Source organism: Podarcis pityusensis (genome assembly GCF_964106645.2).
Source record: "Podarcis pityusensis genome assembly, chromosome: 1".
Taxonomy (NCBI): Eukaryota; Metazoa; Chordata; class Lepidosauria; order Squamata; family Lacertidae; genus Podarcis; species Podarcis pityusensis.
This window is the reverse complement of record NC_138028.1, coordinates 72510200-72619500: the sequence shown is the minus strand read 5'-3', so window position 1 is coordinate 72619500 and position 109301 is coordinate 72510200. Positions and strand designations below refer to the sequence as shown.

Sequence of the window (109301 nt, the reverse complement as noted above, 5' to 3'; positions counted from 1 at the left end):
CCCCCTACAGTCCTGAGTATTCAATTCATGCTCCAAGTCTCTCTTCCCCCCATATAGGCTTCTGGTTTATTGTCTCACATTGACAACGAATAAACTCTGTGTTTTTCTCCAATTGTTGGTTGCTTCAATACATTTTCTGTAGTAACCAACCAATACATGTAATAAATATAATAATAAATGTTAAACATCCTTGTTTATGATCTACAGTGTTATTGTTTTTAATTCTGCCAAACATAACAATGCTGCCACAACAATCACTGGAAGAAGATGGTCATAGAGGACCCAAAGCAACTGACTATGAATTCAATTTAATTTATACCTCATGTATACAAAGTAAGGGTGAAACAACATTCTGCATACAAATATTGCACTGGAAATAACAGAGATATGTACAACTTTGTTATACTATGCATCTGTTGGGATGCCCAGAGCATCTTCTTTGCAGGTGGAAGGTCCCAGGCTCAACCCCAGCATCTCCAGGTAGGACTGAGGGAGACACTGCCTGCCAGTGTAGACAGTACAGAGCTACATGGGCAGTGGCTATGTGCCAAAGAACTCTTGCTGAAAAGTTTCAATGTGAGGCAGGCTGAAGGACAAGGAAACATAGTCTCCATGTCATAAATCAAAAAGGAATTTAAAAACAACCTTCATGAGACTTGGGCCACCATCCTAAATATTCCTTTTTAGAGAAATAAGTGGCACTAAAAACAAATGAACAATACTTTGAAGAAAATGCATTTAGGAATGAAGCACCAAACCATGGAAATTATGTCTTATACCAAGTTTAGGACTAATTTCTTTTAGCCGGGGAGACAAGAATGATTAAACCTGGGAATTTCACGATGCAAACCATGCCTGGCATCACTGAGTTCTGATCTGAAAACTTTGCAGGATAGGAATTTTGCCTCTTACCAAGGGAAGTGAACAATCATTGCCAAGCTCTCTGTACCCATACAAAAACAGTAATCATGTCTACTCAGAAGTCAGTACTCAATTTATTGGGGCTTACCCCCAGGCAAGTGGTTAGCATTGCAACTTGGTAATACTTTTTGTGTCATAGTTTTTTTATACTTGGGGGTGGGGGAAAGTCCCAAGCATAAGATTTGTTTATAAAACAAACAATTGAACAGAAGCTGCAGATTCATTTTTAATGTTAGATTAATAATACTATAGGAACCTTATTTTAATTCTTCCAGATACATTGGTTGTGTCTGATATCATCTGCATTCAGCATGGTCATAGCCTCTTATAAGCATTATAAATTATGAAGTAGTTTGAATAGCCTGGCCCATACACAGCCATGACTGTGCCATATTTCCTTGTAGAACGTGGTTTGGCTCACAGTAGTGATAAACGAAACACCATAAATTCTGTATCCTGAACATTTTTAAAGCTTCTTGATTATAAAATGCAATAAGCTTTTGGAATCATACTGCAACCCAACTTTTTATTTTTGTCATGTGATTTTATTTATAATCTTAAAAGAGGGATGTATGCCACATAAAATTTAATGACAGAATGCTTTTTTTGGTCTGTATATACTTGTGAGGCCACAAACAAAATACAGAAGATAACTTTCCAACAATTGTATTAGTGAGCCTCAAGAAAGGATCACAACCTGTATTTAAGCAGCTGTCTAATGTACTGTTTCAAGTAAAACTGTAGAGAAATAGCCTTCCTCCGGGAACTTCTTTTGATTCTCATGTAGGGTCTCCTGTATGGGTAATATGAATTAAGTCATGGGTATCAGTCCAATAATCCTGTTCCATCGCACCTTGTATATAATCCAACTAGGAAGGCACTATGCATGGTTGCAGTTGCCTGTGCTGGCTCTTCTACTGGCCATCGTGGGCTGTGGAAAAAGAAGTCTAGGGCTACAGAAAGACAATTCAGCCTATAGATCAGAACTACACTGCCATATTCATTTCAGGACCATAAAAAGGAAAGAGTGGCTGACACCGAGCAGAAGTAGGAGATGACAAGAAGCAAGAAGGCAAAATTCAGTTAAGATAATGGAACTTGAAAAAACGAAGCACAGGACGGGTTCATAGGCCACTCTGACCATGGGCTGGTTCCATGGAAAGGCTGCCCACCTGGCCTCTTTGACTCCAAGAAGCCACCTGTGTGTATTTGCTATCTGTTTTGAGATGTGCTCATATTATGACATTTGTGGTTTTATTAAAGGAGAATTTGGTGCGTGGCAGTAGTCACACACTACTGGTTCATCAAGGGCAGGGAGAAAACCTGCACAGGTTTTTTCAAGTATCCACTACATGCTTAACAGTCTTATGCAAACTGTGCGCCAAATTCTCCTTCCCTAACTTTTGTATAGGGAAGGCCTGCCTTTCATTTTATCTCTGCAAATATAAATAATTCTGTTATAGCAAAACAGCCAATTTCCTGGAAACAGAAATCATTATAGTTGTTCAATATTTTAATAGCCACCTCCTATTTCTGCCCCATCAGCACAACCATCAGAAAAAAATACTGTCCTAAACGAATGTAGTTTTCAGACCTCATTTTTAAATACTTTGTATCCAGTCTTAATGCCACTGTCATTCCATTTGCTTCAGTAGTCTTTGAATCAAAATTCAAGTAGGAATAACACAGGAATAAAGAATGCCTTTAGGAGTCATGTTCAAAGGATAAACTGGGTTTCAGCTGTAATGAACTGGATGCTTGTTTTTGAGCTAAAATGGTAAAGAACTCTTAAAGCCATGTTGCTCTTAGCCAAGTTCACAGAAAAACAAAGGGTTATGTGGAGAAACTTGAATTATTATTGAAGATGCCGGCTTCAGGCTTCCATGAAAATATTCACATCTAAACTGCATGCCTTTTAACGTTCAGGTAATCATACCCAGTGTTAATTAATTTTAGCTTAAACTCAGAATGCAGCTTCTGAGAACTGCTGTTTGTAACATACTGATGATTTTCAAAGGAGTAATTTACAGCAGGAGCCAAGCTGTTTTGTCCAGGAAAAGACAATGAGAGGTCTTTGCTCATTCTGCAAATATACTTTATCATCAAAAGAGCTCGCTTTCATAGCTCATAAAGGGATAAATGCAACTGGCATATTATGAAAGGAAGTAGGACAAAAGTATCTTCTTCATAGCTGACTTGCAGGGGATGTAGCCAGCTGACACACTGCATTCGGTTTGCAACAATAAGGATGGCTAAATCAATACACTTCAAATTCACTATTTCTGTTGAAGGCTTCTTATACTGGCATTCCTAGGCATATTCACTATTGCCTATTACTCCCTGCTGCAATTAGACTTCCTTTTTTATGTGCAGAATTTATTGAAATCAGATCACAGGTGGTTTCTATTCATTTGGTCTCAAAGACCAAAGAGATTGGGGCGGGGGAACCCACCCTCATTCACTACACCATCCTAAATTCCTGCTTTCCATTGTTGGCACTTTTAGGAAAATATTGTCATAGACTTGTGTCTTGATCAAGCAAACTTCCACTTTACACCCACCGACAATCAAGACTGTCGGCATCATGAACATTTACCAAAAAAAGTAAAAGATTTGTGCCTCTTAGCTTTTCCCTCATCAGTGAGTCTTCTGGCATATTATAAAACATATTTAATTTAACCATGAAGTAGGTGGAGATTTTCCAAGGCACAAATGATGGACAGCCAGCCAAATTACATTGAAGTCAAACAATAATGTTTTCCTGAGGATAAAATCTGGATGATATCCTTAAATCTAGTTACAAAATTAGAATATTTTAATATACCCTTCTCACCTGAAAGATCGGCAGCTTTATAAACCTGCCTTGTATCATTTGTGCCTTTGAAAGTCTTCATGAATCCAATGATTTGAAATAGGGATTTTAAGCTCAATTCCCAATTTGTTTTTACTTCTCTGACCACATCCCCTCCCACTTCTCTCCCAAAACTATGGTACAAATTTGAGGCACGTGTGGTTAAGGGTGAGACTGAACGTGATCTGATCCTGCAGCTGTTTCTTGTACTGGTATGCTTCCTGGTGGTAAAGGCTGACTGCCTCCCGCAGGATGATTTTGAACATTTCCAACTGGTTGTGATGCAGCTGTAACACAAAATACAAAAAACAAAGGTTAGTTCTGTTGAACAATTACCTGGTAATCCAAATCTCAGAAAGTGTGGTTCTACATATTTTAGTAGACTCAAATTTTACATGGGGGTTACATTACAGGGGGTTATGCATAAAGCTGAAATCACATATAGTCAAAACGTCCCCAAAGGTTATTAGAGCAGAACTCCACATATTTATGGTACTAGATATTTTTTTCCTTGCATAAAATCACCTTTCAGAGAACAAAGAAGGTCTGCAGTATTTGCTTGTTCATTTATGTGCAGTAAGATTTTATAGCTCCATTTTCAATGGTATTTTAAATTTCAATGGTATTTTCCATTTTCAATGGCTCTCTTTTATGAAAATGCATCTTTTCCCCCCTCTCACATACAAAGACACACTTGCCCAAATTATATCTCTCTCTTTCATGTACAGCTGCTAAGAGATATATTTGGAGTTTGTATGAAAGGTGCCCCTATTTCATAGTAAAACATGATAGATTCTTTCATTTGAATTATCTGGCAAGGAAAGTATTTGGGTAGGGGTTCAGTTTCAGGCATCCAAGTGTTCAAACATGTTACATTCCAATCTAATGGGTTGGAAGGCTCCTTCTCTTATTTGCAGTAGAATATTAAGTGCCAAGCTATAAATTTGGTTCTGAATCGCACTGAGGGCATAAATAGTTTTTCTCACAAGCAATGAACACCATCATCAATAATATGTGTGTGTGTGAGAAAGAGAATAATTAATTTACATACGTGGCTGGAATTTCAGTTCTCCACCTGGTCCCGAAGGAGGATGTCCTTGCTGTAACTTCTTCTGTTCCATTTGTTGGACAGCCTGTTGGGCAGTTACAAACGTACATGGAATGAAATGGAAAATAGGTAATCCAGGGTGTATCGGGGTGTTAATTTCATGCAATAAAGCTATATATATATATATATATATATATATATATATCTTTGAATATGAACATCCATATAGTTCTTGTGTATCACAGTAAAGTCTGCAACAAAATGCCTTCTTAAATAAACTCAGCTTTGCATGGATTCTTCTTTTCTCTGGAACAAGTCCTCCTAAATCCAATAATCTAGTTCAGTACTGTTCAACATGCAGTAACTTTACAGCTCTTTAACACAGAATATCACCATCACTTTATACTGCTGCTAAAAAAAAATTGCACTGGCTGCCAATTAGCAACCAAGCTATTTTTAAGGTGCTGCTATTGGTACAGGTACTGGTGTATAAAGCCCTATGCAGCTTAGGACCACAATACCTAAAAGATCACTCCAACCTTTCGAGGTCTGGTATGTCTGAGCAGCAGACCCAGCTGCTGCATTCCAAAGACAGTATACTTTCAGAACAAGAAATGATAATTTGTTCTGTTCTTACTAAACAATAAATACAATGAATTCCGTTATCTATAACCAAAGGAAATTTGCAGCTATTCAGATGGTACCTGCTGGAGTTCTTGTCTCTGAGCTTGAAGGTGGTCGTGTTGTCTCTGTAGTTCTTCTTTCCTTTTCTGAAGTTCTAGTGCTTGCTTGTTCAGTTCATCTTCTTGCTGGGAAATGTGACTTTCAAATTCCTTCAGATCGTCTTCAGTGAAGACCTGTTGTTGGTCCAGGGTCTTAAAAACAACAAGAATAAAACACAAACCCCTCAAAGAAAGTTCAATGTTGAAAAAATTAAGAAGCAATTCACAAATTATTCTATAGACCCACCTTTTGAAATATGTGTGCAAGATACAATATTTTTTATGATGATCCGAAGTTTTGATAAAGAGAAGCATTTTACACTAGCTAAATTCTTACCAGAAGGGGGGGGGGGGTAGAATAGCAAGGTTCCTCAAGCGCCCCTCCTTTTTCTAACAAGTTCCTGATCTTTGTCCATGCACAATTCACACACCTTGACAGGAACTTGACTTTGAAAAGACTAAGGGTCTGCCCATTGGAGTGATAAGGAAAATCATCAGCCTGCAGCATTACCTAGCTTTTCCCCACAAGAGGGTCCACACAGGACCTCCTGCCAGCAGAAACACTCTCCCCAGGAATCTTCTGTATAGGAAGATCTGTGCTTCTTAAAGACGGTTGACAACATCAGACTTTCAAGAAGTGATCATTTGCTGAACAGTGCACACACAATACAGGAGCAGTATGCTCACACCTTTTGGTGCTGTATGTTTTCCTCTGCTCCTCCACACCCCCACCTTCCTACATACATAAGCCGTGGTCCAGAAAGTGCCACCCCCACTTTGTTTTAATGTATTTATGTGAGGAATGGGGGGGGGGGTTGGTTGGTTTTGTGTTGCTTTGTGTTGCCTTGAGCAAGATAAAGCGACTAATAAGTTTAATAAATAATAAGAATGGAAATCTGCTTATGCATATGGATTGTATTTGTGGTAACAGTGCAATTATCTGCTCTATGCTGCTGGGCTTGAATTTCCCCACACTCTTTCTCACTTAATGTGAAGTGCAACAGAATCTTGTTTGCCAAAGAGAACTCCTTCTGTGCTTATAGAGATATTACTGTAAGGAAGACAGCTTCCAAGCATACAGGACAGCATTACAGCACTTAACAGTTCTCAGTTTCTTTCAGGATCTGGGAAGAAATGGCATAAACCTGACTTTATAAAAAAGATAACACAATTCTCTCTCTGTATTTCCAATATAAATCGCTGACTGCTCTGTTCAAAGAATACTGCAGACAAAATGCCTGTGCTTATTCTATTTCAAATGCATGCACAAACATTAAGATTGTCCCATAAAGTAGCGTATGCACAGTGTCCTTGGACTCACTGTTCAGATTTTATTTTGATAAAGTTGCTAATAATTAAGCACAGATAAATACAACAAAGAAAGGGGGAAGAGAATCAAAGGCTTGAGACAAACCAACTACTTGTGGTTTGGGTCAGGATGGTGGTTGCAGCATGTTCTACTTTAAAAATGGCAGGATTACCTCCCAGCTTTCTGGCTCCAAAAACTCTTTTTTCTCTGTAGCTCTCAAGAATTCTTCCAAAGTCACTAACCGGTCCTTGTTGATGTCAACCTTTTATAAGAGGTACAAGTGGATAAGTACACTTTAGGTACTTGCATTTGTATTCAGCTTTTCAAAAGATTTTCAAAAGATACAGTATTTTAATGTTACAGCACAGGCACCACATTATTCTGAGGGGGAAATGATGACTGAAAACAAAGTCTTCAGTGTGGCCAAATGAATTCCCCTCCTACACACTCACTCACAGTATAATCCAATGCACGTTTACGGTACTCAGAAGTAAGTCCTAATGTGTTCAAAGGGCTTCTCCTATGTAAGGTCCACACAGTTAATTCTTGAGAGTTCTTCAAAAGCTTGGATTCCTCACTGGAAAATACTATACAATGTTACCAAGCAACTATGTGTATTTCCTCCAGTCCTAATTTTTTAATGTCTAAGGGTCAGAATGCATTAGTGCCCACCACAAGGGACACTGCCATCCTAGTGATAACATTTTAGAATTGCTTGTCACTGTGACTGTCACCATCCTTATGTGAGAATTTCATATTCCCACTAGCAGCTGCCTGGAACAGACCAGGGATATAGAGACATTAGGGTGTGAAGTGTGTGTGTGTGTGTGTGTGTGTGTGTGTGTGTGTGTGTGATGAATGTGGTAACAAAAGGGTTTTGCCTACTACAATTATTTATAAAAGAGTGATGTTTTGGCCTCACCTCATTCATGACATGTTCTCTCATTCGTAGCCTCTCTTCTTCCATTTCTACCATATCATCTTCTTCATTTTTGGGATCATAGACTTTCTCTAGCTAAAACAGAAGCAAATACATCACTGAACTTAAGGAATATGCTTGAAACAGATTATCCATCCCTGTTATTGTTTAACTATATAAATACGTCAAACAGAGTTGGCTTCTGTTTTCAAATCAAGAAATTACTGCTTTTTATGCCAATATAAAATACATATTGGTACAAAATCAGTTTGAATTGAATTGAAGTCTTTTGGCTTATCCTCTTCAGACTGGACCAGTATATCAACTATCCAAATTTTGAACTTACCAAGACATTTGGGCATTGGTCCACTCTGTATGTACAGATATGTAAAAGCCCCTTGCATTTCTATGCCTAGACACTGGAAATATGCATGCCAGGTAGCTAGTCCCAGCCTGAATATGAAATCAATAGCTAATTTCGTAAATGGCATCAGTTCCTGGTATGAAGTTTTTATGTTTTGCCCTTGCATCTATAGGTTTTAGCAATGGACTTTCAAAGTTTGAAAGTAACTATCTCGTATTGCTCCCTGTTCCAGAATATATTGTTTTTCCTTGAATAATTGACCTGGGTAGTTTTTTTTTTTGGGTTTTTTTTTAAATAGCCTTTAACACATCTTTGGTGAATACATAAATATTACCAGTGCTGCCATTTTTATATAGAAAGAAGTCCTTAAATATCAACTAATTGTAAGGAAGAGTTTCCATGTAATGTGCATCACTTACCTCTTTAGTAAACAGGGCTTCTAACTCCTGCTCATCCAGAAAATGATCATTATTGACATCTATAAAAAGTATAATGCATATAAATATAGAACACCAAAGCATTAGCACACTCATGCACACCAGGTCTAATTCACTTGTAGCAGGCTACAATCCCAACTTGATTAACATCTATATCTAACAAAATATTTTAGCACAGCACGCTTATTTTTCTATTTAGCTACTGACCAGACTGTTGCTGTTGACTATTTGGTTTTGTGTTCTATTAGCAAAGAAAATCTAGAAGTGCTCTTCAGGCTTCCATTCTCTTATAATTAAATCGGAAACCAAAACATAGCTCAAAATAAAATCTTAATACATAAATAGCCTTGAATATATTCAAAATTCATACATTGCCTCTCTTTACCCTTCTCCCCTTGATAAGATCCCACTTAGCCACACCGATACTGAATCATGTTTATCTGCATTAAATCATGGCAGCTTGACTTTTAATAATTAACTTTTGAAGCAAGGGCCTGTTAGACAAGGGTGTGAACATCCATGACCTTTGTAAGATTTCAGTGCCTAACTGCTGTTTAGAAATTGTTGGTGCTATTTAACTTAGAAAGGAATTAACTATCTGTCTCGGATACTATTCTTTATATGTATCTGCTTCAGATCTGTCCAGCCCTGCACATTTGTCACAACACCATAATGTTGATAAAGTCACTTTGCCACACACAGCCATTGTGTAATAGCAGGGATAAATAGAGAACAGAAATGAGGAGGGGTTAACTCTCAGTCCCATTTCCTGATATTTTACAGGTTCTTTAGTCCCAGTGGCTGGAGGGCAGCTGGGACAACCTTGCCCAGACTTACTTCCTAACAATAACAGCAAAAGAGGGTTTTATTTTGCAGAGCATAGCCTTATAAGCTCTGGCCCCTTTGCCCAGATCTGAATATTGATTCTTTAGCAGTTTTGGAAATTCTGCTTATTGCAGCTTTAAAGAACCTTCAAAAGACTGAGTAATCTGTCCAGAAGGTCATGTATAATTACCAGACTAGTTTTCAAGTCCTTGAAAGGGTAATTGGCATGAGTTTTAAAAATACAAGGCAAGCTGAAAATGAATCTAAGTTGTAGTCCTTCTTCAAAACATTATTATTTTCTTCCTCAGTATGGACTCCAGACTGTTGAGGTAAATAGTGCCAAAATGAAAATAAGCGCAACAAGCCCACCAGTTATAGAAATTGTTGTGTTACAAGGACCTATACACATGTAGATAAACTCCAGTACAAAAGGGACACTCCAATGTGAAAATGCTGAATTAGAACTCAACTGTCTGATAAATTGTATCACCTCAGCCCTGATCTGCATAATGGGATTTTACCCTACTACCGATGTTAATTTACTTAATATTCTTTGTTGTCACATGATGAAGGTATTGCTCCAGAGAAGGCAATCCCAAGAGTATCACTCAAGTTGCTTAATTTTTTACAGGAAAAAATTATGCTCCTTACCATGCAACTTGAAAAAAGTCTTTGGATCGAAATCATTGGGGTCCAGTCCATCTGCCTCCTCCCACACCTCTTTCAATTGGTCTTTACTTCCCTGTAAGTTGATCAGAAAAAGCAATAATGCAAATGATTAGATAGACAGTTCTTGCAACCACATTGTGCCAAATAAATCCATATTACCTTTCTAAAAAAAGCTTCAAAATCTAGTTATTCCCCCCCCACACACACACTGAAAAGCACACATCTATCATCTATTAATGTCAACATCTTCAGTAGGAATTCCTAAATTGTCAGCAGAGCTGATAACAAAAATGAAACAATATGTTACACATGGTCAAGAACCATTTGGATCATTCTACAATGCCACTCTTATTAACAGATGGGCATAACATAAGGGGAGGTAGAACTTGGTCAGGTTCTATTCCCCACAGAAGAAGTTGTAATGAAAGCTGCAGCTCAAACATGTATTAGAAAAGTTTTCAAAGGAAGCACAGATCTCAGTCCCTTCTCATAAATGTAAATCAAATAAGAAATGGCTGGAAAGGAAGCATATAAAATGATATTTCAGTTCAGTAAAGTCCTGCCAGTTCAATAACCAAACCAAATTTAAGTGCACCTATAAAGCATATCCCACTACAGTGGTGCCTCGCAAGACGAAATTAATCCGTTCCGCGAGTGTCTTCGTCTAGCGGTTTTTTCGTCTTGCGAAGCAACCCTATTAGCGGCTTAACGGATTAGCGCTATTAGCGGTTTAGCGGCTATTAAAGGCTTAAAGGCTTAGCGGATTAGCTGCTAAAAGGCTATTAAAGGCTTAGCGGCTTAGATAAAGGGGGGGGGGAAAGCGAAAAAAAAATCTCAAGACTCGCAAGACATTTTCGTCTTGCGAAGCAAGCCCATAGGGAAATTCGTCCTGTGAAGCAACTCAAAAACGGAAAACCCTTTCGTCTAGCGGGTTTTCCGTCTTGCGAGGCATTCGTCTTGCGGGGCACCACTGTACTTTTATTTATTCTCCTTTTAATTCATAACGCCTGAATACACCTTCACTATATGGTAGACACAAACCATGTCCTTACAGGATGGTTAACTTTGGGGTGATTACTGTGCTTTTTCTTCAGTTCTTCATACTTAGCTTCTTCTTGTCGTCTCTTTTCTTCATCCAGTGTTTTTAAATATTCTCTTCTTTCATGTTCTTTCATCATCTCATATTTCTTAAACTCCTCATGACGAGTCTTGTCATAGTTTTCTAAGTCACTTGTGGCCTACAAATTAAAAATCAATTAAGAATACTATGTTTTTTGACCACTGCAATATGAAGCACAAAATACTCCTTTTATCCAAGCTTTGTGTGTGTCCCAGCAGTGGGTCTGAGGTCATGCTGAACAGCTGATATACTGTATTTTTTGCTCTATAAGACTCACTTTTTCCCTCCTAAAAAGTAAGGGGAAATGTGTGTGCATCTTATGGACCAAAGGAAGGCTGCGCAGCTATCCCAGAAGCCAGAACAGCAAGAGGGATTGCTGCTTTCACTGCGCAGCGCTCCCTCTTGCTGTTCTGGCTTCTGAGATTCAGAATATTTTTTTTCTTGTTTTCCTGTTCCAAAAACTAGGTGCGTCTTGTGGTCTGGTGCGTCTTATAGAGCGAAAAATACGATACCACACTCTTTCCTTCCAATTTACTTATGAAAGGAAAGCGTATATGAAGTGGTTTAATATCTGTCACTAACAACTGAAAAACCACATCAACTCAAACAATAAGATATGCAACACAGAAAATCCAGGGAGTTAAGCAATGGTAAAATTATAAGAGAGGCAGAGTCGCAAAGCTGATTCCATGATTTTGCGGGCCCCTTATACAACAGTCAACTAGTGTGCCCCCAACCCGAAATGTAAAGATATAGCCAAAAAGAAATAAAACTTCAAAGTTATCACACCCTGACCACCAGTACCATTGACCAGGCACTGCCTTTAAATGAGGACAGGGAGATAAGCTGCCCAACGCATTCTTTTTTGAAATGAACTGCCACCACTACATCAATGAGGAAACTATTAGTTTTGTCTTTTTCCATTAACATTTGAGTGGGCTCCTGCAAAGCTGGGAGTCTCTGGTGGCTTCCTGGCCATCCAGTGCTCAGGGCTGGACAAGCTGATCCTGACTGGGTGAGTACTATAGCACACCGGAGCCAGTGGCGTCGCAAGGGGGGACAGGGTGGTGGTGCACCCTGGGTGCCATGTCTCGGGGGTGACAAGAAGGCACCCCGTGGGGTGCTCACCCTGCCGCCCCCCGGGCGTGGCAGCGCCAGCAGCTGTTGCACCGCCGCAGCCACATGTGAAGGATCCTCCGTTTGTGGCTGCAGCCGCGAGTGGAGGATCCCGCCACTGTCTGTACAGCGCCTGAGCGGCACTGGCGGCAAACCGCTACATACAACGCATGCACGGTGTCACACGCATGCGCGGTTTGTAGCGATGCCGCACATGCGCTGTACATAGTGGTTTGCCACCGGTGCCACTCGAGCGCCATACGGATGGTGGTGGGATCCCTCCGTCGCCACTACAGCCGCAAGCAGAAGATCCCTCCACCGCCACTGCGAGCAGAGGATCCCACCAACGTCCGTATGGCGCTCGGGCGGCGCCGGCGGCAAATCGCTATGTACAACGCATGCTTGGTGTCGCACGTATGTGCTGTACGTAGCAGTGCCGCACATGCGTCCTACATAGCGACAGCACACATGCGTCGTATGTAGCAATGCCACACATGCATCGTTCGTAGCGGCGCAACGCGTGCGCAGCCAGCCGTTTGCCCCGCCCTGGGTGTTGGTTAGCCTTCGTTCGCCCCTGACCAGAGGTTAAAACCCTTTATTTGAATGAATTTTTGCACTGCTTGAAAAACAACACACACTCAGAGGTAAACTGCTTAAGAACTGTGAAATGTGTCACTTAATGAGAAGCATACCTTTACTGAATGCCTCTGCTGTATCAGAATTACCTTAAGTGTACAGTACAAAGCAATTCAATATACAATTGCCATCAACCCCAGCCAGCATGGCCAAGTGTCGGGTGTGTTGGGAGTTGTAGTTCAGAACATCTGCTGGGGACCAAGTTGGAAGAAGGCTGGGCAAGGTGAAAGGTATTTATATATATGCATTTAATTTCACCATACCAGCTCCAGACTGATAAAGCTGAGGAATCAAAAAGTTGGACCTCTCAAAGATTCAATCCCAGAATGCTCTCAGATCTTACTGTGGCTTATTGTCCATCTGGGCATAGCTGGGGCCTCCACCACAGCAGAACCATCCCCACCAGTGGCTCCTGTAACTGTCCATCATCTTAACCCACCCATCTTGCAAGTCATTAACATTGGAGGGATCGCTATTGGTCCATTATTCTCATCCCAACCAATCAACAACAGGAGGAGGGAGCTGGTAAGCCCAAGGCTTGCTTAGGCTCATTCCTACTTGTTAATGTTGTACAAGTAAACTATGGTTTAGCATAACCTGAAAATGCAGCTGACTATGCCAGTAGTGCCATTTTGATTATGCTTCTGTCCATTTTTCTACAGTGGTTCTCACAGTCATTCTTCAAGAGCAAACTCAGTCCCATTTCCTTAATTCTCTATTTGCTTAAGGAAAGTGTGCTAACAATGAGTCACAAAGTCTCCCGGTGGAAATCTCACTCAGCTATGAACTCACTAGGGGGAGCTAAAAATTCACTATACTGAAGTCTCAGCCTTGCCATCTGCAACTTCTTAATAATAATGTGGTACTAGTTATTTTTAAAGGGTTGTTGCTAGCATTAGCGAAAGTGCACCTCAGATTAATAATGGTTTCAGGTTAAGAAGGGACCTCCGGAACAAATTAAGTTCGTAACCCGAGGTACCACTGTATCTGTAAGGCTTTCCCTCCTCTGACAGTTGTCCTTCCCAATTATTTAGTTAAGCAAAAGGGTCTATTTGGTGTTTTTGTGTCTGCAATACTGTTACCCTCCCCAAGCCTTCAGGAGAGGATGGATTGCAAATCTAAACATACTTTTCAATTTCAAAGCAAGCAGCTTTAATTGGCTGATTCATTAGCTCAGCGATGGGGACCTGGTGGTCTCTCCAACTGCTACTCATTGGAGCTGCAATCCAATAACATCTGGAGCATCACAGGTTCTCCATCCCTGCTTTTGATCTATGGGGACCAATTTTGATCACGTTGGGAAACACCTGCTTATATTTTGAGACTATTTTGATTCTATCAAGTTTAATGTGGAAAAAAGAGAGAATGAAAAATGCCCTTTTTGAAGATGGTGTTGCAGCTTTTGTTTATTTATTTGTAAGTTTCATTTATTTTTTGCTACTTCAAAAGAACCTATCTTTAGGTTTTGGCAAAATGCAAATCAGTCTAAACCTAAAGCAGTTAACTAGTTAAAAGACAGGTGATTAATCAACGCAAAACTAGTTAAAATCTTTTGTACATATCCAAATACACTTACATAAAATTGCTAAAGGAATCAGAGAAGAAAATTTGCCAGTATTAGCTGGCAAAGGTCAAAAGAGCGCTCAATTTAAAGGCTCTGTAAAAGCCTTCAAAGATTGCTTATGTTGGCTTGGGGATGCAAGTCGCATGAGGCACTATGAGAAAAATGAGCAGACTGTTTTCAAATGCACATAAATGTCTCCTGTGGCACAATATTACATTACGGAGCCAAATGGGATTCTCAGACTATGACTCTTGAGGTAACTATGAAAGTTATTCAAAATGGAGGCAGGGGAGGGAGAAAAAGTAGATTCCACTAAAGAAAAATACAGCAGTAGCAGCAAGCAAGCATCTGGAAAACATTTGCTCAACACTTACAGCTTTGATTAGCATGTCTAAATCTTTAGCTTCAAAAGTGTGAGGGTTGTCGTGGTTCAGATGCTCAAATTGTTTGAGAAGGAACTGATGGTCTATGCCAGAATCTAAAAACAACCCGTACAAAGACAGAAATGATTTAACTACATATATCAATATATATTGGACAGCAGGTTAAGTTTCCTGGCACTGCATGAGGGAAGAAACATATTTTAAAAACACATTTATATGCTGCAGCCCTAAAGAGCAACTCAAGGATGGGCTTTAGCCAAAGTAAAATGAATATTGACACTCAAAAGGACACAACTGTCAAACTGTTGAGAGATTACACTATAATTTTAATAGGCAGAAACTAAAATGCATACTATAGCAGACATACACTACAACTATTCTGCACTTAAACCAGTTCCAATATCCATCATTTCCTCTAATAGCAATTGTTAGTTTGGCAGCTAAGCAGATTGTCACTCAACTAGCCTACAAATAAGGTGGCAATTTCCACATACTCCAGGGACACAAAAGTATAGAATTTCTGAAGTAAAATTAAGAGGTATTTAACTTAAAATAAAAAGTAAAGGGGGGGAATCCGGGGGGGGGGGGATCAGTGAGGACTGAGCATGCTCAGCAGTTTACAAAAGCCATGGAATGGGGAGTGTCATTTGGAAAAGAAAAACGTGTTAGCCTCCTTGGGCCGCCTAACAATGGCTAGTATTCTGAAGAAGTGAAGGCAGTATAATGCAACTATGGGTCAGGTGCAGATATACTGTTCCCCAATAAACAGAGTTAGGAAATCCAGAAGCAGGCTGTGATAATCTGTACTGCCTTCACTAGCATCTTCCTTTCTCCCTTAACTATATTATGTTCTGGCTATTTCCTGCTAAATGGACTAGGTTTTTTGTTAAACCGTCTTCAAACACTAGCTAAGATGAGGCCCTGCTCTGCAGTGTAAGAGAGAGGAGAGGGGGAATTCACACAAATGAGCAAGGCTGCGGGGGAAGCATGTGGGTAAAAGACAGAGTAATATTATGTCTGCACCAGCCTTGAAGGCTTTAGATTCTAAATTAATTCACTTTGAATTTGGCAAGGTTGGAGGGAGCACAGCTTGGGTGTGAAATGATTGGTGGGTGGGAGGGAGATCCAATGGCTTTCTGAAATGTGACACAATTCTTACAAATAAAGACTTCTATCTTTCTTTGCATAGAACCCTCATGTTGATCATCGTATGCACATAAGCATCATATGCACATATGTATAAAGGTGGGATAATGTCCCAGGTAGTGGATTTCTAGTTGCCCAGCAAGACTTTCGCTTCCTTTTCTATCCCTGCTGCCCCCATGCAGATTTTGGGTTATGCAGGGGACAGGGGAAGCGGGGTGGTGGTGGAGAGGAATGGGAAGTCCCACCATGTGTGCAGAAGTCTATTCTACTCAAGAATGGACACAACTGGATGCCCCCCACTGTGTATACATCTACAGAGGTGTTTGCATGTTTCCCCCTCTATTCTGGCATGTTGGATAGCTCCGTCAGTAGAGCAACAGACTCTTAATCTCAGGGTTATGGGTTCAAGCCCCATGTTTGGCAAAAGATTCTTGTATTGAAGGAGTTGTACTAGATGACCCTCGTGGTCCCTTCCAGCGATACAATTCTATGAAATGGTTCTCAGCAAGGAACGTTTTAAATATCACTAACTGCAGAAACTGCTAACCAGGAAAATTATTATTAATATTCCTCTCACTATCCAAATAATTTTGCTGTTTGAAAGTCTGCTTAAACAGTGAACTTTTCTTTTTTAAAGTAGAAGCAATATTTCATTAAACAAGACCCAGCAAGGTATGTCCAGCTGTGTGTGGAGTTTAAGAGCAGAAGCACTTCTTTTAAACTCCCCCCACCATCCCAAACCTTCCTAATGCTTGCTGAGCAGAACTGTGATTTGCTCTGGTGTGCAACAATTCAGATTATCTTTCTGCCATGAACACAGTGAAAGCAGGTCAAAGGGGGGGTGGGAATCTGTAATGGATAATCATGTGAACTGGCCCTAACTGCTTTAGAGAAGAATGAAAACTGTTTCATGAACTAGATAATCTATCTTCATAAAGCCTGGCCTTACACTCTATTCCCCTGAAGCACCATTTACTGCTGATTGAAATGTAAGCATTTCAAATGCTGTAGAGAACAGGCCAGTCATCCAATACAGTACATCCATATTTCACATTGCAAAACATTTTCTTCTCCCTATTTCTACATACTACACCTGAAAACAAGGACAGCGGCAACAGAAAAGAGATTTTGCACAAATTGTGTGTGTGTGTGTGTGTGTGTGTGTGTGTGTGTGTTTATTAAGTGTCACTGTTTTGATAAGTATTGCAGCTGCATTATGATAACTATACATGGTACTTTGAAGAATATGTATTTTATCATACTGGACATAATATCAACTGGTTTTCTGAAATCTATCTTTTCTCTCCTTTAGACATTTTTTCAAGATATTGCCAATAAAAGGTGTGGTTTTTCTAATCAAGTTTTACTGTGACACATGCTACGGCCAGTGGGCCGGATGCTGAGCTCTCCTCCCTTTGTGGGTCACTTTGACAGGTAGGCAGCGCCATCTACCAGTCAATCAAATGTTGTCAGGCGACTTAATTTCAAAAGAAAGAGTCCCGATTCTTCCTCTGCATCCAAAAGAAAGTGCAGGGTAGCAAGAAAAGGTGCCAATTAAAAAAGGGTTGACTCTTTGAGGCTAAGGAAGAATCAGAAGTGCACTTAAGAAGGCAATTCCGATTCTTCTTCCTTTTAGCCACAGCTTGAAGTTTAAAGCTGCAGTAGGAACTTCCCTGTACCCTACATCCAGTACTATTTTTCTAGAAAAAGAGGTGCTGAAACTCACCATAAATGCCTCCCTCGTTCTCTTACAATGGCAATGACGCACACCTGAGAGATACTAGAACTGAGTTCCGGCCACTTCCGGCTGGAAAAAAGCCCTGCCTACATCATATATGAAATCAGGCCCAGCAAAGGATGGCATGGTTTGCCCAAAACATCCAATATCTTGGGCCCAGTTGAGCTTGATTAGGCCCATAAACCATAAAACAACATTCAGCTTAAAAGATAATTCTCACATTTCTGCTATGCATATTAGAAATACCTGCTAGTCCATGGATTAATTAACATTGTTTCAATGAATTCATTGCAATGCAATCTGCAATTTAAGCATTTTGGGGAAATGATGATAAGTGTTTAACTTCCACACAAAAATTAGGAACAAGATGCTACTGCATTTTCATAATATTAGTATTACAGGGGTAGTATTAACTCATTTTATTTTTGCTCTGTATTCTCAAAACCTTGCAAACCTTGTTTTCAAAAAACCTTTCTAAACAGGTGGCCCGATCAGATAGTACTTTGCAGCTCATCAATAGTTTAGTGTTTATATTCCAGTGAAGTATGTTGCTGGTCCTCAGTAAGAAAAGTAAAACTTGCAAAGCTCAAGAGAAATTAATGAAGCTACAAAAGTATTTGACAATATCAAAATGGAACTCATATAGTTGTCTTTTCTTAAACCATTTTCCCAAATGTGTGTCTGCTGTTTCCTCAGAACTGGTCTGTCTTGTTCTCCTAGATTTCCAAACAAGAAAGGACTGTGTAATGAGATGAAAGGAAACACCAAAGCTCTTACGCCATTCTATTTTATATTAATCTCTGCTACTGTTGTAAACAAGAGAGGCAAATGAAACATTTTTGCTTTGTGTTCTTACCTTGAAATGAATCAATCTTGGCTTTAATTAACATCCTTAATCTTGCAACCTCTTGTCTTTTCAGTTCATCCAGCCTTGTTCTCACATGATGGCTAACTAAATCTAGTTCTTTGCTTAACTTTCCACTCTGTCAATAAAGAAAGCAATTGATAAAGGTAGTCAGTTAATTTTTTTTAGAAGGTAACTATGTTCTACTAGGTTCTCAACAGAGAGAAGACGATGAAGCATTTCACAACTGACATGTTGCAACTGGAAGGACATATTACCTCCTTTTATCATGGAAACAGAACCCAAAGTCTAAGATCCACAGGTTCCATATATAATAAATAAATGAGTACAGTAAGCCAGTTAAGGATCCAATCCAATTTTTAGTCCAAAGTTGTGTGAGCACTATGTTGCTGACAGAGAGGTCTTATGCTTAGAAGGCCTTCCTTTTTCACTTAGGGGTGGCGGAACACAATGCATGAAGCTGAGATAGATAAGCAGTACTTCCCTTATCTAAAGATAGGAGGAAGTCCTGCACAGAAACCTCCACACACTAGTGCTCCCACACATTCTAGGAGCAGCTAGATAACACAACCCTGTTTAATACCTGATCCCACTGTGAACAATTGCTATCTGCAATTGTTGCTGTCATATTATCATGAAGGAGCTGAAGGATGTTCACAAATTTATCTGGGCAGCCAATTTTCAGAAGGACAGTTGACAGAGCATTACAATTTACAGTGTCAAAGGCCTTAGGCAGGTCAATAAACGCCATATACAGGGGTTGGTTTTGCTCTCTGCATTTTTCTTGAAGCTGTCAAGCGGTGAAAATCATGTCCACCGTACCCCTAGAAGGTCAAAAACCATTTTGGGATTCAGGAAGGGTAGCCTCAGATATTGTTAGGAGACGGTTTGCTAAGATCCTTGCAAGAATTTTGATGTCCACAGCTAATAAAAAGATGCCTCGATCGTTTCCACAATCCGTTTTATCACCTTTTTTAAAAGAAACTGATAATTTAGGCATCCCAAAGTCTGCTGGAATCTCTTCTCTCCCCCAGACCTTTTTGATGACCTTGTGAAGTTGTTGTCTAAGTTCAATTCCACCCACTTTGAAGACCAGAAGGTATCCCATCAGGTCTGCTGGCTTTGAGAACAAACTCCATGTTACCTGTATGGCGTACTGGCTCTTATCAGAATATAAGAGGAGCCCAGCTGGAGCAGACCAAAGTCCCATCTAGCCCAACATCCTGTTCTCACAGAGGCCAGGGAGATGCCTATGAAAAACCCACAAGCAGGGCTTGAGCACAAACAGCACTCTCCCTGCTTGTGATTCCCAGCAGCTAATTCTCAGAAGCATACTCCCTATCACTGGATCAAGTAGCTATTCTCCATGAATTTGTCTAGCCTCCTTATAAATGACAAACCAGAGTACAGTGGTACCTTGGTTTTTGAACATAATCCGTTCCGGAAGTCCGTTCGAGTTCTAAAACGTTCAAAAACCGAAAGCAGAAGCCTCAAAACACAAGCCTCAATACAGAAAACTCAAAACAGAAGGTGTGTTTCCTGTTCGACTTCCGAGGCGCGTTCGAAAACCGAGGCACTTGCTTCCAGGTTTTCTGCATTCGAGTTCCGAAACGTTCGACTACAGAGGCGTTTGAAAACTGAAGTACCACTGTGCTCTACTTCTCTCTCTTATTTTTCTAAACAAGCTGCATGCTTACCCAGTTAAAACTACATACCTTTATTGCCTCTATGTCGGCTGTCTGGAGCTTCTCTCTGAAATGTTTGTCTGTCTCCAGGACATCTATCACTTGCCTGAGGTACACATCGTAATAAAGCCCAGTATCCTTCAGGAAAATGAATATCAGTTTGGTAAAAGAGGGCCAAGGAAGAAAAGCATTTCTCTTTCTATAGAAATATTTCAGACTAAATTAGGTGAGATCTTTCGTCCAGCTGTGATTCTAAGACCTATCAGTGTCCATAATGTTTTATCTAGCGGTGAAGATAAAAAATAATAATCACATGAAGCAGCTATAAATACACATTCTTTGGGGAACTGCTATTTCTGTGGATTTAACTGAGCTCTTTAGAGATGTCATTTATAAAGAAAACTCAGTAGTACTGAAGAGAAAGAGGTTATAAGGGAATAAATAAGATATATGTGGCATTTTCTCTATAGCTTTCCTTCCTCTGTTTTTCTTCTAGCTTTAAGAACCCAGTTAATTTTAGGTCTCAAACTAAATGAGATATGGGGAGGTCAGTGACTGGATCCCCATGGTTTCTTTAAGTTAAAATCAGTCAAGTTGAGCCCAAATAATATTTGGTGTCTGGTGTTCCGGTACAGAAAACTTAAGTCTTTTTCCAATATCATATGGTTTATCTCTTTTTTAAAATGGAGGATTTCTTTTCTCTGCTGAGAAATTTCCTATTTAAAACACTGGATAAAGTGGTTTGAAGTCAAACTGCTTTCTCTGAGAGTCAAAATGGTCCAGTTAGTTCATTTCCTCACTCTAATTTGCTTCTTTTTTCTCTCTCTCTCTACAATATTTTCACAAAGCTAACAAAAAGAAGAAGACCTAAATCCAGACCCTGAGTGCCACAGATGGCCCTGAACAGTATTAATACTTTAAATTCAGAAATAATATTCCATCAGTTCAGCGGTAATGGTAATATACACTTATGATATTGATGCCATTACAAAGTATTTATTTCACTTACCGGATTATCTATTTTTGCATTCTCTACTTGTTCTTCCGCTTTTACCTTTGTCTTGTCTATGTCTATAGGCACAGCCTCCAGCACAATAGCAAGATAGGTCAGGAGCAAAAGACACTGTTGTAAGAAAACAGCTTTCCATCTTATCTGAAATAAAACAGCAAAGTATTTTTTCTAAGCATGTAACACTTTTTATCCAGGATTGCTCCTATGGCAAAAACAATCACGTCAGAAGTATGAGGAATCCCAGATGCATGCCTTGTCAACTTAAAAGTAGAACACCTTTTGGTATGACAGGAGTGACTTATAGTCGCACTCTCGTGAATTCAAGCTGCAATATTCAAGTGGGCTAAAACTGAGGTGTTAGCATTAGTGAGCAGTATGAACACAGTTCAGGACTGGTACTAACTATGAACACAAGTTTACACATTTCTGGTTAATAATGCAAGAGAAGACCATATAAGACCATATGCAAAGTGTCTGGTAGTGGCATCTTGACATCTGCCATCATATTCTGTACTATCTTCATACCATTTTTATAGTACCGTCCTCCTATTCATTTTCACAACAACACTGCATACTCCCTTTTTACAAATGGAGAACTGATACCATTTTCCCAAAAGGCTGTGCTGGCATAACAAATTTGGGGGGTTGAGCTGCAGAAGCAACCTGAGTAACCTACATGAGCCAGACTGCACTTCAGTTGAAATAAATCTATGAAATCCAAGCATGTTAGCTTAACCAAACTGTGGGTCCAATTATCACTGATCCTACTACTACAACAATTTAGTCCCTGAGCAGTTCCAAGGGAAAAACAAATCAGGTGTTGGAACTTTCAAACCTTGGAAGAGCACACATGAGAAACAGCAACAGCAGAAGATAAAGTTTATCTGTTGTTGTTTTGTCTCATATTGACAAAAAGCAGCCTCTCGAGCTAATATACCAGGACAACTTTGTACTAAATATGAACGACTGGTTTGCAGACACTAATAAAAATATTATTGCTTATTCTAAATATTTCATTCCATATTTCACAGCTTCATTTGTTATTATAATAATGCCTTGAAACATTTCCAATAATATACGCCTTTACAACACCAGTACAGCAGCATGTTTTGTGATATCGTCTTGGCAGTACACTCAGTCCTAAGCAAATGCTGAGTGGTCGAAGATGTACTCGGGTCAAGCTGTACCACAACATCATCTCACTAGAACCAACTGTGCTGTCACAACTGTGTGTTGCTTTCAGTATTGTGTGTCTTGGGAAGCTTTGTGACTGGTCAGGTTCACTATGGCTGCATTAGAGTTTTAACCAAACCAACCCACTGGGGTATATTAATTTCTAGCTCTCACTTGCATGGCAACTTTTGTTAAGCTGTGGCCTCTACTAAAGGTTTGTGGCAGATGAGTGTATGAACTGACCCAGTATATGTAAATCTTAATTATTCTAATCAGAAGTATTAATAAGATAAAAGAAACTGCTTACATGGAGGCAGTGCTTTTTTCTGGGGGGATGCAGGGGTACACATACCCCTAAACATTTTGGGAATCTAAGTTTGGCCTCAATGAGGGACAATATTTCAATATGAGTAGGAAAATGAGAGTACACCTAAACATTTTGGGGGGGGGGGGGACTGCATGGCGGAGCTTCAGCCTCCAGTAACCAGAGACCAGCATCGATTCTTAGAAACTCAGATACAGTGGTACCTCGGGTTAAGTACTTAATTCGTTCCGGAGGTCTGTTCTTAACCTGAAACTGTTCTTAACCTGAAGCACCACTGTAGCTAATGGGGTCTCCCGCTGCCGCCGCGCCGCCAGAGCACGATTTCTGTTCTCATCCTGAAGCAAAGTTCTTAACCTGAGGTACTATTTCTAGGTTAGCGGAGTCTGTAACCTGAAGCGTATGTAACCTGAAGCATCTGTAACCCGAGGTACCACTGTATATAATCTAATTGCCAAATGGCACCTTAAACCTAGGTTATGTTCACCACAACCAACATTCTAGTCACCTTTTTGCAGTGAAGTTTATGACTAAAATTATTCTTATAACTAATTTCATTTCAACACTACTTTATATTTTAAAGAATGAATCTCAAAGCGGTTCATCCCCCCAGCCACTGTCTAGCACCATCACAGAATTGTAGAGTTGGGATCCTGAGGATCATCCAGTCCAACCCCCAGGATACTGGACTAGGCAGCTGCCCCATACAGGGGTCGAACCTGCAACCTTGGCATTATCAACCTCTAACCTTCTAACCAACTGAGCTATCCTGCTTTTGCTGCTACCACTGGTGTACGAGCAATTACAATGCCAGTATTCAGCATCCATAGTAACAGAGAAGGCAGAACTAAGAAAACACTAGGGAACAATGGACTCAAAGGTTCATATCTGAGAAATCAGAACTCTTACACCATTCTTTGGGGCTGCAGGAGATGAAAACCTCAGTAGCCTGTGATTCAGCTACACTTGAATTCATGTCTCTTTGCAAGCTAGGAGCAAAGTGAGATAGTCAATGAGCTACTAACAGTAGCATAACATTTATCAGGACTGGGGGTTAAATAGGACCCTTCGCTGGGGCTTTTGCTCTGACATCAACAGGTATTTAGGGACATCCCACTGTTTCATTTATGATATGATAGAATAAGCAGTCACAGCCCGTTGTGTGACCATGCATAAATTATCATAGGTTCACTTTCTGTAGTAGCAAGCCATAGTAGCATGGCAAACATGTTATCAAATGCAGTGGCATGTCCTTAGATTATCAGCACCCCACATTCAAGAACTATGGAATGAGTCTGATTTTGAACGCAGACAGGTATAGCTGTGAGTCACAGCTCTGACGTGGAATGCATAACAAGGGTAGTGACTCCAGTCGATGCAAAATTCATAGATTCAATGATGACGGTGAGCAAAAAGAAAGCATCCCCTTTTAAATTCATAGATACACACATCAGCATAACAAATATTAACTATGGACTCGGAACCATGTATGTTTGCATTGCCCTGCCTGGAGGAATTCTACAGCTTCCGAAAGCCGCTCAGATTTCCCAGAAAACACAAGCATATCCTAAAATCCTAAATGGGAATTTAGGCCAGTCAGTCAATTTTATTGTATATAGCCAAAGGCCTTTACAATGGACGACAGAGAATACAAGGAAAAACTTTCATCTAAAACCATACAATGTAACCTGTAATAGTTTACAACATAAAAGAAATTTACAACACTAACAGTCAAGATTGAAGTGTGTTCACATAGTTGGAACGGAGCTTCTTGGCTGCCAGCGCAAATTTGGCTACCTGGTGTGTAATGTATAGATGTTTATCTGCTAGGAGTTCAACTGTCACTTCCTGTGTGGATCAACCTGGAAGCCAATTAAGAATTGGCAATATACATTTTCCTCTGGGCATTGTATACAGGGGGCAAATCAGCAGATAGTGTGTAATGTCCTCTACCTGATTGCATCCACATATACATTTGTGATCCATAGGGGGAATTTTCCTGTATCTCCCCTCTAAATATGCTGAGGGCATCTGTTGGAATCTTATTTCTACAAATGCCCTGTGTAGTTGTGGGAAGGTCAGAGTCTCAAGGTAACGGGGCCTTGAGTGATTGGTCTTAATTTGGGGGTACCAAGTAGACTAATGGGGGGCAATGATGGATTATCTGTCTTGGTTGGCATCCTGAGCAAAAATCCAATTTCTAAGGTCACATGGGCTAAGGGCTAAGTAGTTCTCCATTTGAAGATTATAAGCTTATCTTGGCACTTTTGTGCCCAGCCCCTTGTCCTTAGTTGCTCTAACCAAAATGGGAATTTAGGAGAAAGTCAAGACACATAAGATTGCACTGTGAATTTAACCTGTCTCATCTTCCAGCATTTAAAAACAGCAACCAACATAGTAAGTGTAAGGCTGTCCAGGCCAATTTGCTGAGCTCTGGGTCAGCCCCCTGCAATGAAGACAAGAGGTTATGAAAGCTTACTCTCAGCGATATCAACCACAGGCATCTACAGTTAAAGCGTAGTACATTTTGGGGAAGAAACCCTAGCGAGAACCTGCTTGCCAGTGCCAGGATAGATAGATCGAAGGTCAGGCCACACATGTTCATGCTTCAAAGTTAATCACCCTGAAGAAATTAAAGAGTTATAGGAGCCAATTCACATTTCACTTCTTGGTTAACATTTTTTATTACATGTATTTTAAAATAGTATTTTATGTCACCCTTCAATATAAACATTTACTAGGTGTTTCAAAAGGAAGGAAGAAATCTACACAATAGAAGGGAACATAACAATAATACTAAAATTCAAAACAAAAGCAATTAACATCTTGGGAACATTTATAAAAGTTTGTCTGGAACTAAAAAGATAGTTACCAGGTTAAGCCTTGCTAGGAGGAGAATTCTACAATTGTGGCACCCCAACTAAAAATGCCCTTTCCCCAGAAACCACCTGTCCCACTTCTGACAAGCAGGGACATTTGGAGAAAGGCTTCAGATTAGAAGAAAGTAATTCTTATCGATCCTTCAAGGACTAGCTGCAAAGGAAAACAGGGCTGCTGTCCCTTTAATGGCTGCACAGAAGAGGGAATTTTTGGCAGGTGCTCCTTGGCATGTAGAGGTGAGAAAAGCTGCACCTGCAAGCTTCTGTGTCTTTAATACTTGCAAGTGTGGCTTTTCTCACCTCTCCTGCTAGACTACAACCCCTCCTCCTGCCTTTTCCATACTCAATCCCTCATGTTTGGCACTCCTCATGTTAACAGAGGGAGAAATGATAAGAGAGGGAGTAGCACTACATGAACCCTAGTGAAGGTTGTTGCCCCTGCTGCCTCACATCTGGAACAATCATAGAGTAACTGTTATTTGATGGAATTTGTACTGATGACTGTTTTTTAAATGCACCGAGCTGAGGGGGTATAAAATTGAGAAGATCCATTGGGGGGTGCCAAATTTTGGGCTCACTCAAGTACCAAAGATTACCAAAGTCCACTCTGCAGCAGGAGAGCGCCATGGTCTTCAAACCCTGCTGAAGGACTTCAAAGAGGCATCTGACAGGCCACTGTGTGAGACAGATTCTGGATTAAATGGACCTTCTTAGGTTCACAGATGTCTTAAGTATCAAATGGCTGCCTCTGCCTGGAGGGAGAAATACTTTGGCAAGCTGGACATAAACCTACAAGTTTATGACGACTTCTTATCGTCCAAACAGAAATTTATCTTATACAGTGGTACCTTGGTTGTTGAACAGCTTGGCTCCCAAACAAATTGGCTCCTGAATGCCACAAACTCGGAAATGGTCCGGTTTGCGAACATTTTTAGGAAGCAAAACTTCCAACATGGCTTCTGCGGCTTCCGATTGAGTGCAGGAAGCTTTTGCAGCCAATCGGAAGCCACACCTTGGTTTTCAAACAGTTCCAGGAGTCAAACGGACTCCCGGGACAGATTAAGTTTGACAACCAAGGTACCACTAGAATACTAATTACCTTAAAATACTGAGGGAGATATTTTACACAAAAATTACTGGTGAATATGTGCATGAACCACCACTTGACTCCTCTACTGTTGATGGCTGGCAGCTGCATGTGCAGGCTGACTCCATGTTTATTACAGCCTCAGCCCAGTATACCTGAAGGAGCAGCTCCACCCCCATGGTCCAGGCCAGACACTGAGGTCCAGCACCGAGGGCCTTCTGGCACTTCCCTCCCTGCGAGAAGTGAGGTTACAAGGAACCAGGCAGAGGGCCTTCTCGGTAGTGGCGCTCGCCCCGTGGAATGCCCTCCCATCAAATGTCAAGGAAATAAACAAGTATCTGACTTTTAAAAGAAATCTGAAGGCAGCCCTGTTTAGGGAAGTTTTTGATGTTTGATGTTTTTAATATGTTGGGAGCCGCCAAGAGTGGCTGGGGAAACCCAACCAAGTGGGTAGGGTATAAATAATAAAAATATTATCATACATTACTATTATTATTTATTGAAATTATATACCGTCTGATACCCGGAATTCTCAGGGCGGTTTACAGTCCATTCATATGTGCCGTCAACACCAAGGCAGAATTTTCACATTGCCTTACACCTATGATGCTGAAAAGCCAATTCATGATTTGGAAAATTTGGGAAAGTTATACTTAAGAGCTTTTGATCACACTAGCTGGCTCTATAGCTCATCTGAACACAAATTAACTGACTGGCCAAACAGGAATTCCCTCATAGAACATATGACCTTTCTCCTTAAATCCCTTTACTGGCTTCCTAGCTAATTTAGCATCTGGAACAGCCATATTTTCCTGAGCCTTAACTCCGCCTGGCCTCGCCCTCTTTTTTTTTCTATACTGGTTGAACTGGGATGGCTGGAGTAATGTAGTTCTCCTGAGATCTGTCAGCAGAAGACAAGATCTTTTCAACTCTAAGCTATAGCCAGCCTGCTTTAAGATGACACGACATTACAATCTATGTGCCTCCCATCCCCCCAATCTCCTAATTTTGGTTTCCAGAGGGATAGCCATATTAGTCTCTTGCAGCAAAAATACCGAACAGTCTTATGCCATATTTATTGTTGTAATAAATTCGTTAGTCTTTAAGAAGCCAGCAAACTCTTTTTTCCCCTTTTTTCTTTTTGAGACATTACTGACTATAATTTCCAAAGGAGAATGAACTGTAAAAAAAAATACTCAGCCTCCCCACTCCTCTTTTTTTCTTCTGTACAAGTTGGAACTTGTAGAAAAGCTATCCTGGATATATTCTTTCAAGGTTATGTAAGTCATAACTTACCAAAGAAGCAGAGTATGTATTTAGAATACATAACATTTCTTTACGACTTATGTTTTCTGTATTGTTTTTAAACCTATTTTTGTTGCTTTTATTGTATGGCTGTAAATCACCTTGGGACTTATTGTGGAAGGTGATTCACAAAATAATAAATAAATGTAAACATGCACCCAACAACTTTGTTGAATACCACCCTTTTATATCCACAATGAAAATATACAATAAAATATTTCCAATTAAACAACATAGTAATGGAAGTCGGAGGCTCAGATAAAGAGAATGCCTGGGTAACCAGGTGTGTCTTCAAAAGCTGGAAACACCAATACTGATAAGGCATCTCTTATTTCAACAGGGAGCATGTTTTTAACATCAGTGAAAAAGCTTCCTCCATATCACCATAAGCTGATAATTATTAGACTCCGGCAAGACTAACTTGATTCCATTTGATCACCTCAATGCCCTTACTAGGAAATGGAGGGAAAGTTGGTCTTTTGGGTAACCTGGTTCAAAGTTGGATCTTTTAATCCTATATCCTGTCCCATGATATAATATCCTATTCCTAAAAAATCCTTGATAAACAACTGCCCAATTTTCTTTTAAAAGTACAAAAAAGGGAAAATTCTAGTTTATATGGATATGTTTCAATGGATTTCAAATATTTGGATACTTTGAAAATATTTCACCTCATACCTCTTTCCTTCAGGTTAATTATACCCTGCTAAGAAAGTGATGCAAGCCTCAAAAAAGAAGGAAGATCTTGCTAAAGCCATTCTCCACAGTTGCACCATTAAACAGTCAAAATGTGGTCTGTGGTTGTACCTCAAATTTAACTGAACATGGTATTAGGTTTGATGTTCTTCCAACAACAATGAAACACTTTGATGTTGCATTTTCTCCAGTGAGCTCAATACAACTTACGTGGTTCTTCTCCCATCCTCATTTTATCCTCAGCCTAACCTACATTGGAAGTTTTTAAACAGCAAATGAAGCAAAAACACTTTAAAATAATAGTGACTGGCCCAGGTCTGTCAGTAAGCTTCATGGTTAAGTGTATTGGGGGGGTTATCTACTGCATCATACTTGCTCAGACATTTAATAATTATTTTATACAGCACCATCAATATTCCTGAGCCCACAGAGGATGCAATGGAAAATGCAACAGAGAGACAAGAGCAAGAAGGGATGAATGTAACCAAATGCAGTTACACCTTCTTAAAACTGGTCACAGTTGGAAATGAGGATTAATGGCATGAGGATTAAGGGGGTAAACCAAGGCCACCCAAGAAAGGGTGTAAGGGGGGATTTGAAGGAAGAGACACATTGCATATATATTCAGGGAGGAACATTTTTTCCTTTCTCAACTTTTGGATATTTCCAATAATACATGCCAATATTTTTTTTCCCCCTATAGCCTTTTTAAAAGGAAAAAAAAACAAAAAGGAAGGCACCAATCACAGGAATGGGGGAAAACCTCCAGGTGCAAATTCCTTCTCAGGGGCACTCTTAAACCACTTTCAGCTGCACCAACCGACTTGTTTCAGGCAAGACGGGTAAGTTAACAAAATGCTGTTCTATTTAGCATCTAATAAATTTCTGGCACCAAAGCAAAGGTATTCCTAATAATTTGTTTAACACCACCACCAATCCATTACATCAGGAATGGGGAACCTGTGGCCTTCCAGATATTGTTCAACTCGAAATCCTAACAGCTCCAGCCAGCATAGCAAATGGTTAGGGATTAGTTGTACTGTGTGCTGGGAATTCTGTTCATCGGGATGGAGGTGTACAACTGGCTTTAAATGGAGTTTGCACATCCTGAAGGGCTAGGCACAGAGCTTGTAAGTTTGTCTTCTGAGCCAGGAGAGTCCTTATCAGAGGAGGACCAGGAGCAGCCAGCCTTACTACACTTCTTTATGGTTATTTGTCGCTTTACAAGTTTCCTGCAAGGCAGAAGGGTAAGAATGCAACAGAAAAATCTTCAAATGGATGAATTTGCCCTTGCTCTATGTGGAGCAGCTGGCCAATCAAAAATGGAAATAAGACTCCCACCCATGTGAAATGAATTACTTTGCTAAATTCAGTGATGGCCCAATTCCCAAATAAGGCTGTTGACAATACTGTACTTAATATAAAAACCGTTCTTCATTTTCAAATAAATCTCTTATTAAATTGGACAATGCAGATAAAATCAGATAGTGTGATTATGCTGAAATAATTGTCACAGTATAAATGCCACAATCTCTGAAGTCCTCTTTTAATCTTCTGAGAAGCCAGGGGGGACCACAGGTACTGGCAGTGACATGAGAAACTAGTGTCAGAGGTAGGTATTATTTGTCATCTGCCGAGGCCCACACCCTTCCAGCAGGCCACGATCAATTCCCAACATCTCCTGGCTCTGGTGCTGCTGCTCCTTCCTGCTGTCACTACCTGCCCACCTGTCTTATCTGAGTATTCAAGCAGTAGCAAAAGTAACAAGAAAGAACAACCTTCTCCCTTTGGGCAGATATGCAGACTGAGACCAGAAGGAGAAAGCAAGTTAATGGTTAGTTGGGACACCAGTGAGGAGGTAGGCACACTCAGGAATGGCACCCATTGAGGACATCTTGCACAAGGGACCTAGCCAGGACTAATGATATCCATCTTATCTGAAAACATGAAGCCTTGAACTGCATTAAAACCAGTTCAGGCAAGGTTTTCTTGTGAATGTAAAAGAAAGCTTGCTTCCCTGGACACTTCCCCACCTCTTTTTGCACATAACAAGGGCTATGATGAATCAGCAACAGGTCACTGCTTTCATTCATTGCTAGAACCATTTTATTTCACAGTGTTTTTAAAGAACTAAATAATCATTGTTCTGATAGCACAATAAAACAAAGTGGCAATAGTCTACCATTTAAAGGAAACAACCCACGTGCCTACATCAAGGAGCTGACTCTGCTTACCCACAGATTAACTTAGTGTGTGGGGGGGAAATTAACTTGGATGTAGCTGACATATTAAGGACACCTTGCATAAAAAATAAAATACAAGGAACTGAAACATACAAACATACAGCGTAAGACAGGCTTAAATATGCAATAATTGGGGAGCTTACTCATAGATTGTGGTCCTACCATGCCCATCTCAAGAAGTAACACAGAAAGTACTTGATTATACTTCAAATACTTTTGTACCCCAACAAGAAAGCAGTTACTGTGTGTGTGTGTGTGTGTGTGTGTGTGTATTACTTTTTGCTGCATTGTATATTTGAGGACAAGAGTTGCTCACATAATGCCTTTATCACTCCATCCCATTGATGAGTTAAGAAGAGTAAAACTGGGCATACTTCTGGCTTTTTAAAAGCCCACTTCTTTTTCCCCAGGTGAACTGATGTCATCACAAGGTCACAGGCGTTAATTCTGCCATTCAAAAGGGAACTTTGACTACATGTGCTAGCTAGCATGAGTATCCCAGGTGCAGCTAACCCCTTGGACCAGCTCCTCTCCATCAATTTAACCGATGCTACACTTCTCCTACCTTGGGCAAGCACACTTTCTCAGAAGGTGGCAAGCTCTGCAGTGCCAACAATAGCCATGGCTCACCACCACCCAATTTGACAGCCCCTTAGTTGAAAAGCAAATAAACCCATCAGACTCCCACTTCCCACCCTGCCCACGGCTTAAAATGTGCTGCCAGAATAACCTGTTGGGCAAAGAAGAAACTTAAGAGTGACACCTGTCCACTCAGCTCATTACCCAGGGAGGCGTCCAAGCAAGTGCACCATCCCAGCGGGCAGCCAGCTTGCCCCTTCTGGTCCAGCTTTGGAGGAAACCTGACTTACCTTTATCTCGCTGTGATTCATAGCTATGGAGACGGAGAGATCCTGAGCGTCTTCCAGCTGATGTGGCTTCTCCCTATTGTGTACTCGCGTGCTAGGAGAGAGAGGCAGCCTACAGAGCCCCCAGCAACAGCAGCCCAGTTGCCAGGCACCTGGTGGCTTCTTTTCCGCCCGCCCGTCCGCCTTCCTTCCTTCCTCCCTTCCCCTTCCCTGCCTTCCTTCCTTCCTCTCAGCCTCTCTCTTCGCCGATACACCCCCTTGAAGCAGATCTGTAGCGAAACCTAGTTCCCCCGTTCCCATAGTAATAGGCACCACCTCTCGGAGCACGCGGATTGGCGGAGCCTGTCCCCCTTCTGGGCATCGCGTAGGGCCACGATTGGGCGACGGCGAAGCAGCCGGGTTCGGTTGCGCAGGCGGCGAAACAGGCCTGGGGAGGTGCGTTGCGCTGGGGGAAGGTACGTGGCGGTAGCGGCGGTGGGCGGTGCTAGTTTGATTTCCCCGCCCTCCCGCTCAGTGACGCGCCGCGTTGAGGAAGAATAAAGCCGGGAGGGGGCGGTGAGTTGATACGGAGGAAGTTACCAGTGACCAAGAAGCCTTGGAAGAAGAGGAAGGGGGAGCCCGAGAGTTATTCATTTTGAATCAGTCATTGTCCCTTGGTCCCAGTATCTGGAATTTCCCGGAGAAGGAGGATCCCCAGGCGCCAGTAAATTCAAATCCCTCCAGGAAGGCAGAGCCCTCCAGTACAGACGTCCCTTTGCAGATATATGGGACCCCATGATCAGAGCTGTCCTAGACGAATAAAGTTTTATTTTATTTATTTAATTAATTTGCCAGCCGCTTTATTTTTCCCAGAGCAACCTAAAGCTACTAACAAGCAAACAAATAAGAATATAAAGCCCACATAGCTACATTAAAACATAAAATTTTATGTTGTGAACAGCCCTGTGATGTGATCTTTGGATGAAAGGTGGTACAAAAGGGCGGCATGGGGTGTGTTGAGTTTATGTGCACTCTGCTGATGTACGTGGGGAACAAAACCCCCATGCAAAATGGTCTCCACCTGTATGCAAGCACATCTCTGTGTCTTTAAAACAAGTAAAGCAAAGAGGTCAATGGAATAGCATTCTGTTGCTTTGGGTAAAGGTAAAGGGACCCCTGACCATTAGTTCCAGTCATGGCCGACTCTGGGGTTGTGGCGCTCATCTTGCTTTATTGGCTGAGGTACAGCTTCCGGGTCATGTGGCCAGCATGACTAAGTCGCTTCTGGCGAAGCAGAGCAGCGCACAGAAACACCGTTTACCTTCCCACCGGAGCGGTACCTATTTCTCTACTTGCACTTTGATGTGCTTTCGAACTGCTAGGTTGGCAGCAGCAGAGACCGAGCAACGGGAGCTCACCCCGCCGCAGGGATTCGAACCGCCGACCTTCTGATCGGCAAGTCCTAGGCTCTGTGGTTTAACCCACAGTGCCACCCGCGTCCGAAAGGTGGTATACAAACTGAATAAATAACAATAGTAACAATAATAACAGAACCAAGAGGAAAGTGAAATAAGAGAAGTTATGGTAAAAGAGTAAATAAACTTAGGGTGGCTTTGCAAATTTGTGTGTGTCTGCTTCTGCACTTCTGATACTGAAACGGAATGGCAGAAACATTGGTTTAACCACTTTAATAGTCCTTTCATCCTTCAACTACTTGATCTTTGGGCCTTTTGGAGGGCAGGAGGAGGAAATCAGAACCCTTTGGGTTACACTTAACACTGATGCAGAGCCAATGCAGTGGTGCAGTAGATCTTGTGGTACTTGGGATGATGTGGCTATAATGCTAAAATCTGTGGATTAAACTTTTGAATTGTTTTTTAGCTGCCTCTGATGAAACGTATGGCATATTCCAAACACCCAAAACTTGATTTTGGGATAAAAAGATTTGAAACTCCTCACTACCAAGGAAATGTAATAAATGAATACTGCATAACACTTACGTCTCATCTCAATTGTAACTAATCTGTAGAGAAGACTTTACAACCTGAAAAAGAGACAATGCATGTACTTTTATAAACCAATAAAATCTTTCATAAAAAATATTTTTTAAAAAAAATAATTTGAGACATCTAGAGAGAATTTGTAAAAGCTCAGATCATATCAACTCAAAACAACCTCAAACCCTATGTAATTGATCAAGTGCTGGAGGGGGACTTTCATTTTCTGACTTTTAGTTAAACTATAGGAAGTGTTTATGTTTTACTTTGGAATCAAGGTTATTTATATATGTATCTTCACATGTTCTTGTCATATTTGGGTTTTCTTTTTCATAAATCAACATTATAGAATGTGAATTATCAAGCTTAGTGTCTTTGTAATTTTGTTTTTTTTCTTCTTTTCATTCATTAAGGGAATGTTTATAATATTTTTAAAGTTTTCTAACATGTACTAACATCTACTCATACCAGAGTGGTTCTCCAAGATCTTATGCAGAGGAATTCCAGTTTGGCTTCCTGAAAGTCATAGAACTATAGAATCATAGAGTTGGAAGAGACCACAAGGGCCATCGAGTCCAACCCCCTGCCAAGCAGGAAACACCATCAGAGCACTCCTGACATATGGTTAAGCCTCTGCTTAAAGACCTCCAAAGAAGGAGACTCCACCACACTCCTTGGCAGCAAATTCCAATGTCGAACAGCTCTTACTGTCAGGAAGTTCTTCCTAATGTTTAGGTGGAATCTTCTTTCTTGTAGTTTGGATCCATTGCTCTGTGTCCGCTTCTCTGGAGCAGCAGAAAACAACCTTTCTCCCTCCTCTATGTGACATCCTTTTATATATTTGAACATGGCTATCATATCACCCCTTAACCTCATCTTCTCCAGGCTAAACATGCCCAGCTCCCTTAGCCGTTCCTCATAAGGCATCGTTTCCAGGCCTTTGACCATTTTGGTTGCCCTCCTCTGGACACGTTCCAGTTTGTCAGTGTCCTTCTTGAACTGTGGTGCCCAGAATCATAGAGCTGTAGAGTGGGAAGAGACCACGAGAGTCATCTAGTCCTGCCCACAGCAATGCAGGAGTCTTTTTGCCCAATGTGGGGCTCGAACCCACAACCCTGAGATTAAGAGTCTCATGCTGTACTGATGGAGCCATCAACCCCAATGCAGGATTTACTTTTGGGTAGACATGCACTTGAGTCAGGTCAGAAGTCTATCTAGCTGTGGACAAATCAAGCAAGGCAAGATAGCAATAGTATAGCTTAGATGGAGGGGGGAATTATTAATTGTACAGAATCCTTGCCCCTACTGGATATAGTAGCTCATGAAACACAGAAGCTTGTGCATCTGGTAAAATAAGGCCATTAAGTTGGGGTTTTAAAGTGCACCACCTTGCAAGTCAAAATAGTTTTAAATTAAAGGTTGTAAACAAATGTGCTGTATATAAACATTTTTTCTGTATGGTCAAACCTAAACACAAGTCTTCCAATTGATATGAATGCAGGGGAAAGGGGCTTCAGGAGGGGATCACTGGTGTATTAGGGGAGTTATGCTGGCGTATCCATAGACACATAGAATTGTAGAGTTGGAAGGGACCATCTGTTGTGTTGTGGGGCTTATGCCAAATCCTATAGTCTCTCAGCTGGCAGATCTTCAATAGGCCTGAATATAAAACCATGTAGTGCTGCTGCATCTTAAACTTTGAAGAAATGTCTTTATTGCTGTCGGCCACATTGTTCCACAGTAAATGCTACCCACACACAAAATAAGCAAAGTGCTTTCACTACAGTTGGGATGATTATTTATACTGAAAAGAGGGAAACACACATTGCCGGTAATCCTCACAAAACAACTGTTCCATTTCTTAGCAGACAGCTGCAGCAAAACATGATCTATTTCCCAGCGAGAGCAAAAAAATCTGCAGACTGCCAAGTGTTTTCCTTTTCTCGAAAAAGGAGGAAATAGCACTTGGCAAAAACATACCACATACCTGTTGCTAAGAAATCTAGTTTCTTCCTGAAAATGATGCTTAATTTAGAATGCTTTCAGTGCCATGCATCAACTGTCATTTCCATGTCTATCAATTCTTGGGGTATATATCCTGGAAAATATATGTGGTTCTTCAAACCAATGTTCATTCAAAGATTTAGTTCAAATTAACAAACCTTCATTGCATTTAAATTCCTCTGCTAGTCTCATTAAGGCTTGTTTCCATATGTTTTGGCAACAGAGTAGTTGCTGTCCAAAATCCCTTCCTCGTAACTCAAGAGAAGTGTAGTACTGGTGTATAATCCTCCTCCCTGCCTGTGTGCATAGCTTCACTTCTAAAAAACAAGATGCTACGGCCCATGTCTGTCAATAAATACCACTTGTGGTGACGGTTCAGAATTTAAAAACCTTCCCTTATTTGGGACATGTGTCAACCCTTACTTAAAAACTCGTAATTCTGCGCATGACCAAATGCAACATGGGGCTGTTGAAGCAGCAGAAGAAGGCCTGAGACTACTGTGCAAACTCTTGACTGATTGCAGACCAGTCTGCAATGTACAAAAGCACACTAAAAAAAGACCCATGTGTGTTTCAATGGCTATGTGTATGCACAATCTGTATAACAAGGCATGAACAGGACTCTTGTTAGTTGCAATAACAAAAAGTGAATCTGTGGCAGGAAACAATAGGAAGCTCAGTCCCCTTACTGCTCACACAGAGGAAATCTGGCCTTCAAGTTTTTATAAGGGTGAGGTCTTGGCACATTACTTTGGCTATAATCCTATACATCCATCTTGTAGTTCTCCTATCAGAGTAGGGCTCGGTGATGAAAGACAAGTTGAAACACTTCCTGGCATCCACAAGGCTCTCAGATCCTGCCGCAGGGTCAATCCTCCTAATACTGGGTCTTTTTTCAACAGATCTCATCTATTCTCCTGATCCTGGTGTGTTACCATTAACAACCAGCGCTGGATTTATGCACAAGCTATGTAAAATACAGTTTCAAGTCTTGGGTTGTGAGGGGCATCTAAACAAGCAAGCAAATAAAAAATACTGTTATATTGTTTATGAGAGTAACACCAGACTGGTATGGGTGCAGGATAGTTCACTCAGCTGCCTGTTTTACTGGAAGAAAGCTGTATGAGAGCACTTTGTTTCCTGTTCCAATGAAATAATTCACAGAACTAGACTTGGAAGGGTTTGGCAATTGCTCCAATCTCCTTAGCAACTTCCTGTATCTCATTCTCACACTTTGAGAGCCGTGACAGTAGGCCACATAGAGAACAAAGCTTTTATAGTCCTGATAAAACATCAAAGGAAATAAATGTGATTTTAATTCCTGAAATTCCTTCTTAATTTCCACCGAGCACCAGTAGATACAGAAGTGTCTTTATCACAAGAAGAACTTTAAATACTTTAAATATTGAATAAATGAGCACAGTTAAGGTCTTGACAGAGTTATTCAAGCCCCAAGCTGTAATCTTAAATGTCAGAAAGATGTACCCTCAGTTTTAAATTGTTGCTTCACTTGCCATTATTGAGGACATATCTGAAAAGAACATTTGGTATCTGTAGCAATTAGCATGCTTAAAAATTCACAGAGAAATGCCAGTCAGATACTTAATTTTAAGAATTACATGCAGCTTTCACATATTTTATTACACCAGTCTCTGCTGACAAAAAAAGCAATGTGGAATAAGCTTTGGATAATTCTCAACACATTAACTTCAATTATTTTTCCAGTTAACCACAGAAATTGTAGAGCTATGAGAAGATGCACAATGAAGTTACTGTTTTGCTACGATCCCTTTTGAGAGTTGGAACTTCAAAACAACAGCCTTGCTGTGTGTGACAAGGTTTTCAGGTCTGGGAACACAGCCGAGGAGTTTTATTTGAAAGGCAATGCAAGGATATTGAAATATACTCAGAGTCGCAAAGTGATTTCATGCTCTTTATTCAGCTCATAGTGGTGAGGAGGAATGGAAGTCCCCTCAAAGTATCTGCTTTATATACATTATTTACACAATGGGCTGCACATGATTGGCTAATTCCGGACTTCTCCTGTAAGCCAATCAGGTTGTGGATTCACTTCTATCTGGAGCTGGATTGGGTGGCTCCTGCCGACCAATCATACTGCTGCAATGTTCTAGGACCAATCAGACTGCAGCATTCTGAATCCTATTGTTCTAGGACCAATCAGACTGCTGCATTTTGGATCCTATTGTTCTAGGACCAATCAGACTGCTGCAGTTTGGATCCTATTCAACTCAGTACATAACAGATATAGGGATAAACAACCAGACAACAATGGAAGTTTAAAAACTTTATTTCTTAATCAAATGCTACACATCTAGGGTGTCCTCTCCCTTATGGAGAATTACCCTGGAAAAGGAGAAACAGAAATTAGATAGGAGTTATCCTGCCTAAACAGGCTAATCCTAATCCCTGCCCTGGCACTGAGAGAGAACTGCTTTTATGTAGACATGGGATGGAGAACAAAATCCAATCCCCCGGGGATCCAGAATGCCATGAGCATTTTGTGTATAATGCGGATCAGTGGAGGGTTGATTGAGCAATTACAACTAGTCTAGACTCTAGAGAATGGCACTGGCTGGCAGCTTCTGGCAGCGTTGCCACTGAAGAATTCAGCAGGAAGGAGGATGGAGATGAAACTATAGTTAGTTGACTCTGCCTGTCATTGGCTCTACCTACTGTTGGGCTCCCTTCCTTTTGCCCTAGCAGTCTCAATGGGCACCAGCCTCTGAGTGCAGAGACAACCTAAGTGGAAAACAAATCACCTTTCCATTCCGCCTGATGAAGGGTTCCATGTACAGGAATTAAAAATAAATAAATATCTATTTTGCCCATCTGGTTTAGTAAATTTTATTTGTAGTTTTTTTATTTGCAGTTAACCCCTTCCCCCATTATACAGACACAAACTGGTTGCCGTTTTAGAGTAACTGCAGAGAAATCTCATTGTCATTGCTCTCCACAATCAATAGTCACAACTGCAGCCTTGGTTAGACTTTGTTTGAAGCTGCACAGCAATGTGTCAATTATGTCAAGGAACAACATGATCTCACCAGCAAAATATGAAGAAGCACAGGGAGGTGGATTCTTCAGGGTTTAGATAATTGGATATAGAATGGCCAAAAATCAGTACTTTTGGAAGAACTAATGAAATAGAAAGCTGAACAACAAAATTAGTAATTGATTTCAGCGGCTAACATGGATCAATTAGGTCTAGTACCCAGGGAAAACATTTATGCACTTACTGCCTGCATAGATTAAAATGTGTGAACAAATTTTAAAATTACGCCTGGCAATGCATAAGAACCATGCAATGAGTTTTCTACATTAAAGACTGAGACTCGTGTATCTTAAACAGCTGTCACTCCTTTTGCTCACAGTGCTTGAGAAACCACTTTTGAAAATGGGAGAAGTTAAAAAGCAGATTGTTATATGGCAAGAGGGTCTTCAATCCAAAAGGAAACAAGAATTATCCCAGGTATGGAGAAGCTCTTGGGCTTATATAAAAACTTATTAGGGGTCCAAGTTGTTTAGGGTTTTTGATATTAATTGAATAGCTTTATCTCGTCCATCGTGTTCTACTTTTTGGCATTCCTCTTATTACTGCTGCTTCCCCTTCCTCACTTAATAATAATAATTTTTATTATTTTTTTTCCGCCCATCTGGCTGGGTTTCCCCAGCCGCTCTGGGCAGCTCCCAACAGAATTAAAAGCACAGTAAAATATTAAAAACTTGCCTAAATTTCTTTTACTATATTCTTTTACTGAGTCTTTTTCTCTCTTTCTGTAGGATAATTAGTATTCTTTAGCCTGCAGATAAGTTGCAGTAAAAAAACAAGCCAAGAATAACATATATTATTCTGCTGGTTCTATCAGAGATAACTAGGCCAGATCAATCAGTTCCAACACTTAATGTGACCAAGTAATAAAACCCAGGATGGAGCTATGCAGATAGAAACAAGCTACTGTAAATTCTTACAGTCCATCCAGGGACAAGGAACCACTCACCTGAGCGTACCCCTTTACTTTCACTAGTCTTAAGTGAACAGCTGCAATTCCTTCTTGCTGTGTCACATTCCAGTGGGTGTCCTCAGGGCCTTCACAGGATTTATAAGCAACTTGGCAAAATATTCACCAAGGAGAGCAAAGCTGAAGGTGCAGCACAGTCCAAACAAACCAGGGTCAAGCGGAGGGGATAATTTCAGGTCCAAAACATGATCCAGAGGCAAAGTCAAGCAATGGTCAAAGGTCAGTATCACAGAGAGTTCAGGCAAGATACAACACAGCAAAGCATGCAAATTACACCAAGGAGCCCAAAACCTATGTTGTTTCCAGAGAACAGAAGGCCCGAGAGGGAGACCTTGTAAACTCCCTTCTTGTAGACCACACCCTAACCACAGCTGCTGGTAGTGAAGATGTTTCAGGAATTGCTTGCTTACAAGCCACGCAATGACTCTTGAGTCTGTGAATGCATACTGTGCTGTTGTTCTTTAGCCCAGACCCGGACCTTTTGGTGCCAGCATTCCTGAGGACTGGAAGGCGGGCCCACCTTCTCCCATGACAGCAAAAATGTTCCTCAGCAGGTGTCTCCTCCTGATGGCCTCTCAAGGAGATCCTCAGCGCTAGTTCTAGGCTCCTCAAAGTCCTTGACATGTTAGGTGCCTGTGAGGGAAAGTAAGGGAGGGGAGAAAGGGAGGGGAACAGAAGCAACCGTCAGACTGAAGGAAAGGAAAAAAGGAGAAGACTCAGTCTAGGGCTACTTCAACGCCTTTGGGTCCCCTTGCTCCATGCACACACACTCTGTCCTCCTTCCTCCAGTTAAGTCTCCTGCTGAGCCAGGAAGCCCCCACCCCGCCTTTCTCTGAATGGAAAGAGACTGAGGGAGCATTGAAGGAAATTAGGAAGGGAGATTGAATATTATTATTAAACAGGAACAGAAAGGCGGGCATGTGTGCTGCAGCACCTTTCTGTATGTTCGCTTAAAGAAGGTATATTTCCAGGGGGCTGCAGAGCAATTTTTTTAAACATAGTCCACAACAACTCATACATACAAACAAACCCACCACCACTGACAATTTAATTATCAAAATTAAACTCCTATCCCCTTACACAAAGAAAACATAACATAAAAATAAAAGACTTCCTTTATCCTGTAAACGGCCTCCTTATTTACTTCTTGTGAGAGCATTTTTTTTAAAAAAAGGAAGTGGTAGGCCCTATAAATATGTTTGGGAACCTCTGACTTAGAGTCTATAGTTCAGCAAATCCTGCCTCAAATTAGAAGGTTAATTACAACACCTCCAGAGCTAATGTCTGTACTTAGCTGGAAGAAAGCTAAGTACAGTACAGACATTACTGTACTTCCACAGTACTGTGGAAGTCCCTACCACAAGGAAATAACAGGGGCAAACAATGTGGCAATTTCCAAAGAGAGATTACATATCAATAGAAAATGTTAGTTATTCCTAGCTGATTATGCCAATCTTTGCCTCAGCCCATCACCATTTTGTTCTGGCTCTGTATTACTGTTTTGTAACTGGTGGGCCACAGCCATTTTTACCCCACTTGTGGACTCTAGTGTATGAACCCACAATGATTAGTTAATGTGCTGACTGCTTTAAAACATTACCACCACAACACAGTAATCCTTAATCAAGGTTTTGACCTACTTTCACAATGCATCACACTGATAAAATTGCAATCTCTGCAAAAAACATAAACACCGTTTCACAGTATAGTCCCACAATATACTTTTTTATGTAATGGTTGATTTTAAAACTGTAGGGCCCTATTTAACTATTATGGATCTTTTGGATTGTGATATTTTTCCAGAACAACAATTTAGATATGTTTTGATAGACCTACGTGACTCGATCCAACACACCAGAGCCTCATTTGTAAGTTAATATTGTCTCAACCATAGTGAAGGTCTTCAACAGCAATAAAAGTCAGCCTACATAAGATATTCCAAAATTATGTGTGACTGCTTCTTGTGTGAACCAGACAGAGGACAGGAGGTGGACATTAATCCTATCAAGCTTTTCCATTTCCTCTCCCCGCCCTCCCCTCCCAGTCCCAGCAGCTAACCAATGATGAAGAAGAGAAAAAAAAGGTATTGAATATGTCTTTCTTCCTGACCTACAGAGTTCCATGGCAAGAGGCACTGAGACATAGGTGGTACGTTGCAGTTATCACAACATACAGAATATGGGAAGGAAGGAAACTATATGGATAAGTGTAGAGACAAAGGTGGAGTTATATAGTAACCCTGGCTAATATTCCTATTAATTGCTCATTTTGCCTTTATTTATAAATGGAGCAATTATTGAGTGTTCTAAATAATTTCTTTAGGATATGTTGTTACCTTTGAGATCAGCTTTTTAATATTTTAAAATGGAAAAGTAGCATAAAATGTTTTAAATAGATAAGGGAGGAAAAAGAACTACTCAGTACTAATGTTTCCATATGCTGTTTATGAAAAGGATTAAAGAGGGTCCCTTATTTCCAACATTGTCAGCGTCTGCATACTGCTTAGTTAAGCTTAATTGTGGTTTAAAGGTGAATACAGTGTGCTGGTGCACAGGCTGAAAAATCACAGCTGCTTTGCTCTTCCCATCCTCCTGCTGCTCTTGTGGTGGCAGGGAGCTAAGCCATGGTTTGGCTTAGCATTGTGTCCAAATGCAGGCTCATGGTTTGTTTTCCCCCAGCAAACAAAGAATGTGCCCAGCTTCAACATAACACTGACTAAACCAAGCCACATTTTAGGTCCCAGCAGCACACCAGTAGCAGGGGTCGGGTAGGAACGGAGTGGTTGCAATTTTCAGTAGTATATGCTGCATGTTGACCTTTAAACCATAGTTAACAATACCGTAGTTTAAAGGGATTTGTGAACCAGGTTATAGGGTTGTACAGTATGTCAAATATTATTTCCTCAAATGCAACATTTGTCTAATAATTCAGTAGTTTTATGGAAAATAGAAAATATTCTGAGTCAATTCCATACAAATGTTGTAAGATATTATCTCAGGGTATGGTGGCGCTGTGGATTAAACTACAGAGCCTAGGACTTGCCGATCAGAAGGTCGGCGGTTCGAATCCCCGCAACGGGGTGAGCTCTCGTTGCTTGGTCCCAGCTCCTGCCCACCTAGCAGTTCAAAAGCACGTCGAAGTGCAAGTAGATAAATAGGTACTGCTCCGGCGGGAAGGTAAACAGCATTTCCACACACTGCTCTGGTTCATCAAAAGTGGCTTAGTCGTGCTGGCCACATGACCTGGAAGCTGTACACTGGCTCCCTTGGCCAATAAAGTGAGATGAGCGCCGCAAACCCGAGTCGGTCACGACTGGACCTAATGGTCAGGGGTCCCTTTACCTTTATGGTCTGATTGCATGAGGCCACCACTTTGCTGAAGCTAAGCAGATGAGTGCCTGGATGGATGACTGCCTGGGAACCACATGTACCGTATTTTTCGTCCCATAGGGCGCAGCGGCCCATAGGATGCGCCTAGGTTTTTTTGGGGGGGGAAATTATTTCCCCCCCAGGTGTGGGGCTGGGGCGGGGGAAGCCCAAGCTTCCCCCGACCCCAGCCCCCAGAACAGGCTGCTATCCGCAAGCCGTGGGAGAGCTGCGCGACTTTGCGCAGCTCTCCCACGGCTAGCGGAGAGCTGCGCGAAGCCCGAAGCCTGGGGCGTGCTGAGCGCAGCGCGCCCCAAGCTTCTGGGTGCAGGCAAGCTCTCCGCTAGCCGTGGGAGAGCTGTGCAAAGTCGCGCAGCTCTCCCACAGCTAGCGAATAGCTTCCTGAAGCCTAGAGAGCGAGAGGGGTCGGTGCGCACCGACCCCCCTCGCTCTCCAGGCTTCAGCGAAAGCCTGCATTCGCCCCATAGGACGCACACACATTTCCCCTTCATTTTTGGAGGGGAAAAAGTGCGTCCTATAGGGCGAAAAATACGGTACTCTTCTTTGAGCTCCACAAAGGAGGGAAGAAAGGAGGGAGGCATACACATGTAAAAGTATGAAATTACCTTTCCCTCTGTCCTCCTGTATCCTTGGACTAATCAGAGGTAAATTTAGCCCAGTTTTTAATATCAGGATTCCCTAAATAAAACTCTGGGCTTATTTCAAGTGTTATTACTCTGCGGAGAATTGTGCATATCTCAGACACATTGTCTGCAAATATTGTGACATGTCAGGATGTTCCAACTTCAGTCAAGCAACTGATTTCTAAGAAGTGATGCAATTACAAAGTATTCAAGAGATTTTAAATAGCCTTATGGTCTTACTGGCATTTTAAATATTCAAGCAGCACAATCCTATGCATGTTTATTTGGATGTGTGTTTCACTGTGTTCAGTGAAACAAAAGTCTAAGTCTGATTTAATACAACCTAACAAAAAAAAAGTAAAGAAAGAGACGATTATGAGGGAAGCAGGACTGAGCGGCATACAAACTACTGTGTACTTTGTCCATTTCTCATATCGCTGGGCAACTCCTGGCTTATATAGGTGTAATTTTAACAATATTAGTTTAAATTTAGCAAAAGCAGTTAAAGTATTTTTTTCATTAAATTGCACCTTCACTAGGAATTAAATGTTTTTGGTTTTGTGTTTTGTCATAATACATTACAGGAAAAAAAGACTGAACCTCAGCCTTTAACATCTTTATATACTGTCAAAATTGTATAACCAAATTCAATGACAATACTTTTATTTCTCCTTCTTTATTTCTAATATTTTTTTCACCAGTAATTTTTGAACGATTGTTTCCATTGATATTAAACATGCATTATGTAATAGCTGTTTGCCTAGTCTAACCTGAAAATATACTGCCTAATTCTATTTTTCAGACCTAGTCTGCTCTTTCAATTGATATTACTTCATATGTCTTGTTTTAGTTTATTTTCCCTTGGGTACGTTCAGTCTTTTCCCTGTAGCACATGATAAAGTTCAATGTTCCTGTATTTGCATACCAACTCACATTTTTTATGCAAGTTTCCAGTAATTCAAAACATTCTTACTTAGATCTAATGGCAGGAACAGGAAATGATTGTTTACTCTCCCTCTCTTCTTTGAATCTATTTACTATCACTATACAAACCTGCGCTCAGTAGAAGCTAACTTGTGAATGAATCATTTAAGCGGTGCCAACTAAACAATTACTTTTGGGTCGTTTTTAGAAATATGTGTGTTGGTTTAGAAGCAGAATTATTGTTCCAAGTCCAACAATCACATTTGTACAGGCAGTATCCTAATATTCACTCTAGTGATCTACTGTGTTTAAAATAGATCATTCCTCCCCCTGGAATATAAGCTTATCGTCAAGGAGTAAAGTAAATGACCATCATGTTGTCCTTACTGCTGTAAAATGCGGACACTGGTGACATCTCCAACCTAGTCCTGACGTGCTGATCATAGATGCTGCCATAAACAGCACGTCCTCAGGAACAAAAGTCACGTTGTCTGGGACGAAGCATGAAATCCAACCCCTTTCGGTCACCCCACTGTTGTTTGCCTCCACCCATTATAAGAGACAGCCAGTGAGATGAGAAGTGGGAGGGTTTTGATTTTCGTAGAAAACAACTAGTGTTGAGACTGTGCCTTCTAAGTTCTCATGCCAGTTGCCACTCCAGGCCACATTTTGAAGCTCTAGTTCGAAGAGTTAGTTATACCAATAATAGTTCTACTATTTTGGGGGTGAGGAATTTTGCTATCTGGCAAGAGATTAGTGGAAAGCTTAAGTTTCCACCCCACCCTTCTGCTTTCCTGGCAGGGATCCTGTTCCTTGAAGCTGCTTTGTGGCAAGCAGAAATACGAAATGAGGCTTTCTCAAGCACGAAGTTGAACACTACCTGCTGAATTTCTGTCATGCAGCTGTGAAAAGTGCACTGTGAGAAACAGATGACACCCCCTAAAAAGTATTTCTAGTACGAAACACTAGCTGGCACAGATTGCCTCGTACATTGCTCACTGGCCCACGTGGCAGGACGATGTGGGAAAAGGGCAGCCTTCAGGTGACGATGTATCGCACCTTGGTCAGTATCCAGGCACTTCCGAAAGCAATTAAAAGTGCATGCGCCGAGAATGACGTAACAAGTTAAGGTACAGCGTGTAGGAATGGTTGTAAACTCCACCCCCCCCTCCTGTGCAACAGCCACGTGAAGAAAATTCAACTGGTGAAGTTATTCCCCTCACTGCAACCCGAAGGCTGGGAAAGGCTTTACCAGCAGAATGTTTTGTCCTGCAGCTGTTACCCAAGGAAGGCGGGCTGGGATGTGTGTGGTGGAGGGGCGGGCAACTCTACGGGGCAGCAACCCGAGAAGGGTGTTTCTGTGGCCCTTCTTGCACGTCTAAGCTCGACGAGGCGTCCTGTAGCATCCGAAAGCTTGCTCCCAACATTTGAAAAAGCCCGTATCCTATCAGCGTGCTTCAAAGCAGCCAGCTCCTCACGAGCCCAGCGCTCGACCCGGCCTCCCTGCTGCGGCTCCGCCTTCGCCGCCCCTTCCCTCAGCCGGCCTCCCCTCGCTAAGAGCCGGAAGTGGACGCGCGGCAGCAACAGCCATCCCAGCGCGGGGAGCGAAAGAGGCGGGGAAGCAGCAGGAGGAGGAGGAGAAGCGGGCTTGGAGTCGAGCTCGCCAGTAAGTTTCTCCGCGGCGGAGACGACGGGAAATGGCTGCGGCGACGGCTGGTGCTTCGGGATGGAGGCTCGCTGAGGTGAGGGCGAGTCTGGAAGGCTGCGAGGGGGAGGAGAAGGGAACGGGAGAGACCCCTCGGGGGGCGTTTGCTGCAGGCGAAACGCGGCTCCCAGGGGGCGCATCCCCGCGCTCAGCCTCTCTGGGCCGCCTTCTTCCTCGCCGCTGAGGCCGCGCTTCCTCGCTCGCTCCCCGAAAACCCCAAGGCATACTCAACCCCAAGGCGCCCGCCGAGGGGCTTCTTCGCTAACTCCCCTAGAGGAGGAGGAGGAATGAATGAGGGGGGCTGGTCTGCTTGGGTCGTCTGGCGCCCGAGGCCAGCCAATTAAGGTGGCGCCGAGGAGGAGCTGTCTGCGTGTGGCTCCACTTCGGAGTAAGGAGACGCTGGAGCAGATAAGGAGGCCTCCTCCATGCTGCCTTGCGAGAAATAGGGCAGCCGAGGAATAGTCTCTCGCTTTCCCACTCCTCCCACCCACCCCCTCGCCTTCGCGGCCTTGCAGAGCAGTTGTTTTGTTTTGGGGGTTTTTGGCACACGCAGATGACTGCGTCTTCCCGCTAATCGTATTGCGTCGAGAGACGGAGAACAAGCTGTAGTTTTGACTCACCGAAACAAATTCCCACGGGTTTGGTTTGTGGGGGGCCTAATAAATTGCGGCTTGAGCATCCTTGGGCAGGTTGGCACGCAACCGGGAGACATACGATTGCTCGCACTCCAGCGTGTGTTGACAGTAGTTGCAAATGCTGCTGGTGTATCACCGGTGTCCATGTGATCAAGCCTCAAAGTAGTAATTAACGGTGGTAATATAGATGCTGTGGTGCATAGGAGCAGGTTTTTATGGCCAAAGGCCCTTGGGTACCACAAGTTGTAAAGCAGCAGTTGGGCTGGGAAACGTTTAATACATGCAGCCAGATTTGATTATCACCGGTGTTATTCCTGGGGTAGATGCTAGAACAGCTAAACAAAACACTGTAATGTTGCCATGGGTGCTTATAGGAACTATAGTAGAACTCCCTGATTCTAGGTTCAGACACTAGTGGTATTTGATTGTATTTGTGGACACCAGATATAAGGAGCAATATTTGTTACTGGTTGTTTTATATTTTGTATCATATAAATATCTTTGTTTACTGGGATACTGAAGAGCTTAATTGATTTTACTTGTTGGCCTTTTATAAGTGTGTTTACTTTTAAAGATCTGACGCTCAAATGCTGAGTTTTTATCCCTTTAGACTTCTTGGATGTGTAGTCTCTTTGCTGCGAGAAAGCTTAGAAGTGTTCTGAGTGTTTATACTTCTTACTAGCTTTTTGTTACAGAAGCTGGTAGGGAGGACATATACAATGCATTCTGTATTATTTTGCAACTGCAGTTTTCTGAAGAGGAATCATGTCACAGGGTGGGATTCAGCTTTGTTTTACTCAGAGTAGACCCACTGAAATATATTTACCTAACTTATTCATGCTCGTCAATTTCAATGTGTCCTGAGTAAAACTTAGTTGAATACCACCCATAGTTTCACAGAATTGAGACATGATGCTGTGGTAAACAGAAAAGAGCAAAATTGCTACATTCAAGTTAAACTTCACTTGTATATGATACTGGTTTTTGATCTTAACTATTTGCTGTTCAAGTGACTCATTGGGCAGTTTTATGTTTCACAAAAGAGTAAAGGTCTTGTTATTCAAGGGAGAGGCATAAGAAATGTAAAAGTTTAATGTATACAGTTTTATTTGAGGCAGCAGCCGATAAGAACTGAAGCGCACAGTATATGGTAGGAGTATAAGTGTAGGTTGTACTTATTTATAGCCATTCAGTGGAAGTTAATATATTTATGGAATCTCTATATTTAGTATGCACTGACGTACAGAGGAGAAAAATAAACTATAAAGATTAGAAAATCTGTTGCTTCTGGCACCAGTACAAAACAGGCCATAGTTAAAGTTCTGATTCTGCAAGTATTGAAACTTATTCACAAGTTCACTGTTAGTTGTATTTTTGCTTTAGCATGTCAAGTTGGGAACAGGAAAGCGAGAAGTAAGGTGTGACAATCCTGAAAGCAGAAATAAAACTGGGAAAACTGAGGGAAATTCACATTTCCCAGGGATTCTCCCTATGGTTTCATACTTAATATCCCCACATATCTTCATACTGGATCTTTTCCCCTGAGGAATGTTTGTCCTCCACCCACCACATTCCATTGTCCTTTGTGGCAGGCTTTTTTGTCATTCTGCGTATGTTGCTCTTGCCACTTTGTGCTGCAGAAGTAAAGATCCCATTAACATAACTATTTTTATAGTGACATATTCAGTGTTGGCATACTGAACTCATTTGAATGTTTTGATATGTGAAGCTGCTTTGTACAGAGTCAGACCATTAGTTCATCTAGAAATCTCCCAGTTTTGAATAGATTTTTTCCAGCTTTGCCAGGGCATGCCAGGGATATCTGCTACTGATGTTATACGCCTCCGCTATCTCCTTAAATGCCAGTGGCTTCAAGATTTAATCCAATGTTTTTTCTTTGCAAAGATGCCAGTATTGTATCATCTTATTAACTATACTGCACATGCCTCTGGCAGCTGTTTTAATGTCTTCCATGTCTTTCATCACATAAGATTTAATATTCTGCAACCAGAAAATTATATGGATAGTGCATTAAATAAGGATAGTGGGTTAAATTTGAGGGTGTCAGTTCCAAGATCCAGCATAGGTTTCCCTTTGGAGAAAAGCAGGAAATATTGTTGCCTATTTTTCATGCAGATACCTACACTGCATCTCATACTCATCATACTCATACTGCTGGAGCATCCAATAATAATAATAATAATAATAATAATAATAATAATAATTTATTTCTACCCCACCCATGTGGCTGGGTTTCCCCAGTTACTCTGGGCAGCTTTCAACAGAACATCAAAAACAGAATAAAACTTCAAAAAAACACTAGGAACTTCCCTAAACAGGGCTTCCTTCAGATGTCTTCTAAAAGACGGATAGTTGTTTATTTTCTTGACATCTGAATGGGAGGGCGTTCTACAGGGTGGGCGCCACTACCAAGAAGGCCCTCTGCCTGGTTCGCTGTAACCTCACTTCTCACAATGAGGGAACCACCAGAAGGCCCTCGGCAATGGACCTCAGTGTCCGGGCTGAACAATGTGGGTGGAGATGTTCCTTCAGGTATACACTGGTACCTCTGGTTACATACTTAATTCGTTCTGGAGGTCCGTTCTTAACCTGAAACTGTTCTTAACCTGAAGCACCACTTAAGCTAATGGGGCCTCCCGCTGCTGCTGCGCCACCGCCACGTGATTTCTGTTCTCATCCTGAAGCAGTGTTCTTAACCCGAGGTATTATTTCTGGGTTAGCGGAGTCTGTAACCTGAAGCGTATGGAACCTGAAGCATATGGAACCTGAGCTACCACTGTACTGGGCCGAGGCCATTTAGGGCTTTAAAGGTCAGCACCAATTGAATTGTGCTCGGAAACATACTGGGAGCCAATGTAGGTCTTTCAGGACCAGTGCTATATGGTCTCAGCGGCCACTCTCAGTCACCAGTCTAGCTGCCACATTCTGGATTAGTTGCAGTTTCCAGGTCACCTTCAAAGGTAGCCCCATGTATAGCGTGTTGCAGTAGTCTAAGCAGGAGATAACTAGAGCATGCACCACTCTGGTGAGACAGTCTGCGAGCAGGTAGGGTCTCAGCCTGTGTACCAGATGGAGCTGGTAGACAGCTGCCCTGGACACAGAATTGACCTGCACCTCCATGGACAGCTGTGAGTCCAAAATGACTCCCAGGCTGCGCACCTGGTCCTTCAGGGGCACAGTTACCCCATTCAGGACCAGGGAGTCCTCCACACCTGTGGGAGTGCAGATGGTGGACTTTGGTGGATTTACCTGTTGTCCCAGGCATTTGGGGTAAACCTGTGAAGGACACAGTTTCTTTAGGTCTTCTCATGCTGTTGTGTTTATTAATTGGATTTACTAATGACACTTTTTAATTAATGTATATCTTGGGTTGTATATTTTATGATATGTTGTAAACCACCCTGGGATCACCATGTGATGAAGGGTGATCTACAAATTTTAAAATAAATAAAGTCTGGATTGAACCCATTGCATGTAATTCATTGTATATGAGCAATGCCAGATGAAATGTATGGTTTCCAATGCAGAACATTCTTCTAAGTAAGAAATCTCATCTGGTTTAAAATGGATTCTAGAGTTGGACTGAGCTGTGTTGGCAAGACAGTGCTTCACAATTTTCCACAGTTACTGATGTAGAAATAAACTGCTTTTAAGTTTAGATATGCTCTTCCAAGCATTGCATTTGTAGCATTATATAGAAGTAATTAATATACATAAACAATGCACTTGTTCTAATAATTATGAGAAATATGTAGCTGTGAGTAGCTGCTGTTAATTACAGCTGAAATATTTTATATACATTTCTTGCTTAGTCTTAGTGTTATGTGTGAATGCAGCCACTGAGTAACACTCTTATTTGTTTATTCCCATCACCTATATTCTTTTGCTGAATTCTAATGCCTGTGCTTATCTACCCTATTCAGCTCTGTTGGAAATACTGGAAGAAGGGTAGCCAGAGCTAACCCTGACACCAATGGAAGTCTGAACAGCGTGCTTGCTGAGACTTGAGTGGCTGCACTTTTTCAGCCCCTGTTCTCGGACTACCTACAAAATTTGATCACACTCACACGTCATTCTTAGGGTTTGCATGTTCCCCTCTACTTGGGTTATGTGTGTCTGTCTCGCAGTTGAAGAACCTAGGCTTTATTAGAAACCAACAGTCCTTGGGACTGTGCACCTGAATAACACAAAAGGAAGCAGGAGCAGGAATTATTTAAGCATAGGTTAATTTTATTACTTCATTCATTGCATTTATGTGCTGCCTCATAACACAAAATTCTATAGGTTACTTGGCGCAAACAAAATGCATATGCAGCTGGTTTGAGAAATGAGACAAATGGTTGCTGATTGATACTGCATTGTTTTTCATTTTACAAGCATACAATAAAAGCTTGGACCTAGTTCTTGAAGCGGTTTTAGAAATCTACCATTTTGAAATACTTTTTCATTTGATTTTGCAAATATAGTTCATTTTGTTTCTAACGAGTGTTTTTCTCTCTCCTTCCAGTGCTTCCGAATCTGGCTTTGAACATTTTGGAGCCAAGGATTTGCAGAAGAGGTGACTGGAGTTGTTAATGGACATTTGTTTTCACGGCATGGCACAAATATCTAGCAGCAATGAAGTCAAACAGCGTTCATCACCATCTTTGGGCACAGCAAAGGCAAAAGAAGTGGACAAAGAGGAGGCGCTGCAGATGGAAGCTGAGGCTCTAGCTAAGATGCAAAAGGAAAGAGTGGTAGCTGGTAACAGACAAAGTGTTGACATTTTAAGCAACTCTTGGCCAACTGTACAATCCCACAGGAAACAGGACCATGATCTTATGGTGTTTCCAGAGTCCGATGCCAAGAGAAAGATGGATGATAAGTTAAATACAATTGAGATAGAAAAACTAAGCCATGCTGAGCTAGAGAAACTACTACTTGAGGACAGTTCTGAGTCAAGCAAACACACCACGTTGCCAGCAACTCCTATTCTGAGTTCATCATTTTCTTCACAGTTTTATGCCAACCCTACTATTCAAAGAGGACAGTGGACACCTGGGTTTCCTGGGCCGCCTTCTTGCACTGTACCTTCTATTTACCCAGCAAATTCTTACAGCAAACAAGTTGGTATCTTTCAGAATGGCTTCCATCCAGGTATGTCCACTTACCAGTCTTCAAAGCCTATTTATCTAAGTCTTCCAGAGAGGTCCCAGTACATTACATATGCACTGCCTTCTACTTCAGCCTTCCATCCACAGAGAAGTTTGCCTATATATCATCCAACACTTACCCCTGAAATGGCAAAAGTATTTGATAAGATAGCAAGCACTTCAGAATTTCTGAAAAATGGGAGATCAAGCACAGACTTAGAAGTGACTGCTACTAAATCTACAGTTAACTTACCAACCTCTGAAAACTCCAGTGATATTAGTAAATTTGATTGGTTGGATTTGGATCCTTTAAGTAAACCGAAAGTCGACAGTATGGATATATTGTATGCGGCAGAAGATGATGCAAAGGTGACTTGTAGTACAGTTGTAGAAGATCCTTGGGATGCTGTGCTACTGGAGGAGAAATCCCCAGGGAAATGTCGTCTTGAAAGAAAAGTTAGTGGGAAGTCTTCTTCTGGGGCAACAGTTACAAGAAGTCAGTCTTTAAACATTCGAACCGCTCAGCTTACTAAGTTACAGGGCCAAACATCACAGGTAAAACATATCCTGAAAGCTTATTTTCATTTTGTAAGCTTGCTTTCATTTTGAAAAGTTGATACTATTTAATGGAATGAAGAATTTGTTCCCTGCCCAACCATAATTCTACAAATAATTGATTATTAGAACTTTTAAGAAAATTGTGAATTCGGTAACTTGTGTGTTTATTTTGCATTAATTTTTAAATTGGAAATTTTAAATTAAAAAATATTGTTCCTGTTAAGTACTACAGTCACATTTTCTAAAGAATGCAGTATAGCTTCAGACAATTGCCTTCTAGATGTGCAGAAGTCAGAAGAAAGAATGGTGAGTAGGGAGAGTTTTATTTGCCTTCATTACTGCCCCCACCTTGCACCCCCACCATCAGAAACCAGGTTTGTGTAGCTGCTTCATTACTGAACAGTACACAGCTGTGGGTAGACCTTATGCAGCTCCATCAGATCACAAACCTTAGAGTGAGACACTAAGTCCGCAGATTAAGGGAACCCTCTGGTTACGATAATTTTTTGGCGTGATATTTTTCCTCCTACTTGTAAAGTCCTTCAACCTCATGAAAATACACATACTTGGGGCAATCCTGACTGGGTGGCCCTGGTTTGCAACCCGGCTGATAAAGTATAGGATCACAGAATTGGGAATTAGAAGGAAAAAATTTAGGACCCACAAAATGTTGCCGAGTAGCCTCCTGTTGAGGCTCCACCCAGTCTAAAACAGAAGGCCTGGTCTCGTTTCTGTAAAACTTTTCGTACTGTGCTATTTAGTTCCAAAGAGATTCAGAACTGGCTTCCAGAATGGGGTTTGTTTATGGTTTTTTTGGTATCTAATAGCAGTGGGGGGAGGATACTTTTTTTGAGGAATGTGGAAGGAGTGAATACGCCACATAATGCTGTGATAGGAGTCCTAATCTCATGGTTTGCATACCCCAGACTTTAATTCCCCTGAAATACTGTAGCAGTTAGCGGCTCAAAGATGCCAAGCCAATGCCCTCTGCATCCCTTTCCCCTATTATTAATTATTATTATTCTCCAACTAACACTTTCAACACTCTGGGCTTCTTCAAAGCCGGTGATTGTGCTCAGTTCCCATTAGGATGTTTTTGGAGTTCTTTTCCTTTTTAAAAAATGCAGAAACTACTATATTTTCTGTGGGCAGCTCCATTTCACCGCTAAACTAATTGGTCCAGAATCACCAAGTGTGGTATTAGAAGGGATGATTATTATTCAGTTTAATCATTATCGAAAAGTCACAAACAATTCAGGTAGGTTAAGAGTAGTCAGTGTATGTGCAAGTAAACTTAATTGTGATGAGTTCTTAAAGTCTGGTTATTCCTATACTAAAGACTTACTGACATCACATGGGCTACTTGTGAGGAAGTGGTTTCAGGATTTCTGCCATTGTGTAGTTGGTTACTTTGCAGAACTACTGTAATAAGATACTTCTGCTGAAAAAAAATAATTTTTAAAGATTATTTTTCCATGTAAACAGGCTCTTTTAAAAAAATTGCATTAGAAACTCTTATATCCCATATTTCATACTGATGTTGCACACATAATGCTCTATGTAGTATATTAAATATATAAACTGCTTCTAAATTAATAGTATACACACATCATGGCCAAAACTGTTAACTTGGTCCCCAAATCTCTGCGGTTTATCCTTTACAAAGAGGTTCCATCTGTGTGATCTGTCATGAGTATTAGGAGGAAGTAGACATTTAGGCCCCGTGCATGATCAAAACTATCTGGCATGGGAACAAAGCTTTGCAACTCGGCTGGATAACACTTCAGCAGAACAAAACAAAGGCCTGAGATTTAATATGCTCACAACGGTTCTCAAATTTCGAAGTGTTTTTTTCCTAGTGTAGGAAGTGGCAGTCATATTAACCCCTACTGTTCATTTATTACTCTTTAGAATGTCCATGTAGGACCTCTGAGTCTGTTGGGATGTGCGTTATTTGTTTGCCATGACATGACAGCCAGATAATAATAAAATGGATTAGTCAGCTCATTTGTATGCCTAGGGTGTGGGTCTTTTCTGGGGTTTCTCTAGTTGTGGTTTTTGTATTAAATTTTTCTGCAGGGATAGTCAATAGGAGTGATGGGAGTTGTAGTCCACAGCACCTGGAGAGTACCATATTGGCTACCCCTATCGTAGATTATGGGTTCCGTATATGTGGTGGTGTTAGAGAAGATAATTTATTACGGTCAAAGACCAGCTCATATGTGTGGTGGTGTTTTTATTATATTCAGTAATTTTGGTTTCTAACATTTTTATTGTAACCATCTAGTTAGGGTTTGCACTGAAATACAGGCTAGAACTAAATGTGTCAGATAAATTTGACTGCCGTCACAGTTAGGCATTTTTTATTCACAAAATTAAAATTATATTAAAATATCAGGTATTAGCTTGATCTAAGACTTGGGCATTTAATTTTGTTTTCAGCTACAGAATATAAATGTTATGCTGAATCAGACCATTTAATTCAGCATTCTTCCTTGGAGGTAAAACTAATGAATCAGTTGTCTATTAAATGTAGCAAAATCGCTGGCACAGGAGCTATTGCCATTTAATTTAATGTCATGTTCACTTCTGTTAAAACACTATGTGATATCTTCATAAATGAAATCCTTACTCTATTCACAATTTGGTTATGCTAGGTAAAGCTCAGTCTTTAAATTGGAGACATGTGTTATGCTTTCTTCAACAAAGTTTCTCAGAAACCTTGATGCTGTGGAAAGTTTAAAATGACATACATATTATCAAAACTAAATATATTGCAAGTCACATTAGCACATTGGAAATTTATTTTCATTTTTATCACATTTGCAGCGCAATGAGAATCGTGTTTACATGGAAATAAAATCAGTGAGGCTAAATATATAAATGGTTGGTTTATACCTCGGAAAGTAGGAAGAGATATGTGAGGTTAAAACATCTGGTATATTACTGCATTGTAAGCCACAGTCTTTTTCTTTGAGGAAAAAATGACAAGCCACATAGGCAACTGGAAGTAAACACAGCTAAAATTCTCCTCCCATCCACACAGGAGGGGAATGTGCATGTTCAAGGTTCACTGCAGTACACTCACATTGTACTAAGTTATGGTTTAGCATTACATTCCAACATGGCTAGTTTGCTATGTCTAGGATAAACTGTGGTTAGTTTCAACTATGGTTTGTACAAACAAGTATACTTCAAACTGTGATTTAGAATCTTGACTTGTTAAGATAAGCTATAGTTGAAAATAATTGCAGTTCGCAGCTGAGACAGAATGATGCACTGTGGTTAACTGAAAACAGAAGCAAATGCTTCTAATCTTCTCTTGGCCACACTGTAGGAACAGGGGAGGAGAGGCAAGCTTGTGCATATAATGCTAAATTTGTTTTAGTGTTCCATCCAAACCAGGTTAGGTTTTTTTTATCATCATCATTTACCCACATTTCACTCCAAGGTCTTGGGGCAGGCTACAACATTAAAACACAATATTAAAAAGGGTTTAAAACAATTTACAACAATCACAGAACGTTGAAGAATGTACTTCATGGGAGTTGGTTGTAAAAAAAAAAAGCCACTTTCTGTGGGTTAGAGCCAAAGATCTCTAGGTATTAGCAGAAGACACTCAATGGCTCCCCCAGAGTAGTTTGTAGTGTGGTGGAGGGGCTGCAGCCTGAATCCAAGCCAAGGTAATTTTTTTGGTACCAGCTGGTTTAATTGATGCTACCCAGCAACGTGACAAATGGCAGACCAGGACCAACATACTTGTGTTATTTTATTTTACTGTTGGCTATTGAATGGAGGACTAATCATATGCTGCCTTTCAGAGTGTATTTTGGCACTGATAAATGGGACATTTCCTCTTGTGGCATGTCATATGGTACATGTGCTTTAAATCACAAGTGAATGTGTGATTTAAGCAGTTGGCACAAAAATGGCACAGGTGGCAGGAGCTATGGCATTAAAGCAACTCCTATTTTGAAGTTGTTCATATAAGACATTGTATGAGTTACTTTTTTACATTTTCCCCTGGAGATTATCTTTAAAATTTTGGATTTTGACTTGACTAATAGCAGCTGCATAAATATTTGTTCAGGTCTTTTAATAACATGAATAAAATGTTCCACAGACTTTTGAAGTAAACCTACTCACATCTTATTTCAGGACTTAATTCCACAAGAATGCCATCAAATTCTGTATAATGGAAATTAGAGGTAGAAGCCATAAAACTGTGATTATTTTAAGACTAAATAATTAGAACTAAGAATTCCTTTAGTAGGAGTTCCAGATCATAATCCATTTCACTTGCTTTTATTTGGAAAGTGGAATCAGAGAACAGAAAATATCCTGTTTATGTCTGTTGCAATATCATCATATTAAATTTGAGACTGTATGCCTCAGTTTAAACAGATGTAGGCTGCAATCCTGTACCCACTTACTTGGGAGTAAACCCCATGGAACCTCTTTCTGAGTGAGTGCATATAGGATTATGCTGTTGGTGGTGGGGTTGGGGTGAAGATTTGTTATAATTATGTCATAATGGTGTGTTTAAATCTGGTTTTTCCATCTGTCTATATGTGTTATGCAATATATACTGTTGATTATATTGTGTGTGTGCATGTGTGTATGTGTTTAAATAAACAGAAAATGAATCCATCATCAGATAATGAGAGTACCAGGTTGAACTGGAAATTTTTCAGAGACACAGTTGTTGCGTATTAAGGTGGAGAATTTTTCAAAAAAAAAAATTTAGTTTCTATACTGGTTTTTGGTAGAAGGCCCCCACAACAGTCAAAAGCATATTAATACAACAGAAGATACAGTACGGTATATAATAATCTACCAGAACAATATATGACAACAAAATCTCAAGATAGAGACAAGGCTAAAATAGAATTTTCCCAAGCTAAAGAATTAGAGTGTTCTTAACAACCCTACATTCCATACATTTAAGTGTTAGAAGCCTGAACAGACAATGAGCCACACTAAAAAAAAATTACATCTGACTAAAGGAATTAAGCAGTACTCTCACTTCTACCCATTTTAACTATTCAGGGGTTTAGGGCAAACAAGCAATCCATGTAAAATGTCCACACGAAAACAAAAACCAATGGGGAGCATGCCCAGTATCTATAGCTGCCACAATTTAACACGCATGCATGCATTTATTTATTTATTTATTTATTTATTTATTTGCTAAGCAGAAGCAAATACATTTCTATGATCTTGAGACTTGAGGCATTTATAGCAATAACCTGGAACGGAAGCGTTTGAAGCTACTTGAAACATTGCTCTAAGTCAGAGGTGAGCAACCCACGGTCTAGACTAGAGGACCCATGGTGCCGTGCACTACTTCCCTTGGTGCACTTCACCCGCCCCCCAGAAGCCTGAAGGAAAAAATATAGAGAAAGAAGGAGTAAATGATGTGAGGAAAGGACAAATGTTTGTGTGAATAAACGGGTGTGCAGTAAGAGAGAATGAAATGTTCAGTGAACAGCGCAGCTAGACAAGGTGTCTGACCCTTTATGTGCTTTGATCCCATTTGCAACCATCAATAAGTGGCCCTGACCATTTCCCCATCCCCCAGGAATGTGGAACTCAACCCTGGGAAGGTTGCCCACCCCTACCTACTCTTAGCAGTGGTAGACTGCTTTCTATAAAACAAATGTATTTGGAATCAAATACACTTAGTTTTGCCAGCTCTGTCCCACCTTTAGCCACTGCAGGTGAGACTAGAGCTATGCTTTCACTGGCTTCTTTCTTCAAAACTTTCTTAGGCGTTACAGATATAGACCATCTTAAAATATATTCAAAAATTTAAAATATATACAAAGAAGCAGCCATTCAAGATATATAGTAACAGAATATTTCATTGGGATGTCTTCCCGCCAAACCGTGCCATTTACCACTGTAAGAGATACTATTGAAATTCAGCCACCCTTGCAGCAACCCTTACCTCCGGGTTAATATCAGACAGGTAGAATCTGATATTTTCATTGTGGTATGATGTTAAACTACCCCAAAAAAGGGGATAACACACATTTATGTAGCTGGTTGTACAGTGGACAGTAGAAATTAATATGTTCTACAGTGTCTAGCACATTCAAATAACATCCGCAATGTCTGTCATTTCTAGAGATGTTTAAATATCTGCCCTTAACAAAAGCTGAGGGGAAACCGTTCCGTTGGGCTAACATAAATGCCATGTGTTGGGCCGGAATTACTAGCTTTGAGATATAAGTGTTATTGGTTGCATTTAAACTATAGAACTTTGGGGAGCAGATTTTATTTACAGCTGATTAAATGTTTTGTTTTTCAATATCCCTTAATCAGATTTGGATATTGCAATAAATATATTGCTTACTAGAATTATACATTAATTCCAAGTCAATACCAATAGATCTATGAGTTGTATGAGTTGGAGCCATCTGGATTTATAGGAGTCCTTGAGTAAATCAGAAAGCAGACTTGAAAGTTGGGAACGAAAATGGCAAAGCAGCCAGTATTTTATAGTGCTAGTCCATGCCCAATATTCCATCATGTGTATACTTAATTATTACTATTATTTTTTAAAGTAATTTTTATTAAAGTTTTATACAACAAAGAAGTAAAAGAAAAACATACACAATACATATAACAAAAACACAAAGAACAAAAAAAACAAAAGCAAAATTCAACAATAAAAATACAAGAAACATGACAATTTAAAAACAATATCTCTGTTTCATTTCCGTTTTTTAGTTGCTTATTTTCTGGACTTCCTCATACCTCCCTCTTTTGTATTCCAATCCAAATTATTTGTCCAGCAGTTTCTTTTCCACTTTTTTAATCCCAATCTTTAATTTGATAAGATATTAAAATATATAGCTTCAACTTCTTTAAACCTAATCCTTGGTCTTAATATCATATACCATTAAAATCTTCCCTCTTAATATCAAATTTCCATTTCTTTAAACATCTTTAATCTTAATCTTTAATCTTAGTCTATCATTAACTTTAACCTGTACAGCTGGAAACCTCTTGTTTTCAGTCCAACATCACTCTAACATTCCTTAATTTTACAGTGTTTCTGAAGGTAGTCTTTGAATTTCTTCCAATCTTCCTCCATCGACTCTTCTCCCTGGTCACGGATTCTACCAGTCATTTCCGCCAATTCCATATAGTCCATAAGTTTCATCTGCCATTCCTCCAGCGTGGGAAGTTCTTGTGTCTTCCAATACTTTGCGATGAGTATTCTTGCTGCTGTTGTTGCATACATAAAGAAAGTTCTATCCTTTCTTAACACCATTTGGCCGACTATGCCCAGGAGAAAGGCCTCTGGTTTCTTAGGGAAGGTATACTTAAATACCTTTTTTAATTCATTATATATCATTTCCCAGAAAGCCTTAATCTTTGGGCACGTCCACCAAAGGTGAAAAAATGTACCTTCAGTTTCTTTACATTTCCAACATTTGTTATCGGGCAAGTGATAGATTTTCGCAAGCTTGACTGGGGTTATGTACCACCTGATGTGTATACTTAATTATGCACACATCGTCTCATACTTGATTGAATTTGGGAGACCAAGGAATACGTCTCAAGAAAGGCTTATAGGAGTCATGTCTATCACTGCTTTACTTCTTTATTCTTAAATTTCAGACAGACAATGGGACCAGTAACCTGCCAACAGGAAGTAAATTTCTCAAAAATGGTGATGGCCAAGATCAAGAACAAGCAGCATTTTGTGATGCCATTGCAAAGTAAGCAGTAGTGTGGTGCAAACATCTTTAAGGAAGTAAATGACAGCAATAGTTTCATTTATAGGCTTGACACTTGAGTATTTTGTTTCATGTGTCATGTGTTATATGCATGCTTTTTTACTGGTTTGGAGGAAAAATGCAATTTTTTAAATAGTTATTAAGCAGCAAAACACTTAAGATTGATTTCTGAATTTTTACTGCATATTCATATGGCTGTAGGATGTTTTAGGTACAGGGTAAAGGGACCCCTGACCATTAGGTCCAGTCGTGACCGACTCTGGGGTTGCGGCGCTCATCTCGCTTTACGGGCCAAGGGAGCCAGCGTACAGCTTTTGGGTCATGTGGCCAGCATGACTAAGCCGCTTCTGGCGAACCAGAGCAGCGCACGGAAATGCCGTTTACCTTCCCGCCTGAGCGGTACCTATTTATCTACTTGCACTTTGACATGCTTTCGAACTGCTAGGTTGGCAGGAGCTCGGACCGAGCAATGGGAGCTCACCCCATCACAGGGATTCGAACCGCCGACCTTCTGACCCACAGCGCCACCCGCTGATCTGTTACAATACTATGTAATGGAGAATTGGGGGAAAGAGGGGAACCTGAAATTTGTGCACTAGGAAATGTTGAATTCTGTGATTACATAATTTATTCCATGGTGGGTAGATTTGCATAAACTTGTTCACTTTTAAAATCTGATTCAGATATCTTTTGTATAGATAGTTTGAGATTTGTAGGATAATGGAACATTAGTTTCCATGAGTACAAGGCCAATGACTGGTCTCATAGGGTGGAGGGGAAACAAGTAAAACAGTTTTTAAGCAAATGAATTAACTGTGTGAATCTAACTCTGTTTACTAAGAAATAAGTAACATTGTGAACTCCATGTAAGTGTACTTTATCTTCATCAGAGCAAGGAACTTACATACATATTGCTTACAGGTTGAGGACCAAGTTTCCCCATGACAATCTTGATACAAACTCAGGCTTTGTGCTGAGCCCAGTAATGTTGCAAAGAAATATCAGTGGAGAGAACTCAAGCATCAAGATTTCAATAGAAATTGAAGGTTTTCAACAGCCAGTGATATTTACATGTGATGGTATGGGTGTTTTCATTTTTTATAAATGATGTTTCCATAGATCAAAAGATTACCTCAAGATGAAAATTCCAAGAATTATTTGCATCCTAAATTATTAGCGCACATGAGAATAGTCATTATTCTACAGTTTGTGTTTCAGTTGGTTGTAAATATCAGTAGATAAGATTCCTCTTACCAAATGCGTCTGGTGTAATTTTTAGGGAACTGTTAAATAGGCTGGGTTTGGGTTTTTGTTTTTGTTTTTACTAGAACTAGTTTAAGTGTTTCAAATCTATTAATTGGGCAGCCAGGTCAAATTTGCATGTCATGTCAGCCTTTTAAATAAGTCTGGGAATAAGCCATCTCCCGTGTGATAAAGTTGGCTAGCTTGGGTTCTAAAGTAACATTTTATTATTTAGATTATCACCGCCACTCTCTTAAATCAAGCAGTTTAAATTAAAGTATAGTGAACAAATCATTTTCCTTGTAGTTGAAAACTTGCAGACATGTCATTGATCTTTTTATGGAGAACCCTCATAGAACTCACTGCATATTCTGGTATGGTCACCAGCTCACTCTGATAGTGACCACTCCCCTAATACGTTACCTTGTACTGGATTTTATGTCTTTAAAGGACTTCTGCACTTAAATCAGCTGGAAATAGAAATTATATTTCATATAAACATCTATTAACTCATTTAAATTGGAAAAACCTCAAGAGTTAGTGCAGAATAAAATAGTACTTTCTTAACTATTGTCTTCTATGTTTGTTTGTTTGCTTTTTGTCTTTAAATAGCAAGTTCTCCAGTTGAGCTTATAATAATGCAAGCACTTTGCTGGGTGCATGATGACTTGAATGATGTAGACATTGACAGTTATATCTTGAAGGTTTGTGGACAAGAAGAAGTTTTGCAGAAGTAAGCAGATACTTTCCCTCTCAATATTTAAGTGGGCTTAGGGTGCTTTCAGAAAGAGAATATTGCAAATAATGCAAATGTTTGTTAGCTTACTGGATTTTCTGCAAAAAGAGTAAATCTGGATTAAATACAGGCTCTCATTTTGATGATGATGTCGTGTGGACACTGGGGGGGTGGGACTTGTATGTATAGCCGAGAAGAGATTTTTTGCTGATCCCTCTTCTACTCTGCACCTAAAATATGTTTGGAAAAGAGGGTCCTCCACCTCTCAAACAGATTTTTTGGGTGGTTTTGAAGCCTGCTGTATCTCCCAGACTCATCAACTATGCTAAGCCATAGTTAACAAAGAAAAAGAGAAGAAGCAAGGGCAGTAGTGAGTGGGCAGTAGTGAGGAAGGGAGCACATGTTGACTGCAAAGGCATGTTACATCTGCATTGACCACAGTGTTGCTTTCTAGATTCCAGTCACTATTACTTTCCAGGAAAATCTTTTAGAAAACGTTTTGCAAATTTGAAACGGTAGGCAACCACATGCATTTCTTTTACAGTAAGCACGGTGTAGGAAGCCATGAATACATTCAGAACTGCCGAAAGTGGGACACGGATATTAAACTGCAGCTCTTGACCCGTAATGTTATATGCAGAGATTTGGCACGAACAGTAAGTACAAAGTGAACACACATTCTCAAAACAACCTGACTTTATTGATTTCATGTGTATTATTGAGGTTGTGCACATTCCTTGCTCTCTCCTTGTAGCTTGGAACTGAGGAAAAATATAACTTGTTTTCATTACAGTTATAAGTGAGGATTAAAAAAACATTTCAGCCTCTTAACTGTTCAGGAGCATGGAGAAATATATACTTGTTGCTAGTGATTTCATTTTATATATTCTGTACTATTTTGTCAACACTTCCTTAAAGCATTAAAAGAACTTGATAAAGCACTATAACTCGCCCCTGCCCTGTCATCTACACTGCATCAAGTATCTAATTTTCTTTTATAAGACAAGCCAGTCCAGATACATAGAATGTTAATCTTGGTTTATTGCTGTTTTTAATTTTTTTAAAATTTCTTAAATGCCCATTTTAAACTGTTTTTACTTTACATTATATTGTTTTATGCTCTCTTTGTAAACCGCTTTGAAGTTGTTTGTTTTTGTTTAGAAACAAGCGGTATTTAAAGTTTATGAAATAAAGGAATGAACAAAACAATTTTTAGCTTATTTCTTGAATTAGGAAGGTTCTTTCCCATTGTTATAGTTAATAAAAATATTGAAATATGCTGTAACATATCAATAGATATTAACAGTGCTTTTTTTAAACAAAAAAAGTTTAGGGGTACTCTCATTTTGACTCAAGAAAATCACCATTTTATAGTTCAAATCGGGAAAAATAAATACAGTAAATGGACAAAAGTATAAAGATTCACAAAATGTTTTGGGGTATACGTACCCCTGCATACCCCCTCAGAAAAAACCACACTGGATATTAATCCAGTTAAACAGCAGACATTTTCTCCGTCGGGATTCTTCTTTTGCAGATGATCGGTTCCAAATTTATCCAACATGTTAAAGATCAGAGCACAATTCTTACTGTAGAATAGAGCTTTTTTTTGTCACCCCGTTGTTAACCAAATGGTATTGTTGAATGTGTCATAGCATACTATTAGTGTAGGTCTTAGGAAAGTTTCTGTAAAATGATCTTCAGGTGTTACTTAACATTAAAACACCTTAGCCATATATATAAAACAGCAAGTAGTATTTGTTGGAGAAGTAAGATGCCCAGTACTAGATGTTTTACTCATCTTTTGGAACTGTCATAAAATAACAAAATTTTGTACTAACATTAAAGAAATTGAAATTATCACAGGACATACCATGCCAAGGGACCCATTGAAGCTTCTTTTTGGTTGCCTATGGGCAACAGGAAGATGATCCTTTATTAAGTGCAGCCCATATCACTGTTTTATAACTGAAACAAAATCTGGCCTCCAAGTTTGGAGGACTAGCTGATTAGTTTGAGATATAGCTTGCATGGTTAAATTGACCAATATGATTCAGTTCAAAAAGGTTAGGCACAACTATGATTGTTTTGTTGAAAAATGGACTCTTCATCATCTGTGATAAGGCACAAATAAACTTAAATCCATATGCTTTTTTGGATTCTCCAAGATCTTTATTTACTGTGTTAAACATAACCAACTTTTCCTCTCCTTTTTTGCTGTTCTGTTTGTACGTTGTTTAAAAAAAACCAAAGAAAATAAAGCATCCTTAGAACAGCAGTCATCACAATGAATAGGGCTGAAAGCAAAAAATGCAGGAAATTCCTGTGCACATATAAACATTTTGTACATATTATAGAGCTCTTTAGCACCTGGCCGCGGGCTTTTTAAAGTATTTGTAGAGGTGAAATAGGTTCATTGGAGAGCTTAAGGGCTAACAGTGCAATCCTTTTCATGTCTGCCCCAAAGCAAGCCCCACTGAGTTCAATTAAACTTACGTATTCCTAGGTCAGTTTTGGCTTACCGCCTAAAACATTAGTTAACCTGAAATGGATTTTACAGTAAAAAAAAAGTGAGTTGGCTTTCAAAATTCCTGTTTGGTTCACTGATTCATGGTGAATAGTTAATAGAATTTGGAGAGTGAAAAATATTGGTACAAGTTTATAGACTTTGTGACAAACCCTTAACTAGAGTATTTGAAGGTAGATATTTGTGCACTTTATTCTTTAAAGGAAGAGTGGGGGGGGAGCCAAAATTCTCATTTTCTAAATTCCAGACAAATTGCTGTCCATGTTTATATTACTTTTTAGAATTCCTTTAGAAGAAACATGTGGTTATAGCCTTCAAATAACTTGTATATCTCTCATTTTTAGGAAGATGATGACAGTACACCTGTAGATTTGACAAAGCATCTTTATCATGTAGAAAAGCTTTTTAGAGAAAGCATTCAAAGGTAACCACTGTCATAACATCCTTTGTAATGAAATGAATTACCTCCAAGTTGTCAGTATATTTCTTTTACAAATGCATATAGTAATATAATCATTGTTTGTTTGTTTCAGTCAGTCTCTTGAAGAGCTGTTGGAAGCTTATCATAATCAAGTCGATAAACTACTTAAGAATGAGGTAAGCATTATCTCTTGCTGCGCAAAACTTACTTCTGTGGCAATAAAAAAATTCCTTCCAGTAGCACCTTAGAGACCAACTAAGTTTGTTATTGGTATGAGCTTTCGTGTGCATGCACACTTCTTCAGATACACTGAAACAGAAGTCACCAGACCCTTATATATAGTGAGAGGGTGGGGAAGGGTATTACTCAGAAGGGTGGTGGGAATGGGTGATTGGCTGATAGGTGTGTTAAACCTGTTGACGACTGTTAATGACTGCAATTGGTCTTACAGGAAAAAGCAAGGGGTGAGATGGCTAAAAATATTTTTTAGCAGATGGTGCTGTGGTCTAAACCACAGAGCCTAGGGCTTGCCAATCAGAAGGTCAGCGGTTCAAATCCCCGCAACGGGGTGAGTGCCTGCTGCTCGGTCCCGGCTCCTGCCAACCTAGAAGTTCGAAAGCACGTCAAAGTGCAAGTAGATAACTAGGCACCGTTCCAGCGGGAAGGTAAACGCCGTTTCCGTGTGCTGCTCTGGTTCGCCAGAAGTGGCTTAGTCATGCTGGCCACATCACCCAGAAGCTGTACGCCAGCTCCCTTGGCCAGTAAAGTGAGATGAGCGCCGCAACCCTTTTACCTTTAATAGTAGTAGAACTGAACTATTGCAGCTTTCTCCAAATCTGCTAAGTCTCACCACCCTGGTCCATACTTCCCCATGTCCACATTCCTCCACATTAAAAACAAACAATGGTGGTCATGTGTATTTTTCAGAGTACAAATGAGAATCCATATAGATCTTTATAAGGGGCTATACACCCTTTGCTGGACAGGGATAGCTTGGCTGCTGTGAGTCTTGTGTTCGTACTCACACAATTGAACTCCTAATTCAGAACTCTGTCATGTGCTTTTCTCATCAGAACCAGACTAAAGCTGTAGATCATATCATTAAATCTGTTCGAAAAATTTGCTATACATTGGATGGGGTAGAGACTCCTGCAATTACAACATCTGTAAAGAAGCTAAGAAGAGCAGTTAACCTTCCAAGGAGTGTGAGTCCTGAGGTAATTGGTTTGCCATATTTTGTGGTGTGTACGTGCTTTGTGAGATATAAGGAACATTTAGTCCCATCCCCCGCATTACCTGCAGACAAGTTGATAGGGCAAATTTGGGAAAGACAGGTTTTTGTTTCACTAGCCAAGAAGCATGGTGTGAGGTAAATGGAAAATGTTTCTTCTTATTTTTTTGATGAGGGGGGAGGGTTTTGGAGCATGGTGAATTTTGTCCTTCTGCAATTACAGCCTTTGAAGGGACTTGGGGCAGTGATAGTGATGACATTCCTCCTCCCACATCCAATTCTGTACTTGTGGAGGATGAGAGGGCAGAGAGAACTGTGGCATTTACAGTAGGTGACAAGAAATCCATATTTTGCCTCTACAGAAGTAAAGAAAGAAAGAACTATTATGAAATTTTCATAGGATAGTTTTAACAATCGGTTGGATACCTGAATAACTTTCATTTATAGTATAGCATAACCAAGGGTTTTCCACATATGTGAGGATTGTGTTTTCCATATGTTATTGCACAGGTGTCTTTAACATCTTCTGATGAGACTAGCAAGAATGCAGTTGGTAAGTACAAAACTTGCATCTAATTTTGTTTTTAATGTTTGTTTTAATGGTTACCTTCCTAAAGCAAAATGTTTTATTTTAGGTGCCTTGCAACTTGAAAACCCTCTGCAAACGAGCATAGATCAGCTGACCTCAGCAGTATATGCTCTTCTTCAACTCCACTTGAACTCGTGCAGCAGTCCCTTAAACACTCCAAAGATTCAGAAAAGCACTAAAGAAGCATGGACTGCCACAGAGCACCTCCAGTTCACAATATTTGCAGCTCACGGAATCCTTAGTAGCTGGGTCTCTGTGTGAGTAACTAAACCAAAACGCACCTTTTACCCCAGTGCGCACACATCACAATGTTTTGATTCATCATAATGTTTGTCTCCCTTTTACAGTTATGAAAAATACTATTTGGTTTGTTCTCTTACCCACAATGGAAGAGATCTTTTCAAACCTGTGCAGTCCAAGAAGGTTGGCACTTACAAGAATTTCTTCTATTTGATTAAATGGGATGAATTGTAAGTGGTGGATTTTTTATTTATCTGACTCATAAAAATATTATGGTTTCTCTGAGCAGTAGTTATCACATCCCCTGAGATTGTTAATTAATGCTAGTGATTCCGTCAGACCACATAGTTAACAGTGTCTTTCATTTTCTATGCTCTGTCAGTGCATGAAATTCTGAATAGTTTACCAGGTCCTTCAGCATAATTTGCATAGAACCTCCCAACTTTTCAAGATAGAAATAACTAAAAATAAAATTGGTGTTGTTCTACTGTTCAGTTATTAATGTATTCAGCTGGTGAAGAAAACAAGAAAGGAAGCTTGCAAGCCCAGGTCCCATCCCCAGTATTGTCTTGGGGATCAAGCTGCTTCCCACACAATGGAAATTCCTATACAGAACTGGGAATTTCCTCATGTGGGAAACTATGAGGAATCCTGTGTGAAGCTGATGGCATATGAGACATGTGCATACAACCAAGTAGGCATGTGCTTTTTCCCAGATGGCAAACAATTTCTTACACAAAAGTGATGGATGTTGGAAATAGCCATCACCATATTAAAAGCATGGCTTTACAAAAGTCAGCTGATTATTCCTGTTCCATTTCTCATCATGCTTCTAATGACTCTGTTTCTTTGTCACTAATGTTTATAAATATTGCATGAAATATTTTGTCCATGTAAGAGGGGTTTCTGTTGAAGTATGGTGAGGGTTAGTGAGATTGCAATAGTGCAATTGTCTACATTTAGTTGGCAATGGAGAATAAAGCATTGTTTTAGCAATGGGGGAACTACATATTGATCTTCTTGAACATATGATATATTTTTAAAGCATAGTTGTCAGTAATTCCTAACGATTCTATTTCTTTATTTTACAGAATAATTTTTCCTATACAGATCTCTCAGTTGCCATTAGAATCCATCTTATGCCTTACCCTCTTTGGAATATTAAATCAAAATGGTGGTAGTTCACCAGATTCCAATAAACAGAGAAAAGGCCCTGAAATGTTGGGTCAAGTTTCCTTACCTCTTTTTGATTTTAGGCGGTGAGTATTCAAAATGTCTTCTGTGGCAAATAGTATAGTTTTGTTAGAGGGAGGTTACCAATTTTAATCCAAAGAAAATAGAATTGAACCTAAGAAAATGGAAAGAGAAATGCATTATATAGGTGGGATGGGCTCTAGATAACAGCCACCTCCTATTTTGAATAATATATTTTAAATATGTTTATTCTTTCAAGGGGTGGAGTGATAGGCTGGCTCCATGTTAAGGATTGTGATACTTTTGAATACTGAGTGGTGTTGACTACAGTCCTGCTTATGGACTTCTTAAATCCCTAATTCATAAGATTTCCGCTATTAAGGTTTTATCACTCTAGAAATTCCACTACTTGTACGAAATTCTCTAGGTTCCCAGTACATTGTCCAGCCAAATGTAGTTGGAAAGCAGTTCCCATCATCCTTGACCATTGGCCATGGTGGCTAAGGTTAATAGGTGTTGGGGCCCTCCAGATGTTGTTGGTACTATATGTTAGCAGCCCCAGAGTGAACTTAAGGAATACTGCAGGTACAGCCTTTTTTCAAGAACACAGAACACAGTCAAGTGGGTTGTCATCCTCCACTTGCTGGAAGGCAGGAAAAAACATTACCACTTCAAAATAACCTGTAGATTACTCCTGTCTTGGAGTGGCAGGATTTTGCTGGTGCTCTTCTGGCCTAGTCTTTTCTGGCTCATTGTGTGTGCGATCTGTGATATTCTGAGTGTAGTGAGTGATTCTCTGTTGTTGTCCCCCCACCCCACTCCACCCCCTGAGGCCTTTTCCTCAGCATTTGTGTCTTTCATTCTGAGCCATTTCCCCCTCAGTGACTGTCTTTCTTTGTTTTTCCATTAATTATACAGTTGATTCTTCTCTCCCTTCCAATTAATTCTTTCCTTTGTCACCAGATTGTACAGTTGACTATCTATTGCCTTAAACCCCAAGTTGGGGGCTTCCTTACTTATTAATTGTATTTTTCTTACCTGGGTTCAGCCTTCAATTCCTTCCTTTAATTATCCCTCCTGAATTAATTCAGTTTTACTCTTGAATGTGTGCATGAAGCAGCAGCATTGTCACTATGAGCATCTTGCACGACTGTGGTCTTCTCTAAGGTAGCTGTCCTGACGGATGGGCGACATCCTCAACAATTCCACTCTAAGATGTAGATTGCCTTCATAAAACATCTCTCAACTTCTTTAAGGTTGCTGTGTTTGTGGCAGATGGATCTGTGGACACAGCCCATTTGTGTCTCATGCTATGGCAGCAGAAATAGTATCAAGACGCATTGTGTGAGGAAACTGATCCCAACTAGACTGATCTTAGCAACAGATTCTTTTGATGGCAGGGAGCTTGTGGGAGATGACAATTCATTAGGTGACATTTTCATGGAGATGGATAAAAAGAAGGCAGTGCCATAAGAGGGAGGATAAGTCTCCTTTTTGGTGCTTCCATCCTTGTCAGACTTTTCATGCCTCCTGTTTTGCTTGCAGAGGTCATGAATTTTGATCAAATATGCTACTAAAGATTTCAATCCAGAGGTCCACAGTGCTCAGGACTTCTGAAAATTATCTTTATAAGCATATGGAAAATTATCTTTATAAGTTTGCTGATGCTGAAGTATATGAATCAGGTCTGAGATGATTCTATGGGAAAAAAATTTTTTTTCTTCCTAGTAATAACTGCTTAAGTTGGCTCTTTATTTGATTTAACAAGCAAATTCTGTCCTCACATTCCAACTGCTATCATTTTGTAACTGATAGTTCTTTCTCTGCACAGAGCACTAAATTCTTCTTGGTTTTGTGTCCGTAGAATGTTGACTTGTGGAACAAAACTTTTACACATTTGGACACCTCCCACAAACCTTGTCCCTGGAGCGGTCCATAAAAAAGGAAATTTAATGGAAAGAATAGTATTGCAGGTAATGCTAGTTCCCTCTTAATTGCTTTTAAAAGCTTTTATACCCTATGCAGAATTATTTGAGTAGTAATAAATGATCCCTTCACAATCTCATCTTTAATCCACTATGAAAATTTGAGTGCTGTATCTCGTCATTACTTGGACTCTTTTTGCAAAACTGTGAGAGTATATCTGGCCTTTTTCTGCTTTAGCCTTTTTGTATATGGCTGTGCAGTCCATGCACATACAAAAGAGTAAAATAACTGCAGAGTGATGAAGAAATATGAAAACTTCTGTGACGTAGTTTGCCTTGAGGGTTTAGACTTAAAGATCTCTGTCTGAGGGATTTGCACATTACAAGTTCTTATACATACAACCCTTTTTTTGTGCAAGGGTGAGTGTTTAATGCAGTTGAACAGACCATTTTATCATCCTGATAAGCATGCTGGGAAATGATTGCAAGGATCACATTCTCAGTATGCTGTAACTGCAAAAATATACATAGATCCTTGTACTTGAGTATGGACCTTTGCATCCCAAAGTGGTGATGCATGATGTTTAGCCTATACATACAATGTAATGAGATGGTGTGGTAGAGGGAGACTGTAGTACTTCAAACTGCTGGCAGCCATAATACTTTTGAGTGTGCTCCTATGTAAATAAAAAATTAACAGAAAGTTAGAACCTCTCTTCCTAGTACTTCAGTTCCTTGTAATAACTTCTAGGGAACATTTTAAAATGGTCTTTTCTACTTGTAGCTTCATTTGGTCGATTTTGCATTCTAGGTCCGCTTTGCACATCACAGTAAAGCTATTTTTAATTGTCTGGGCACATAACACCAATCCTGGCCTGACTGCACTGGCTGCCAATTAGTTTCCAGGCCTAATTCAAAGTGCTGGTTTTGGCCTACAGAGCCTTATGCAGCTCAGGACCACAATACCTCAAGGATTGCCTCTTCCCATATAAACTGATCCAGACCCTGCTGTCATCATCTGAGGCCTTTTTTCATGGTCTCCCTCCTTGGGAGGTCTGGAGGGTGGCAATATGAGAACAGGGTTATTCAGTGGTGGCTCTCACTTGTGGAATGCTCTCCCCAGGATGCCCTGCCTGGTGCCATCATTACATAGATTTAGGCACTAGGCATTTCTTTTTACCAGGCCTTTGGCTCTTAATTATCTGTGGTGTCCTTGAGTGGGTGGGGCATTTTAATCCAGTGTTTTAAAAATAGTTTGTCTTTGAGATTCCCCCCCATGCCAGTTTTAATGTATATATTTGTTTATATATTGTAAGTCACATTTTGCAATGACAAACGTCATATGGAAACTTTATTATTATATACTATATGTATTATTTGTGAGAACACTTCACGCTAAATGTTCTTTTTGATCTTTATGGTCTGTGGCTTTGATGTTTTGTTATTTTATTGTGAGGGGAAAGAGGACAAAAAGTGGGTGCTGGAAATGAGGTCGTAATTGGGATGTAGAAGTAGTTCTCTGAGTTGCCATGTCATAGTTTGCGTCAATAATTTTACTTTTTAAATTTTTCAGATTGATTTCCCTTCCTTATCATTTGATATTGTATACAAAATTCCTCAAGCTGCAAACAGTACCACATGTCATTCCATAGAAACATTGGAAAAAGATTCAAGAGAGCGTCTTCTTTCCATTCTTTCCAAGGAGGGTACACTTGGGTATGTTGTATTGCGTTAAGCGTGGCTAGTCATCATGGTGCCCTCCAAATATTTTGGACTTCATATCTCATCAGCTTCAGTTAGGACAGCCAATGTTCAGAGATTATGGGAGTTTTAATCCACAATATCTGAAGGACTTCACTTTGGTTATCCTTAATATTAAGAGTAGTGGTTTGCCTTTCTACATAATTATCCTACAGTCACCTTTTAATTTAATATACATGTTCAAAATGTTGCACTTTATTAGGTGTTGAGTTTCTCCTTCTTCTAGTTTACAAGTCCTGACAAAATTATCTTCATGTAGATCTAGATGCAGAACAATACTGTATTTCCACACATTTGAATCTAATGTCTAAATCTTTCCTCTTTTGTGTGCGAGACAACTTGAAACCTGACATTCTTTACAGAAAATACTCATCAGAATACCATAAAGCATGCTGCCCATCTGTATATTGCCATATATGACAATCATCCCTGCATTTATTTTTGTTTTTTATACAGCTTGTATTTTGACTGGATTTTTGGTGATCTGGGGGAATCTTGTCTTTTTATGGTCCTGTTTGCATGAAATAAGTGGCAAAAAGTTGGGAGATAGTTGTTAGTGCCTCCCTGAAGGAAGCTTGTTTCTTGTCCATTTGAAGTGAGGGGTGATTTACCTTTTTATGTCAATATGTGTAGATTGTGTTGATCCTGATTAGACACATCACAATTATTCCCTTTTTAGGGAAGCTGACTGAAGATGTCATCACAGTACAGTGGTACCTTGGGTTAAGTACTTAATTTGTTCTGGAGGTCCGTTCTTAACCTGAAAATGTTCTTAACCTGAAGCACCACTTTAGCTAATGGGGCCTCCAGCTGCTGCCGCGCTGCCGGAGCACAATTTCTGTTTTCATCCTGAAGCAAAGTTCTTAACCCAAGGTACTATTTCTGGGTTAGCGAAGTCTGTAACCTGAAGCGTCTGTAACCCAAGGTACCACTGCATATTTCTAGGCGTTGCAGATTCAGGTGTCTTTTCAGTATTTCAGTAATCTCTGTCCAGAGGTCAACATGTTAAATATTTCCCTGTTGATTATTCTGGACCTCAAAGCTCCTCCTTTTAACCTTTTTGGGTCTGCAGAACCTGTTGACTCTTAGTACCACAGAATAATACAGTGGTACCTCGGGTTACATACGCTTCAGGTTACAGACTCCGCTAACCCAGAAATAGTGCTTCAGATTAAGAACTTTGCTTCAGGATGAGAACAGAAATCAGGCTCCGGCAGCGCGGCGGCAGCAGGAGGGCACATTAGCTAAAGTGGTGTTTCAGGTTAAGAACAGTTTCAGGTTAAGAACAAAACTCCGGAACGAATTAAGTACTTAACCCGAGGTACCACTGTAGAAGGGTCATTCCATGTCAAATGATCCAGGGACTTTTACCTTACAATTTCATATTGCTTTCATTTCCAGTTTCCTAAAAGTAGTATAAGAGAAGCTACCTGATCTCAGTTTTTAATTTTTTATTTCATCCTGTTTTTGAGTTATGAGGGTTTGAAATTTCAAAAAATTGACAATTTTGGTCTTGCTGGACTACATAAAAACCTTAAAATCTCAGCCCAGGACTGAAACCCACCTTACCCATGATGTCAAGGCCAGGGCTTGGGCAAAGCCCACTTAAGCAGTTTCCAAAGTTCTGTTGGGAGCCTTTGAAATGCTTCACAGAGTAGGGTGCAAAGGATGGCAATCCTGTTGGGTTATGTGTGTGTTCCTGGTCTGGGTGTCCCACCCCCCCCCACCCCATTCATTACAAGACTTTTCTCCTTTGAGTTTGGGACTTCAAAGCAGCAAATCCCCTGACTTCATTTGTGACATCACGTGGTTGTCAAATTTGACCCGTGAGGCAGATCCTAATAATGATACGGCCTTTGGAGTCAAAAGTGTTGCCAGGGACTGGAAAAAATGGAACCTCTGCTGCAGTGGATCTTATCTCTGACTAAACATAGGGATATAAGGTTTACTTGCTGACTTTTTATGGGGAATACAGTACTTTTTAGCAGTATATGGAACAACCATTTTAATTTCATTGTGACAGAGTGTGGAAAGCAATGGTACATCAGCACTAAAGTCTCCTAGCATGAATTGAACTCAAAAGCCATGCTTTACCATTCTGGCTATAGCAGCCTTTTTCCTGCTTGGGCCTTTTGCAACAGTAGAGTATAATATTGTGTTCTGCATGTCCTAAACTTTGCAGCTGTTTTCTTCCCAAGGGGCATGCATTAATGACCGCTGTGATAACCATAAATATATTGTCATGAACTAATAAAAACGTTTTGTCTTTCTTTCTTTCTTTCTTTCTTTCTTTCTTTCTTTTGTTCTTTCGCTCTTTCGTTCTTTCTGTAGATTGTCTAGAAAGGATAAAGCATTTTTGTGGGAGAAAAGACATTATTGCCATACAGAGCCAAGCAGCCTTCCAAAGATATTAGCCAGCGCACCAAACTGGGATATGACAAATCTGTCTGAAATATATTTGCTGCTTCAGCAGTGGCCTCCCTTACCTCCTCTGACTGCATTAGAATTGCTGGACTCCAAGTAAGTAACAAGTTCTGAACTATGTTGTGCTATTCTCTTCTTCAAGTGAGAAGTGCAAGTCACATTCATAATTCATTAACTTACTGTTTGCTGCTGTTTGCAGCCATACAATTGTGTCCTTGGAGATTGCAGATGATTACATGTGCATCTTGCAAGGCTTGGGGTTATAAATTGCTATTTTTTTTAGTAGGCTTGTAGCCTGATTACGGTGGTGCTGTGCCAGTACATAAGTGGGATGGAACGTGGTAGTCACCTCACCAGAACATTACAGTGTTAATGTTGACATTGGAAGAATGTTACATAGTTTTGCAGGCGGATTCACAATTAGGAATATCCCTTATTGGTACAATCAGGTGTCTTTCCTGTTGTGTTCTACTGTATGTACTGATTTAGAGAGTCACAGAATGACAGTGCATTCTGAGAAACATTTCAACAGTCCCCATATGGAGGCGAGGCTGCAAATTCTCAAGACAATTTTCTTTGTTCCCCTGCAGATTATAGCACATTTTATATATACCGAGAACTGGTTTAGATTCTTCATTAATAAAAATAATTATTTATTCCAAAAACCACCAGGGAAGTATGCTCTTGTCAAAGTTAAACGAAACACTGTTTGTTACAGATGTTATGCTTTGTAGCTTTGCAGATCAGGAAGTAAGAACAAGAGCTGTGCAGTGGATTGAGGCAATTAGTGATGATGAACTTGCTGACTTTCTTCCCCAGTTTGTGCAGGTGAGATGAATGACACATTTAAATATCTTGAAAGCGAGGGGGCAGGGAATTTGGCATTTACTAATTGCACACAAAAAATATGGATCATTCTGACGTTTTGAAAGTGTAGCATTTAGATACAGTGTTATTTAGTCCAATAAATTCAAACTATGGTTTGTAATTTACCTGGTGTGATTGGCAGTTGCTTTTAAAAGACAAACTGGACCTCCCTCCTTTTTCCCTAACCATTTCCATGCATTCCTGGTTGCTTTTGCTACCCCTTTAATATAGACACCCTCCTTCCTTCTTGGCAAGGGCCAGAGAGAAGGGAATACTGAAGGATTAATGCCAGGCAAGGCTGTGTGCGTACAATACTGGATAAATATTTCCAAGGCTGCAATGGAACTCAGTTCTTTGGTTCCTATCTAAAATGATGATAGTGAGCCTGCCCAAATGCTAAGATCATTTGAGACTATTTTCAGTGCCTCCTCCCCACAGCTTCTGAAATTAGGCAGGCAGTGACTGAAGAGAAGCCTTTTCCATCTGTGACACCCCACATGTGAAATGTCCAGGGAAGCTTTCCTGGTGCCAGTTGAAAACTTTTTAATTTGCTTAGGCCCATCATCATATAATTAAAAGCAGTTAATTGTTGCTGATCACAGATTTTATTGCCTATGCTAGTTGTTGATTGCCCATTTGCTTATAAGCCAGTATAAATTTTGATTTATATTTAAAATTTGTGTTTTGTAAGTAGTTCTATTTTTCATTGTTATGGGAGGTGTCCAACAAAAGGGCAGATATTCTAAATAAGTACATATTTTCTGAATGAATAGTAATTTAATCTGTGCTGAATAGCTTAACATACCCAGGAATATGGTTATGGGAATAGTTTCCCCCTTAAAATATCTGTAAAACTACATGTGTCTGGTTGTAGTAAGCCACCTACAGTTGTGTTCACTGAGTATTACAACTATATTTTATACTAGTTCACTGTAGCCCCTCAAATAGACAGCTGCTTTAATAACTATGTTGGTTAAAACTTGATCTCTCTTATATATTTAGGCACTAAAATTTGAGACCTATCTGGACAACGCTCTAGTCAGATTCCTTTTGGCCCGAGCATTAGGAAATATTCGAATAGCACACTATTTATATTGGTAAGAAGATCTACATTCTTTTTGTTATCAGATTTTTGTTCTAAGATTTTATATTCCCAGACTTTAGTTAGTCTGAGAATATAAAGTATATTATTATTATTATAGATCACAGTTCCTTATAGCGTAGAAAAATATCTGCTGCCACCACTGGAAATATTTTTAATTACCTGTTCTGAAAAACCAGGAGTGTACTTACTTTATGATGTCCTGGGCTGCTTCTTTCTTTTCCAGCAGGCTAACTTATATTGTAAAGTACCACATTTTACATCAGCCTTTTTCATACTAGTGCAGTTAGTTCATCATTCTGTATCCTAAGCAAGATGATGCTTCATAATGAAAACCCACGTACAAAGGGTAACAAAATGATAACACCAATTTGACGTCAAATGTAATGTTCCACTACAAATGTAGTGGAAGTAGCATGGCCCTAACCCTGAGATGAAAAGTAGTTTATCTATAACACTTTCTCTAAAGTTCCTTGATAGGAGTCTTCTGTGGAAGCTGAAAACCCTTTTCTGCAGTACTAGAGAGAGCATCTTAACTCTTAATTCACATTTCCTTGCCTAATCCATGGCATGTTTACTCTGGTGTAATTCCCACTGCCTACACTGAGGCTTACTTCCTTGTATTTAGGATTGTAGCCTCTCTCCCTTCACACCTTTTCTTGCATTGCTTGTGTTGTATGTGTCAACTAATACTGTGTTCTGTGGCACTTTATAATCTAGTTACTGCAGCAGGAAATTTAGTAGCCTATGGAGGGTGTGTGTGTGTGTGTGCGCAGTTTGTGAAGAAAACTAATCTAATATTACGTAATATTTCAGGTTACTGAAGGATGCCTTGCATGATATCAAACATGGTGTAAGGTATGAGCATATCCTTGGTGCCTTCCTTTCAGTCTGTGGCAAAGGATTGAGAGAAGAGTTGGAAAAGCAGACAAAATTGGTACAGATTCTGGGAACCGTAGCAGAAAAAGTAAAACAAGCAAGTGGATCTTCCAGACAGGTTTGTTACATTGGGAATATATATTTGTATGTGTATTGCTAATTAAAATCACTTCTCAATCCAGGTAAATTTTAACCTTGTACTGTTCATTAACAGATTGTCTTACAAAGCGGAATGGAACGTGTTCAGTCCATTTTCTTAAAAAACAAATGCCGTTTGCCTCTCAGTCCCAGCCTTGTAGCTAAAGAACTGAATGTCAAGGTATGGTGTGTCTCTAGATTTCTAATCCAGTATAATATGTATGTGCTCACATCTAGTATACATGCAAGAATAACCAGCAGGAAAGAGCAAAACTGTTTGGTGGGCATAGGGCAAATGACTTGAAACTGTAAATGATTAAAACCATTGTTGGATGAGACGAAAGGTCAATCAGTCCAGTTTCTAATATTAGCCAGACAAGTCCCTCTGGGAAGTTCACAGTATGGCATGAAGTCAAGCACTCCTCCCTTTATCTCCCTAGGATATGACACTTGGAATCATGTTGCCTCTGTATATGGAAGTTCCAGTAATAACCAGAAGACAGAACCTAAAATTCTCTGTATGGGAATTTTCGACACAGATTTTGAAAGTGCTAAAGAAAATAAGACCACCATAATTAGAAATACGCATACAGTGGTGCCCCGCAAGACGAATGCCTCACAAGACGAAAAACTCGCTAGATGAAAGAGTTTTCCGTTTTTTGAGTCGTTCCGCAAGACGAATTTCCCTATGGGCTTGCTTCGCAAGACAAAACGTCTTGCGAGTTCTTGCGAGTTTGTTTCCTTTTTCTTAAAGCCGCTAAGCCGTTAATAGCCACTAAGCCGTTAATAGCCGCTAAGCCGCTAATAGCCGTGCTTCGCAAGACGAAAAAACCGCAAGACGAAGAGACTCGCGGAACGGATTAATTTCGTCTTGCGAGGCACCACTGTACAGTTTTTGCATAGTCACATCTTGACTTCAGTGCTTTGTGAAATTTGAAGACAAATACAGTCATACCTTGGAAGTCGAACCGAATCCGTTCTGGAAGTCTCTGGAATCCGTTCTGGAAACATTTGGGAACCAAGGCGCAGCTTCCAAGGCAGGAAGCTCCTGCAGCCAACCAGAAGCCGTATGTTCAGGTTCCAAAGAACGTTCACAAACCGGAACAATAACTTCCAGGTTTGCGGTGTTGGGGAACCAAAATGTTTGTCTCGCAAGGCGTTCAACTTCCAAGGTACGACTGTACTGAGGTACCATTGTACTAAACTGTCAAATAAATTTGTGTAGGTGCACAGCTGTAGGAAGAAACAGGAAGTTGTTGAAGCCATATTCCTTTGCATGTCCCCGCCCCCCATGCATTCATGAGCGCGGGATAAATCTTTTTTTTTTAAAAAAAGGATACATTGCTAATAAGATACAAAATAAGTAACAATAAAAGGAGGGCGAATGAACAATATAGATAAATATGTATAGTAAATGCAAGCAGATTTTTAATTTAAAAAGCTTTATAATACTGTTGGAACATACTTTGCTATTTTTATAATGAGGCACTAGGGTTAGATGATACAATGCAAATCTCTGTATTGTATCAATATGGCCATGAGAAATAACAAAAAGATATTGCTTTTAAGTTGAGCTTCTGTATCCTTTGTGGTTCCCTTGTTTGCTAGTTTAGTGAAATTAATTATAATATTTTCTTGTAAGGATTGCTGGAGCTCTTTGGTTGCCTCTGTATTGCTAGTTAGTCTACTGTTGCAGTAATTAAAGTAAATTGTATTTTGCAGGCATGTTCCTACTTCAGTTCTAATGCAGTACCTCTTAAACTTGCTCTGGTGAATGCAGATCCCTTGGGAGAAGAAATTAATGTCATGTTTAAGGTACATTTTTTCAGCATGTGTTTGACAGACATATTTTTGTGGTAACATAAATTTGATAAATCTTTTAAAACTAGTTAACTTTATGATACATACCTATGGCATGTATGGCTTTGCAGTAAAGTAATTGGGTGGGGGGTACCAGTACAGCTACTTGCCAAGGGACCCTAGGTATGCCTCTGAAGGAGCTATAGATGGCAACGAAGCCCTGAGCACAGAATGCTGTTCTCTGAGTTTTTGAGGTTTTTCCAGGCCTTTCCCATTCATCTTCAAATAAGAAGTACTGAATTTTCTAGCCAAACATCCATTTCTGGTCATGTGCAGAAACGTAGTTGACTATACACACCCCAGCTTATGACACATGTCCTGTTGAAAGTCACTCTCTCTATTTGCATCCTTACTTTTGTTCTAGGTTGGAGAGGATCTGCGTCAAGACATGTTGGCGCTGCAAATGATAAAAATTATGGACAAGATCTGGTTACAGGAAGGACTGGACCTGCGGATGGTTATCTTCAAGTGCCTTTCAACTGGCAAAGATAGAGGTGCAAAGCGTTCGTAGTTCCCAGAGCATAATGCCTTCCATGCCATCTAGAGTTTGGTCTGCTTTTCGTGTCTGTTCCCAGTGGGAACACAGCTTTAGCATGATTGCTCTAAAGCCTCTGCCTCAAAAGTATGTCTGCATTTGCAGAGCAAGCTAGAGGAGCACCTTGCAAGTGTAGTAGTAGCATCTTTGGGGGATGACATAGACAGAGCTATCTGATATAAAGCACCCTCCTGCAGTTTCAGCTGTGTCTGAAATCAGTTGGATAAAGTGTTAACATGGATGTAAAGGAAATTCTATCCCATATGAAGAAATCTCAAATATATGATTGGAGAGGAGAGCTAAAAATTGTAAGGATTCTGCTGCTAGCAACTTCTAAGTCTAAAACTGTTAACGTCTTTTTGGTTATCTAAAAAGTATTGATTTGATTTAAAGATCAATTTGAATGAGCACGGATACAAATATTTCATGTCATGCAACCTTATTTGTCAGCAAGCACTTTGGATTCACAGAAGTATTTCTTTAAAATGTTTGAAGTTAAGACTTAATTTAATCCATTATAGAAATAGAGTAAAAATCCTGTATGCCTGACAGTAAATATTTTTTTGCTTATTGGATTTAAGGTTTGGTGGAGCTTGTTCCAGCTTCAGATACACTTAGGAAAATTCAAGTAGAGTATGGAGTGACAGGGTCCTTTAAAGATAAGCCCCTTGCAGAATGGCTAAGAAAATACAACCCTACAGAAGAAGAATATGAAAAGGTAACTTTAATATGAAACTGATGCCGGGGAAACGCACATGGAGTTAGGCCACCTCTCCTCCTCCCTGCCCCCTGACTTTTCCTTTGCACACCAAGGATTACTGTCTGAGTCCTGCTTCCCTCTTTCCTTAAAAGAGCCCTACTGTGTCAGTTTATCTAGTTCAGCAACCTGCTTCTTGCAGTGGATAGTCAGATGGCTTTATGTTTTTCATAAACTTTACATTGTTTTAAAGTATATTTTATGTAACCCATTCTGAAGACCATTCAGTGAGCGGGAGGCTATAAGTAAATATGGCTTCAGAACATGAACTGATTATGATATGTAAATTGCCCTGTGATGTTTGGATGAAGGTACACACACACACACACACACACACACGTTATGAGATGTAGAGTAATCGTTGCTATTGAGAAAAGGGCATAGCTCAGTGGGAGGGCACATATATTGCATATATAAAGTCCAGCTTCACCCTCTGACATTAGAAGCAGAGATAATGACGTCAATGTTTAGATCCTAGAAAATAGCTTCTGTCTGAACTAGGTGGACAAGGATGTTACTTAAGGCAAGCTTTATTTTCTTGGGGGGGAAATGGTTAGTAGGCTTAGCTTAATTTTTAAAAATAAGATGCTAAATATTTATTCTAGCATTTGTTTATTTTAAAAGGAAACTATTCTATTGTGCCTTGGGGTTGTCACTTCAGTGCTGCTAATGCAGCAGTTTGACTTCACCCCCAGAGGCACATTCCACTGTCTCTCGAGACAGATGGATGCCAACCAACTAACCAGCCAGATTCTGTTGTGATGTTTAGAAACTCCTGTTGAAGTACATAACAGTTTTTTTAAAGCAAATGTTACATATTAGAAAGAAAAGGAAGATCTACAGTAACTTTATTACTATATTACTTTGATACTTTTTATTCTAATTTTAGTGCAATTTTTTCGTTACACTTCCTAATTGCGCATGTTTCCTATTAATTTGTAGAAGCCATTTTACTGTGTGCCTTAATACGTTTTTAACTCTTCAGGTTTTCTCTCCCCTAACTCTTCTTAACACCGCTAAAACCTACTTGCAACACCTGGCACAAGATGGTGCTTACTCTTTTCCAGTTGATCATATTACCCTATTAACTTCTCAAAAATTAAGCAAAACTTAATACAATCCTTAAAAGTCCCTAATTATGTTCTATTTGAGTGATTGGCAGTTCTGCTACCACACTTGACTTATGTATGATAAACCACAGTAGTATTCTCCAAGTAGTAAATTAGTAGTAAATTAGATTGAATCTAACTTAACATTTATTTTTCCTTATACTAGGCTTCTGAAAACTTCATATATTCTTGTGCTGGGTGTTGCGTGGCCACCTATGTCCTAGGTATCTGTGACCGTCACAATGACAACATCATGCTTCGAAGTACAGGACATACATTCCATATTGATTTTGGAAAGTTTTTGGGCCATGCACAGATGTTTGGGAGCTTTAAGAGGTATGATTTCAAAGTAAAATTTGAGGCTTCACTATACAGCTAACTTTACAGCTATAGTAATGAATGGTCTTGAAAAGATCGATAGCTTTCTGTGGCAGTATGCTCTGTTAGCTGTAACTTTTCTTCCAAAATAATGTTAAATATGACAGTGTATGATTGCCATACAGACTCTGCATCTGATAAATAGAGCTACATTGATCTTATTTCGACCTATGAAAATATACAAAGAAGGGAAGCGGGCTGTGGGCCACTGATACACTCTGAACCATTTGCTTACAGCAGTTGCTTCCTTCTCCATTTTGCACAATTTGCAGAGTTCCTGTGAAATTCCCTCACGTTAGAAGTTTAGAAAATGAAATTTCAGTACTTAAAAATCTGTATTTAATTTATCTCTTCTTTCTAAAGGGATCGGGCTCCTTTTGTGCTGACATCAGATATGGCCTACGTCATCAACGGTGGTGAAAAACCTACCATCCGTTTCCAGTTGTTCGTAGATCTCTGCTGCCAGGCTTATAACTTGATAAGGAAACGAGCCAACCTTTTTCTTAACCTCCTATCACTGGTAATAGTTTTTGTATTGTAGGAGGTTTCACCAAATAAGGCAAGAGGCTTCCTCTCCTCCTGCAACCTCTGTTCCAGACTGTCCCTCAATCTTCAGAGCATATTTTGGAAAAGGGGGTGCAGGATGCTGAAGCAGAGAGGAGAGGATGGGGAAGTTCTGTTTCTGGGAGGGGAAGTCAGTTGTGCAAGTGGGCTTGTAACCCTTGGATGTTTTCAGGTGAATGGTTCTTGTGCTTAAAGACAGCTACGTAGTGTTAAGTGCAGGAAACTGCAGATTAAATTTATGTCATAATGACTGCAGTAATAAAATCTGGAAATGCTATTTTAAAATATAGTACTGGTTTGGTTTGGTTTGGTTTGGTTTGGTTTGGTTTGGTTTGGTTTGGTTTGGCTGTACCAGTGAATATTTGATCTTCTACATTTTTAAAACATATCTGTTCACTCTATAGATGCTCTCTTCTGGATTACCAGAACTTACTGGAGTTCAAGACTTGAAATATGTCCAGGATGCTCTTCAACCCCAAACTACAGATGCTGAAGCTACAATTTTCTTTACAAGGTACCACTTTTTCTTTTCTTTTTACAAAAACCTTATTTATGCATGTTCATCAGTTTTAATAAAGTAGGTGTGATCAATTCTGTGATCTGTGAAAATAGTTTTCCTTTTTACTCCAATTAAGCAAATGTACTGTACATCTCAAAGGCAATGAACATGATCTGATTCCTCCCCACTTTGTTGTTTTTTAGGTTGATTGAATCAAGTTTGGGAAGTGTTGCCACAAAGTTCAATTTTTTCATTCACAACCTTGCTCAGCTGCGTTTTTCAGGCCTGCCTTCCAATGATGAGCCCATCCTCTCTTTTTCTCCCAAAACATACTCGCTTAAACAAGATGGTCGTATCAAAGAAGTGTCTGTCTTTACATACCATAAGCGATACAACCCAGATAAATATTATGTAAGTATGTGGATCCATACTGTGTCTTAAGATTTCCAGGTTTTGCCATTTTTCATTTTATTATTGGTGCAACATGCAAAGTCCTGAAGCTGTTGCTTCTCCACAAATATTGCCTATGTATTATCTTGGAACTTGACATCAGGTTCATCAAGACATTTAACTGTGGGGTGAAAGAAGTAGTTTGTTACTTTATTAAGAAGGGTTCCAGCCAGAGAGGCAGTTGGCCATGGAGAAGCTCCCTTCATTCCATAACGGGATAGACTCTGAAATCCTGAATGTGTGTGTGTTCTTTTGCCTTGCATGCTTCTGCAGATCAGGAAGCCATGGCCAGTTCCTGTCTGCCATCATTCAGTGTTTATATAACAGCTTAGCAATACTATTTCAACAGCTCAGGATCCCAGGTTATGATCAGTCTGAATTGCATTGTCCACAAATCTAAGTGCCAAGCTTTAATTCCACAATCTAACATTACAAGGGAAGCATATTTCCAGGATAGTGTCATACAGTAGAAAATGAATTCTGTAAATGTTGGGTGGGCCTGCTCTGCTTTTTTGGCTTCCTGTTCATATACATAGTGTGCGCACACACCCTATCACAGCAAACATAAAACCAATGTAACCTTGAAAATAGCTTGCAGCCTGTCACTGCTGCTTTTCTCATTAATGAAACTCCGCTTTCCTGCCCTCTTGTGTAAGAGCTTTGAGGACCTATAATTCTGAGGAAGAAACCTGTATACACACTTGCAACACCTGGTACTGAAATTATTATTGTTCTTTTTGTGTGTTTACATGCTTGACACAATGACATTCTGTCTTTGCTTTCTTTTGTTGGATGATGGGAAATAGATAAAATAAAGAATTTATGTGTGTGTGTTTTTAAAAGTTATTAAAGTGTGTTCCTTTCTGATTTGGCAGATCTATGTTGTCAGGGTTTTAAGAGAGGGGCAAAATGAACCCACGTTCATTTTTCGGACATTTGATGAATTCCAGGAATTCCACAACAAGCTTGGCATCCTATTTCCTCTTTGGAAGTTACCAGGGTAGGTTCCTAAAAACTCAACTAAATATAAACAAAGTAATTTGAAATCCACTGAGCTTTCATGTTTTGCAACAATTAAATTTTCTCAGTAACATTAAAAAGTGGACATAGCAATAGTTCAATGTGTAATATCTATGCTATGCCATGCTATGCCCATCAGCCATAGCCTTTCCTGTGAACTGAGGCTCACTTCCTGGGATTATACACAAGTGAAGTGTGAAAGTTAACCTTTTATGAAATACATTTCCCCATGTATGCAGTACTCTTAAATTCCAGGAGCTAGGCTGTGAGTATACAACACTTTGTTGTAACTGGCTCTGAAGGAAAGTATCAAAGGAGGATACAGAACAGTCACTGTAGTTCCATAGCCCTAAAGCTTTCATTTATTTCAGTATCTCCTTAAGTGCTGTTGAGCTTTTTACTTTTTGTAAAAGTAGTAGTAGCTTCTCCCTGAAACAAACTGTATTTCACGACTCATTTTTTAATTGAGAAAAGAATATCATTTTAAATTGGTCTAAAATTCTGCCTGGGTCACAGACTGGTATACAGTTTTCTGCCATTCTTAAGGATATGGTGTGTCAGAATGACTCAAAGGATGTTATAGTAACATACTAAGGGTAACATGCAGTGCTGGTCATCCACCATTTATTTCAGCAGGTCTGCTCTGAATATGACATAGATGTCACACACAGAACTTTGCCTAGTAATAGCTATTAATTGTTGCTCAGTTCTCTTGAGTAATGCAGACACATGAGAATTTATTTTCTGTATTTGTCATTTCATTTCTGAAAGGGACTATAACAGTTGATGATGCTTGAGTATTTGCTTTCAGTGATTTTAGAAAAGGGAGAGGGGACAGAAGGGTGGAAAATATTTCCTTGGAGCATGTGTGTTGCCATGTTACCTTATACTTGGAGTACTCTTGATATAGTAACAAATACTGGACAGCTGACAACAGTATAATTTGCAGTGTTCCTTCTGTTCTATTGTAAGATTGCCCAAGCTTTTGGACCAACTCATAGATTATACTAGTATCTTGTCTTACAGTCTTGGAAGTATTTGATTGTTTACTTCAGCAAAAATTAAATACTGATTGTTGCTACTTACTCTTGTTATTAATGTTGTGTTCATTGTATCTATATTGCAGCTTTCCTAGTAAGATGGTTTTAGGAAGAACACACATAAAGGATGTAGCAGCCAAAAGGAAGGTGGAACTGAACAGCTACATACAAAGTTTAATGAATGCATCTGCAGATGTTTCGGAGGTAGTTCTACAAAGTAATATAAACATCATTGTTTTAATTCCTTTATGTTGGGTACAGTCACCTCATAATAACATTTTGTCTTTCCACATCTAGTGTGATCTTGTTTATACATTCTTCCATCCCATACTTCGTGATGAAAAAGCTGAAGGAATAGATGGAATAGCCAAGTGTACAGGTAAGAATATCACTTTTAAAGAAGAAAAGGCAACTTGGATCGTGTCCTGAAAAGTGAAAATATTTCTTGTAGTTACATTCTATCAAGCACAAAAAGGGAAATCATAAAGACAGGAGTACATATGTATTGAACTAGTTATTGAACATTTCAGTCATTCCTCCCCCCCCCTCCGGTTTTTCCTAGCATACAAACCAATAATTCAAAATAACTTGAGTGTGAATAAAAATATTTACCTGTTTAAAGTGTCCTTGAAAGAGAATGTATCTCAAAACATTTACATTTGAGGGTTTCTTTTTCTATTTTAAAATACAAGTTCAATGATTTTGTGTGCAGGTTTTCTTCTCCCCTCCCCTTTTTTTTTGCTTCTTATTTTATATTGAATAGAAGAACCAGCAAATAGACTATATTTCAACAAATGTCACATTTCTCATTTTGCCAAAGAAGTCCACCCATGAATAAATGTCTCCCTTCTACACTCATCTGTAATTTAAGCTCTGTGGGAAATTGTCAAACCACAAACATATTGGTATAAAGTAGTGAAAGTTTTTGATGGAGAGGAGGTGAATTTGTTATCTAATAAAGTGTGTGTGATTTTCCCAGTGGGCTTTGTGCAGTTCACTCTATTTTGTCACTATCTCCTCAATAACAGTTTGTTGGATTCATCTCTGATAGTGTAGCCTTATTAGACTTTACCGATTGGTGGGCTCTGCATTGCTCCCAGGAGGGAGGGAGGAAGTCAGATGACACCGAGGGTTGGTTCAGAGAAAGAGTTCTTTATTTCTGCTCTCCAGAACAGCAGAAAGGCACTCGCGTGGTCAGTCCACAGCAAGTCCAAAGAAATGAGAAATTTCATGCAGTATATATATCCTCCAGGCACCCTCTCCCCCTTCCCCAGGAATCCAACCACGTCAGCCTATACACGCAGGTTGACATTACATGTGTTCCTGCTCCGGTATTCTTAACAATAAAAGGGTTTTCCTTCCTGTACTTCTGACCATAAAAGGGTATTCCTGTTCCTACCCTTATCTTGGAGCAAGAGGTCACCAACTCCAAGAACACACTCTGGCGCTGTTCCCAGACTAGGTCTGTGCGTCAGTGTGGTCAGGACGTAAGATAAGACCTAGACGTGTCATCCCTGTTCTACTGGAACAACCAAGGTCATCCTTGCCGTCATGAACTGATAAAGGAGAGGGCTCTGAGCACTTGTTTATACAACCGGGTTTTTGTTTATACATTGACTCAGAGCTCGTTAATGGATTTTAGCTAAGGAAAAATAGGGATTTTGGTGCCTGTTTTAAACTGCCTTCACAGTCAGTTTTTGGTTTGGGAAACCCATTCCTTCAATAGTAATGTGATACAGTGGTGCCTCGCAAGACAAAATTAATCCGTTCCGCGAGTCTCTTCGTCTTGTGGTTTTTTCGTCTTGCGAAGCACGGCTATTAGCGGCTTAGCGGCTATTAGCGGCTTAGCGGCTTAGCGGCTATTAACGGCTTAGCGGCTTAGCAGCTATTAACGGCTTAGCGGCTTTAAGAAAAAGGAAACAAACTCGCAAGACGTTTCGTCTTGCGAAGCAAGCCCATAGGGAAATTCGTCTTGCGGAACGACTCAAAAAACGGAAAACTCTTTCGTCTAGCGAGTTTTTCGTCTTGCGAGGCATTCGTCTTGCGGGGCACCACTGTATTACATGTTGTCATTTCAAGTAGTCAGAACTCCATAAACTGGCCTTTTCAGGATGACCGGTACTGATCACAGAGAGTGCTTTTCTCTCACATCCCAGTTACCCATGGTGCCACTCTCTGATAGCAGGGAATGATTTTCCCTCTGTGGGAAAAGGGAATGACAAGTGCACAGGTTAGAGAACGTTCTGACTATGGATTGTAGAGGGAAATATCATTCTGCCTTTTCTTTTTTTAAGATGTGAGCCCTTCAAGTCCTACCTCGGGCAAAGTAGGAGGAGAAGTTAAACTATCTATCTCCTATAGAAACAGCACTCTGTTTATCATGGTGATGCACATTAAGGATCTGGTATGTACAAAACTGGAAAATGCATATGATAGTTCATAGTAGATTTTGGTGACAAGTAGTTTGCTCTTACCAATAGTTATTTCTCAGGGTATGATCCCTATGATAAAAATCCCTGTGTTATTTAAACAGCAACGCCAGTGTCTTACTTTATTTCAGTATGGTTGATGGTTGTTTCTTACACCAGAGATGTGCTCTCATTCTCAGGTGACTGATGATGGCACAGACCCAAATCCATATGTGAAAACATACCTGCTTCCGGACATACATAAAACCTCTAAACGGAAAACCAAGATATCACGGAAAACAAGAAATCCAACATTCAATGAAATGGTAAGCTGAAATAAGCTATGTATAATATTCGGTGGCCTTTCAAAGCAAATCCATGTTACATAGCTATAACTGATGGAACACATCAGTGGGCCCCCATTGAATTGCCCCAATGGGAGTAAGAAACATACTCTAAATCACATCTATCCTGCAGCTGCCATAACACATGCTGTATGAAACAGCTTAGGGCCAGAATATGTATATATGTCTGGCTGTACAATTTTCCAATTGCTTTTACATCCCAATATGCCTTAAGCTGTTAAGAGAAGTCTACCACCTTTTCAGGGTGCTCGGTGTGGATCACAGAGAATGCTTTTCTCTCACATCCCAGTTAACCATGGTGCCACTCTCCAATAACAGGGAATGATTTCAAAAATTGGGAGGTTAGCTTTATCCTTGAAAGCACTGTATCCCTGTTTATGAATTCGGAGTGGGAGAGGAGAGCCTCTTCTAAAATATTTTCTTCAAGCAAGAATCCAGTGCCAGGATTTTTCCTGAAAATCTGCCTCTTTAAAAAAAATTATTCTCAGTCTTCTGAATGTTACAGTTAAAACAATGGAATATGAAATTGGGGGTGAAGGTAGGGAAGGAACTTTGCAAGTCCATTTTTAAAGCTTATTTTTACAAGCCTGTTTTCAGTAGATCAAATCACTGAGGTCTTAAACTGTACACACTTGGGGGAGTGGGTAAGCTCAATTTGGTTCACTGGTATTTACTTCTGAGTAGATACCCAAAAGGTTACAAAGGGCTTGTGCAGGCAATCTGGTGATCCTTGTACGTCTCTCTTCCTCTCTCCCTCCTGTCCCTCTACCCCAACAAATCTCTTCTGCCTAGGGGGTGGCAGACACTAGAAATACACCACTGCAACTGCATTTAAGATAAGATGTTAGAATATTTGTGAACAATCCTTGACAGCAGAGCAAATAAGTCAATGACTAATTGAAGATTTTTTCATCTAATATAGGTGGGTGGGTATAGGTGGACATCTAAATCCATATATTCACAGCTGAATGAAGCATTCCAGATATATTTATGGATTAATCTAAGGGTGTGCCCACGATTACAGATGTCCCCACATGACGATAATCTTTTGAGTGGGGATTTAAAATGAATGCAGACACTTGCTGTTGTAATCCCAGGGGATGCAGATGGGAAGTGTGTGCATGGAAATCAGGGACATGTAACTATGTTGACATTGTCCCTTTCCAACTTTCATCACTAATTAAACTATTGCCCTTCAAAGGGTAGGTGCTAGTTCAGGGAGTGGAATGTTTTGAAACATAAATTAGTGAGCATATTCCAGTATTTAATAAAAGGATTTAAAAAAACAACAACCCAACACCATTCCCATTCTAAATGAATGAAGGTCAAAAGAAATACACCAGGATCCGTTCCAGAGCCCTGTTTGCATCCTGAAGCGAATGTAACGTGCACGCACAGGTCACATTTCGCTGCTTTCACGCATGCGCGTGAAGTCATTTTTAGCGTCTGCGCATGCGCAAGCGATGAAACCTGAAAGTAACGCGCTCCATTACTTCCGGGTCGCCATGGAGTGCAACCCAAAAATGCTAAACCTGAAGCGTATTCATCCTGAGGTATGACTGTACCTTAAAAACATACATTTGTGTTCAGGTACCAGCTGGTGGCGGGTACCAGCGGGTGGCGCTGTGGTCTAAACCACAGAGCCTAGGGCTTGCCAATCAGAAGGTCGGCGGTTCGAATTTCCGTAATGGGGTGAGCTCCCATTGCTCGGTCCCAGCTCCTGCCAACCTAGCCGTTCGAAAGCACATCAAAGTGCAAGTAGATAAATAGGTACCACTCCGATGGTAAGGTAAACGGTGTTTCCGTGCACTGCTCTGGTTCACCAGAAGCGATTTAGTCATGCTGGCCACATGACCCAGAAGCTGTCTGCGGACAAACGCCTGCTCCCTTGGCCTATAGAGCGAGATGAGCGTGCAACCCCAGAGTCGTCCGCAACTGGACCTAACGGTCAGGGGTACCGTTACCTTTACCATATACCTATCTTCCATATGGCTGATTGAGGCAGAAGGTTACCTCAGTCACCCAGCAAATGGTAATAAGCCTAGGAGTAGAAAATAAAAGACGTATTCTATACAGGGTATTCTATACTTACTCACCATCAGTTTTTGTAACTTAATCCTGGATGTTTTGTAAATAAACTGTCTTGGCTTTCATTGTTTATGAATTACTGTGTGGTTGTTTTTTTTATATAGCTTGTATACAGTGGATATAGCAAAGAGACCCTAAAGCAAAGGGAACTTCAGCTAAGTGTACTCAGCGCTGAATCACTGCGTGAGAACTTTTTCCTGGGCGGTGTCACACTCTCCTTAAAGGAATTTAACTTGAACAAGGAGACTGTCAACTGGTATCGACTTGCTGCTGTACCATATTTGTGAACCTGGCAGCTGAGAGAGGTGAAAATAAGAACAGAATTGAATAAACTCAACTTCACCCATATTTGGTCACTTTTTCCTACTTGAAGATAACTCACACACTTTAACATAAAACATGGCAATTTGGCAGATTGCTGTTGGACCAGCCTTCACAAAGTTTAAACAGGGCTTCTGGAAAACCAGCTCTGCTTCATGCTTTTACTGTAATAATATCCAAGCATTGCTGTAAATGAATTGTATAAATTTAATATCTGTGGATAATGAAGTTATAAACCTTGACTAGATGTTCCAAATTAAATCTAAGGGGTGTTTCTTTTTTAATTAAAAAAATAGATTAGATTCAGTCACATTTGAATTGCTTGCCTGTTGATACATTGGAAGCTTGCTTTATGCTGCTGTTATCGGACACAGTACCATGTCAAAAAATATCAAAGTAAAAAAAAAAAAAGATTGCTCCTTGTCAGAAAAGAGTTAGTGGCTGCACAAACTGTCAAAAGGGAGATTTAAACAGACAGCTGGAGATGCTCCTTAGTGAGCATTTGGACTCATTAAATCTCTTTGAGGCTATTATCAGAATGAGTGCCAGTAATGGAAGTAATAAACAATGGTGCCTTATTTTGTCATTCAGCTGCTTCTTATACCTCATTTCTGATAATTGTTTCTAAAACACTTTTTTATCCAGCTTTTTTTAAAAAAAGAATGAATGTTTGCTCACATGGCTTGCTATATAAATACTTCATTTAACATTCCTCCCCCCTTTTAAGTTTATTCAGCTTCCTTAAGTCAAACTCAGATGGCACCAAAATGTTAAATGCTTATCCAGTTGACTTTGATCATTTTTGTGCGCCCTTAAGTTATACCTTGCTAAACGGCCACATTAAGATATACATTGAAGCTATTTTATGCCATGGTTTGCTGCATAGCACATATATTTCCAGAAAGTAAATGTTATGGGCTATGCATTATTTGGTAGGGATTTGGGATTCTGTTTCCAGGTCACTTTAAAGAGCAGAAGAGCATAGTATCAGCTGCCGGTTGAGAATAAGTTGCACTAGAAACTTTGGGTGATGTGATTGGGCACAATAACAGTTTTTCAGTCTATGAGCACTAAAAGAGTAATCCAAGCACCTTATTCACTCCAGTAGAAACTGACTTGCTAAAATGCGTGGAAGATGCTCTGCACCACCTTTTAGTGGATTGCACTCTGAATCCACTGATTTTAATTGTGTTCTAGTTTTCTACATTTGTGTGATACTTAGGGATAGGTTGCTATAAATAAAAATTACTAACTGGTAAAACGAAGATTTTAAAAAGCTGATGTAGGAAGTGTTTAAATTACACCATGGCCAATATCCAACATACTTTGAGTATGCCCAGTGAAATCAATGGACTCATAATTTAAGTCCATTAATTTTATTGGGTCTACTTTGAGCATGACCTAGTTGGATATCACCTGATACATTTAAAGCTAAAGCCCAAATACTTCTGAATAAAGCTGATCTCTCAACTGTCCGTAATAATGAGCTTAAAGCAAAATTATGCAATGATAAAGGAGGATAAAGTAGACAATGACAATCTTTATTTGCCGGGCAACTGAACTAAAATGTGATCTAATTTATTTACCCTAAAGCATAGTGAGGTCTCCATTTTCGGACCTAATATTAAAAAGTGCAAGGGAGAAATGGGAATAACATTTTGCTGCCTGAAATATTTGTGGTCCAATTGTACAATAAAACCTTGGAATATTTCTCAGTGTCAAAATTACATTGTGGCTAACAAAAGCTACTTGAGGTTTAAAAAGTCCTGGTTTTATTAGCTTTGAGTTCAGTATGTAAATAGTAACCTATATATAAACTAACTAGATTGTATTTCCTGCTCACTTGATGCTTTTTGAGATGCATTCCATTTCATCAATAGAACCACAACCAGACAGGAAAGTAGACTACTGTTTTTGTGAAACGTTCCATTAAATTACTGGAAGCAATATGTACTGCTTTTTTGCAGTCTGCTACTAGAGCACAGTATGTTACAGCACAAAACGCAACATTAAAAAGACTCTTGGCTGGATGCTGGTTAGAATATGTATGCTATCTAATGGTAGCATTTGCCAGTGTTTGTCCATGCCTGTGCCTTTGCCCACCTTCACCACTTTTCAAAATAAAGTACACGTTGGTAGATTCTTAAACTTTTCTTCATTTACCATTAAGAACTGTAGAGGAACAACATTAATTTTGCATCTCTTGAATTATTTATAGTGGTGTGATACACAACAGACGATTATCTTAGTTTGGTATACACAAAAGGGGAGGAGGGAATAATTGGGTTAACATTTAACACTTTCATGTTTTTAAAATGTGGTCTTACTGGCATTTTATACATTGTTAATCAAAGAAAATCTTATGCAACATGTATGGACTGCAGCTAGAAAGAAAATTGTGTCTATGTACTTTTGAGGAAAACATCTTGCTGTAAGAAAAATGACCTCCACGTTTTCTGTACTAAATAACCTGGCTATGACTTTGCACTGAATTTTTTAAATATTACTGCTTTTTTATGATCTACACATATATATGAAAGCTCAAGAGATCTTTGATATTTCTCTATTTTTAAAATTAAAATGGTGCAGAAATCTTAGTGTGTTGCCTTAAAAACCTGATTGCTCTTTCTAGGATACTATACAGTGCAGCTTTCAAATTGAAGAAATTTTATTTCTGGTATTTGCCGAGTTACGGGCACAGTATAATGCAGAGTTATGTATGCTTAAGCTCATTTACACCAATGGACTTAAGTCTGTTTGTTTTAGATTGTAGCCTATGCATGTTACATGGAGGAAAACCATTCAGGCAATATAGCACCATTCTCACAATCCATAGGAATTTAATTTCCTTCTGTGCTTTGTACTCTCATACTGTGACTAAAAAAAAGTATGGCAAAGGTTCATAGATAATGAAATGCATTGGGAGCAAATGTAGAAGTTTGCCTTGAATTGTCTATTTATCTGTAAGAACCAAATACTTCAGTTATATTACACTGATAGCTAATAAGGATGTACAGTACAGTATTTCTATCGGTATCCTAACCCATAATATGTGGGTTAAATGTGACTCCATAACTGTCCTACAATTACATTAAACACTATTCTGGAATAAATAACGTATTGCCTCTTTTTCTACAAACACTGGTATGTGTGTGTAGGGAAGTAGAAAAACACAAGCTACAAAAATAATGTAGGTGCCTTGTGATAGATTTTACTATTACCCATTCAATTAGCAAAGCCTAAATTCTCTGTTGTTTGCTATTAGCAAATTTCTATCTTTGGCTACTACTTGTGTCTGGTTTGAAGTACAAAACTCAAAGCCACTGCATTTTCTGGAGTTGGTGTTTGTACAGCTCAGATAATCTGAGGGCACCTTTAAAATTTCATCAGCTTAAGAGTGCACAGCTGCTATATTTTCCTTTTCTGCAGAAAATGTAGAACAGCATTTGGTCACATTTTAAAAATTACTACTGTATTGTCTTTATTTCACTATCTGGCTGACCTTTGTGGCAACAGCACACAAAGCAAATACTCTCGGCAATTTACACACTATGTTGGCTGGGTTTGCAAAACTGATGGCAGTTCTTTGAGTGCTTGGGATTTTATTTAAAACCATGCTGCCATTGGGCTGAAATTGAATGTGGAAGGGGCTTCCTATCCTTTTTTCTTTGTGCTGTTTTCTGCTGAATAGCATCTCCACTCACTGCTTTTACTTCTTCGGTGGTTGTAAAAGTATAGCTGTTTCCTGCAAGAAAGGAAAATAGTCAAGAAAAACAGTTTCATGTCAAAAGTACATATAAGGGTCTGGTGACTTCTGTTTCAGTGTATGTGAAGAAGTGTGCATGCACACAAAAGCTTATACCAAGAACAAACTTAGTTGGTCTCTAAGATGCTACTGGACAATTTTTTAATATATATTTCGACTGCGTCAGACCAACACGGCTACCTACCTGCCTCTTTGTAATGTCAAATATAGTGCTTGATTGGACAAGTAGATGGTTTGCATGTTAAATATTATGGATTAGTAATTGCAGAAAACAGTTGTTTCCTGTAACAACAGACATGGCCCAGCACATCCAGAGCTCAACACCTTTAGATCATAGCTGTCAACTTTTCCCTTTTCTTGCGAGGGATTCTATTCGGAATAATTATAATTTCCCTTTTAAAAAGGGAAAACGTTGACAGCTATGCTTTTAGATGCAAGTTTATTTTAAAAGAAAAAATACACACACAGTAGAGCATGAGATTCTTAATTTCTGGTCGTTGGCTCAAGCCCTGTGTTGGGCAAATAGAGCTAGGGGTTCCAATTTTACAATTGAATGAAAACAAATACAGTACTGTGCATGGTAGTCCCTTCTGGAAACTATACTGTAGGTGTCATGGTAGTTGCATTACAACACTATGCATCAGCGCTCTAGCACAGGTCAAGCCAAGGAACTCATTTACTCTGTTTTACTGTCTCCATATTTCAGATGGCGGTGGAGTTTCTTATTAAAACACGGTTTCATACTATACAGAGAATATATATAATATATATATACACAGGGTGGGAAAATGTCACCTGAGGAAACAAGTTCTGTGCCTGCCTTATTTGACTGTCACCTCTGTAATCAACATTTGGGAGAAAACAATGTTCAATCAGAAATATAGACAGGCTATGCTCACAGTATCCATATGAAGAAATAGACCTCTCAGACACTCTGGTTCTTCTATGGAACCTGTTGCTCCATCCCTGCAAAAACAGCATCGAAGCGATCGATCCTCTCTGAGGGTTAAAAAGAAGCGCCCTTGGTGAGCTCTATGAAGAAGCCCCTGACCAGAGAGACTGTATCATTTGTCACAGCAGCTGTTTCTGATATTTCGCATCACTATGAAGTGCGTAAAGAACCGTATCGATTGCTATTAAGGAATCTCTTCTTCGTTTTGCTACTGCGCTTTCTATGTACAGCGATTGTAACGCTTTATGTCACTTAACTTGAATGCCATTATTTGAATGGCATCTGGAGGGGCGCCTGCTGTTCTCTACCGGAGCCTTTCGTCACTGAGGTGTAGTCAACCCCTGTTGGGATCCACAAAGGCTCTTATGGCCACTGGCGCTGAAAAAGCCCCTTCCCGCCAGCCACGCCCGCCACTGAGCGCCCCGCGCCTCCGGCTCCCTTCCCGCGAGTGAAAATAGACCGGCTGCGCTGCCCCTCTAGCTTGCTGCGAACTCTATGGATCTAGCGAAGCAAAATGGATGTCTCCAAACAAAACAGGAAACCCGAGAGCGGCGGCGGCGGCGGCCGAGCGCGCTTACGTCACTTCCGACTGCAGGAAAGGGTAGATCAGCACGGCCGCCTCGCTTTCCTCTTCCTTTTCGCCGCCGCCGCCGCCATCATGGGTCGCATGCACGCTCCTGGGTGAGTCGTCCGCGGAGGGGGGAAAGGAGGCGAGGGCCGGGGCTGGAGAGGAGGGCGCTCTCTCTAGCGATCCTGGGGCCGGGGGGAGCTAGTGGGGCCGGGCTCTGGGCCGGCGGCGCGTAGCTTCGGGGCCCTTTTCTCGGAGGCCTCGAGGAGAGGAGCCGCCTTGTCTCCCGGGTGTCCATGGCCGGCCTCGGCCTCGCTGCTCCTGGCTGACCATTAGCCTGGGGCTGGATCTTGGGGTTCATTGTGAATGGAGACGCAGGGTGGTTTTCACCCTGGGCTTCCCGACTTTCTCCTGGGGAGGCCTCTGGAGTCGGGCCGCGGGAAGCCGCCACGCATGGAGACGTGGGCTCAGACTTGATTTAGTAAAAATGAAATCGTCGTGGGGAGTAGCTTTCCTCCCTCCCTTTTTATAAAACCAGAAAATAGTGGGGCTGTTGTAGTTCAAGAGTTTTTATTTTTCCATTGGTTTGACTGCACACGGTCTTGGAAGCATCACGGGTGGTCATAACATTTATGGGTTGCCGCTGCAGCAGGTTGGTGACTCTGTTGGGTATCAGATAATGAGCTGCTTGTCTGTCATGTTTCCAGAAATGCATGTTTAAAACTTTATACTCATTTCCTTCGGTTTCTTTTCCCACAGGAAGGGCCTGTCCCAGTCTGCCTTGCCCTATAGGCGAAGTGTGCCCACAGTAAGTAATATCTTCAGTTGTTTGTGATCCTGCTTTGGCTTAACAAATGTTCCCAATGTATTATGGTGTACAATCAAATAATATTCACGTGGGTTGCCATTGTAGAAAACTATTTTGGCCTACAGTGTATAGACTAAACAGTGATGCTATCATGCATTTGTCAAAGTGTCCTGTTTTCTAAAAGCTCTTAGTACAGGGAAGTACTCTCTAAAGTGCTGCAACACTTCTGTTCAACAGGTAGTTAAATAATAGGCAAGCCTTTCTCAAATATTTATATTAATGAAGCACGCTGAAATTTATCTGTGGCTGCAACTGTATACATTCAGTTTAGCGTGGCACTGGAAATGGTTTGAAAGGTAAGAACATAAGAAGAGCCTGCTGGATCAGGTCAGTATCTTGTTCTCACAGTGGCCACCTATAAGCCTGTGGGAAACCTGCAGGATCTGAGCACAAAAGAGCATTCTCTCCTGTAGTTTTTAGCAAGTGGTATTCGGAGGCATGTTGCCTCTGACCATGACGGAGGAGCAAAATCATCATGGTTAGTAGTCATTGATGGTCTTAGACAAATTTCTATAAAGACATTATGATACTGGCAGTTTTAGTTTCAATTCCTTTCCTAATGATCCCTAACATGGTATGTGCCTTTTTCACAGGTGCCACACACTCAGTTACTGTCTTTATCAACCTGTCTACTATGACCACAATATTTCCTTCCTGGAAAGTCTCTGCTGGTTCTGACCCCATGAGCATATATATTGAAACTCTTTCTCCCCCCCCCCCCCCATACACACATGTGCCTCTTTACAGTTGTTCACACTGAAATACATTTGTCACTTTACTAGTTTGGAGTAGTCCTTTTGGATCTCTTTACAGTTTCTTATAGTGATCCTGAACAAAAGTGGTATACATTTGTACATAGGTACAATTTAAAAGCTATCAATTAAAACAAAAAATCAACATAAAACAGCATAGCAGCTACTGTGGGGTTACAATGCATCCCACCACTGTTTTCTGAAAATAAATGCTTCAAGGATATGCATTAAGATTTAGCAGAGAGGATTGTTTGAAAGACTCCTAGACAGTTGCATTTTCTAAAACTGTATTGATGCTATGTAATGTATTGCATGGTTAGTGTAGTCCCAGTTTGATTCTGGGTGTTAGTTTATACTACCAACATAAACTATGTGTGAACTAATCTGGCTCACAATTGAATTATTACAGTGGCTCAAACTTACTTCTGATGATGTCAAAGAGCAGATCTACAAGTTGGCGAAGAAGGGCCTAACTCCCTCACAAATTGGTATGTTGAGCTAATGTACCACATTTGGCAGGTATTACTCCTCTTGGCTACATAGAGTTTTTACAGTTCTAGTTGTGTTGCTTGACTTGGCTAGTGGAGTGCTCAGATGGTATAGCTGCATTTCTGTTTTGGGTTAAGCATATAAGTCTTAAATCATGTGTAATACATTGGATTGGAGCACTGTGTGTTTGTGTGTGTTACTAAATAAATATTTCAGCCCGTTAAATTTCAAAGATTTCTTTGGTTTCAGCCCTCAAATTCCATTGCTTCTAAAATTTCAAGGTGCTGTGTAGTCACTATTAGGTTGAGTTTATAATTGATACACTCAACAAGTACCTGTATTTCTGAGTGTGCATAGCACTGTTTCGTTCAGGTTGCTCTCTGTGACTAACTGTAGGAAACCATTTTTTATTTCCATCAGAATAGTTCTCCCTTGTATTGACTAATAATAATAATAATAATAATTGACTAATAATTTCTTGGTTGAGTGAGCATTTCCAATCATAGCTGAGTTGTCTTGTATTTCTAAAAGTGTGTAATTATTTCTCTGTTTCAGGTGTGATCCTCAGGGACTCCCATGGTGTTGCCCAAGTTCGTTTTGTGACAGGCAACAAAATTCTAAGGATTCTTAAATCCAAAGGACTTGCCCCTGATCTTCCAGAAGACCTTTACCACTTGATCAAGAAAGCTGTGGCTGTCCGTAAGCATCTTGAGAGGAACCGGAAGGTAAGCTGGCTATACTCCATCCTCAAGGTTATAAAATGGGACCTGCAGTTGTTCTAAGAACAATTCAGAAGATCATGCCTCTAGGTTGGGGAAATCCATTATGTAAGATTTCACTGAACATCCCCTTCCCTTTCTAGTTAGTTTCTTTTGTTAAAAAGCAGTATTTATAAGAAAATTGGTTTTCCCCCCTTAGGATAAAGATGCCAAATTCCGTCTCATTTTGATTGAGAGCAGAATTCATAGGCTTGCTCGTTATTACAAGACCAAGAGAGTACTCCCACCTAATTGGAAGTAGTAAGTATAATTTGCTCTTGATCCTGGTGTAGAAATTTCCCTTGAAGAAAAAAAAAGTAGGCAGCAGGTTTCAGTTTCCCTACCTTGTGACATTGGATGGGTGGGGGGGGGGGGTTAGCACTTGTGCAAGGAAAGCTGCTGTCATAATGTTCTAAACCTAAAATTTCTGTTACATCTGATGTGACAATAGAATAGGCTGACTCGGTTTTTTTTAAAGGGTAATGTAGCCATTAAATGCAATTGGGATATGCTTCTTTAAAAGAAGTCAGCTCTTTCCAGCCCAAGTGAGTACTGTTGGCCTACAGGTGCTATATATGTAGTACATCTATAATAGAATAACTTGTTAGAAATATGTGCTAATCCTGTTAACAGCTATACTAGGCTAGATTTCCTCCATAGTTCTTTAAGCATTCAGTTGCTTCATTTGCAGATTGCTCACTGTGATGATTGTGTTCCAAACATTCGTAGTTTCCACCAGAAAGGTTTTTCCTTTGTGTTGGCTCAGCCCTTCCTTGGATGTCTGAGTGAGCCGCTGGAATTGTCATAAAATTCCTAAATGCAGTCTTGTGGGTGTTGACATCTTGACATCTCTCTTTTGCCTCCCTCTGTCTAGTGAATCATCCACAGCTTCTGCTCTGGTGGCGTAAGACCTATTCTATTCACCGAGGGATCACATTGGTCATTTTTTGTGTCCCATGCAATGCCTCTTCAGAGAAGGATGCCGTAGAGCTGTCTTATTTAAAATTGGCAGAATAAGATGTTATCTTGACCATGCGAATAAAAATCTGTTTTTTCCACCAGATTTGTAAAGATTTCTTAATGTAAAACTGCTTTTGTGCTGCAAATTAATTTACATGAGTTGTAAGCCAGTAGCAGATTGTGGGATGGGGTGGAGGTGCTTACCTTACCTCCTGGCAGGTGAATCGTTGCCGCTTTCTGAGAGAAGCAAGATGGTGATGATGGAAATGCACCAGTATAGCTAGTCTGGTGGTGGTGGTGTATTTGCACCATGCGGTTCTCCCTGCCATGCCCTTGTTTTTTGGTAAGCAGCAGTGACTTCCACTTCACTATCAGCTACTGTATAAGATTATAATTGAAGGATGCAAATGTTGACAGTATATTATATTTCATTCTAGATTGGAGAGTGTTCCATTTGCAAATTGAGTATTAATGAAATTTTGAGACTTGAATGTAAAAACAACCAATAATGGCTTCCTTCTTGCAGTTGCCTATTTCCAAGGGTTGTGCACTTTTCCTTAAACTGATGAGAATATAAATCATTTCTTCACTGATGTATAACCAGTCTTAACAGTGAATGGCATCCATTGGTGTCGTCCCCCTTGTGCAACAGGTTTCCCTTTGCGCAATGGAACTTGCCTTTTCTCTCCATGCACCCTTTAAATCTACCTGCAGAGGGGTTGGGGGGACCCTCTGGAGCAGAGGGAGGAGGCACTGCAGGCTAAAGGGGAAACAAGTCACAGCTGCTGGTGCATTGTTGGAAATCACAACCAGGACAGCACCTCGGGTGGCACAGTGCGTCTGCCTGTTAACCAGAAAGTTGGTGGTTCAAGCCCACCCAGGGATAGCTGTGGGCAGGATTCCTGCATTGCAGGGGCTTGGACTCGATCCACTCTTCAAGTCTATGACTCGGTATGTTCAAAGAAGCACCCTTTATAAGAGGCCATTTTAACAAATATGTCAGTTGTTGGGGGGAAATGGCTACTTCAGGCTGAAAGGTGTTCTTCAGATAGATTCTGTATGACTTGATTTTGTAGGGCAACACAAATCTTTTTCAACTTTGAATGAGGGGTTTCCTATTCAGATGTATGACTTGTTGCCACATCAAGCATATGCCCGTCTTCCCTTTCTTCCACCCCTCCGCCTTTTCCCCATTGTTAAAGGCAGCATGAGCCACTTGCAAGTTTTTTGTTCACTAATGAACATTCCCCATCACTCATGCATTGCCAGAGGTATTACCATTTGGAACCAAGTCTTCATTCACTTTAGCATCACTGTTCCCTGAGCTATTTTCATTACATTCTAGTTACGTTTTGCTTAGGCAGCAAATGATACAAGCTTTATTTAAGACACCTAGTTAAGCAACACACAAAAGATACGTATGCACCTCTGCTGTTGGCTGGTTCGGGAATGTTTTCGCATGGTACTGCAAAAGCATCCAACATTACACAAACATCTTTCAAGAACACTGGATCCAAACAGACAGGCAGGTTCTGAGAGCTTCCAGAGTGTCAAACATTTGGAGTTCTCCAAGAGGGGCCAGGGGAAATAAAAACACTATTGGAGTTAAAGCTGTATACGGTAGTTTGCATTGGTTTTCTATTTTTGAAGTGTTTTCTGCAGAGGAACAGAATGCTTGAATTTCCATTCACAAGCAGAATCTGACATTCGTTTGGGAAGAATATTACTCTAGGTAAGCAATAGCATAAGAGCCTACTACACTAATCCAGCCCTCTGGCAGGGATTTGATTTTTCCTCTGAAGCTTTCTGTTAGCTTTATGTGGCATATTGATGGCGTCTGAGCCGCTGAAGCACAGTGGGGTAGGCACAGTTTATTCTGTGTAGACTCTAGAACTGCAGTGTTAAATATAAAAGTATTGTCAAAGAATGGAAAATTTTGATCTTCTACAATACAAACACAGTGGTTAATTTGAATAGGACTGGGGAGACCAGCCATGAAGCTCACTGGCTAAGCTGACCGTAGGCCACTGACTCAGCCTAACTTACCAATAGGGTTGTTGGGAGCATAAAATGGGAGGAAGGACCAATAACACCTTGAAATTCCTGAAAGAAAGTGTATAAACAGAGGATGGTCTAATAAGCTATTCCCGAAGTGAATCGATTCACCATGCCATTTTTTAACTTTGATACTTCAACAACTACCAACAAATAGTATGTGGATAAGCAGATGCACAAAAGGCTTTGTCAACTTGCAAATTAGCTATTTTAAGGAACACAGGAAGCTGCCTTATACTACTGTATATTCTACATTGGCTGGCACCAGAAGGAATACATTCTCAGACCTTTTGTGTGTAAAAAGCATATGATTTATCTTGCTCCTAAAATAGCCTGCACTGAAGAAAATTCTTCATTATCCATTTCCAATAGTAAATCAGGTTTTAGGCTTCATCCCCCAGAAGAATGAACTACTTGTAAATGTTATCCTATAAAAGAGGTTGCCTTTCCTTGCCTTATTTCAAGGAGATGTAATAACAATACTTTAGGAAACTCTTCAACCTTCTTGCGCCTTGAAAATGACATATAACAGACATACCACCACAGATTTCTGTATAAAAGTTGAGTATGTGCTTAAATTTTTCACAATGAATTTGTTGGCACTTAGTTTTGAGTGGATTCTAATATTCATATTTTACAAACTAGGACAAGATTCCTGAGATACTGTACATTTAAATCAAGCCCAATGTTTCATGTTAACTCTGCTTTCTAGATGAGGTGGGAGGGGCGGAAATTACTAGGTCTTGGCTGTAGTCCTCAAAATACTGCACTTTGGAGAAGAGCTTTTGGAGTTAATACGAATGGCAATAACACAGTCAAGCTTTTGATTCCATGTTTGAACACGCAAGAATTGAAAATACTGCAGAACATCTCTTGTGATCCAGGCGGAGGGGGAAAGTAAGATTACTGCCCTTTTATGCAGAGCCCATAAGCAGCTGTTGCTGTGAAGTATCAGCAGAGGTCCCTATGCTCCCAGCAGTGTTGTATGTTGACACTGGCCTGGCAACATTTTAGAATGCAAGTCATGTGATCAGCTTTTCTTCTGCAGCCAATGCTACCGCCTTAAGCTGCCAAGAAAAGTATTCAGAAAGCACTGCATTTTGTGTGTGTGTGTGTGCGTGTGTGTGTGTGTGTGTGTTTGCCAGATCAAAGTCCTTGTGCTAACTCAAAATGGCAAAACACGACTTCAGTGGCAAACCTGCAGCTGGTTTTTCTTTTACCACTAATCTGAACTGCTGGTTTTATTTGTGCTCTGTTGCTGAACAGATCTTTAGAATTGCTCTGATTGCGTTAATATAATACGCTACTAAAGCTTGCTACAGCAGGTGTATCTTCTGGTGAACTGGGGACAGGTGTTTCACAAGGGATGCTGGTTTCAGGATTTTTATTTCAGGTTTTTAAAAACACGATCTGGCTAAGGCATTTTAATTCTTTGTAGTAAAACACACATTGCATTCCACAAATATGCAATGTGTGTACCTGTGTCTACAAACAGCTGAGCTGCATTTATTCACCGGTAATGTTCAATGCATGTACAGTCTGTGTACAACCATAGTTGAGATGCATAATAAATGAGCAAGTGTACAGTACACAAAATGTGTAGTGACAGATTTACTTGTGTTCAGTGTAATATGTGAAATGTAAGGCTTATGGTGGTGGTGGTGTTTTACAACTCACAAGGCTGGAAAACAACTTGTAATCAATAGCAGGCTTAAGTTATTTCAGGTTTTTTACTCCATTGGAATTTTTGAAAAGTAGCTTACATGTCACTATCTAGTTGGTGGGTGCCCACTGGGAATATCTTGCACAAGGGCACCCTATAACTTAGTACTGGTGCTGTTTTCAGGGGGCCTAATCACACACACACAATTTCCTGTTTTGTGCACAAGGAGCTACCAACATGGTTCAAGTGGCAAGGCTGAACTGCCAGTGGCTAGGGAATTTAGTCCAGGGAAGCCCAGGATGAAATCCCTTCCACAAACCTTACTCTGGAAGCCTTGTGGGCTTGTAGTGAGAATAAAAGTGAGCTGTTGTGAGGTGCTTTGAGGAAAAGTGAGATAGAAATTAAGTGACTACATCACTTCATCTTTAGATCTTCAGATACAAGGGGGAGGGAAGAGCTATAAGTAGCCCCAGTGGCACTACTTATAGCCCAGGGCTCCACTTAGAAAAATGAACAGGAATACAGCAGGGCTGGCTTACTACCTTTTGAAGTTAAGTGTGGGGCCCCACATAACACCATTAAGTCCAAAGTCTAAAAATGTTAGCAAAGTCACTTAAATAACACAGATGGAGTCCAAAGAGAAACATGTTAATGAGAGAAATGGTATGCAGCTTGAGGAGAAAGAAGCAAAAGAGGTTTTGTCCTTCTTAGGTCAGGTCTTGCTGAGAACAGAGTTAATGTACAGTGCAACTTAACATCCACCTCTCAGACCTATGCAGCCAATCAGAGCAGGCACCACCTCACCAGAGATATGTCACTCTGACCAGTTGCTAAGCAACACCTCCCCATGGGTAGTTGACTAACACGGAAAACAGAATTAACCGGAAAACAGAATTAACCGCATATGTTACAAACGGAATGATCCCAGATGTTGCACTTTCAACAAATACCACCTTCCCCAATCCTGTGCCCTCCAGATGTTTTGGACTTCAACTCCCATCAGCCCTAGCCAGTGCCACTGTGCTTGTAGTCCAAAACATTTGGAGGGCACCAGTCTGGAGAACATAATATTTCTCACAAGTAGCCTGTTTTTAAATATGAACATAGAAAGCCAGGCTAACTACCATATTATAAATGCTGCATAGGATCCTTGGCAGCTGCACTTCAAGCTGCTTTGCCTATTAACAAGTGTTGTAGATCATTACATGTCTCCCATTCATGCCCTGCTAAACAGCACAAAAATATAAAGCCACCTTATTCCCCCATCTGCAAGACACTTTTATCTCATCCTTACTCCAAAGAGATCACAACAGCATACATGATTCTTCTCTCCTGCCCACCACAACAACCCTGTGAGGTAAACTAGGCTGAGAGAGATAGGGACTAGGCCAAGGTCACGTTGTGAAGTTCACACAGCTGAGTGGTAATTTGAACCTGTTTCTCCCAATTCATGTTGTCATCACAGCTCTAATCACTGAATCACACTAGCCCTCCATATTTTAACTCGCACCTCTAGAAATCATCAATCCTGCACTGGCTGTAACTATGTGTTAGTCATCTCAAGACTCCCAAGCTTACTGAAAGATTCTTTAATAGATAAAAAGAGGTGAGGTTGCACTTTACTTCCACTCAGATCAGGCAGGAAGCCTAACAGATCGATCACACATGATAGATGCTTCTGTCTCCTGCAATAAGCTCCAAAGACCTTAATGAAAAACTACACTTTTCAAGCAACTCTGTTGCATCTGGCTGCAGCCACTGTGTGCTTTGGGCATAAAGAAAGAGCAGTTTGACTTTTGCTCCCCCCACTCCCAATAAGAGCTGAGGTATTTCATGACGGTTAGTGGCTGTAATCAGTAATACCTTTAGTAATAAGCTGAGAGCTAATCTTTACCTCAGCCACCATGCACATTTGTTCTTGAACATGTGACTATTTAGTAGTTCTCTCAGACACACAGGTAAAGACAGATGTCAGATAAAATTTCTTCAGTTTAATGTTGTTTCATTTATTTTACGACCACGAGCTAGGTTTAGTATTTGCTCCTTAATGATCCTATCCTGCACTAGCTGGCTCATACACAATTCCCACCTGATGTCCAGATGAGGCTTCACCCTCCTACATAAACCTCCCAGAGGGTTTCCCTCCAAAACACAACAAGCCTCTTAAAGAGATATCACCACAAGGTAGCATCTGTTTTCACTGACAGAGGAGCACAGTACTGGTAAAGGGATAACATGGATTCTCAGCTGCTGAGGATGCTGCCTCAAGATAGCTTGAAATTTGAGGGGCCCAGCTTTACTTCTGGGATCCTCTGAAACTACAGAATCGCTTCTTCACCATTATTAAGGAAATACACTTAATGGTACCAGCATGCATTATAAAGGCATGTGTTCAGGCAGATAACCACCGATTCCTCACTCTGCTCTAAAGCAAGGATAACATCTTAAACTGAGAATGGGGAGGTGAGGCCAATCTGCTTGGAGTCTTGATCCTTCCAGGCCATAATTTCATCTCTGCATTGCCCTTGAGGTTTGGCTTTGGAGAATCCATCGTCTTAAGCCAGCAGGTATATATTATCCTAGTTCCTTTTATGCATGTTAATTTCCCATAGTATATAATTGTATTATATACTATTTGACCTGAGACAGCAGATACAGCTAGTTTGGTTCCTAAAAAGAATCAGTGGCGGAGCTTGGATTTTAATTCACATGTGCATTGCGAGTTGCTTGAGTTGCGTGCCATGCTTCTGGTGAAGCAATTGAATGGTTAACCCTCCTCCCTTTCTCATGTCAGTTTGGTTGTGGGAATTTAGCCCTACGAGTGCAGTCATAGGAAAGAACATAGGAAGCTGCCTTATGCTGAGTCGCACACTGAGTTCAGCATCATCTCTCTAGGTTTTAGACAGGGATCTTTTCCAGGCCTACCCAGAAATCCGGGGAACTGGACCTGGGGTCTTTTGCATGCAAAGCACATATATCTCCACTGAGCCATAACCCTGCTGCATATTACCTCAGCTATCGCTCAAACTGGCACCCAGGTCAAAATTCCAGCATATGGAAGGACTATGCCTCTCAGCTGAAGGTGTCTATAGCAGCTTATCAGCAGGAGCAATACATCTCTGCCATCCTTTCCCTCAACAGAGGGCGTCATCTTTTGTGAGAGGCTCCTTAATGAGCTGCTTAGTCATTGGAGATGGCTTTTATACTGTTTGACCCACTGCAGAGGCCAAAAATCCAAGTGGAAGTAGGTCTAGACATATAAATACTTGGCAAAGGGTAGGTGTTAGGAAAAAAGCAGCCCAATAAAAGACATGCATGGTAAGAGACCTCTGGTGCGCTGGCCCGTGAGTGCAGCTCTTGACAGGCAGCGAGCGGGTAATAAATGTGTTGGAGGTAGCCAAAGCTGCACATGGGTAATCAAGGATGACACACTCCCCGGTGAGCCAAGCTCCTACACACAAACTTAAGGCTCTTGCCACTTTGTCAGGAAAACAGGAGGTGCCTGCAGCTCCCATTGGTTTCGGTGAGATTTGTGGTTGCTCTAAAAGTCAGGCAAACCGGGTATGCAGTAGTATATGGTGGCTGAAAAGCTTTCTAGGCGGCTAGATTAATGAGTCCTGAAAAGAGCTTTTCAAAGAGTGCAAATTAAAGTTGAACTAAAAGAAACCATGGGAGCAGCACAAAGGCCAGGCATTTACAAACACAGTAATATCCTCCCACAGATTTCCTGAAGCAGCGTGTTCTTACAGCACTGAATGCTCTAGAGTTCTTGGGGCCACTTTCCTCCAGCCTCGTGGCAAATCACAGGCTTGTTGATCACATAGAGTTGCGCTTACAGCTTCCATTTTATTACTGCGGTACAAAACGCTTTCACTACGATTCCCCCCTCCCTTTTAATCTTACTACTTTTTGGGGGTGGAATTATTATTAACAATGGAAATAAGTGAGCTTAGAAAAGCTGCAAAGTGCTTATAGAAGCAGGGCATTTATTACCAACTAGTAATTTTATTCTGGTCTGATTCTCCAGCTCTCACTAGCTCCTAGTACAGCCATCTATGAAGGACAGATTTTTTTACATCGGAAATATATTTACATTTAACCATATGTATAAATGGGAGGAAGGCGTTTTTAAAAACATCATTCTTTTATCTCAGGATATGATTTGTTTATTTACACTTAACAATACTAAGAGGTGTTATCTCAGGGTAACTAAATGATTTTTAATCCATTAGAAAGGAGGAAAATTGCATTTCATCTAGTGAAAACCTGTTGCACACAGTTCCTGTCAGCCTGCTTATTTGATGGGTGAGTTTTGTTGCTTCAGGAACTGAAGAAACAAGCTTTCAGTTTTGAACCTAACATGCTGTTCCCTGCAGGTTAATAACCTCTGCATGGGCTCTGGCCAATCTTCTTCACTTGTTCAAATTGTCTCCCAATTCTACCGCACATGGTGATTTACTACAGTGGTCATAGTGACACAGTGCTGCTTTCAATCAAGATTGATTCTAGATCCTGCAGTCTACCAGGGTGGGTGTGCTAACTTGCTACCTACCTTCCCCTTGATTAGGTTATCCATACCTTTACCTCCTTGCCCAATCCAGGTGAATGAAGAAGGCCTACCCAATGTCATTGGGCAGGTGTGGCTACATCCTCCCCACTGCCTTCATCCGCTTTCAAATGGACAAACTGTGGGGTAATGCAGACTCAGTCTGAAAGGAGCTTTTATTTTTGGAACAAAACCAATTTCTCAAGAAATGGTTTTCAAGGGCAAACAATATGCAGTAGATCTAGGTTGTGTGTGGAATATGTAGAAAAAAAGTCTCCATTGATTCTAAAATAAAATGTCGTGTGCATGCAGCCTCAGTTCTGCAAATAGAATGATTCCTTCTCTTCAGAGAAATGACTTCAATCCAGCACAGCTTGCTGCTTGAGGGAAGGGAGGGAAATGTTTTTGTTAGCAACTGTGAACTGCCCTGATTTCTTTTTTAAATGAAGGGAGCTCTATAAATGGTTTAAATGAATGGAATTAAGTCAGATACACCCAGCTCACAATAAATGCATAGAAAAGCTCCTTGGAGAAAAAGGTGGGATATAAATGCAATAAATAAAATAAATAGGGAAACTATTCAGAAGTAGCCTCTGGG

The 109301-nt window shown here is 40.2% G+C and overlaps 3 protein-coding genes and 2 long non-coding RNA genes across 7 annotated transcripts; 2 read left to right on the top strand and 3 right to left on the bottom strand.

The window, feature by feature from the left end:
• Nucleotides 1-1444: 1444 nt before the first annotated feature.
• Nucleotides 1445-32368, bottom strand: NUCB2 (nucleobindin 2). Its single transcript, XM_080999351.1, has 13 exons — nucleotides 31905-32368; nucleotides 21328-21471; nucleotides 20349-20456; nucleotides 18625-18751; nucleotides 14876-14979; nucleotides 11118-11303; nucleotides 10048-10138; nucleotides 8554-8612; nucleotides 7774-7866; nucleotides 7024-7113; nucleotides 5525-5695; nucleotides 4824-4905; nucleotides 1445-4059 (listed from the first exon to the last, which is right to left on the bottom strand). The coding sequence occupies exons 1-13, from the start codon at nucleotides 32199-32201 to the stop codon at nucleotides 3935-3937; spliced, it is 1677 nt and encodes a 558-aa protein (XP_080855477.1). The 5' UTR covers nucleotides 32202-32368; the 3' UTR covers nucleotides 1445-3934.
• A 5805-nt stretch (nucleotides 32369-38173) lies between these two features.
• On the bottom strand, nucleotides 38174-46237 carry LOC308474094. Of its 2 annotated transcripts, none has more exons than XR_013984501.1 (2): nucleotides 45242-46237; nucleotides 38174-40554 (listed from the first exon to the last, which is right to left on the bottom strand). It is a non-coding gene; the product is annotated as an uncharacterized lncRNA (long non-coding RNA). The 2 variants fall into 2 exon arrangements; XR_013984502.1 differs by lacking the exon at nucleotides 45242-46237 and adding an exon at nucleotides 43913-44000.
• Nucleotides 46238-46400: 163 nt separating this feature from the next.
• PIK3C2A (phosphatidylinositol-4-phosphate 3-kinase catalytic subunit type 2 alpha) lies at nucleotides 46401-94442 on the top strand. Of its 2 annotated transcripts, none has more exons than XM_080998511.1 (33): nucleotides 46401-46520; nucleotides 51723-52902; nucleotides 60538-60638; nucleotides 61578-61735; nucleotides 62511-62631; nucleotides 63179-63290; nucleotides 65506-65585; nucleotides 65695-65758; nucleotides 66656-66799; nucleotides 67324-67366; nucleotides 67449-67659; nucleotides 67750-67872; nucleotides 68734-68901; nucleotides 70701-70809; nucleotides 72335-72477; nucleotides 74854-75042; nucleotides 75681-75774; nucleotides 76816-76910; nucleotides 77732-77912; nucleotides 78009-78113; nucleotides 79655-79747; nucleotides 80157-80286; nucleotides 80909-81045; nucleotides 82360-82529; nucleotides 82935-83091; nucleotides 83540-83649; nucleotides 83838-84045; nucleotides 84960-85084; nucleotides 86231-86348; nucleotides 86442-86523; nucleotides 88439-88548; nucleotides 88753-88878; nucleotides 91110-94442. In XM_080998511.1, the coding sequence occupies exons 2-33, from the start codon at nucleotides 51790-51792 to the stop codon at nucleotides 91290-91292; spliced, it is 5103 nt and encodes a 1700-aa protein (XP_080854637.1). In that variant the 5' UTR covers nucleotides 46401-46520; nucleotides 51723-51789; the 3' UTR covers nucleotides 91293-94442. The 2 variants fall into 2 exon arrangements, with proteins under 2 accessions (XP_080854637.1, XP_080854636.1); XM_080998510.1 differs by having other exon boundaries at nucleotides 46460-46596.
• On the bottom strand, nucleotides 93875-96559 carry LOC308474090. The gene is made up of 2 exons (XR_013984500.1): nucleotides 95992-96559; nucleotides 93875-95071 (listed from the first exon to the last, which is right to left on the bottom strand). It is a non-coding gene; the product is annotated as an uncharacterized lncRNA (long non-coding RNA).
• Nucleotides 96560-96614: 55 nt separating this feature from the next.
• On the top strand, nucleotides 96615-100540 carry RPS13 (ribosomal protein S13). Its single transcript, XM_080999926.1, has 6 exons — nucleotides 96615-96725; nucleotides 97372-97420; nucleotides 98642-98720; nucleotides 99277-99446; nucleotides 99640-99740; nucleotides 100354-100540. Exons 1-6 carry the CDS (start codon nucleotides 96703-96705, stop codon nucleotides 100385-100387), a joined length of 456 nt encoding a protein of 151 aa, XP_080856052.1. The 5' UTR covers nucleotides 96615-96702; the 3' UTR covers nucleotides 100388-100540.
• Nucleotides 100541-109301: the final 8761 nt, after the last annotated feature.

Bases quoted from the DNA above. Each gene is read 5' to 3' on its own strand.
- NUCB2 (XM_080999351.1), bottom strand. From the start codon at position 32,201: ATGGGAACGGGGGAACTAGGTTTCGCTACAGATCTGCTTCAAGGGGGT. The intron at 18,752-20,348 runs GTATGTAGTTTT...CTTTATTGACAG, and splicing joins CCGACATAGAGGCAATAAAG to AGTGGAAAGTTAAGCAAAGA. The intron at 4,906-5,524 runs GTACCATCTGAA...ACTGCCCAACAG, and splicing joins AGAGACAAGAACTCCAGCAG to GCTGTCCAACAAATGGAACA.
- PIK3C2A (XM_080998511.1), top strand. From the start codon at position 51,790: ATGGACATTTGTTTTCACGGCATGGCACAAATATCTAGCAGCAATGAA. The intron at 65,759-66,655 runs GTAAGCATTATC...TTTTCTCATCAG, and splicing joins ATAAACTACTTAAGAATGAG to AACCAGACTAAAGCTGTAGA. The intron at 88,879-91,109 runs GTAAGCTGAAAT...TTTTTTATATAG, and splicing joins ATCCAACATTCAATGAAATG to CTTGTATACAGTGGATATAG.
- RPS13 (XM_080999926.1), top strand. From the start codon at position 96,703: ATGGGTCGCATGCACGCTCCTGG. The intron at 99,447-99,639 runs GTAAGCTGGCTA...TTCCCCCCTTAG, and splicing joins ATCTTGAGAGGAACCGGAAG to GATAAAGATGCCAAATTCCG. The intron at 99,741-100,353 runs GTAAGTATAATT...CCCTCTGTCTAG, and splicing joins CTCCCACCTAATTGGAAGTA to TGAATCATCCACAGCTTCTG.